The sequence below is a fragment of the Microcebus murinus genome, chromosome 15 (assembly GCF_040939455.1).
Source record: "Microcebus murinus isolate Inina chromosome 15, M.murinus_Inina_mat1.0, whole genome shotgun sequence".
Lineage (NCBI taxonomy): Eukaryota > Metazoa > Chordata > Mammalia > Primates > Cheirogaleidae > Microcebus > Microcebus murinus.
The window spans coordinates 68,274,942-68,419,120 of record NC_134118.1 but is presented as its reverse complement, the minus strand read 5'-3'; the positions used below and the strand labels follow the sequence as shown (position 1 = coordinate 68,419,120).

The following is a 144,179-nucleotide window of genomic DNA, read 5'->3' as shown; positions in this document are numbered from 1 at the left end:
GCATATTTCAAAATAGTTTCTATTTCCTTCCCCCTGCTGGAAGCATGGGTGAATTTTCTCTAATATTCACTGTGAGAACATGGGAGAACTCTAAAAGGTAAAACAAAAATCTGTCAGGGCCCCTGGTGATTGAGTCCCCTGGAGTTTTTAACTCTGCGACTTATCCACACCGAGCCTGTAGCAATTCATCAATCACAGCTTAGGTTTCCCTATGCTATTTATAGGTTCTGCTCCAGTAAGTTGTGATTCTGTGTTTGCTTGCCTGCCTCCCGAATTGGAGGGGCAGCAGTTTGCCCTGTGAACTCTCCTCTCTAATAGATCTTAAGAAGAATGTTGCTCAGTTTTTTTTTTTTTTTCACTTTTTACTTATTGTTAGGATGGAATGGTGACTTCCAACTTCCTCACATGCTGAACCAGAAACCAGAAGTCTGTGATATGATTTTCATGATATAACTAAATCACATTTCTGGTCTATGCTCCTTTACCCATCTGTTAATACTAGATTTGGTTGTTGATTCAATTAAAATGAAACATTCATGTGAGGATAGCTTGTATTAAAGATGCACTGTACATTATTAAAGAAAAATAAATTTAGTGTGAGGCAACATACTAAAGAATTAATTAGAATTAACTGAATATGCACATAAAAAGTGCTAAGTAGTTTTAGTTGAATTGGACTTAAAATCAAGTCATTCTCTATCTTTTATTTATTTATAAGAAAAATAAACATTATAATAATAGAGTATCAACTTTACAAATTTTCTACTCAATGTAAATGTATTCTTTAGAAAACATAGAAAAGCTATTTTTTATTATGTGAATTCCAGAAACTAAAGTAAAATAAAAAATAAGCATAACAGTTAACTTATATGAATTTGCTCAATGTGAAGCAATGTTCTAAGTATTTTACAAGTATTACATATTTTAATCCTAATAACCACACTACTGCTACTATCTCTACTTTGTAGATGAGAGCACTGAAGTAGAAAGACTTTCAAAAACTTTTACCAGCTGCCAAACTGTTGAGAATCCATTATTAGATTCCACATATTGTTTTATGTATTTCAAAACATGCACTCCAAAGCCCAGATACCTGCATTGTAATCCCTGGGGCTGGGAACACCATAGAAGTAAAGAATTTCAGAACTACTCAATCAGAATCTGCACTGGAGTGAGAAGTACTGCTCTGTATCATGAAGCTACTCTGTCACATTTTGTAGTAGGAGGAGGAGGAGGAGGAGTTATAGACGTCTGATGCACAGATTGGGATTGAATGTTTTACTTTATTTGTGATGGAAGGGGGTTTCATCATGGATCCAATATGGCATATTTATCATGAACTACTCCTCCCATGTAATATTAGAACTAGGACCGTGACAACAAGTGACATTAGTATGTGGTGCTCTCCTTTCCCCACCTCAGTTCCTGTCTCAGTCCAGCTGACCTTCCTGTTTGATTAGAGGTTGATGTGTTGAAATGACAATAGAGTGTAACACAAAGGTATATACTAAACATTAACTCTATTCACAGTTATGCTTTAAAACTTTTGTCGACTCTTCCAATTTCTCAGTACATCAAATATTATATTTGTTTCCAAACATTCTATTATTTCGTACTGTATCAGTTGATTAATTAGAAGAGTTCTCAAATAATGTTATGCTATATTAAATAAATGGCTTAACATGAAAAAAATGTAGCTGCATCTAAGAAGAAAAAGATGAAGTGTTGAGAGAGAAAGTAAGAAGAGAGAATACAGAGTCAAAAAAGGAGAAAAATGTGCCATTTGTATATATAGTAACTTTACAGAAAGCAGCAATCGCCCTGCTATCAAACCAGGAGTTTTTATCTTCTCAGGGTCTTTCAGGGCTAAGTACAGTATGAGTGATTGCTTTCATACTCCAAGCATGTTCATCCTATTAGCTATACATGGTACCAGTGAGAAATGTGACAAGGATTGTTCCTAATTTGGTACATTGATAGTAAACCAGTAGAAATCCCCCAAATGAGGTTCCATAATGTGTGAGGAGATATCACACTCATGAAAATTAATTTTCCAAAAGGAAACACCCTTGGATAACAAAAAACAACTAAACGTCATCTACAGCAACAGGATAACAGTCTATATTAGAGCACGCCTACCGGTTGTTGGTCTTGAACAATGCTCTTACAGAAATCTCAGCATCATGCTTTTAAATTATTTTACTTTGACACTTTGTACTTTATCATTTAAAATAGCTAAGATTACAACCAAATGAAATGGAAAAAACACAGAAACTGAACAAAAAACAGGTATCTAAAATTACTGAGAATTACAAAAATTCAAATTATGCATACATTTAACATTAAAACAGTGCAATAGTTTGCTTTTAACTGAAATATATGGATTAGTAAATTTAGCTGATTTCTGTGATTTTTTTCATTGAACTTTTTTCATATATCATCATACAAAGAAATCAATTAAAGTCAAATGATACCAAAATTTTAAAACATGCAGAATATTTAATGAAAGCTACTAGAAATATAATATGAAGTCATTAGATATAGTAGTAAATATTTTTTATTATGGCAAAATACACCTAATATAAAATTTAGCATTGTAACCATTTTTTAAGTGTATAGTTCAGCAGCATTAAGTACATTCACATTGTTGTACAATCATTTCCATCATCCAGCATTAAAACTTATACTCATATCGAAGAAAAACTCTACTAGGAATTTTGGTAGTATCATGAAATTGGGCTCAATGCAATATAACCTTTTTCTCTTAACGCATGAGTTATGAATAAATAACTCACAATTTACATTCCTAGTGTGGGACTATTTAAGTCTATTAATTGTCTTTATTATGTTTGTGGAAAGAACATTAGCCTTAGTGTCAAGAAAGTTAACATACGGTTATAACTTTACCATGTTTGAGGAGGGGTTTACACATGGACATAAAATAACTACAGATGAAGAAAAACAGTTGATGCAAATCTGTCTGGTTACTGACCACTGAACTGTTCAAATCCACACATGCAGGTAAGCCAGACTGTCAGCTTTCGGATTCTAACATAACCTCTTAGCATTTACACTTAGACAGCAATGAAAAGCAAGTTGAGCAAATAAGCAAAAACAAAACAAAGAAATAAAAACAAAATAATTGTGCCTGTTCTGCTATCAAAAAAGTCCACTATGATTTATTTCCTGATACTTAAGTCAAAACATAATGTTAGGCAGAACTAAATAGTTTATTTATGCTAAATCCTATGGTGCTAAATTGTATTGCAGAAACAATACTCTTACTTCATTTTAAAATAATTTGCCTTTAAATCAAGCAAATGTGTAAACAGTAGGAAAAATCCAGAAAACAAGCTAATTTAACTATAAATTGGCTCAACTTTAATCAGAAATATATATCAAATTCCCTCAAATACCCCAAATTAAAATACAATTAGATATTTTTATAGTTTAGCATTTGATTGTTGTTTAACATATTTATTTAAAGGTTTTGTGAAAAATACATATTTGAGCTTCTTTGAAATTAAATGGAGATAATATTAATATGTAAGAGAATGATGTGTACCTTATAGTTTTTCTTTATTAATCAAGCTTTATTCTTCTGACCAGTATCATTTGTTGCTTTCCTGAAGCTTTCAAAATAACTCAGTAAGTTAAAATATGTGAATTATATGTACTGTAGAAATATTCTAATACTCATTTATATATTTGAATTGGATTATCATCTATATTTATCAAATGTTTGGTATTAATTATAATATGTAATATTTTATTATGAAGCAATACATATTCTCACAACTATGGACATATTTACTAAACATCCTTTGTTTATCACAAAGCCATGGGTTAATTTATTGATTTAGTAAAGTATAAGAATAGTGATATTAGAATTCTGAACATGAAAACTCATAATCACAGGCTGAGTACAGTGGCCTATAATCCCAGCACGGTGGGAGGCCGAGACGGGAGGATGGCTTGAGGTCAGTAGCTTGGAAGCAGCTTGAGCAAGAGCTAGATTCCATCTCTACTAAAGAATAGAAAAATAAAATTAGCCGGGCAACTAAAAATAGAAAAAATTAGCTGGGCTTGGTGGCATGCACCTATAGTCCCAGCTACTCGGGAGGCAGAGACAGGAGGATCGCCTGAGCTCAGGAGTTTGAGGTTGCTGTGAGCTAGGCTGATTCCATGGCACGCTAGCCGGGCAACAGAGCAAGACTCTGTCTAAAAAAAAAAAAAAAAAAAAAAAAACAAGCCCAACTCATAATCATGTATTTCTTATGTGGAAACATGTCATAAAAATATTTAAATGTTTCCTTCCTAAGATTATACAGTTATATTGAAGAATGTGATTTTTAAATTTTACGATGAGAATGAGGATCAGTTTATTGGACTGTCTGTATCTCATAATTATCAGTTATATTCATTGAATAAATAGTATGTACATGCACTTATTTTGTTATGTAAATTTGCTAATTTCTTCTTCACAAATATCTTTGGAGGTAAATACAATCGCTATGTCCATTTTACAAATGAGAAAATTTAGACACACAGAATTTAAATAATTGGGCTTAAATCTCAATATAATGAACATTGGAGATTAAACTCAAATTTTTTCTGATGGTGGTAAACCCATCAATGTGATGAACGGTCTTTATTGTGACTAGACAGGAAACATCTGTTCTCAATTAATTTGTAATTTTTTGAAGATTTAAAGAGTACACAAGAATCAGCAAAATAAAGATGTGTATTATATAACAGTCAACTTCTGACCATCATTTAAACTGTTTGCTCCACTAGCTGGTCATGGAATACTTGAAACTTGCCCTGTCCTTGTTTACTGGGTGAGATTTGGGCAGACAGAAAGAAGTAATCAAACTATTTTCAGTTGAAGGAAAGTATCTGAAAATAAGCATTAAAAATCCAAATGAAAATTCATTAGACTGTGAAGAGGCAGACCTGACTGTGGGGCATTGATACACTGAGAACCAGAAGGAAAATGACCGGTTTCCCATCGATTTTTTGCAAGTCAATTAGTTCTATTTTAGAAATGCTGATAGAATTGAAGTGAAACATCAGCTTACAAAGTGCTAAGGAAGGATTAGATTCTAAATTTTGTGTTAATAAATTTTGCCTGAGGATGGCAACCGATGGAAGAGCAAACAATGAAAAGTATTTTCAAAGTTGTAGCAGGAAGGTTTAAGACATAGTTTCCATGTGACTTCACTATCATATTAGATACCACATGGCTCGTATAAAAAGTATGCTTTTTTTTTTTAAGTTACCTGATCCAATATCCTGGAAGACCCCCAAGCATGAGATCATTGCTTGAATGCTGACTCTGAATAAAATTCCTTAATATTTAGCAGATATTAGTAATAGAACATTTTATGAACCCAAAATAGCACTGATGGACCAATAAGCTAATAAGCCATGTATGCATAGCATTATTAGTCACACTCCTTCCTGGTCAAGTGATATAGATTAAATGAACATAACTGCAGGTGTTCGAGGTCAGTGTTGTTAACCCTTCCCCTAACAAGCCTCCCCCTGGAGCAGGAAATGGAAATGCAATTAATGATACATTAACAGTAAAAGTTTTTTAGTTTTGTAGTTCCTCTGTAATTCTTCACCAGAAAGGACTCCAGCATTCCTGCTGGTTATTGCTCTGTAATTATTTCTTTTATAGAAATATAAGGAGATTGTATTTTAAAAGAGCTCTCTCTTTTTATAGACTTTTTTATAGAGTCTAAAAGTATTGTACTGTGCATTAGGATGAATAAAATGCAGGAAAGTGCTAGTGATGTCCTTGTTTTACACAAGACTGTTAAATATCATTTTAGACTGGCATATCCTAACTGTGTGAGGAATCAGCTGATTCTCACAAAGAAAAAGCTGAAATCAGTGAATTGTCCCAGTGCACAGTCCTTTATGTGCCCTGAAAACCCACTTTATATTTATAGAAAGAGTCACAGCATGGGAGAAGGCATTCTCTTCTTGTTTATGTGATGACATCACATGCTCCTAACTCATTTTCTCAGGTGTGACTTAATCTGCTTTTCTCTCTTTTCTGCAAGTTTATGCTCTTCTAATTGGCCATGAAATAAGGGGTTTCTTACGGCTCCCTATTAGATCCTCATCTTACTGTATGCTCTCTACCTAGACAATTCCATGCACAAAGTTATAACCACATACATATATACCAATGATTTCTAAATTCACAGCACTCTGACCTAAATTGGTAGATGTTGTTATTGAATGTCTCCACAAAAAATCAAGAACAAAATGTTAGAATATCACTCTCATGAGCTTTTTCCAAAAACTTGGTCCTTTTCCAATAAGCTTTGTTTAGAAAACAGCTTCACCATTCATCCTGTACTAAAGAATAGTAAACTGGTATCATCAACTGGCCCATATCCAATAAACCACCAACTTCTATTGTCTTTGCTTTGTTTCCAAGCAAAAGTATCTCTAAATAAAGAAACTGGATGCAAAGTTATTTCATTTGGGAAGAAATCCCAGGAAGCTATGAGGGAGAAATAACAGAGACAGGGGAGGAAAGCCAAGAATAGAAGCGTTATCAAGCAGATTACTTCTTCAGGCATCTGGCACTCAATCCCTCGGAGGAATCTCTGCTAGACTACGTAATATACCCCCAAATTATACCTCCTTCTTGAGGAAGAATCCAGGTATCTATCCAACAGCCTCCTTCCAGCTGTCATTGGGTGAGAATTGCTCCTGGGGCATTAACTCTGTCTTCCCGCCTGCTCTGCAGCGGGACAGGACATGTTCCAATGGCGAGAGAACATTCTAAAGCACACACAGGTATGTTTAGAACTGGGTACGGGTGGTCTCCAGGGGAGGCTTAATGGAGTCCTGCAGGGCACTGAAAGCATCTGCTGCATCTGTCAATTTTGTGGGGGAACTTTCTCTGTTTCCGTGTCTCCACCCTCTTGCTTGGACACTCAGCTTACTTACCTGATTCCCACATCTATTGCAACCAGTGGGTCTTTCTCAAAACACAACTGTGATTGTATCACACCCCATCTGCTTCAAACCCTTCGGTGGGTGGATTCCTAGAACAAAGAGCAAAACGGAAACTGCTCACATGTAATAGAAGGCCCTGCCCAGTGTGGCTCCTGCGCCTTCAGTCCCACTTTGTCACACTATTCCTTGTGACTTTTATGTTCTAGTCGGATTGCACTTTTTCAAAAAATAACACACCAAATATATTATATATCATCTTACTCCAGACTCTTGACTGTAACATAGAATGTTTTCTGCTGTACTTCCCCTGCCAATTTCCTTTCACACTGCACACCCTGTTTACTTAGTTATTTCCTCTTCAAGATTTGAAACACAGCATGTCAAAATATGTTCCCTACATTTTCAGTGCTCCTAATTTTCTGACAGACACGAGAAAAGTGCTTAGGCAGCCTAGTGACTAGGCATTACTGTTTGTTCTTAGCTATCAACCTAGTGGCCCTTCTCAGGAGTTCTCTTATCCTGGTGTTCATTTTCTTCGTTGTGCATTGTAATTGTACAATTACTTGTGTGAGTATTATATTGATTGAATGTGTTTCATTATTGCTTCTGCTATGTACTAACAGTAAAGGGACTTGGTTAAGTTATATATAGGTCTCTGAAACCCCTAGTGTATATCTGAAAATCAGGAATAATAATTGTGTGCATTTTGTAGGACTGTTGTGAGGATTAAGTTGTTTTATGTAATTTTAAGCACAGTGCCTAGTTAACAATAAAGGTTAACTGTCACTATCATCCTCCTCCTCTTCATCATGCCTGTATTTCACACATCCCTCCTCCCAACACAGTTTCTTACTCCTTTCTCCATCTAGTATTTTCAGCTATTGAGTGGAAAGGAAAAAAAAAAAAATCCCTTCTCACATGGCAAAAATTTAAAACACAATAAAATAAATCATGTGCATGGAAGTAAATTTCCAAGAATATTTGATTATTCAACAACTGCAAAATGAAAATCATTGGTGATCACATTCTGGCATGATATCACCTGGTGTAAAAGCATTGTTGCAAGTAAAACAAAAGATAAACAATAGATTTAATTGCACTCTGCAACAAGCATGTTCAAGCCCAGAAATATCTCAATTGTTCAAAGAGAAATTGCATAGAAAACTATGAATCTAATTAAGACTTGAAAGCAAACTGAAAATTGACACTGTGTCAAAAAGCATCTTCTACTGGATTCAGCTTAAATTTATTTATCCAGTTAAAGAAATAATAACTAGTGCATTCCAGAGAATGGTATTTAAGTCTTTATTTTATGTTTTACTTTTTTTTTCTTTCCAAAAAATATAAACCTAGCCTTAATTCCTTTTTATTTCCCCTTTATGTGTGTCAAACTTCTGTTAAGCTCAAATAAGCCTAAATTCAGTGAGGATTACACTGGAATTTTGTGTTTTATCCCATTTTAAAATGTCAAATGCATTTTTCTCAACCTTTCTTTTTTAGCATAAATATCTCTGCTCCTCTTGCTGTTGCTGATGTTTAAATGTGTTTTCCTCTTAATAGAGAATTTACAAGTTAACAATAATTTGGAAGAAAATAAACTGATGCACATTAGGAAGACACACTCGGCCTGAATGGATCTTATATTTTCTCCTTCCCATTAATTTATATTGCATTATAAAAGGTATATTTTCCCCTTGACTGTTTAGAATTACTACATATCTTTAATATTTTTTAAATATTTTTGCTGGTTTACATCATCTTTTGCTAAGACATTATTGTTCATTCAGTATTCATTTGAAAACATAGGCTTCTTTTTAAAAGAAAATTGATTAATATGGCATTAAATTCAAAACAAATTATTAGGTTTTACATAACTTAAAATATTATTTCCCTAAAATGTTATGAACTTATACTGCCCTAAAATATTTTCTTCTATTTTGAATGATGAATTATCATTAATAAAAATAAAAATATGATTATTAAAATCTAGTGATTCAATGAGATGTGCTAAATTTATATATATCTTTATAGTCTTGTGAGTAATACATACTATACATACTACTATACATACTATAAGGAAAATAAAAATGAATCTATTGATGGTTCAGTTACATTTTGTTACCTTGTACAACTTGGAAAATGATAATGTGGAGAAATTTGAGGTGCATCTTTGGTTCAAACTATATATTTAAAATATAATGATATCATTGATATACAAAACATTAATTTTAGACTTTCATAATAAGTAACATTGAGTAGTTTTCCTCATATAATTTATATGAAGACTGTTCTTTATATATACTTTGTATGTGTTCTTTATATACATTTCATATAAAACTGTTCTTCATATACTTTTTTATAAATTACTATTCTTTAAAATTTGATATTTATATTTCTAAATTAAATTTTATTTCTAGAAGATGTCCTTCCAGAAGTTTTTATTCTATATATCTGTTTTTTCAGATTACTTATGGATTGCCCATAGAGAAGAGCAGCATTACTTATTCCAGTGAACTGCATAACATGCTCTTAGACTATCAAGTCAAAGGTCTTATGTAAGCATGCATTTATGATATTGCACCAATTTGAGAAATTGTCTCTCATTGTATTTCCAAAGGATATTTCTTCTGAAGTATTTAATTCTCATTTAATTCTCATATGGCACTTACAGTTTTAAGCATGCTTTTAATTCCTAGATAATTGCCATCAATATTTATATGGTTGAACTTTTATCCTATTTTATGTTGTATAATTGCTGCCATTAGATCATTTCCCAAAGGTTTACTTTTCAGACTCATATAGTCTTTCGATGTCATATTATTTTGCAAAGCACTTTTTACGATGTGATATTCGACTCTAGGCTTTAACCCAGGCTAGTGATTAATGACAATCCATTAACATGTTTTATAAAAAATATCACCCTTATACTTTTAAGACACCTAATTATATTATTGCCAATATTCTATTTTATTAATTCCTTCTTATGAATGGTAATATTTACTTTGCCTTGAGAGTAACACATTATATTACTGCCTTTATATCTTTGTACTTCTCATCTTAAAAATAATCATGTTACAGCGTCTAAATTATTTTTACTAAAACTAAATATTTTTAAATAGTAATTATTTCATAATAAGCAAATATTTTGCTTTCCAGTATTGCTGGATAATTATATCAAACAAAAAATATATTTTTATTAAGGTTTAATTTTCCAGTGAATTACTCAAGTAAGATCTTAATGTTATACAGCCTGATGAAAATTATTAATAGTTATATTTGCTATTCATGTACCACTATTCTATAAGTACTTTAAATCACTTGTTTCATAAAAAGTGGAGTTTACTGATTCAATGATAGATTCTAATTTCCTTTCAAAACACTTCATAATGTATATTGTTTGTTTCTACTAAGACATATTATTCCTCTGCATTGCTATGAATTTTGAGGGACATAAACTTTTTTAGATAAATTGCAATATCAAATACATCAAAGCAGTTAATAACACACAATGTGCAAAACTAATTGAATGAGCCAAAAGAAATGAGCACATATGAAGTGCAATTTGATCCATCCATTACTTTTCAAAGTAATATAAAACTAAAATATATGTATTCCATGACAATATTCTGCATAGAAGGACCATAAAGGAAAGCATAAATATATTAAAAATTTCAATAATACATAATTATTGAATGGAAACCAAAAATGATAGTATATAAATCAAATATAACGTCTTTTCAAAGGTCTTCAGATATATTAAGGTGTGTGTATAATTTATTTAAAAATTTAAATTTTATACTGCAATAATAAATTATAATATTCATAATTCTATTTATACATTAGTAAAAATATTAATAACAGAGGATTTATGAATTTAAAATTCTACTTGATTATCATATCCTCTTGTTTATTCAAATTTCATTGGAGAACTACTCTTTGTAATAGCACCTTTTAATTTTAAATTAAATCTATGTATTCAAATGTATATACACACATATTTATGTGTGTGTGAAATATATATATATATTTGTATTTTTTAATGGACAGAGGAGATTCTTCTCCTATAATGAAACTGGTTCTGCTTGGTGAATGTTTTCTTCAATGTTCTGTGAAAAATTGAAGAAATGGGCCGGGCGCGGTGGCTCACGCCTGTAATCCTAGCATTCTGGGAGGCCGAGGCGGGCGGATTGCTCAAGGTCAGGAGTTCAAAACCAGCCTGAGCGAGACCCTGTCTCTACCATAAAAATAGAAATTAATTGGCCAACTAATATATATAATATAAAAAAAATCAGCCGGGCATGGTGGCTCGTGCCTGTAGTCCCAGCTACTCGGGAGGCTGAGGCAGGAGGATCGCTTGAGCCCAGGAGTTTGAGGTTGCTGTGAGCTAGGCTGATGCCACGGCACTCACTCTAGCCTAAGCAAGAAAGCGAGACTCTGTCTCAAAAAAAAAAAAAAAAAAAAAAAAAAAAAAAATTGAAGAAATGGAAAGTAGAAAGGCTTTCTTAATAGTTAATTACATCCTTGGATTTCTGATTTCTATTTAACCCTGTCATAAACAAAAAGAACTAAAGCAAATTAGCAGAAAAGTAGCGGAAATTTTTTCACATTACTAAGTCAGTCTTTTATTTTCAACATGTTATTGGTAAATTTTATTTTAAGATATATGACAGGCAGATTTCTAAGCTGATTCATACCCTTGCATAATCCCGAGATAAGTGTGGGCAGAACCTGTGCTATGATAGGATAGCATGCCCATGGTTACATCACCTTACATGGCAATAGGTAATTAATGTCCCAAATTGGTTGGCTTTGTATTAATCAAAAGAGAGATTATCCTGAGGGGAATTGATATAATCTGGTGAGTCTTTAAAAGAGAATCAAAGCATCAGACAAGGCCGGGTGCGGTGGCTCACGCCTGTAAACCCAGCACTCTGGGAGGCCGAGGTGGGCGGATTGCTCGAGGTCAGGAGTTCAAAACCAGCCTCAGCAAGAGCGAGACCCCATCTCTACTATAAATAGAAAGAAATTAATTGGCCAACTAATATATATAGAAAAAAATTAGCCAGGCATGGTGGCGCATGCCTGTAGTCCTAGCTACTTGGGAGGCTGAGGCAGAAGGATTGCTTGAGCCCAAGAGTTTGAGGTTGCTGTGAGCTAGGCTGACGCCACGGCACTCACTCTAGCCTGGACAACAAAGCAGACTCTGTCTCAAAAAAAAAAAAAAGCATCAGACAAATTCAAAGCAAAAGAGGTGCTTCTTCTATCCTCTAAGAAATAAACAAACATGTTGTGAACGGGACCTAAGGGTACCTTCTAGGTGCTGAGAGCAGTCTCTGGCCAATAGCCTGCAAGAAAATGGTTCTTTTCCCTGCAAGTTCAAGAAACTGAATTCTGACAACAACCAGTGAGTTTGGGAGAGGACTCTGAGCCTTAGATGAGACAACAGCTCTGGTTGACACCTTTATATCAGTCTAGCGAGACCCTGTGCAGAGGATGCAGTTAACTTTTGCCCAGACTCCCGACCCACAGAATTTGTGAGACGACAACTCTGTGTTGTTTAAATTTGTAGTAATTTGTTATGTAGCGATAGAAAACTAGTACAGGATATAAAGAAAAGGAATATAGTGATTTAGAGAAATATCAGAAGATTTATAAAGTAAAAAATAATTTGTAAGAAAAATAATCAGAAAAAAGTTGAAGCATAAGTTATCTGGTATTAGGTTTCCTACAATTGGTGCTTAAGTTCACAAACAAGATGTCTTATATCTCAGTCATTGTCCATTAACTTGGTATATCAGGAAGTTTTTCAGTGAAAGATAAATTTTATATATTTATATTGGTGTCATATCTATTTAGGCCACAAAATTGTCTTTACATTCACTAACACATCTTTGTTATTTGTCATTTATATCTTTGATCTATGTCCATGCCTAATACAGAAAGAATGACTTAAATTCGAAGTATTATTCATGATATAAGTTGATTTGAATTTGTATTTGTTATATAACCAGAAGCACAATTAATTCTATTTATAAAATCATTTCTAGATCTTGGTCAAAGTATGACAGGCTGAAACTAAGCAGCTATCAGCCATAAGATCTTGAAACTTTTAAGTAGTACTGAAATCTGTCTATCATAACACAAAATTTGAATGTATAAACTGTTTGAGATCTCACGGTACCCCCCAGTGATATGGGGTTCAGCTCATTGACAATTGAGTTATGCACTTATATTTTCGTCATCCAAGTATTAAGAGAATGATAACTTTATAAAAACAGGAAATAACCCATAATGGTCGGTTTTATGGATCAACTGGCTAGACTATATTCCCTAGTTATTCAACCAAATGCTAATGTAGGATTGCTGTGAAGGTATTCTGCAGATGTGATTAAAATCCATAATGAGTTGATTTTAAGTAAAGGAGATTAGCCACAAAGATCTAGTGGGCCTGATTAAGTTGTAAAGCTTTATTAAGAGGACAACAGAGGTTTTCCTGAAAAAGCAATTCTCCCTGTGGACTGCAGCTTTAATTCCTTGTCTGATAGTTTCGGGCTGCCCTTCCTAATGGCCCTATACGTTTCAGATTTGTCTCGCCACTCTCAACAAGTTTGTAAGCCACATCCTTGTGATAAATCTCTTGATATGTGTATTCTATTGGCTCTGTTTCTCCAGTGGAACCTTAACTGATGACATATACTCTTTGCTTTGCAAATTTAGAGCCATGGCAAAGGAAACTCCCATGGATATAAAGTCACTAGGTGGACACTTTTTATGTTTTAAACTTCATTTTAAAAGCATGCTATTTAAACAACCAACCAAACAAAAATCTTAGCAGGCAAACCCATCTGCCATGGAGCAACTGAAAATTAGCAGTCTCAATGATTCCTTCTAGATTTTATGAAATAAAAAATAAGATGATATCCATATATCTTCATAATAAGTGTTCAAAATAAGTAGTACTCAATAATTTTGCTCTACATGTATAAGATTATTCCTGAATTGATTTTCAGTTTGAATTGTGCATATAAAATGTACATAAATGGTATTATGTAAAAATTTTTTAAAAGGCTAAGAGGAATAAGAAGGACGTCTGAGATAGCATGTACTCTCTTATGAGGGCAAACTTTAAATGGCATGGAGGTCATATCACTGGGGATTCAATCACTCTGACAATCCCTTCAACAGGGAAGATTATGGGCTGACATCTCATTATTGAAGTACTGAAACGTGAATAATTTGTCCTACACTGATGGCAGGGAGATACTGAAACCCATATAGTTATGAAGTCATAGTTTTAAAGAATAAACTCTAAAAATATTACAAAAGAATAATAATAGGAATGAAATATTAATGAAAACTATGCTTATATGTGCATATCAGTAGTTATATACATTCATTATATTTTGTTTATTAAGTAGATAATTGTGGTTATCAGGTATTAATCTTGTTTAAGTAATCAAATTATGTTTTTCTAAATTTCTATTCCCTTATCTTTCAAATTTCCTAAGAAATTAAATAGCAGAGCAGTAATAAAAATGAGAGAAAGGATATAAGATTTTCTATTTAATGGTGTAATCTTTCCTGGGACTGAAAATATGCACATTCTTTTTCTTCTTTCTCTGGTTTTTCTTATATGGAATGATGACAAAAATGCAGAATAATTGCATGTTAAATGATGAGAGTAAATTTGAGCACAACACCACAACTGTGGCAGAAGCAAGTGAAAATATTGTACTTATTTTATAAATAACATTTATAGAGGAAATCTTGCTTTCCAAGAACATATGAGACTATTTGTATTTATATTATAAAAAAATGAAACCATCTTAAAGATTTTTGAACAGTTGTTATGAAGAACCAGTGTTATAATTTGATAACAATTTTGTTAATAGACTATATAAATATCTCTGCCCACCTTCCTAAAGTGAACAAGCAGAAATGGAAAAAGATAAGCAATGTAAACGTGTAAGCAAATGATGTATTCAGTGTTGCTGGGAAAATTAGCCTGCACCATAGCACTGATTTTGATTTTTCACCCAAATTATGGCATTGCCATCAATATTTTAAAATCTCATTTGTCCAAGAATTAAGGATGAATATTCTCCATATCATAAGTGAACCAAAATTTGTTATTAAAATATATTTTATTATTAAAAGACAGTATTAGAAAATTACCAGCTCTAGCTTTAATATATCTTATAACAAATAATGAAATAATAAAAACTAACATGAAACAGAGACACTTACAGGTTATGTAAAACCTTCAGGCCTATTTGTCCATCATGTACAAATCTCTCATCAAGAGTGAAGAGCAAAACATGTATTTAGTTTGTTTCCTCATTGATAGATGTTAACTTGGAACAAAAATAGATCTTCAGCAAAAATAGACCTAAAAAGGGGTGGCATGTGTTTTCTTACTGATTGAACAGAAGCACAGAAATATTGCATGTTTCTCTTAATACCTGCAATTTAAATAATATTTATATGCTATTTATATAATATTTAGCAATATTCTCTTAAAAATTAAAATAATAGCAAGTGAATAATATAAAAATAGAGATGATATAACTAAAAATAATATTTGTTGGCACAGTATTTGTGTGAAATTTATGTACTTTATATGTATATGTGTGTATATTTATACATACATATTGTTAAGAATATTATAATTTCAAAAAGTACTAATGAATTACCCTAATTTTCTCTTTTTCCAAATACTTTTAGGTTTTCCTCCATATGTATCACCTCATATATTATTTTATTTTGAAAATTTATCTGAAATTAAATAATATTTTAAATATCACGACAAAGTCATATGGTCATAAAGTTGATGATTTTAAAGTATGTTTGTTTATTTTTACGGAACACAAATCATTTTCTACATGGCTATAAATAAACAAACATTATTTATTGATTTACTTGTTTTTATGTCCTCACTTGTTGATATTAAATTACAAATAAAAGCTTAGTTTTGTTCTTACAGAGACATATATGTAAGTAAATAATAAGTACAGCTTACAATGAGTACATATTTTGATATTGATATAAAATAAACATTAGCATCATTTTTATTTTCAATACTTCAGATGTAGGCTTTTAGAACACTCACACATTTCCTGTGTATATTCAAAATTAAGGTCACATGGTTTCTGTAAGAAAATTATACTTAAAGTGATTCAAAATGTAAGGGGCACAACTCATTCAATTATATGATTAAGAAATCAACACAACAAAAATGATGTTCCCTATGTCTTAAACAAAAGTATAAAGTTTCTATAGGAAAAAGAAACTTTTCTACAAAAAGTTAAAACCATCATTAAACTAAAGAAACGTGTAACCTATCTAGGCTTGACCTTCAGAGAGTGGACAGATGCCTTGAATCATGATCTGGATTGATGGGGCAGAGACAGTCTATACCCGCAGGTGCCTGGCCTCTTGTCCTGAGAGCCTCTCCAACGCACATTCAGAGCAGGATGACCAAGACTGTGACTAAGGGTGACTTTGTCCACATTATCTCTGTGTGGCCTGTGAATACAATGTGGTCATTTTAAAGTTGACACCAATCTTTAACAATTATGTAATTCTATATTAATAAAAAAGCAGTATCCTGGTTACAGCACGGTTAACAGTGACAATTCCACATTATATTAATTATTATTCATCTTCCCTGAAAAAGAAAATCACTGTAAGAGACACTAGTGTTTTTTAAATAATGTTAAATAAATTAGACAAGAATAAGTTATCATGGTAGTTGTGATGCACTCCAAGTCCAGGAAGACAGAGGTCTCAAAGGATTTTAATGACTTAGGGACGTGGTTGCTCAATCTTTGGAGGTGGAAAGGTTATGTAGGCACCTAAGGGCAGAGAGAGAGACTGAGACAAATAAACAAGTGAACCATAAAAGTAATGTATTTTTCTACTAAAATGCTTTTCTAAAATGCAGTTTTCTTGGCCCCAACCCCTGGGGTAATTTTGAGACTACTGGTCCTAAACCACATTTTGAGAGACACTCCTTTAAGAGCTCTTTTTATTGTGCTATATTCTATCTTCCTCAAGGTATAAGTTTTATGTAATTTAAATTTATGCTTAAGAATATATTCAATTGTAGATATATAGCTCCTGCGCAGCTAAAACTACAGATGTTAAATCAAGATGCACAAAACCATGTATTAATCTTCCCCCTTCTCTCCATGTTATAAACATTCTTTCTCCTTTTAACTGAGTTGTCCACACTTATCGTTACCATATCCCATTTCGTAACTCCAGCAGTATCTCCCAATCGCACACCACTGAAGCTGCTGTCTTACAAGATACTAGTGAATTCCCCATCCCCATCCATGATGGTGTCCTTACTCCGCATTCACTTTCACAATTCTGCAGTTTGACACTCTTGAAATGTTCATTTTACGAATGAGTTTTCCAAAGTAACTATAGTGTTTTATGAGATATTTGGTTATTACAAAAATTAAAACAAAAACCTCTAGTGATGAAATTAGTGTGGTTTGGGATGAATGAATTTAAATCATTCTTTATGTTGTGATTTCTTAGAATCTTTCGTATCGGGCAGTGTGCCCTGCCAACTTCCAGCGTCTGCATTCTGTACATTAGATTGACCATGAAACCTGCCTTTGAAACTCTTAGAATGAATGTTTTGCATCAAATGCTTTAGGAATACTGCTCAGTGCTATCATACTTGCCCAAAATTTCTTTTTTACTCTTTCTATAACTTTTCTCTCTTTTTCCCAAGTTTTGTCTGCAAACTTAAATCTTCTAGAGCATATTCATCTTCAAGGATTTAATAGTTAAGGTATAATGAGCAATTCCTAAAACTTTATCTTTGCCAATTGTTTGAATCCTATTGCTACATTTAATGGTCTTCATATCTTCATAGCAATACAGTTGAACATGCCCATCACCAAGGTAATCATTTTGTCCCTCCAAAATTAGTTATTTCAATTACATCTCTCCATTCTAAAAATGATAATAATCTGACAATATCAATGAAAAACTACTATTTTCTTTAAAGTTATTTTTAATTTATTGTTCCTATTTTTTTAATGTCAGAATATTATGGGGGTACAAGTGCTTTGGTCACATAAATTTCCTTTGCATTGCCTGGGTCAAAGCTACAAGCGTGCCCATCCCCTAGAGAGCACACTTCCCCACAGTTAGAAGATCTTCACTTAGCCTTGCTTCGTGGTGTTTCTAGACCCAAGACATCCCCATCTATTTATCTAATTCCCATAATCCCCAAATTCTGTGTTTTGTGTTTCAATATCCCAAAGTCTTGAGATAGAATATAACTGGTTCTCTATGATACAGTTGTCCTCTCTAGTTAAAAGAAAAATCAGCATTTAATGATAGAAAATACTGAAATAATAATCTAAACTGAATTCTAGTTGGTAAGAAAAAAAAGAGGATAATTTCTCACTTTTCAAGACCTTTGCTACTTAGTGTGTGTGTACTGTAAATTGCAGGGAGTAAATACCATTTGGGAGTTTGTTGAAAGGCAGATTTCCAGGTCCTAGGCAGACCCATAGAAATAGAAGATGCAATATAATTAGACTTTCTTTTGAATTGTATACACATTTTTAAAAACTTTTAAAACTTTAATTCTAGAGAGAAGTCAATGCCTGGCTTCAAAGCTTCAAAGGACAGGCTGTCTCTCCCTTTAAAAGCTAATGCAGCTGCTGATTTTAAGTTGAAGCCAATACTCATTGACCATTTTGTAAGTCCTAGGGCCTTTAAGAATTATGTTAAATGTATTCTGCTTGTGCACTAGAAATGGATCAACAAAGCCTGGATGGCAGCATATCTGTTTACTGCATGGTTTAGTGAATATTTTAAGCCCACTATTGAGAACTACTGCTTAGAATAAAAGATTTCTTTTAAAATATTACTACTCATTGGCAATGTACTTGGTCACCCAAGAGCTCTGATGGAGGTGTACAAGGAAATTAATGTTATTTTCAGGCCTGCTAATACAATATCCATTCTGCAAAACATGAATAAAGGAGTAATTTTGACTTTCAGGTCTTATTATTTAAGAAATGCCTTTTATAAGGTTACAGCTGCCATAGATAGTGACTCCTTTTTTTTTGAGACAGAGTCTCGCTTTGTTGCCCAGGCTAGAGTGCCCTGGCGTCAGCCTAGCTCACAGCAACCTCAAATTCCTGGGCTCAAGTAATCCTCCTGTGTCAGCCTCCTAAGTAGCTGGGACTACGGGCATGCGCCACCATGCCTGGCTAATTTTTTCTATATATATTAGTTGGCCAATTAATTTCTTTCTATTTATAGTAGAGACAGGGTCTCGCTCTTGCTCCGGCTGTTTTCAAACTCCTGACTTTGAGCAATCCGCCCGCCTAGGCCTTCCAGAGTGCTAGGATTACAGGCGTGAGCCACCATGCCCGGCCGATAGTGATTCCTTTGATGGGCCGGGATAAAATCCATCTGTAAAGCATTCATCATTCTACATGTCATTATGAACATGTGTGATTCATGGGAGGAGGTCAAGGAATTGGGAAGACATTGACTCCAACCTTCATGGATGACATTGAAGGGGTGCAAGAATTCAGCAAAGGAAATACTTGTATATGGAGTGGAAATAGCAAGAGAACTAGAATAAGAAGTGGAGCCTGAAGACTTGACCAAATTGCTGCAACCTCATGATAAAACTTGAATAAATGAGGAGTTGCTTCTTATGGATAAGCAAAGAAAGTAGTTTCTTGAGATCGAAACTACTCTTGATAAAGATGCTGTAAAGATTGTTGAAATGACAACAAAACATTTAAAATATTAAATTGATTTAGTTGATAAAGCAGTGGCAGGGTTGGAAAGGATTGACTACAATTTTGGAAGAAATTCTACCATGGGTCAAATGTAATCAAATAGCATCAAATGCTTCAAAGGTATCTTGAGTGAAAGGAAGATTCAATCAATGTGGCAAATAGAATTATTGCCTTAAGAAACTGCCATAGCCACTTGACTTTCAGCAACCAGCACTCTGATGACTGAGCTGTCCACAGAGGCAAGACTCTCCACCAGCACAAAGGTTAAGACTCAGTGAAAGCTCAATCATTAGCACTTTTTAGTGATAAAGTATTTAATTAAGATATGTACCTTGTTTTTTAGACATAATATTATTGCACTCTTAATAGACTACAGTATATATAAACATAACTTTTATATGCATTGGGAAACCAAAAAAAAAAAATCATATGAATCTTCATTGTGATATTTGCTTTATTGCAGTGGGCTAGAACCAAACCCACAATATTGTCAAGGTATGCCTGTAGTTTCAATGTTAAACAAAAATTTCAATTATAGAAATATAAATAACTCTTTAGTCTAAAATGAAACAAAATAAACAAAAAACACTTTAGCAGACAGCCATATGAAAATCCCTGTGATTTTAATTGTTGGATTATGGTATAAGCCATTTTCCTAAAATCATTGTTTCTCTTTCATGAAGACCTAACTACAAGTTTTTTATATACATAAAAGTCAAGGGAAACATTTTTTTCTTTTGATTTATCAGGATATTGTTTTAAGAATAAATTCTGTAACTCATCAAGGATGGCTATTTTGTTTTGATGGTCAGGAGCTAAACAGCAACCATGTATGAGTTTTAGTATATTTATAGTGTATGTTATACGTATTTTTTTGTACTAAAAGTTCTTTTATTTTCATTCTACTATTCAACTGTGATTTTTTTGTCAGGTAGCCTTTTTGTAGCATACCTTTCTCTTATTTAGACTTTATGAAAAGCGTACATGTTTCTCTTTGATTTATCCACACTCCCTTGCTCAATTCATTTCAAAATAGAGTGCAGAATAAATTGCACATTATTTTTCCATTTATTCTTAGACTTTCTAAAGTGCCTTGCACATAGGATATAAAAAGCACTCAAATATATATTGAATTGATTATTTGTGAGGATTACAATAAAGAGGCAGTTTGGTCAGAGAAGTACAAGAAAACTGAGGGGCTATATTTTCTTGACATCAATGTTTACTATACCAAATAGCCGTGTAAAAATGACAGTAGCCTTTTGACTTGTATTTTTTTGGTCCTAAACACTTTAAAGTGTCACACTTCTAAAGGAAAAATATTAACTGCTTTCTAGAAAATAATATTAATATTATTGTTTTAATAATTATCAGTATAAGACATCAGCAATAATAACTCAGATATTTTAAACTTAAGTTGATCGACATTTTAGATAAAATGAAAATAGAAAAACCTAATGAGCCTACTTTATTTAAAAATTTAAAAAATACATAAGGAGTATAACTATTTCTCAGTTCTTCAGAACTTTGTGTAAGATTTTCTCAATGCCAAGAGCATTAATGAAATTTTGGACAGATAGATTAAAGAAATGGCATGACTAACCAAAATTGCCCTTTTAATGATAAATTCCTTCTGCATTGAATTATATGTTATGTTCCATAATTCTGATGATCTTTAAGAAGACATTCATTTTAAACTTAATTATTTGATAAGATTAGAAATAAAATATTAATATGCATCTCAAAAATACTTCTATTTTATTATCCATTTTTAAAATGTTCTCTGTTAACATATACTTACAAGGGAAAATATTGAAAGTCATTTCTAGAACACAGTACTTTAAAGCTCAATAACTTTAGTAAAATCTGGGTGACTTTTGGTATTTTTCAACAACTATTTAATACTTTTCCAGCATTGGGAGTACCTTTATTAAGGATTCTTATACTATAATCATATACTTTATCTCTCTCTACTCTTAGAAATATTCATTTCTGATAATATCTTCTAAAGTATAATAAGTCAAATCTTATACACATCTAAATGAAATTGTGCAAAATTTGAAAATACATGTATCTGGATTTAGAATAATTAATATTAAAATATCTTATAATGGCATCCCATCATTTTTATAGGATAATTTCATCACTGTGATTCAGTTGTTAACCATAAAGCTTGAAAAATGCAATATACAATTGATATAAATTTATGTTATTATATAATATGATCGAATCCTAAAACCTAATCTTAGTCATAAATCCAAATTTAAATCCTTATTTCAAGCAGTGGAGAAACAGCTTAAATTATATAGTGGGGAAATTTAGTAAGTTTTAATTCTTATATTTTAATATTTGAATCAACTTACATCTATCCCACATTTTATCTCACTTCAAATTAACTTTAAGGAGAAAGAGCAGAACTACAGCAGAGATGAATGCATCAATTCTGATACTGGAGTAAAATGAACAATTTAGGTTCTTTAAGAAGAGGGTCATCTTCTACAAAGTTATTAAAATACACATCTGCCTTTCAAAAAGGAAAAATTTAACATGATAGAAATCTTTAATTCTATATTACTGGATAGTCAGGGTAATATGTGGACAATGGAAGAAATTCCAAGGTAAGTAAAAGGGAGCTCCTGCCTTAAGTAGTATAGGATACATTTGTAAAAACTGTTGTTGTTGCTGCTACTGTTGTTACATATGATGATAAAAATCACACAATTGATAACTATGGGTCACAGGGTGAGAACATTTTGAGTCTTGAAACAAAATGGAATTGATTTTAAGACCTAGTACTGTACTTTATCAATCACATAGTTTTTGACAAATCAATTATACTCTTTGTGTCTCAAATTCCAATATGGGGATTGGGGTAATTACATCTTATTTGGAGGGTTTCTGTGAAGATTGGAAATAATCTAACATCCGTGGGGCTCACATGCAGCGTAGCTCTTGGAAGTCTTAATAAGTCACACCATGGAGGGGAGAGGGTTTGAGGGGAATCAAGAGAACTTTTGTGCAGGGATTTCTTTTTTAGAGGGTCCTTGATTGGCAGTTGTTGTTAAAGAGGCAGTTGAACATTTTTGTGTAAAGAGCATGAGAAAGGCTCTGATGCACAATGGTCAAGGCGAGTGGAGTGTGGGGTTTCAATGGGGAATATGGAAAATGCATAGGAGACAGTGGATCGTACCAGAGAAGTAGATCTAAGATTATTTTTTATAATAGAAGGCAAGCCAATGATAATTTTAAAGATTTAGATTTCAAAACAAAATATTTTAGACAAATTATGGAAATGGAGTGCAAAGTACTGGGTTTCAGGTTTAGAAGATTGTTGATAAACTTCCAGAATAGTGAAGGGAAAGAATTTGGCTAAGAGTATATATAGTACATGGGGAGTGTTTGGAAGCAGTAACAGCAGAGCACCTGTTAGCACCTAGGGGGCCCGGGCCTTTCTCACTACCTTTTCTTTGTCCACCCATCTCTTACATGCAGTTTGCATAGCCACCTCACTGTTGTTTCCACCTGTCTGCCTCCTTAAAATGTATTTTCATCGCCAGAGTCAGAGTGATCCTGTTAAATCTGCATAAGATCAGGCCATTTTCCTGGCCATAGTGCTGTAGCAGGTTCTCACAATATTCAGAGTAAAAGCCAAACTGCTTGCAAAGAATTAAAAGACTTCACAAGGTGTGGCGCCCTGTTATTTACTTGACTTTATTCCTACGCCCTACACTGCCCTGGCCTCACTGGTCTCATGCATTTTCCCTGAACTTGTGAAGCAAGCTTTCTTCACAGGGACTGGGCCTGGAGTGCTCTTCTCTAGTAGACACATGGCTCAACCCCTCATTTTCTTTAAATCATCATTTAAATAAATGAAAGTGAGGTGTTTTTTTTTCCCTGTGCACTACTTAAGATTCTCATTCTCAACACTTTCTCCAAATTTATTTTTGTTTTTATTATCTATCTCAGTCTAACATAATCCTCATTTTTATGTTATTTATCTCAGTTACTGTTTTTCTCTCCTACAAAACAGGTTTGTGAAAGCAGAGAGCATTCGTCTGTTTTGTTCACTGTTACATCTTAAACGTCTGGCCTACCATAGCATTCAATGCACAAATATTTGTCAAGCGACTTAGTGCATGAGTGAGCCAGGGAATGGAAGGCTTATGAGGAAAAGTAGGTAAGTTAAAAACATAAAAAAAGTTATATTTTCTCAGCAAGAAGTGGTCACATGAATGAATTTGCAAACCCACAGGAAAAAAAATCCATTCTTATTAAAATGTATAAAAATATTTAGTTTTTGACAGTATGTGTGATAGTATGCTAGATACTAGAAAAATCAAAGTCTTTCTCCTTCACTGAAGTAGTTTATAAAAATAGGTAAAATTTAAATCTAGAGCTATAGACCTTCAAAAGCAAAATATGATCATTGTTTGAATAATGTTTTGAAATATTTTGTGACATTGAGATAATAAATGAGTGTTAAAATAATGTGATCCAATGTCCAAAATAAAACTTCTCTATTGTCTATCTATCATCTATCTCTCTTACAACAAATATCATTCACTCTTCCATTTAAGACAAAGTTAAAAGTTCATGCCATTTGAAAATATGAAGAAATCTATCTGATAATAAAATTATATCTAGTTTAATAAACAGGAATGCTAGTTATTGTTCAACTAATTTAATCCAAACCCAAGTAAATATTTTAAGTTATTTAGAATGAAATTATTTTTTTAAAAAACCCTATAATTATGAAAGAAAAACAGGATTGGAAATGAACAGCAATCTAATTTACATAAAAAATGCAGACAAGCATTTATTATAATCATACTCAGATTCATACCTGCAAATTTAAGTTATACATAGTACATGGAAAATAGGATAAACACATTTATTCACGTTTAAAATAGAGTACTGTTCCCACCAAGAAAGCTGGTATAAGAGTAAGAATATTCTAAAAGAAAGGAAGAGCTGCTTTCCTACCTATCAGAGTGCATCATGTTTTTGGTATTTCTGACAAAAATGCTTAATCTGAATCAATCATGTGGTCTTACTATACAAATTGAAAGATGCTCTACAAGATAGCTAGCCCATACTCTTAGAAAATGTCAAGTCATGAGCTACAAAGAATTATTTGGCAAATTTTCCAGATTAAAGAGGTTTTTTAGTTCATTTTGTGTGTCTGTCAAAGCATAATTGAGGCTGGTAACTTATAAAGAAAAAAGGTTTATTAGCTCATGATTTTTGAAGGCTGTATAAGAAGCGTGGCACTGGCATCTGTTTGGCTTTGGTGAGTGCTTTTATACTGCATCAAAGTATGGCAGAGAAGGTCAGAGAGGATGCAGGAACATGGGAAGGGAGGAAAACCTGAGAGGTGTCCTGGCTTTATATCAACCCACTCTTATGGGAACTAATCTAGTCTTGCAAGAACTCACTAACTTGAGAACACCACCCAGCCTTCCAGGAGGGATCTACCTCCCAGAACCCAAACATCTCCTACTTGGCACCAACTCCCAACATCACCACATTGGGGATCAAATTTCAACACAAGATTTGGTAGAGACAAACAAACCATGTCTAAACCACAGCAAAGAGATACATGAGACATAATAAATAAATGTAATGCATCACGTTGTATTTTCTTTTGCTGTAAAAATATGGTTAGATTAATAGGTGAAGTTTACATAAAGTCAGTAGATTGCATAATAATATTTTTAATATATATTTCCTGATTTTGATACCTTTAATATGGTACTGTAAGAAAACATCTTGTTTTTAGGAAATACACAACATACCTACTCATATATTTAAAGATAAAGGAGCCTCATCAACTTACAGTTGAGGAACTATATGTGTTTGCATACATATACACACATGCATATGCATGCACACACAAACACATATATGTGAAGAAGAAAGAAAGAGAATAAAATCAATGTAATAATACATTAAACTTCGTAGAATCTGGGTAAAGGATCTCTAGGAGTTCTTTGTGCTGCTCTTGAAATTTGCCTGTATGTTTGAAACAATGTAAAAAAAAACTTAAAATACAAACAAACAAATCTTTTAATGCAAATGTTCCTCTTCTTTTTTTAAAACCATTTATAAAACTAAGACCAGTTGTAAAAATGTCCAATAATAGTACACAGGAAATTCTGATCCATTAAGCAGTAAATGCAGGAATACATTATACATAACAGCATCTTTGACACCGTTAGTGCTAACAGCCCATGCTGCCCAGTACATCACCTCAACCAATAGTCCCAACACAAGAGAGCGGAATTAAGAGCATCCAAATGGGAGCAGAAGAGATCAAACTCTCACTCTTTGCTGATGACATGATATTATATCTAGAAAACCCCAAGGATTCAGCCAAGAGACTCCTAGAACTGATAAATGAGTTTGGTAAAGTCTCAGGATACAAAATCAATACACAGAAATCAGAGACATTCATATTCACCAACGACAGTACAAGTGAGAATCAAATCAAAGCTCAATTCCCTTCAAAATAGCAACAAAGAAAATAAAGTACCTAGGAATATATTTAACTAAGGAGGTAAAAGACCTCTATAGGGAGAACTATGAAACACTGAAGAAGGAAATAGCAGAGGATGTAAACAGGTGGAAGAATATACTATGCTCATGGTGCGGCAGAATCAACATTGTTAAAGTGTCTGTACTACCCAAAGTGACCTACAGATTCAATGCAATCCCTATTAAAAGACCATCATCATTTTTCACAGATAATAGAAAAAATAGTTTTACGCTTCATAAGGAACCAGAGAAGACACCATATAGCAAAATCAATCCTAGGCAATAAAAACAAAATAGGAGGTATCAATTTACCAGATTTCAAAGTATACTACAAGGCTATAGTAATTAAAACAGCTTGGAATTGGCACAAGAACAGGGACATTGACCAGTGGAACAGAACAGCGAACCCAGAGATAAAGCCATCCTCATATAGCCAACTAATCTTAGACAAAGCAGACAAAAACATACACTGAGGAAAAGAATCCTTATTCAATAAATGGTACTGGGAAAACTGGATAGCCACATGCAGAAGACTGAAACAGGACCCACACCTTTCACCTCTCACAAAAATCAACTCACACTGGGTAACAGACTTGAACATTAGGTGTGAAACTATTAGAATTCTAGAGGAAAATGTTGGAAACACTCTTCTAGACATTGGCCTAGGCAAAGAATTTATGAAGAAGACCCCAAAGGCAATCACAGCAGCAACAAAAATAAATAAATGGGACCTGATCACATTTTCACAATCACAAAGGTGTGGAAACAACCCAAGTGCCCATCAATACATGAGTGGATTAATAAAATGTGGTATATGTATACCATGGAGTACTATTCAGCTTTAAGAAACAATGGTAATATAGCACCTCTTGTATATTCCTGGATAGAGCTGGAACCCATTCTACTAAGTGAAGTATCTCAAGAATGGAAAAACAAGCACCACATGTACTCACCAGCAAATTGGTATTAGTGGATCAACACCTAAGTGGACATATAGGAATAACATTTATCGGTTGTCAGGCGGGTGGGAGGGGGGAGGAAAGAATGGGTATATACAAACACAATAAGTGAGATGTGCAACATCTGGGGGATGGTCACACTTGAAGCTCTGACTTGGGGGAAGGGGCCTTGGTCAATATACATAACCTTAACATTTGTATCCCCATAATATGCTGAAATAAAAAAAATAAAATAAAATACATTGTTTTCAAAGAAATAAATAAAATAAAATAAAATGAATATAAAAACTGTATACTCCACTCTTTTTGGAATTTTCAACATAGAAAATTAATGAAAAAAATCTCTCTGGGGTAATAGCAGGTTAGCATGTGTGTACGTGTGGGCAGGGATGGGATGAGGGTGATAAAGGGTTTGTTTTTCCACATTGATTGTTAGGAACTGCAGGGGTAGAAAGACTTTTCCTCTTCCCTCTTAGGTTCTAAAAAGCTGAGCCTGGAAACCAAACCGACAAAAGACAGAATAACAGAAAAAAAGCATAAGATTGTATTTGTTAATATTTGTATATGTACATTGATTGAGGCTTTATAGATAATAAATGAAGCCCCAAAGAAGAAGATAGGCTTGAGGGCTTATAAACCATTTTAACAAAATTGATAAATTATAGAGACGTGACAAGACAAAAAAAGGAGAGTTTGGGTTTGGGGTGGTAAACAGTGGGAAAGTAAGTAGAAACTATAATATAAGGGTAGACTAATGAAAGATAGGGTTATTTTAGTAGGTTTGTTTTTGCAGAATCATCTTGGTGCTAATTCTCTGTCTCCAGTAAAAGAATGCTCTGTCTTCCTGGGATAGGGATGGTGAGCATCTTTCTCCTGGGAAATTCTATGCCCTGCCTTTAGGTGGGAAGGGGCAGTGCAGAAAGCCATTTCTACATCTGCTTTTTCTCAATTGCTTTCAGCTCAAAGCAACCAATATGCCAAAGTGGCATATTTCGGGGTTGCATGTTCAGATTCCCTTCAAAACATGGAATCAAATTTACTGACCACTTCCAGTTAGTATACAGATTATTTTTTCCTCTAATAAGGACTTGCAGTTCCATCCTTTGCTTTCTTTGTTTGCTTAGTCCTATCTTAGTTTTTGTCTTTACATTCTCTCTTTCTATTGTTATTTTTTAAATATATTTTGTTTTCCCTATACCTTCCTGTAATTTGTGAGGTAAAATTAGTATAAAATCTGTATAATTCAGAAAATTATCATGTCTATAGTGTTCTTAGGTTAGATAGAAAGTTTGTGGAAACCAAATATTTATGTATGCTAAAAATCAATTGTATATGACCAAATAATATTGGAAAGTTTTTACAATTTGAAGAACAAATATTAAATATTCAAATTGTTTGTTTTTAAATTCAGTTTTGTAAACTTTCCAAGAAGCTAAAAAAAAGGAGAAATAAATATATTTGATTAATATCTTATTTTCAAATAATTAAACAAGTAAAGCTTACCTTCTTTAAGGCATTTAAGTTTTTAAAAATGCATAACTTGTGTGAGCAAGAGAGTTATATATTATTTCTATAACTATTCACCATAAAATTCCAGGGAGCATAGTGACATAATTAAGATGTAATGTTAAATACAGACACTAGAATTGCTTGAATCCAGTTGTGCACAACTAACCAAATAATAGTTGTTATTAAGATTCATATCAAAAATAATTCAAAATCATCCCAACTAATTAAAATGTAACTAAAATTTACAGTGGGAAAATATCCATTTTTATCCATTTCAACAGCTGAGTATTTATGATTATTCATGTACAAATAATGTATGCATAACTCTGCATTATATATATTATCAATTAAGTAGCAAGAATGCTTATTACTGATGTATCACATCACTGAATGATCACCAGCATAAGGAGATAAAAGTCCAGATTTTTCTCCCAGAACCTAGTAATAATGTTTATACCTGTTACCTTTCTGTAACACCCCACTACATACAAATGGTGTTTTCCCTGAAATGCTATATATGAAATGTCTCATGTGAATATTACTCAGTTTATCTTTTCACTTGGAAAACATGTTCAGAAGTTTACATCTTAACTGAAAACTTTGTGAATTACCTGTTTTATTTGATGATCATTACAGTTTGAATAATTTCAATAGTAAACTATGCTACGGTCATTGTTCCTTCTCCAAAAAAACCTTATTAACCTGTTCACCTCACTGTTACCTATCCTATAGCTTAGGACTTCTCATATACACCTGGATGCTTGTAATAATAGCACCATTAATTACACTAGGACAATAGAGTAAATCAGGAATGTCACAGGCAAATCCTGAAAATGGTCAATCCACATATCATCACAAATGTACACCATTGAAGTAACAGTAAAGGAGTAATGCAGAGGTATTGAGAAAGTCCTGAGGAAAGTGGCAGGGAAGGGAAGATAGTCTTGGAATATAGGTAGCTGATATGTCCCATAGGCATTCTATCTATAAGCATCAAATTGTGAATGGTGTTACCCAACCCATTTAAAATAAAGTAGGTGTCATCTCAAGTAGATGCATAATGAGCAGTTTTACAATACTTTCAGAGTGCGCTTGAGAGAAATATGCAGCAATTTTGCTGAAAGATATGATTACACCTCTCTCAACAATCATCACTGCCATCTAGCATTACTGAACTTAAATACAAACCAATACCACAACCAATCTTTGCTGATTTAATGTTACATGTTCTCTTTTATAGGCTTCTTAGAAATCTACATTTACTATTAATACATCTAAGCAATCCTAGCAGGTTCCCTCTCTCTCTCTCTCTCTCTCCCCTCTTTGACTTAAAGTTGCATCTACTCAAGTCAAATGCAATGAAATATTGAATGCACTGATTTCTAAATTATCTGTAAAGTGAAAATCCATGAGAAACAAAAGTAAGTGAGTTTATCAGAGTCAGGATGGCTTTTTTTTTATATTGATGAATTCATCACATAACTTGGTTAAAACAGTAGAACTTCCTAACTAATTTAAGCAAGAAAAAACCCATTCATTTGAAGGATTCTGATCAGGTCACACACAATACTCATGGAATAGCAAAAGAAAAGATCAAGTCTAAGAGAGGGCTCAGGAAGATTTAAAGAAGCTCAGCAAGCTCAAAAATCAAAACCCCTCTTACGAAAGTTTTCCATGAGATGATTCATCTCAAAATAACCTCTTGGATTATGTATTCATGGGATCAAGAACTTAACTGGCCTAGTATGGATCTTGTGTACATTCATTTCAAACTTTTCTTTGCATGGTATTATGACCCAGTGAGAACCACATTCATTATAGAAGAATTAATTCCTCAAGAAAAGGGTGGACTTTGTTAACTGAATGAAAGTATTGCAGGCAGACAAGATGTAATATATTTATGTTACACCATGAAAGTTAATGTACATTTGATGGCCAGAAAATTGATGAAGACCTCTAACAATCATAGTAATTATTCCCATGAACAAACATAGAATGAACCCAGACACACGTTTTTCCTGTAGATTTCTTACACTTTCTTACGCTAGGACAGTAAGACTTGATGAGTAGAATCCTTTAACTTTTAACTAACTACTTCACCTTTTGAGTTGTTTCCCAGAAACAGTGGAGTTTCTACAAGATAAAGAAGTCTAGATTCTGAATGCCCCTTCTGCCACCTTCCTGATGCCAGTCTCACCATCCCTCACTAACTTGTAGCTTCTGAAGCAACCTGCCCCCATGCATGTAGTTCCTCATTAATTTCCACCAAGCTTACCCAGATGCATGTAGCCACATTTCTTACCCTATTATAAAGCCCCTAATCTCTGTTAGTCAGAGAGACAGATTTGGGGCTGCTCCTCTCCTTGTGCTGGATGGCATCATTTGTGTTAAAAATTTCTTCCATGGCCATCCTCATTGTCTCAGTAATTACCTTCCTGTGTAGTGAGCAACTTAGTCCTAGGCCAGAACCTCCTTGCAGTTTTAGTAACAATAATATCATAGAACAATTTATTACAAAGAAAATATTAGATGATTATATTATCATCTAAGCTAAATCAGATTTGTTTAATTGTATCGCATTATGTGAATAGTGATGGTATTGTTAAAAGTCACATTAAGCAGCCACAAAGAAATGACTTATATAATTTTATTTTTTTTTTTTTAGGGAAGAAAGTAAGATCTAGTAGTACAATAGTACTTTCCAATAAAAGAAAGGATGATGATAAGTGTGATGTAAAAACATATTTGTGTATAAATTTGTTATATACATATTAATTATTTGGCATCACTCATCACATAAGGCTTTGGCATTTTAAAATAAATCCTAATGCTATATTTTATAAATGTAATATTTTTAATAAAATAAATCCTCAAATTTATGATTATGGATGTTTTAAATTATTTTAGGCAGGCATTTATATGTATGATTATCACATTGAAAATAATTTTAAAGGTAACACAGACACAAAAGTGATTAATACTGAATTAATCAAAAAATACATCTTGATTAATTTCTACCTCTACCACTCACTAAATGTTATTTTAAGCAAGTTATGTGATTTTTCTTCTTCAGTTTCTTTAGCTACATAATGGAATCATAATACAGAATGAAAGTGGTTGTTCTGAGTTGTTCTGAGAATTAAATGTGCTAATGAATATGAATGCTTATGCCAACAGATCCTTGCACAGATTAAGTTCTCAATAGTTGAGACCTATTGTTATTATTATTAACACAATTATTTTAAAAGTTGTGGGACCAAGCAAATCTATATGTACAATGGGCCAGAGAAACAGTTGTTTTATTTTTTTAAATCAACCAATATGCTTATCTTGCTATATTATATAGTTTCCCTATATAGGAGTTTTGCTCTTTTATCTGAATATGTATTAAAACCATCAGTTATTCCTAAAAAGTTTCCCATGAATAAGACACCTTGATTTTTCATCATCCTGGTGATATCTCTTTTTTAATGAAATGACATAGCTAGCATTATATATTGAAATGGGAGAATCTCAAATTTATGTGTTCAATATCAAGATAAAATTACCTCCTCATAATACATTTACCACATGGGATTATTACTAGGATTAGATGAAGCAATGTCAGCACATGGACTGGTCCTAAATCAAAAATTATAAACAGAGAACATGTCAGGAAGAATACACACAGAGCAGCATATGTGCCTTACCATGTTTTCAGTCAGTAGCCCGTCTCTGGTCAAGAATGTGGTGGAAGAGCAAAGACTGACAAAAGGACAGTACATTCTAATGGCTATGAGCAATGTATCTTCTCTGTGTTACAGAGTGGTGCTCTTCAGAACAGGGTTAAAGGAATTTGAAGGAAAAGGCTTGAGAAAGTTCTATTTTCATCTTGGGAGGCTTCTTTTAGTCTTGAATATTTTGTGGGATCCTATCTGGACTCAGGTGGGAAACAGAGAGGGAGAGAATGAGCTAAGAGTAAATATTCAGTTTTTGTGATAAGTTGCTTTTATTGCTCCTCTTTAAGTAGAGACATGTGGAGAAATTCACATCAGAAGTCTTCACTGGAAATTAAGTGAAGGGGTTTGGCTGGAGTCTCCCAGCTTTTCATGTCTTGGGAAACTGTTGGGTGACTGTGGCAAGAACACGAGAACCCTACACAAAGACCATAGTCTCTGCAAGTAAAGTAAATACTTTAAGGTTAACACACTATTAATAAAAGTAAATGCATATGATTAAGGTTTAAGTAATTTGCTTATTACTAGATAGCTGGATACTTAATTCAACAAGAGTTGAATAACTGAATAATTGGAATGGTTAGAATGAACAGAATGACTACTTACTAGTTCTGTGACTGTGGCCATGGCTTAAGGTCTGTAAAGGAATAGAACAAAGCCCCTTGGCAAATATATTATAAGCTCAATTGTTTTTCTAAGTGTGCATTCTTAGTTACACTGTTCCAGTATTGTTTGTCTCACTTTTGAGTAAAACAAAGAACATCGTCCACATGATGTTGATGTGAACATGGAATGAAAAAAATATCTACGAAGAGACATATTTGGCTTAGAATATGTCATTTTGGTTTTTTTTCTATTTACTTTTCTTTCCTCTCAGAGAAGAAATGGTATGTCTCATAAAGAAGAATTTGGTTTTTGCTGTAGCTACAGATATTTATTTTTCTTCATTACCATTTCATTAGAAAATAATTACTGAGAAACTGTCACACAAACACTTCGAAATGCAATGGTGAATAAAACCGTAAGAGTCTGTCATCATGGAGATTATATACAAAACACTCTGCAAGCATTTTGTTTTATGCTTTTGTCTTTATAATTGATATCATTTGTAATTTTTTCCTTTGAATATAACATTTCTATTCTCAGATAGGCCATACATCATAGAACTAAACTCAGATGGAGTTCTGCACATTTTGATCTTTTAAGCCATTTATGAATAAATATTCTTCATTTTTATCAGTAATATCAAATATAGACCTAGAACATATAACGATCTAAAGGCTAAGTTTTGATCTTCAATTTAAAGTGAAAGATATATTAAACATAAAATAGAGGAAGTAAAATGATTTGGAATATAGTCTCACATAGATTCAAAAGCTTAGCTAATACTTCTGAGGTTAATTGCATATTGAACTCAGTAAGTTATCTTAATTCTCATTTTCATATAGGACCCTTGATAAATTTGATTACCTAAAGATGTTGGATGCTGGTTAAATATTTCAAGGCAAGTAAGTAAATAAAGCAACACATTTTTTTTCTCTGTAACTCCATTCAAAAGGTAAAATCGAGTGTAATTAAACTTGATATGGTCTACTTGTTTTATATTTATTCATATAGGTTGGGTTTTTCATGCTTAAGCTTGTTAGCTTTGGAATGCCAAGGATGGAACATAATTTGCAGAGTTATACTCCACCAGTCAGCAAACAATGAATCTCATAAAGTTGTACTTGGATTTAGAGTAGCATTTCTTAATTATATATTTGACATAGAGAACAAATTAATTGCTCTTAGAAATTAAATGGATTATAAGTTGTTAAATCTACATTTCAAGCAGCAGTGTCCATAAAATGATATGAATATTATCAATGCTAAAACTCTTTGATAATGATAATGAAATCAATCTAACTTTTAAATATTGCCATACATATCTTATTGTCACCAATTCCAGTGGAGTTCTGTGTAGCAGAGCGTGTGGATGGCTACAAACTCTGCTCATGTCTGTGGTTGCCAGGGATTCTAAACTGTCTTGCTAGTCCATACTCAGCCTTTAACAGCATGCTACAAACTTGCATCAAATTCTTTACACCATATGGTGTAGCTCCTAGCCTCGCTTCCTCATATTCCTCATATGGGTGCGCCCATATCTCAGCCCGCCCTATACATTTTATGCTATTTCATTGTCCTGTGTGTAACTTCAACTTTCTGATGGATTCATGAAAAATGTTTTTTGTTTGTTTATTTTAGTGTACTCAACTTCTTCTTCATGTTTGGTTGGATCTTTACAAGTTTTCTAGATCTTGTGTATAAGCAAAATGCTCTCTGCTATTTTAACTACTTGAAGCTAGTATATTATTTTGCTAGTCAACTTTATATTAATATTTAGTTGTTTGAGATTTAATCCAAAGTGGTATCATGACTAAACTAGAGGAAAAACAAACATCTCCCAGAGAAGAAAATAACTGGGAGGTCCAAATACTCCCTTTTGGGAAAAAGAGGAATAAAATTTTTTATTTCAGAGGAATTATTATTTTGTGACAAGCACATTATTTTCTGTCATTAGGAGTAGAAGGATGTGTTTGGACACTGAGTGACCCAAAATCTGGTCTATGGTATGTGAGGTTAATTGTCAATCAATCTCCATTTTCACTTCGTTTTGTGTCCAAGTGTCAATGACAGAGGCTAGAGAAATACAAACGAAAATTTCGTTTTGTCAAGAGAAAAGAATCCAAACTCTGTGAAATAATTTAAAGAGGTTTATTCTGAGCCAAGTCTGAATCATGGCCTGGAGCCATGCCCAAGAAACCTTGAGCAAGTGGACTCACTGTGGTTGGGTTCTTGTTTGGTTTTTTACATTTCAAGGAGCCTGGAATTACCCGTGAAGTCATAAATCAATATGTGGAAGGTGTACATTGGTTTGGCCTGAGGTAGGACATCTCAAAGTAGGGCCTTATCGGTTATGGGTGGGTTTAAAGATTCTTTGATTTGTAATTGGTTAAAGAAATGAAGTTTTTGTCTAAAGGCTTAGAATGTTTTAAGTTAAGGAAATCTGTTAATCAGAGATAAGACACTGTATATATACACAGATTCAAGGGATCTGTTAAAGTAAACTGATGACCTGCAGGTGTGGTTTAAGCTTTGTCTTGTGTAGCTTTAAGCCTGTTAATGTGTTACAACATCTCCAAGAAGGGATGGGGGCATGACGGGGCATGTCTGACCTCCATTCTCATGGCCAGCAACTCAGCTTTAGGGTATTTCTGGGGTTCCCTTGGCCAAAAAGAGGGTCCATTTGGTCAGCATGGGGGGGTTTGCTATTTTAGTTCATGGTCTCTTACAGCTACAATTCTGCAGGTGAATTATTTCCATTAGAAACACTTCCTATGATAGGAATATGCCAGAGCGTGAAAGCACTTTCTAATTTTTGGAGAGATGGAGACATAGAAGCTGGTGGGTCTCCCTGTAACAGTTCTGCCACCAAACTTTTAGCTACAGAGAAGCAGTTGCAGAGTAGACGTGAGAAAATATTTGGCCCCTGTGTTATGAAGGTGGCTTTCAGAACCCAGTAATCTAGCTGTGGCCACGTGACTCCAGATCATTCAGAATGGTGATTACACAGTCCAGTGGTTTGTAATCAATCACCTAATCCCCTGGATCAAGTACCTCTTGCCTTGAATATATAGAATGAGTTCTGTTTTCTTTAGAGTATCTAACTTACAGGAAATAGAACCCAGGTCTGAGAAAAGCTGATTTCTCAGTGGAGGAGAACAGTTTTTCTAAGGCAAGAATGGAAGAGTATTTGAATGTGAAACTCGAATGGCAAAAAAAAGGTCACCTTACTGGTGTAGATGCATTATTATCTTACAAAGGATATACTGGGTATGAGACTACAGAGAAAACTTGCAGGTAAGTAATCTTCTCTTGGTCCTTATCTAGTTGTGAAGGATGGGGCTGGTCCCTCTAATAGGAAAACCTAGAGGAGTCTTTCTTTTCATGTCTACCAATTTTCAGTGAATTTGTATACTCATAACTATTCCAGATTCTGTTTCAAGTCTTAACCAATACTTTGTCTTACCCTTAAACAGTATGCTTTTACTTTTGGGTATTCCTTTTAAATGGCTTGCAATTTTTTAAAATTTTATTTCAGCGCCAGGAAACAACTGATAGCTTTAAAAACTAGTAGAAGAAAAGAAGAACCAACATTTTTTCCTTTTTTTTTTTTCCCCATTGAGTAGATTAGTAATCTATTACTCATGGTTAAATGTGTTGCTTAAAATCTCTCAACCGGCAGACTATGGGGCCAGGATTTATCTGCCTTCACTGGTCATGGTCTTTCTATTTACATGCTTGAGGCAACAGCATTTGTTGTTAAAGAAGTGATGACCTTCCTTAGGTGAAATTATCTTGGAACTAAACACATTTTGATTTTTGTCACTGTTTCTTTTTCTAAATAAAAGAAAATTGATTATAATTTTTATTGCTCCATCTTCTGGCCTTTACTTACTTACTGATTGTTTTCTCTACCTTCTTTCTTTCCCTAAATAGACTTTCAGAACATTATGACCAGGAGTTATTCCAAGGTTAGTCTTGTGGAAAATAAACAATCTGCATTCTAACTGGAATGTAAGCTGCAGAAACAGAATTCAACAGTAATTCAGTGAAATAATAAGTCACCTAGGGGAAAGTAAGGGAATTTGGTAATGGAATATTGTCACTGTGATTATTACTGGCAGACAGGGTCATTTCTGTCTCTGTGGTTAAAAAGAAAAAAAAAAGCTGGTCTTTATACCATATAACTGGAAACTAGAAACTAAAATATCCATATGTCACCTTAGCCTTTCAATAATTTGTGATGATCACTGGGTGCCAATTTTTTCCCTTAATTTAAGAATTAAAAGTTCACAAAGCCATTCAAGAGCTACTCAAGCCACAAAGAGAACCAGACAAATAAATCGTGCTTTATTCAATGTGATTTGTGCTCCCAGTAGATAAATATTCACATATGTTGTCATGTCATGTGTGAGCTTTTTAAAATAAACTTTATTAAGATAAATAAACTGTCCATATTTAAAGGTACAACTTGATAAATTTTGACATATCTATATGCTGAAAAATTATCATCACAATCAGGGGAATGACTATATTTGTCACCCTCAGAAGTCCCCATGTGCCCCTTTTGTAACTCCACTCCCCAGGCAATCAGTGATCCACTATAGATAAGTTTGAATGTTCTAGAGTTTTGTGTATATGGAATTACACAGTAGACACTCTTTCTTGTTTGGCTTCTCTCACACTGTATAATTATTTTGACATATGACACCAAAGCACAATCCATAAATTGATAAATTAGACTTGATCACAATTAAAACTTTCTGTTCTGTGAAGGAAATAAATACATTTTACCCCCAAATATACCTTTTAGACATATTTTGAGATGGCTGTTCAGAGAGCCAGCCAAGAAAAGTTGCCCTGCAAAGCTGTCTTTTGTGGGGGAGATTCCCACCTACAGAAAATCTGCACTGATGCAGCCAGGCCTTCCCTGGTCCAGATCTAAGAAAGATTAGCCAAGAGTCTGACACCTTGAAAGGTGGGAAAGAAACATTTACCATCTCTTCTCTTTGAGGGCTGCTGCCTGTGACATTTCACCTTCACGAAGAGACTGCCTTAGCTAGCAAGGTCTTCTCTTGTCTCCCTCCCACAACCTACCTGCCTTGCCACAATAACCTGATTTACCTCCATAATCCATTTTTGGCAGTGCTCTGAGCACCCTTTATTCCTGGAACCTCAAGATGGGATGTAAGCTTATGAATCCCATGGCAGGGTGGGACATTCACTCTGTGATTCTCCCTTTTGAGCATGTTAATAAATTTGTATGTCATTTCTACAATTACTCTGCCTTTTCTGAGTTAATTTTTCAGCAATCTTTCAAAGAGGGAAGGGGAAGTTTTCCCATGGGCTCTACATCTACAAAAGTTACTGTTAACAGAAAGAAAAGACAAGCCATAGACCAGGAGAAAGTATTTATAAATAAATAGTCTTGCTTAATGTGGAGACTCAGAAAACTCAACCCCCAAATGAAGGACTGAAAAGCAGCCTCGGAAGCAAAAGTTTTTCTCTAACCTTCTCCTGCTTTCCTCTCTCAGCCCCATTCTCTACTGATACCAGCCACAGAAATCCCTCTTCCCAAAGGTGGATCATAGAAATCAGAACCCCTTTTCCCCCAAGTCAGCCATAAAATCTAAAAATATCACTCTAACTTCCTCTCTGCCTTTCTGCATAAAAAAACTGGCCCTAAAGAAATTATCTGATCTACCTTGTTTGACCATAGGTCATAAGACCCCCATTCCAGAGAGGGGCCTCTCCCACACCCAGAAGGAAGGAAGCTGCTCAGAGAGGCCAAGAATTTGGACAGACAGGCCTTGCTGGGTTTCCCCGCTCAGTCTATCAACAATAGATCACACCCTTTTTGTCCACTCATATTTCTGTGTGGCTTTCTGTACTTTGTTGAACCAAACAGTGAAAGTAGACAAACCCCTGTATCTTTAGGTCTTCATTCTGAAGGCTCCCATACACGTGTTAAATAAATCTGTGTGCCTTTTCTCTACTTAATCTGCTTTTTGTGAGCTGATTTTCAGCAAACCTTCAGAGGGTGAAGGGGAAGTTTTTCCTTCTCCACAGCACCATGCAGTGGAATGCTAGTCAGCAGTAAACACAATGAACTATTGATAGACAACAATATAAATAGGTGTTTTTGCAGTGAAAAATGTAATTATTTGATAAAAATACAAAGCATAAATAAGTACAAATGAAGTAGAAATATTTTCTTAAAATTTTCATATTTGAAATTCGGCACTTCAAAAATTTCAAATCTGATATGATTCCAGTATGTATATGAAAAGCAATATAATTCTGTATAAAAATTACAAAAATTTAATCTGAAAATTCCTGGTTAGAGCATCATTATTGTCTCTGACACAATTTCTTAAGATATTGTAATCCAAATTCCAAATAGCTATCAAAGTTAATGTTCTCATATCAAAGTTGATGTTCTCATATAATGTTCTACTTAATTGATAAATAGAAACAAAAGCATTGTTCTTTCTTTCATTATTCTCCAAGAGTAGATGTAGTAGCTATGCAGTGTCATTTAGGTTATCCTTTTACTATCTCCAAAAATAACCATTCATACCAAAATCAGCACATAAGCACATGAACAATCAGGACCATCTAAACCTAACAAGCAACAAAAATGTGTAATTTCACAGTGATATTTGGGCTTGGGCATTGTATTAATATTTAGTTGATTATAGTAAGAATGATATTAGCCAGACACTCAACTCAGCTGAATTAAATTAAATAGAGACTACATTGGCACACATACTTGATAAACCCATATGTAGAGCTGATTTGTATCTATGGATGGAACAAGCAACGTCTCTCTTTTGTGCTTTCTTTGTATTTCAGATTCTCCACAGTCTATGAAAATAAAAAACTAAAAAGGACTGCCAGAAACTCCAGGTAATATTCTATCAGCTTCATAGTCACAGAGGAAAGAAAATGATTTTTGGCCAATAGATCCAGGAGATAGTTAATGGTTCTGATTGGTCTGATGTGACCCCACACCTGAATTAATAAGTTTGGTCAGAGTGATGTGGTGAGTACCTCACTGGATAGCTGAACAGTTAACCTGACACATATGAAGCCATGAAGTGGACAGATGCACTGTTGAACCAAAGGAAAAATCAAGATCCTGTTGCAAAGAGAAAAAGTACTGAATGGTGAGCAATGAAAATAGTTGTCCACTCACAAAAGGATTAGATTCTGGGAGGAAATTACCGTTCTCTCTTGTCATTCTACCAGCAACAGTGAAATAGCTGTGTAAGCAGGGTGGCTGCTAGCAATTTGACAAGTAAATTATGGTAGATTGCTTTTATTGGCATATTGCTTGTACTATAGATTAATGATCAATCGTCGGGTGTTTTTGGATTTACATGAAAGTTTGATTTGCGTTTATCTCATTGAATGTGTGTGTGTGTGTGTGTGTGTTTGGGGTGAAAATTGATGATGAAAAAAAAAAAAAGAAAGTATAGATATGTGAGGGAAACTTTCCATGAACTATTGCTCTATTTGGATTAAAAAAAATGATTATCTTTTTGGTTCCAGTGACTATGTGTAGGTCTTAACCTAAATCATAAGTATATTTTCTTTAAAATATCAAATGAATTGCACTGGTCACTGAAACCCAGCTGGGAAGAAGTTTTGATTTACTTAAATTATTTTCCTAAACAGACATGTAATTACTTCTCCACTCTGCTGAGCAGAATTTAGGAAGAAACAAATGGACAGCAAAATCCCCACTTCTGAAGCATCTAACACTAGAAGAGAAGAAACAGGAAAGAGAAAGCTTGCTTTTGATGCACAGAATGAGAGATGGGGTAATTGAAGTAAATACATATATTTCCATTTCACAGACAATTCTTAGCAGACCTGTTTCTTCCACAGTTTCTTAAGAATGGCCTTCTAGCTGATTGCAACTTGAAAACTAAGGACAATTTTTATGCCAAGAAAACAGCGATTTCAAAATAAATTTGTGATATGAAAAGGTGCCTTTTTAAAAGGAGCCTAAGTTTGGTCCATGAGGCAGCTATATACCTCCTAAAATGGCTATAGGTCATGGTTCTCTTGTGAGAAAAGTGGCTGCTCGGCTTGTGTGTGTGTACTCTTCAATCTGTGTGGTCCTTCCATTGTGATTTGGTTGGTAAAAGCATGGTGATTGTGTGTATGAAACCACTCCAGCCTCTTTCCTCAGTAAGGAGCAGTCATGGGCAGACACTTTAAATCTTCTGGGATCATTGAGCTAAGCCAGAACACAAAGAGCTACTCAGGATTTAAAGATTAGCGGGCATTTCACTGCAGTGTGACTCTAGGTTGCTTTCACTTTGCATTGCTATGGAACAAAGAGAGCGAAGGCTCCATTTGATAAAGGTATTAACAGGGGTAGCTGCAGTTCCTCCATATCTTAGTTTCTCACAGTGGTGCTCTGGGCTTTAGGGCATCAGCGGTAGAAGACCTTGAGCTATGACCTGTGGCCTTGTACTAGGTTTTTGGTGGTCTGCATCAGCGCTCAAGACTTAAAATGCCTTATGAGCTGATTCTTTGCTAAGCCACAGACACATGTCTCTGTGTTCTATTTCTTTGGTCTAGTTTATATTGAATCCCTCATGGCCACTTCAGGAGGACCACAGGAGGCAGTGCCCTACTGCACCTGTCTAGTAGGATCATGCACTACTGTGAGCATGCTGAATGGTGGTCAGCTGCCTGGGTTCTGAGGTCATGGCAGCCGACATGATTTTTTTTGTGTGCATCTTCCTTATACACTCTAGCCTGCCATAATGTTGCCTGTATTCTTTATTAAATAACATGTTTGGGGTTTTTTTTTCCCTGAAATTTTCATTAGATAATGAGGTTGTTATAGAATTCAATTTTACTAAAATAAATTTAATAAATCCATTTTCTAAAAGCATGTAGAATATATCTAGCTATAAATCCTTGACATCATGGAGTTTCTTGATGACATCATCAATTGGAAGACTCACTTCTCATATAACCTTAGTGCTTTCTGTAACACAGCACAACCAATAAAACTGTCTACTTGGTAGCATATAGGAAGCCTGAATTTAGAAAATTCCAGAATAAAATCAAATACAATAGTTAAATTCACATTTATTAAGAGCTTTACATAGTTGTTTCTAGACAAGCTAAACAGGATAAATTAGTACTTTTAGTCATTTGAAAACACTTTATGCATTTCTATCCCTCTGTTTCTTATCCTTAGACGTAGATTCCACTTCTTTGTGATATGGGGGAGGGACCCTTCTTAGGGACCTGTGGGAGGTCCCTCCATGGAAATGGAGGAGCTCCCTCCATGGAAATAAAAGAGAATCATGAGTCCTTTCAGGGGAAGATTCCAGCTTGCCTTGAAAAGTGAATGGACAACCTGATGAGAACAGTGGCCCTCTAAGTGAACCAGAGTCCTGAGATATTTTCTTTCTTTATGGAAACTAAAAGACGCCATCTCAACATACATTCTTGAATTATTTTTCAGAAACTCCCTAGATGGAAAATGCAGGTAAGCGAGTATTTAGGAATTGAACTCTGACCACCATTCTTGTTCTAAATTTCTCCAAGAGGCCTGCCACACCCATCTTAACATTCCTTTCCACTAACTAAGAATCTCTACCTATCCTGTTTCCCTGAAAATAAGAGAGGGTCTTATATATATTTTTCCTCAAGAAGATACCCTAGAGCTTATTTTCAGGGGATGTGTTATTTTTTTTAAGTATGGTACAATAATCTATATTTATTCAAATATAGTTAAGTTGTCTTCTTCTGGAACATTATCATAACTCTCCAAACCCCGAATTCCATCCTGAATTTCTTGCGACTCTATTTCCTTTAGAACCATTGGCCCCAATCTCTTATGTCAAGCAATAGAGCTCTCATGGGGCAGATGAGAAGGGCTGCTCCTCTTTACTGCTTGGTGACGAAATGCATGGGTTGTGCAGATACGCTGTGTAGCCATGCCCGTCACTATGTCTTATTTTCGGGATAGGGCTTATATTGCCCAAATGCTTAGAAATCCTGCTAGGGCTTATTTTATGTGTAGGTCTTATTTTTGGGGAAACATGGTATTTCCTCCACCCCCTTTAGGATATTCTGTTCTTTTGGGCCAGGTCAATGTATAATATAACCTCCATGTATTAATTTGAAATTCTGCCTGCCTGAAATTGTAACAAAAGAAATGGCTTGAAAAAAGGACAAAAATGTTGCATGTGTATTTAAAACATGTGTATTTAAAACAACTCCTTTTGGAGAAGTAGGAGCTGCATCCCTGCCTAGGGCTAGTGGTCAGGAGGGGAAGGGGGGTATGCTTTGTTCTTGTTGCCACAGGAGATGGGATGAGTCTCAGGAGGTCATGAGATTGTTTTAGCCAAAGATAGGATTGATCAGAACCTTTAAAAGCTCTGTATTGCTCAGAAGCAAGACGTTGGTACTTTGAGACAGGAGTCTGCAACCTCCTCACTTGCTGACAAATTAATAACCTCTTCTTTCCTTCTTCTCAAACCACTTGTCCTCATTCTTCTGATGTGGCCTCGAGGACAAGTGCTGAACTTTTGGTGACGAAATGTACCCCTGCCTTTAGAAATTCTGGTTTGTAAGCCATGGGAGAGTGCGGGCCTTAATTGTTAGCTGCTCCTCCTCCTTGCAGGGTGCCTTGTAATAAAAATGCCTCTTTCTCTAGCTGCATCTCTCAGCTTTAGTGTCTGGCTTTACTGCACCTGGTGAGCTGACCCCCATTTGGTTCAATAGGACGTGGAAGAACCTAAAATGCAAACTTAGCTCTTTGACCTTGTAAGTTTCTATTCCTATCTCTACCTGCTCACTTTCTTCTAAATGATCTTCTTTTGGGTTAGTAATATTTTAATATATGTAATTATATTGACTTGTATCTTCCTACACCTAGAAGTTTTAAATAATTGTTCTCTCAAGTTTAGAATCTGTCTTCTTTAGAAAGTTACATATTTTTACGATTGTTCAATTGTTTGAAGTTAGAAGGTAGAAATTGGTAGAAGAAATAGGTAGAAGCATGAGGCTCTTACCAAGGATATGCTAGTTTCTCAAGTACAGGGACTACTTACATCAGGACTGGGGACAGTTCCAGAGACTGAAAACAATAGACTTTGAATTCTGGAAAAAATTTCCTTTGTGAGTAATATATCTATCACAATCATACTTGCTAAAACATTAATTGTGTCTAATACAGATCTGCCCACAGCAGGCTGTGGATGAATTATTTCTTTTATGTAAACAGTGAGTTTCCTGAATGAGTTATATTTATTCCCTTAATTATTTTCAACATGGTAGTGGTAGTAATTTTTTCATATTTATTGTTTTATATGAAAGAGTATGTTTAAGTTTGAAAAAGCTACAAAAAAGAATTCTGATTGAACACAAAAATAAAAGAGAAACACACATATATGTGTTTAAATATTTTAATAACATAAATACAATTGTCTAGCTTGAAGGAAATTATTGAAGAGCAGATTGGCTAGTGGGCTATTGCCATACTTTCACTAAAGCATGAGAATGTGTCACACAAGAAATTGACATAGTTACTTAAAATTATTCTAAACATCCCATATCAAATATTTTAGGCATTATTGAAAATGGTTGTCACTAGAAATTTAAGAGGCCTGTTCATAGGCTCCGAGTTGCCTTATTGTCTGAATATGTGACTCTCCACATTGACACCAAATTGCTATCCTGTCAACATGTAAAAGGATGGATCATTTTATCTCCTGAGTGATGAAGTTTCAAATCCACAAAGCACAGGCCGTCAGTCCTTTGAGGTGATTATGATGCCTCAAGCCTGACAGCTTGCCCTGACAGCTTTCACATATTTCTAAAATCAAATTGTTCCTGCTTCTATTAGAAGAAGTCAGGTGTGTGAAAACTAGAGGAAGAAGAACGTAAATAGAAAAGAAAATGATCTTCGTGTTCAGAGTAATTATAAAAAGTTGTTTCCAGGGAAAAGTGTAGATATTGATTTTGCTTCTCTTCCTGATGTACACAGATGAGACACAAAGAACACATATGGGCCCAAGGTTTGCCAGGAAAGAAATATCAGGATAAGCAGATGGCGGTACCATTGCCATATGGCCACGCAGGGATGGACCCATGTTATGGCACTTTGCCATAAGATAAAGCTAGAAATATTTTTCTGCTACTATTTTAAACAGCACAAGAATGAATCTATGGTTTGTTGACATGAAAAATCATTAGAAAATTACAACAAGAGTACTCTATTATATTCACCTCTACAAACTGGCTCTTTGACTCATAAAACAATTTAAGAAGGGATCAAATTAATGAAATTTTCTATATCTTGGATACAGACATATGGATAATGCTGCAGATTTTTTTTAAAAAGCTTCAAGAACTCCATTCATTGAGGTTAGTCAGAATGATTTTAGAGGCTTACATATAACTATGGCTTAGGTCCAATATTACAATGTTTGTAACACTAAATAATAAGCTAAATATCACTGTGAAAGTTACCAGTACTCATGTTGTGCTGGTACAAAACAACAGTTTTAAGTAAAGGGAGGAGTATAGTCAAAGGACCATTGGATTTAGAAACTGAAGAGAAAGGGCCATGACCTGATAAGCCAGGTACAAGCCATTGTAAAAGAGTACTCACCCCTCCTCCCATAGACATGGAAGGGTAATATTGATAGGAGGGATATGTAACAAAAGAAATGGCTTGGAAAAATGGCAAAAATATTTTATGTCTCTTTAAAACATCCCCCACTCCTTTTGGAAACTAGGACATGTGTCCTTGCCTCAGGCCAGCACAGTGGTCAGGAATGTCCTGGCAAGGGAATGTCCTTTGCTCTTTGTGCCACTGAAGATGGAACTAATCTGGGCAGAAGTCACAAGATCATCTTAGCCAAAGATGGGATAATTGGTTTAATCAAAACCTTTAAAAGCTCTGTACTTCTGCTCAGAAGCAGGACACTACTGGTACTTCAAGATGGGAGTCTGCCAGCCTCCTCATTTGTTAGCAAATTAATAAATTCCCAGTTTCCTTCTCCTCAAACCACTGGTCCTCCTTCTTCTGATGTATCTTCAGGGACAAGTGCCAAACTATTACAACATCAAGAAGTCAGCTAATCTCTCTAAGTTGCAGTTCTCTTTTCTATAAAATATTTATATATGGTGTTGCTGAGAACAAAAAGTACATTTGAAGGTCACCCAAAACTATTCCAATTCACCTCCTTCTATAACTAGCTTGGCCATTTTTTTTTTTTTTTTGAAAGCTATTAAAACTTTAAACTCCATTTCCCTATGTTAAAGACGAAGATAAGGATATCTGAATCACAGGGCTGTGGCCAGAAGTTAGATAATTCTGGATGAATCTAGGTAATTACACTAATGAAATAAGCAAGGGAGATTTGAGGACAGCAGGCTCACCTGTGGCATATGTATTAGAGTGCTGCAGAGAAGGGAGTGGGCCAACTACCCCAAGCCCTAGAAACATGTCTTCTGACTGAGAATACTTAGTCTGATCTAGGTAGAGTGTCTTAAGTGACTTCTCCTGTCATTTAAAGGGGTCAAGGGAAAACTTCCCTTTACCCTCTGAAGGTTGGCAAAAGATTAACTGGCAAAGGGCAGATTAATAGAAATGGCATGCACATTTATTAATGTGCATGAGGGTGAACCGAGTGATTACCCCAACCCTCCAATGGGGTACAAAAGCTTATACAGCCTTTCTTATAAGGGAAGGGGGAGATTGGGAATATGGGTAATTCTGTTGAGGGGCAATAAATGATTACTAGGGAGAATGAATGCCGATCTTGTGGAACAGAGATTAACTTGTATTAATAAATGGTTCTCTGTGGAAATGAATGAGACTTAAAGACAAATTATCTTGTTACAAGGTCTGTTCAGCTGTGGTTACATTCTTTAGTTGTTTTTTTTTTCTTCAACAGATAATGAGATAACAGGGAGGGTAACGAAAAACAACTGCTCACCTTGGTGGGCTTATCAGATCTTTATGTAGCTATGGGAAAAGTCTCTTCCTATTTACCTCACAATGACAGAAATCTTTCCAGCTTTGGCTTCCCTGTTTAAGTTGGGGAGCCCAACTTTCATGAGATCCTCACAAGGGTTCTGATACTACATTAGAAAGAGCAGGTCCAATCTCATTTGCCCTCAACCTTAAGGAACAGCTAATTCACAAGCGCATTCATAGCACCAGGCTGATCAAATAAAGGCTTGGGAGGGAGGGGCAGAAGCAGAGAATTCGCCTACCCACTCATTTTTCTCCAATATGAGTGCCCTAATCCAATCTCCCAACTATGATATCATTATTTTTAATATTGTTCCTTCCTTCTAATGATTCTGAAAATTTAAGAAAAACCTTTGTGTATCAAAAAACTATTCAAGAATAATACGCTAGATCAATGTATTCTTTTTTTTTTCTTTTTTTGAGACAGAGTCTCGCTTTGTTGGCTGGGCTAGAGTGCCGTGGCGTCAGCCTAGCTCACAGCAACCTCACACTCCTGCGCTCAAGCAACCCTCCTGCCTCAGCCTCCTGAGTAGCTGGGACTACAGGACTATAGGACTACAGGCACATGACACCACACCTGGCTAATTTTTTCTATTTTTAGTAGAGTCAGGATCTTGCTCTTGCTCCGGCTGGTCTCAAACTCCTGACCTCAAGCAATCCTCCCTCCTGGAGTGCACCCGGTCCATTGTATTCTTTATAAAATCCTTTTCCCATCTTTTTCTCATTCAGCCAGTCCTTCAATCAGTCCTGTGAGTTTGGCAATATCACACCATTTTCCCCTAAACATACATTAACAAAGACTGTGAGATCTGCAGAAGCAAAAGGGAGAAATTTATTTTCTAAAAAGAAACAATCTGCACATTGGGGAGACACAGCCTTTGGTGTAAAATGAAAGTATGCTCTGAGGAGGGGTTGGGCATAGGAGATCATAAAGGCAAAGCCCACAGGGCAGGGCAGGGGTGTCAGGGAACTGAGGAATAGAGTCTTGATTGCATGACCTTTAAGCTCCAACCACCAGTCTCTCTTGTCTGGTTCCAGGTGGTCAGTCAGTGCCAGGTGGTCTGTTGGTAGCCAATTGGGGGATTTTCAGCTGCAGCCTGTCTATGTGTTAGGTAGCCAGTGAGGAACCCCCAGCTATCCTAGGGACAAAGGCAGGCACCTTGCCTTGGTGCAGTCTTGAGCAATTGCCACACCTGGGGAAGAAGGACAAGGGCAGGCACCCTGTCTTGGAGCTGCCCCATCTTGACCCTGACCGGAGCAATTGCCTCACCTGGGGGAAAGGAGTGCCCTGCCATTCTGCAAAAGAATGTAGGGAATCCCCAGCCCATGGGCCAATAAGATATGGAAAGTGACCTAGAGTAACCTAAGGCTAATTATCATGTCATTAACTGTCCATCAAAGTTGTTCCATGGTAACATTTGAATCACAAGGAAGGCCCAATCCAGACAGCATAAAACAGGACCCCAGACCATAACCAAAGCCTCTTGCTACCATTTGTGGTCCGTGGTGAATGTATCTTGCTCGTGCTCTACAAACCTATCTTGCTCTCCCTCAATAAACCTCGTTTTCATGGTTACCTTCTTTCGGTGAATCTGGTCATTCTTCAGCTGAGAGCACACCAAGAACCAAGTGCAAGATTGTTGACCCGACATAGGAACTGACACCAGGAACTGGTTTGGTTTGATCCTGACGGCTCCCACACCCAGCCATGGCCGCCAGGCTCTGTTTTCACTTGGAGCACCTCAGTTAGCCGCAGGGAGTTGATTTTGTCTGGCGGTCTGGGACATATTGAACATAGACAAACCCAAAAATATGATACACAGACAAAACATATTTAAAGTATTCGTAAGATGTGAGCAACAAATAATCAATAAGGGATCAAACTAGGAGAAATAATAAGCCATCTGATGAAAACGTACATGTCCTTTCATAATATCAATAGGGTTGATATTAACTGGCTTACTGTTATAGATATTTTCACTAAGTAGGTGTAGGAAAACTTTTTATGCTTTCAGATTTTCTTCAAAGGTTACAGAGGCACAATTAAACCATATTAAAGTTTAACCTTCTCTCCTTTAATACTTTCTCCAAGTACCTATTAATGCAGATAGTATATTTTAATTAATAAGCATTGTATGTGGAAAGAAATATACTTCAAACAGAAAAGACAGCTATCAATGATCAGGAAGGTCTAGAATAACTCCTCACAGGAAAATGAATGAATGAATGAATAAATGAATGAATGAGCAAGGTGAAGTCTGGAAGCAATTAACCAATCAATATATTTTTTTTTAATTGGGGCCTGTGATGTCTTAGAAACTGATAGGTGCTAAAGAATGCACAAGAGTGTAATAGACTTTTCCAGACCTCGGGAATAAAAAGAAAAAAAAAGTAGCAGTGATATGTTGCACCAGATTAAAAATTGATAGCACTTTGGTGAATTTAAAAGTGCCCTGAAGTAGAAATCTGGAGTCAGTCACAAGTCAGATGGATGACCTAACAGTCAACAACTCCCAGGCTTTTACTTTTTAGTAAAATAGGACTAATCATAGCTGTCTTGCATCTAACACAGGGTTTTCTGTGCATATCAAATAAAATATTCTACACCAATTTTTTTTCTAACTTTCAACGTAAAAAATTTTTGAAGTTTATTTAGATATACTGATTGTTTTTAGCCATCTTCTTGGTGATTCATAAGTAATGTGAGAAACTGAAATAAGTTAATTGGGGTTACCATTTTCAAAGCAGGAAAGATAGAAATTCTTCTTTGGGACCCAAGAAGCAGTTACATGAGTATAGCTCTAGGACAAATGCGTTGATGTAGGCAGCTAGGAGGACAGGCCACCAGATCAGCAGGAGAGAGAGTTTTGTAGTCTGAGAAATGTGTATGCATTTTAAGTATAAAGGTGACTGAAATGCATAAGAGTGAAATCTTTTGTAGAAGGACACTTAATGGTATGTGAGGGATTATAGATTTTTATAAAGTTGTTCTATAAAAGTAACATTAAATGTGGGGGGTTATTAAAAATTACTCTGTTGGTTAAAATGATACTATAGTGGTTTCTGTAACACTATAAATCCTCAAATTTTAGGAAATTATTATAATAAAAGTCTCTTCATTCCTAATCTAGAGTGTGTTGGGAGATGTGGAGAAAGCAACATCAAATGTCCATTCAGAAACTGACCTGACAGGGAGCTGCCATCTTGATCCCAAGGTTTCCAAGGTTATTCAGGGTGTCAACACCAGTCAACCAACTGGGGAAAAAATAGATAAATGACTGCGTGAAAATTTTATTTTAAAAATTAAATTTTATTCTGTGTATGTATGGGAGGAGGAGTTTTAAATATTATAAAAGTGGATTATACCATTCCTACCCATAATCCATCGGCAAGAATGTAGTCACATGGACACATGAAAAAGCAGATGAAAAACAGGGTATATAGTTGTGTGCCCAAAATGTAAGGAAATGTAAACTGTCTTTCCTTTTACACTCTGTCCTTATTTTTCCCAAGCAGCTTTCATTTTTTGTTCTAATACAGGTCGCACTCAAGGGAGACAGCCCCACTTCCCACCTACTCACAACTGGCTCTCGTCTACATGTGGCTTTTTGAGCTCTGGAGACCTGTAAATTAAAAAGACAATTTATCTGAAACCCGCCCCTGAGAAACAAATACATAACAGAGAAGGGGTGATATGACAACAATAAAAACTCCAATTCACGAAAGGAGAGAAGGGGGGTATCCTGCCATCCGTGGTCTGTATGAAATCATGCTGGGTGAGCGTTTGACGGGCAGAGCGCAGCCCCCAGCCCAGTCTGGGGGGCATGGAAATGCCTTGGCGAGATCACAGGTCTGCTCTCTGTGAGGACCGTCTTTGGACATGGACCTCCTGGCCCTGGCTCCGCTAGCTGGAAAGATTTCACTCATGGATCAGCCACAGCGGCTGTAACAGAAACCGGGAGGGTACTGGAGACGGCGCTTTCCTTGGAGGCTATAACTTTGGCAGCCAACTTCCTCTTGGGAAATTTTAGGATCAGAAGAGTCAAATGTTAAAAGGCTTTCTTTTGTAGTTTGAGATGACACTTTCTTTGACAAAAAAAAAATTCCCTCAAAAAGAAATATTCTTTTAATATTTGTTTTCAGTCAGTTCCAGGTGCCTTCCATAGTCCTCAGTCTTCCTCATTTAGCCACTTTCTTGTCTCCATTACTTTCTTGTTCAATTTAATAGAGGTAATCTAGAGATTACCGGCCTGAGTCTGATCTTTATTGCAAAACTGAGTCAAAGGAAACCCTTTGTTCAAAATAGTTTTAAATTCTATTTATATTGTTGGAGTCTGGGAGCTAATCTATTCTGGTCTCAAACACCTGCACTTTCTCTATTCTCTTTCATTTCTACTTGCAAATAGGGCAATTATCACTTGAGGCCTCCTCATTCTTCTAATACCTTGCTAAATGCAAGTAATAGCCTTTAGTACTTAGTACTAACCTCTGTTTTCCAATCTCTTCAGCTAGAGCTGGGGCTTAGTGGGCATATGGTCTGCCTTATGATCTATTACAGAAGCCATTTGAACATTTGTTTCCCTACTGCATAGCAGATATCTCCATTATTCCAATGTCAGTATCCTTGTAGCTCATTGCCTCACCAACAATGAGACCATTTAAGGATATTTAATATAGTATCCTATTTCTGACAACAACTTTGCTATTAAGTTAAAGCTAGATGCTATAATAAGAAAAGTTTGTATCTTGATCAGGTAAAATTTGACAGGAGTGGAGAGAAGAATAGCTGAACACATTCTAGAATAAGCCATTGGATTCAAAATAAAATGAATTTTGGCCAAGCACATTGGCTCCCACCTGTAATCCCAGCAGTTTGGGAGATCAAGGTGGGAGGATTGCTCAAAGCCAAGACTTTACACAGTGAGACCCCATCTCCACCAAAAAATTAAAACTTAGCTGGGGATGATGGCACATGCCTGCAGCCCTAGCTACTCAGGAGGCTGAGGCAGGAGGATTGTGTGAGCTCAGGAATTCGAGGTTACAGTGAGCTGTGATTGGGAGAGCCGGAGTGATGAGGAGGCAGCGAGTTTATAATCAATACATGTGTTCATCTGTCACATACGCACACGTGATCACTGACCATGACAAAACCAGGGGAGGGTGAACTGTAAAGAACCTCCCAGTCTCAGGCCTGGCAAGGTGGCTTATGCCTGTAATCCTAGCACTCTGGGAGGCCGAGGTGGGCGGATCGTTTGAGCTCAGTAGTTCCAGTAGTTCGAGATCAGCCTGAACAAGAATGAGACACTGTTTCTACCAAAAATAGAAAAAATTATCTGGGCATGGTGGCACATGCCTATAGTCCCAGTTCCTTGGGAGGCTGAGGCAGGAGGATTGCTTGAGCCCAGGAGTTTGAGGTTGCTGTGAGCTAGGCTGACCCCACAGCACTCTAGCCTGGGCAACAGAGTAAGACTCTGTCTCAATAAATAAATAAATAAAATGAAAAGAACCTCCCAGTCTCGTTTCAGTTAGTTTAACATCAGGCAAATCTCCCTGACAATGTAAAATACTCTTCACATTGTGTTTTAATAATTTTAAATGTTCAGGATCAAATAAATTCCTTTATATTTTCCCAAGCCAGAAACAAATTATTCCTTAAAAAGTGGTTTCTCCTCATAAAGGCAGGAAAGACAAAGAGATCAATATTCTAATCTTGATCCATGTCTCTGAATATGACTTATAAAAAAAAATTAACCTATTTGAAGACATTGAGTCATTATTTTCAGTTTTATTAGATGTTGTAAAGGCATTGTGGTTATGTTTTCAAAAGATTCCACTAGTGATAGATACTGAAATAATTAAGGATAAAATAATATGGTACCTGGGATTAGCTTCAAAATAATCCCTGGGGAAGGAGGAAGTTGGGTAGACACTTAGAGGAAGCAAGGCTGGCCATCGCTAAAGCTTGTTCAAGGTTAATGGGTGTATAGGGGTTGATTATGTTAATCTTTCAATTTTGTTATATGTTTTAATATTTCTATAACAAAAATTAAAGCAAAATTCACTCAGAGTCAATGTGTATAACCATAAGCATTCTATAAACCAGTTTTTTTCTTTTTCTCTCTCCATTGCTGTCTGTCACCATGTGCCAGATGGAATAACGATCAATCCACATAGCAATCTATGTTAGGGTCATTGCAAACTGAGTGTTTTCTTGGTGATAACAATAATAAAATGGTAACAATGAAAGTAGAACCAAGCAGCAATGTTTTCTTAGTTCTGGTTTGACAACCATGAACATCATTAGTTACTACTTCAGTAATCCTTCACAGCTGCAACTTAATCAGTGTTTGATTGGATAAGTGGGAGAATGTGCATGTACATCCGGGGCCAGAAATATTGGCAGGGGACATCTTAGAATTCTGCCCACCATACTTAGCAATCTATGATTTTTCAAGTCCTGCAGATAATTCTAAGCATGCTAAATGTTAAGAACCAAAGCTCTAGCACTTAGTCCTCCTTTTAATATGAGCAACTGTTCTAAGTTGCCTAGTACTTTCTCAGTGTCAGCACTGAAAGACAGGCAACCAGGAAAACCCCTTAGTCCAGGACAAACCAAATACTTTTCATCCCTTGTCCATCCTAACAATACCTTCTCATCATATTATTATTATTATTATTTTACGAGATGACAAAATACTTTTTCTCAGTGGCTCACAGATGTGTCTACATATTTCCTACTCTAGAGATATTTTCCATAATTGGTCATAGAATTCTCTTAAGTTAGCATACGAAGGTAGATAACATGAGATAGAGCTGGAACTAAAACGTAGCATCCTTGTAAAGCAAATTTCCCTTCTATAGTCTACTAATTTTAGAAACTGTCTCAAAATGTAATTATTAATAATATTCCATTTCCAAAGTAAACAAATAAGTGAATGAATGAAGTATACATGCAACTGTAATTGCTTGATTGCTAAATAAACGATTACAATCTACTAAATGTCAACCTGTTATGTTTCTACTAAAATATTGCAGAGATTTTGATAGTTGCTTTGTCAGATACTCAAACTGGGAAAAGCCCTACCTTTTGAAATTTTAAGAGAAAAAGAAATTTGGCATATCCAGCACTAGCAATTAATGTTTTTACCTAGGTGACCACATTAATTTGCTCTCTTGTTGTTGACAAAAGGAAGTTGCATAGTCATGCCTGGCTTCGGGGGCAAGAGAGGTATCATTCCAGGTGCCATAGTGTGTACGCATCCGTGCGGGTCTCTGTGTCAGTGTGTGTGGGAGAGAGGAGAGCACTGAAAAAGTGTACGTAATGTCTGTATGTAAGAGTTTTAGTTTTTCTCTGTCAGAAAAACTAAAACTCATGACACTTGCCTTTTTTTAGAATGTCAGAAGAAAAATAAAAGAAAGCAGTTCAAGCAAGGGGGACTGATTTCTGCTCACACATAATCAATAACTGAAACTCAGAAGTTTGGACAGTTCAGGTGTGGCTATCAAATTTGGTAGAAATGAGCCAACGATATAAATATTTATTTCATTTTGTCAAATGGTACCTAAAATGGTAGTGCCTTTAAGATTAGTATCTGCCCAACAGTTAAATTTTAATTAAAGAACTAAAATTATTTCAATCTAGGTGAAATTTGGAATGCTACTTATGTTTATAACTTGGAGGAAAAAGGTACAGATATAGAACCTTCTAAAAACAACTAGAACCTGTTTTTATCTCCCTTACTTGATCCAAATTCAAGAGCATAATGGCTGAGACCCAGTGTGGGTCATACTGAAAGGAAGTGAAGGGAAAGGTTCTAATGGTAAACAAGAGAGATGAAGTCTGTATACTTCTATTAAATAGGCATGAAGCCTAGAAAATCAGTTTAATCAGACTCTGAGAATATTAGAGGAGGTATTTGGTTTGATTTAGGAAAGAGTTTAAAGTCAACCTATTCCTTTAGTGAGAAAAAAATTCTCTCACTCTATTGAATTCTTAGAAAAACTAAGTTTTTTATTATTATATTAATATCTATACCATGTTATTTTTAATATGGTTATTGAATTAGAAGCACTTAACAGAATGAAAAATATGTGGGCCTAGCCATCATTACAGATGATGATGATTTTTTTAATAATGTATACTGTAAATGTGAGATGAAAGGAAACCTTGAATTCTTAAATTTCAAGAATGATGTCAAATTTTACATTTGTGGGGGAGTATTTGAGAAATACTTAGGAAAATGTGTATATGCATAAAGGTCTCTTCATTTACATCTACCTATCTATCCTCTATCTATCAAATCTTTCATGATAGCTCTGTTCTTTCTTTCTTTCTTTCTTTCTTTCTTTCTTTCTTTCTTTCTTTCTTTCTTTCTTTCTTTCTTTCTTTCCTTAGGGAGAAGGCTTGCGCTGATATACATTTTGAACATTTTGGTATGTTGACTTTGAACTGCAAATTAACCTGAAGCTTACAAGAAAATTTGGTCTATTTTCTAATCTGCCAGTTACACGTCACCAAGAATCATATAACTCCTAGTCTACTTTGAACAAACAGCATAGCTTATTTTGGGATTAGGAACATCCGTGACATCAAGAAAGTATCTGTACTTTGAGCCAGTCCCCATATTATGTAACTATCTTTGAAATCTGCAGTTCTTTGTTAGGATTTGTGAAATAAAAAGAAAAGAAGTTAGAAAAAGTCCATCTGGAAGAAGTACAAATGCAGTTTGTAAGGATTTTCTATGAAGAGAAGAAGTAAAGACAAAAAATTAGAACATCTCCAGAGAGAAGATGGGCTGGGCGTAGTGACCACCAGCACCTTCTTGGAGGCATCTGGGGAATGTATCAAATGCAAAGAAGCCAGAGAAGGACATTACAGAAGAAGTTACATATCATTCACTCCTTCTTCCAAAGTAAATAAAGGGGAGGCCAGATAAGATATGGAAGTCAGTTTAGGTAGGATTTTAATGACTTGGAATTTATAAGTGCATTGGGATTCATTAATTCCTCTTCACCTGAACCACAGTCGGGACTTTGCCCAGGTTGGGAGGTAGCAGCATTTTCTTTCCCAATCTGTGCATAATAATAGAGGAAGTATATAAACTCTGGGTAATGTATTAAAAGGAATTTAATGTGAACAATAAAAGGTTCAGGCTATTTTCTTCCTGAAGTCATTCACTTTGTTCTCTCTGCCCTTGATAAAAAAAAAAAAAAAACAGAATTCATCATGTTTGCAATTGTTACAATATTGTCAGAATTAGGCACTATATACTAAAACCCCGTTATAAGTCTCTCAGCAGGTTCTAGAATTTTCATAATTTCTTTTAAAAGCCAAGAATAGATTCTCAAAATGGTGACTGATCTTGAATTATATTAAACATTAAATCATTTAAAATATGATTTTCAAATGGTTTGTAGGTGGCTACATATATATGCCACATCTCTGTTCATATAAATTCTTGACTATTTTTAATTAATTTTATGGTACAGTTTTATTCTTGTGGTAACTTATAAAGTATTCTCAGAAGATCCTGAAGGTAAAGATTCTTTAATATTAAAATACTGTATAAATTAACATTTAAAATCTAATTTTATCATATAACATTAACACATCTGTAGTATTTTGTAGTGCAGATGTCTTTTTCTTTTAGTGGGTATATATGTAGCATTTTACAGATATAACCTATTTAACCTTGAATATAAACATCTTTTTTTGAGAAAGATGTTAATCATCATACTGGCAAATTATCAGTTTAGTATTGAAAGTTACATTACCAAATTTTAATAATTCTTATAGTTTCTTCCAGATGAAACTCAATGAAAGCATAATTTCTTGAATTCTTTTAGATACAGGCAATGTATAAATCATGCATGTTTAATGAAATTAATTACAGGTATAGAGTGTCTTGTGTTCCCTTCTTACATCCATTACTGTGCCTAGGGTTATCACTGATAATCAGTAGAAGAAAAAATACAAAGGTGCAAAACAAAGGCAAAACAAACATTCTGTATTTCATTCATTTTCCCTCCTTAACAGAAGAAAATTGCATGTTGTGAAATACTGGCCTTTAACTTTCCCTAGAAATCTCAGAACCTCGAATGTCTATAAAGAGTAGAGAGGCGAAGGGAGGTGAAGGGGTGAAAAATAGCATGACATGTTCAGACAATTTATTTCCTGAGACTAGAGACAGAAGACCAAGTAAGATAGCTATGTATTGCTTTGATTTATTTTGCTAAATGCCTATCACTGTCCATTGTGGTCATGGCATAATTATTATTGAAATTTAAGGAAAAGATAAGAAGTTGATTGGACAGCCTAAACCCTTGTGCACACTTTATTCTTATGAAGATTATCCTAACATAAGTGGCAGCTATTGCCATGAATAGTCTCCTGTTCTTTCATTTATTTTCTTTGTTTTTTTTTTGAAATCCCTTCCTCCTTTGATTGGCCATTGGGGTTGCTTATAAACATACCTTGATAAAAGCTGGAATGTACATGTTGTTTTGTTACAACTCTATAAATGCTTCAAAAAGTTCAATGTTGATTTCATGATGCGTTTTCAACTATTTAGATGATGTTTAACAGTTGCTCTGATATTTTCTCTAGAAATAAATTGAATACAGGAAGAATAAAAGAACAAGTTCCAGCTTTTGGGGGTCTGTATTAGCCAGGGCTCTCCAGAGAAACAGAACCCATAGGATGCATGGGATATGTGTGTGTGCGTGCACACATGCACTCACACTCATGCAGAAAGAGATTTATTTTCAGAAGCTGACTCATGCAATTGTAACTCATCACAATGCTTGGTGAATTACAAAATCTAATGGGAGAGGACATTATACTCAAGAAAGAGCTGTATTTTCAGGCCAAAGGCAGTCTGCTATAGAACTAGGAAGAGCCAGTGTGGTGTTGGAGGGGAGAGAGAGAGAGGAGAGAGAGGAGAGAGAGGAGAGAGAGAGAGAGAGAGAGAGAGAGAGAGAGAGAGAGAGAGAGAGAGAGAGAGAGAGAGAGAGAGAGAGAGAGAGAGAGAGAGAGAGAGAGAGAGAGAGAGAGAGAGAGAGAGAGAGAGAGAGAGAGAGAGAGAGAGAGAGAGAGAGAGAGAGACCAGCCTTTTGTTCTATTCAGGACTTCAGTGGATTGGATGAGGCCTACGCACATTATGATGGGCAATCTGCTTTACTCACAATCCACCTATTTATATGTAAAACTCAACCTCACAGAAATATCCAGAATAATACTGGACCACATATCTGGGCACCGTGTTCAAAACAAGCTGATCCATAAGATTAATAATCTTGCTTGAGGGATGGTCATGCTTGGGGCCCGGACTTGTGGGGGGAAGAGGGGCAAGGGCATTATTTGAAACCTTAAAATTTGTACTCCCATAATATGCTGAAATAAAAAGAAATACTAATCAAAGATTCCATCCTGATACTGCAACTGTAACCAATAAAATACTATGAGCTGATGCTATCCCTGAAATTTAAGGATTATCTGAGAAAATAGGAAAATTTTGAGTGAGGAACTTTACTGGAACATTTCCCTTGGACTGTCTGATGAAAATAGCTACGTGGGATATGGTGCATCTAGACATGAGGGGGCTCCTGCTAATCCCTTTCTTTGTGATTTCTGTGTTTCAGTGCATGAAAAAATATTAATGTTTCCTGTTGAACTAATAACTAGTAACAGTGAAAGTCTGTTTTATCATCCTATGATTCAAGGAGTTACACATCAGAGAAATACAGAGTGATGTCACTAGCTCAGAGAAGATAAAATATGAACCCAAGTACATTGGGGGAATCAGAGTCTGAGCCCAGAAAATTTGAATGGATCATTGATATGAGCCACTAGGAGACATCTTGCTTCCAAAGTGATGAAAAAATCAGGATCCGATGCCTTTCCAGAATGATTTTATTCAGAGACATGATGAATCTCTGTTCCATCTAATGCCTGCCCCTGGCATGTGTCCAATCCCATAAGTAGATTTGTCTGTGGGCTCCCTGGGTAGATCCATGCTTCTGTCCAGGCCAATAATGACAATACCAGGAGGGAATACCTAAGATGAAGTTTCTGAAATGACCTATCATTAATTTATATATCCTGAACAGATCATTTAATCGAAAGTCTGAAGTGTCTAGATTAAATTCTCTGCCATGAGACAGGTTCAAAGTCAAAAATGAAAGTCATTTCCAGAAATACAGTTTCAAAATGGCATCTCTGCATTTCATTGACTCTAAAATGTTTGGAATATTCTAGTCATTACATAAATATAATATCCCAGCCAATTTAGCTTAAGTAATACAGTAAATTCATATTTCTTTTGTTTTCTTTCTTTCTTTTTTTTATTTTTTATTTTTGGGAAGAAAAAAATTAGGAGATGCTACATCATTTAAAAACCAGAAATTAAGTACATCCAGATCATATTGAGACTTAATCTGAAAGGCAAGGACCAAGACAGTTACCCCATGAGAGCTATGGAGTTGCTCATCAGAGCATTTTGTTCAGTATTTGATTCATTTTCCTGTCTCAACAATAGAAGAGGTGCTCTGTTTGGCTTCTGATGCATAACTGACTGAATCTTCAATGTGCTCATTCCAAATTCCTGGCCCTCACTCAGGTCAGTTGTCCACCATGGTCCCATCAGCTGTGATCATATAAATAAATTTATTACGCACAAATATGGCCCCAGGCCCATCCCTTCTGAGGGGCTGTGGATGAGGGGAGATTATCTTAGAAGGGTCACATGATCGTTAATAACTATCATCTCAAGATTAAGTGCTTAAAATATTCATTTTGTCTTTCTAAAAATCATGCAAACAATTTTCAATAGTTCTTAAATTTCATTCAAAACATATTCATGATGAGTTAATAAATTTTTATTTCAAAATTGATTATCATTATGCTAAATTTGTCTTCTTTTTAAACAGATCAAAAAAATCCCACATTTGCTTAACTTTCATAGATAAAGCTCATGGTTAATGATTCATGGTTAATGAATGCACAGAATTAATTTTCACTACAAAATTTAAAACCATAGTTATTGGCTTTTTACAGAGTTTGAGGATTAATCTTGTTCCTAATTCACTAAAAACCATACACACATCTGTACTTCCACACATATTGGAAGTTTTTCACTCAGTGATTGCATACCAGAATTTGGAAATTGGTATTCATATCACACAGGAACAGTGTTGAACCTTAAATCACATTACTTCTTCAGGTGACATCTTATAACATTGAATGATGGCATAATTTTCCTATCAGGGTTTCTTCAGTCTTAGGACTCTGACTTTTTCCTCTTGGTTTAAATGACACAATTACAGCAAGGACAAATTTAGTGATTTGCTCTTTTGGTAACATCTTCTCTAAATAAGAACATCTGTTTTACAGTCACTTCCTGTTTATAGGGTAAGCTATTGTAGTTAAATTTCAAAATGTCAAACTCAATCAAAAATACTGATCTGTTTCAATGTGCAAGTGAAATGGCTAATGTGTATAAGGACTCAATATAATCTAGTGGCAAGAATACCCTGCTGGGAATAGGGAGGACTGTTTTCTATTCCCAATTCTCTCATGAATTATTGGTCTTGTCTACAAAAGGATAAAAAGTTATTCCAAGGACAAACAGGCTAATGAACATAGAGAAGAACCTAGTGTCTGCATGGGACAATCTGATGGCTCTGACAAAGTATTTATGTTCTCAATTAAGGTTATACTAGTTTCTTATTTTGAACATGACTGAATTTCCTACGAGGTCTTTAAGTGTTTGTGACATTTGTGACATTAGCCTAAACATAAACCGGGGCTGACTCGGTAGCATATTGCAGAGGAACTGGTGCTCTGCGAGTTATCACTGACAGGCCCAGGGGCCAGCTTCAGGGTATCTGAGTGCCAGGTGGGCTAAGGGATGTTTTGGGGGCAAACAAAATGCAAGAGAATACTGAAAAAAAAATATATATAATACCTATAAATTTTCTCGGATGCTGTAAAATTGCCTCTTAAAATTTTCAGCAGTAGGAATCTAAAACTCTTAATAAGTCCATGTACTTTCCCCTTTATAGTTGTTCAGAATGAATGATTCTAGAACTACTTTGTTAGTAGTAGTACAATATAGCCATCTATATATTAGCTATTGGATAGCATAATTCTAGATGAGCAAAAGTATCAGTTGGCCAATCTGAGCAAATTTTACTGCCAGCTGTGCAGTCATCGTCACAATGTGTGCATTTCACTCTGCGAGCAGCGCATGTGAGTCTTGCTTGAGGAACAGCTGTGAACTGCCAAAGCATATAAATTGTGAGTGAAATTTGACTCAAATGATTACTTAGAAGTATGACTAAAATCTCTAAATTTCTAAGGGTGTTTAAGTGGGAGAGATTTGGAGCAGCAAAGTAAAACAAAAATAGAAATAAAAAACAAAACAACAACAAACAAACAAGCAGAAACGATGGAAAGCTTTTCTCAAATGTATTTAGGAAATGGAAAAAGAATAAACAATTTTTCCTCTCCATTAGCTTTTCCTCAATCCTAGCCAGTTGTTATTGAGCATAATCAACAGATTTAAAGTTGACATTCAAGTTGACAAAAAGGACATTAAACCTAAAATTACGGGAAGAACATTTGATAGTCAGAAATCGTCCTTTCTGGTCCAGTCCCTGATCTGTCAATTACCTCAAAGTGCAGGGAGCAACCCTTCCTTTTCCTGTTTTAACTCTTTAGCAGATTGCCCCAGCTAAAGATTGCTTCGCTCCATCTTCTTAATAAGGACCACACCAACAAATTCCCTTAAACTCACTATGATGCCAGACTCTTCCCCATACTTTCCCCCTTATAACCAAGTGTGCAGGGAAAACTATCTTAGAATTACTCAAGTTAGTGCTTTTTTTGTTTGTTTTATTTTATTTCATTTCATATAAGGTGAGGCTTGCTATTATTTATTGTGATGAGAAACTTGTGTGTTCCAGATATTAAGAATGATTGGTTTACTTTAAAGGGCAAGTATAGGATGAGGCAGGAATTGCCATTTTAATCCAAGATCCTTTGTGCTTAGGTATTGCAATTAAGTAAGACATCATGATAGTTAGTTGTCATCTTGAGGGAGTAAGAGAGGGAAAGTTAGGGCAGAAAAAATGTATTCAAATCCTATATGTCAAATTTTTATGTGGGGGGAAAAAAAACTATTCCATTGTGAAAGGAAATCTGCAAGAGAGAAAGGAAACACGATTCTGGGTTTGGTACAAACCTGCATCTTTTTGTTACTTGGACAAGTGATACCAGTGAGTAAGCCAAGACTCCTGGCAGACTGGAGCCCTTGGGGCGGGAGGAGCATGCAGCCCAGGTACCATCACTGCACTTTAATGGGACATTTGAGGCTTGCCGCTAACAGCTGTAATTACTGCCACCCCTATTATTGCCTTCACTCTTTCCCTATTTTCTTTCCAAGAAACAATGACCTCCAGCATGCCCCAGATGAGAGAAGAAAGGCCACACCACAGAACTTCCCTCACATTCAGAAAATAATGGGCTGCAATGGCATACCAAAATACAGAAGATACCATCTATAAGTTCCACTAGCTTTGTGGATTCTGGTGCACAAAAAGGACAGAGGGTCCCATGTTTGCTGCTGTAGGGCAGGTAGGTGCCTTGAGGGTCAGTATTCAGGGGATCACGGAGGACAGTGCTTCTCAAACTGTATAGTGCTTACATGCTACCTGGAGATCTTGGTAAAACATAGATTATGACATCGTAGATCTGGGTGGAGACGGACATGTTGCATTTATAAAAAATTCCCAGGGAGTGCGGCAACTGCTGCTCTTTTGAGCAGAAGAGGCCAGGACACAAGATTTCCATCCTAATTGGGGTTGGGGGGAGGTTTAAAGGGATACTCCAGTTATGTGATCTTTATATGTAACTCTGATTATTCTTTCCATTATATGATTTATTATTTCTTTTTTATTATCTTTTTCTGTCATCTCAAATCCATTATATGATTTAAAACCACAATCAATAGGCTTAAATTCCATTCTTTAAAGAATTAAAAAAACAAAATTGAAAAACAAACCTCTGCATTAAGCCAATTCCAGTCTTGTTAAACTTAATGTCCCACGTTTTATAAAAATACTTTTCAATACCCCATTTCCTATTCTGAAATAAATTTCATAAATAATATAATGTACAGACACACAGTTTTAAAAATATCAGTATCATAGCATAATTGTAATACAAAGAAAAATCAAAGGAAAGCATTGTATTATAAAATGATGATAATTTTAATATATAAATTTTTAGGCACAATTTTAGAATCAGACATAATGATGTAGCCAAATGCTTGCACTTATAGAAGAATTATTAATATATTGTGGCAGCTACCATCTAGACTAACACAATGTGTTTTACCAGAAATATAAGCAGCAGCATTGCTGTTGATGACATAGTTTTCCCAAAAGGAACAGTCTTTTTTTTTCCATTTTTCAGGTATTTGCATTTCTGGAAAATTCAGAGTATAAAAGAACCATGCCCAAAATAGATTGCATTTACATAAAAAACAGAGTTAGTTTCTTGGCTCAGGTATGTATAAATAAGTTTTCACCTATGTTAATGACCTCTAGGGCTTGCAACTCAAAATGTATTTTGAGAACCAGCGACACAGGTCTCACCTGAGAGCTGGTCAGAACTTGCAATTTAATGAGATGATCAGGTGATGTATAAACACATTAATATTTGAGAAGCATGGCCTAAAGATTTTTAGGGCATTCGTTCAAAAGTAAAGCCAGACAAATGATAAGTCTTTGTTACAAGGACACCGTCATGTTGTTGCAGAAAATCTGGGCTCCCTGGCTGCTCAGTAGAGGCCAATAACTCCCATACGTCTCTGTCCTAACAACCAGAAACCCTCTACAGGGTGTTGTACTTCCTTTTTGAGAACCATATTAATTGTGTGTAGAGAGAATTGTCACAATCCTAACTTCTGTTAATGAATTACCCAAATCTTTTTTTTTTCCTATATGGAATGCTGTAACACTATACATCTCTTAATACCATTTGGAGCAGGGGGTTGGCTATGAAATATAAATGAGATGAAACACAAATCTCAAAAAATTATTTGAATGAAGAGAAATAAAATCATTTACCTGAGTAAATAAAATATAGTTATAAAATTATAAAACTATAAAATACAGAGTATATTAAAGTAATTTTTCAGGTTAGTGAAATATTATGTTGAATTGCTAGAAATTACTAAATTACTAATTAACTTATCCAATAACTTGTCTTACCAATGCAAAGTCTATAAAATATCTAATAAGACATCAATGACAGCCCTATTTGGTGGCTGACATACAATGCCTGCCTACAAGAACCAGGCAGGAATTTAAAATGAGGAAAAAGAAATATGCAGTTTTAGTGTCAAGGTACAATTTTGAAATTCCAGCCTAAGAAAGTAGCATTCCTCAGCTTTTTAAAATTTTGCATGCTAGAATGTGGGCCTAGGAAATCCCAGAACACCTAACATTTAATTAAAGTAAAAAATCTAGATTTATTCCACATTTATTCCATTTCTGATGGTTAAGATCTTAGCAACTAATTCATTTTTTAAAAACTGAATGAGATGATACTTTACCCAAACAAATCAAGCAGGGAGAGTCTAAGAACTTTTTGGTAATTTTGTCAATTTAACACAATATGGTACTTTTTATAAAATTAATTGAGAAATATATGGTGAAAGAGACTGTATTAATTTGGTGGCTGCATGTCTATGCTATTAAGAACATGTACATATTTGAACAATAGATTAATGATATGCTCTCACTACTAAGAAAGGCACTCTAATATAATCATATATATGAGAATCATATAATAATTCTAATTTTTAAAATAAATCATGCTTTCATATTGAGTAAAATGTTAATCAGTGGATGCTGAGAAACCTCTTCCCTCAAAGTTCTAGTGTTTTGAATAGGAAAGAAGTTTCTAGAAATTTTTGAATTCTATTTTCTATTACACATTATGAAGAAGTTGCAAAAAAAATTATGTTTGCTTTATGTCTCCATTATATGAGGGTAAGGTAAAGTAAATTATCAACTTGACATATTGAGCAATCCAGAAGTAAAATAGAAGTAATTCTATAAGAAAATTAGATTGAAATAAGAAGCACAATATGAGTTTCTTGAAGGCAAAGACTCAAGTGCACTGGGAAGATATACACTCATACGCATTTTCCAAAATTATATCTCACATGATTCCATCAACTGTGCTGATGCTTCAAAAGCTATATACATTGTTCTTAAGGTCCTTAACCGAATGATTATATCTTTGAAATCTCAAAATTTTAAGGACTTGAAAACTATCATGGCCTATAGTATTTAATCAATAAATAATCCTCTAACAAACAGCACTATAGTCCATCAATTTTGATTTCTTTTTGGCTGAAATGTGTTATATTTAAATAATCTCCAAACTATCTCATTATATTTTTAATTTCTCTCTTAGGGCTTAAGGCATTTTGTAAAACTTTGCTTTTTGAACATGTGGAATTTAGAAAAACACAGGGTTTACTTTCTTACCAATATAAATAATCCAAAGTATAAATATAGAATATTTTTAAGATAAATAAATATTTTAATAAAAATAACAGTAACACATTTTCACATATATATTAATAAAATGTTCAATTCTTATGATTTATTATTATAAATGAAATTATTTCCATATAAAGATGAAAAAGAGCACAAAATAGTTTAAAAATAACTATGAATAACATGCAAAATACTTTTGATAATCATATATTTTTAAAAATTGTCATCTCTACTCATTTTATATAGAAGAGCAAATATTAAGGATATATAAATGCATGTATATAATGTATGTATGAACAAAGCTTATGCATTTTAAAACCCCCATGTTTCAAAGAAATCAGTAAAATAAATGTTGTACTATGTATTTGCAAGTTTTCTTAATTATTTCAACAATTACTTATTAAGCATCTACTATGGGCCAGGTACTCTTCTAGGATTATAAAGATGGAAATTGATAAAGTTAGGACTTCTAAGTAGTGGAATATGGAGATTTTCGTTTGTTCAAATATACAATCCTTGAAATAATTCCTCAAAGATACAGGAAAATTGAAGAGCATTATTTCTTTTTGAAGTGTAGATTCGACAGGAAAGTTGAGAGAAAAAGAGTGAGGGGAAGAGTACAGAAGATGTCCATTGCAGCATTAATTACAATAGCAAAGAAATACAATCAGCCTAAGTGTCTGTTGATAGAGGTGTGACTAAGGAAATTAAACAGCTGGCCCTTGAACAGTAGAGATACGGGTTGCAGTGAGTTCACTTATGATATACATGGATTTTTTCCAACCAACTGTGGATGGAAAATGCAGTATGACTAGAATGTAAAACCCAGGTTTTTTTTGAGAGCTGACTTTTGTATAGGGGATTTCTGCAGGGCTGGCTGGGGGACCTGAGCATCCACGGATTTTAGTGTAGGCGGGGGTTCCTGGAACCAATCCTCCGTGTATACAGAGGGACAACTATTAATATATGTAACAGAATATTTTTTGGCCTTAAAAGAAGAGATCCTGCCATTTGTGACAGCATGGAGGAACCTGGAAGAGAAATGCTAAGTGAAATAAGTCACACTCACAAAGAAAAATATTGCAAGACCTCACTTGTATGTGAAATTTGAAAAAGTCAAATACGTAGAAGCAGAGAGGAGAACAGTGGTTACCGGAGGTGGGGAGGTGGAGAAAATGGGGAGATGCTGGTCAAAGGGTACAAAGTTGCAGTTACATAGGATGAATAAATCTAGAGATCCTATGCACAGCGTTATGACTACAGCTAGTAATATTAACTGTATACTGGAGATTTGCTCAGAGAGTAGATTTCAGATGTTCTCACTACACACACACATACACACACACACACCACACAGGGTAACTGTGCGAGGAGGTGGATATGCTAATTTGCTTGAGTGTAGTAATCATTTTACTATGTTTCTGTATATTAAAAAACCATGTTGTACACCTTAAATATATGCAATTCTTATTAAAATAAAACATAGTTTCACAACATGAAATGAAGTATCCCAGAATGCTGACAGCCTGAGTAGAAAAACTGGGTCTCATCTCAGACTCTTAGCCTGACTCAGACACTTGGGGGTGAGGGTTTGGGCAGAATAGGAGTGCCTATGAGTATGCTGATAGAGCTACCACAAGAGATATGCCTAGTACATATGAACAGACACACAACTATGTCTGGGAACACATTTTTAATGCCATTAGTTCAGTAATAGTCCGGGTATCTATAAATTAAGAATTCAGTGTGAAAACTTTCTTGACAGTGTCTCTGTTTTCTATAAAGAAACAAAAATTTGGGTGCACATTATTAAAAATATAATTATGCAGAAGCAGTGCTCTATTTGATAACATCATTAGAAGTGCTGACTTATTTAATCTTTTATGTCCAACAGATAACTTTGGGCCTGGCACATAACAGGTGTTCCATGAACGTCTGATAAATAAATAAATGAATGAATTTAAAAAAGTGTATAATTAAATATTGTCTGCTTGGATATCAAGCATACCTAAAATTTCAGACTTTGTTTTTTATAATAACTTATATGTAGTGTATCTGGTTTATGTAAAACAGCAGTTGTATTGAATATCTTTTGTACATCAAGATTAATTTTGAATTCAACACTGCATTTACATTGCATTGTAAGTTCATACAAAATTTGTTTGCTTGCTGTTACTAGAAAGCAGACAAGAATGAACCATGTTTAGAAACCTCACACTTTAAAAGTACAAGAACATAAAAATTAGAAAGTTAAGTCAGCTGAAAATAATAATGTGATTGCTATCATAGCAGAGCTATTATGAACAGTGGAAACACTAAACTTTATAATCTCTTACTTAAAAGATAGCCATAGGCGAATTATGCCATAACTTTAAATGCAAATTACTCAAGGTTTTACAAAAAAACTACTTGAACTAATTAAAAATGAAGTAGCATTATTTCTACCTACCAAGAAAAAATATCTGAACAATATTTGGAAGGGAGTTACATATGTGAAAGAGAACACAACACACTGGTTCACTTAACAATAATTGTAAGATTTCTGATCTGTGAGGAATATGAGAGAGAAATATTCTAACCCCTCATTAAATATGTAAGAAAACTGACATTTAAGTAACTTGTGCAAAATCTAAATAGCTATTTTTAAAACAAATCCAGTACTAAAAAGTAGGTTTCCTTACTTCCAATCACGTATTTCCATTGCATTTCTGTTTTGCAGACATACACATGTACTAAGACCAAAGTGGCAAAGATATTCTCCTGACCTTTTCACCTAGAAGAATTCTTGTCTTTTTTCTCAGTAAAATTAGAAATGATTGCATGATTTATAAATATTCATCCCTGCCTCCAGAGCACCTGTATCATGTAAAGTTGTTAAATTCTAGACACTAAAGTACCCTCCTTCTGAGCAGTTTCAAAGGGAGATGAGGTTGCTGAGCTGCCTGTGATGTGAGAAGGTGGTTGTATCCAAAATGAGACGCAGAGTTGGATCTGCTTGAAGAAGTAAGTTTTGGAGAACTTTTATCTGTCTCACCTTCTACTAGTATGACCTTCCCTATTTATAAAATATCTTAAAATCATTTTGAAATTAAAATTATCAAAAGGCAAAAGGTGTCTACCATTACGGCAAAAGAGAACATTAACAATTTCAATTTTTTCATGAAATTTCTTCATGAAATATGAATCATGAAGCATTTAACACAAAATATGCTGTATTTAAAAGAAGAAAAAATCCAATTGGAAGGGCTAATTGTCCAATATTCTTAGAGGAAGTGTATCTTGATTAAGACAAGGCATGGGTTATAGAGAAAATATTCTATCCATTGAAATCAAGCAGAGCATCCTCAAAATTTAAACTAGAATGGGTTACAGCACTATAAATGTTACATATATATGTTTTAAAGAATTAGGGCACAATTTATTTTCTATTTTTTCATAATTAGACAGGGGTATACTTTAGGCTGGTCTCTTTCCATATAGATGAATGATAGAGAAAGAAGTCCTGGCCTCCTCATAGGGGCCGTCACCGTGACCTGTATGTAAGCTCACAGCCTAGCAGCAGAATTGGAAAACTGCGAGGCACATGCCATTTCCAGACTTTGTGTCATATATCTACACTGCAGTGGTCAGTGGAGCTACTCAAGGGCTTGCATATTTATCCAGTCATCAGTGTCAGAGTGGGTAGTGAGTGATACTGCATTCAGAAAACCCTTTTCTATAACCCCAACTCAGAAGACATTGAAGATTGTTTCAGTCAGTCAATGTATTGGAGTTCTCCAAAGAAACAGAACCAATAGCATGTATCCAAACAACAGGATGATGGATACTAGGAGACTTTGGTGCTGGGATGTGAACTAACTTGTTCAAAGTTGCACAGCTAGTAAGTCATAAAGCTAAGATGCAAACCTCTTCAACCTGGCTGCAGAACCCATGCTCCTAAGCACTACACAAGACTGCCTCGCACTATGTACTTCTGAGCCATGCAATGACATGGGTATTGCAGGAAGTAGACACAGGAATCTATTGAAGGATGAAATCACCACCAAGAACAGATAATGACAGACTCAAACTACCAGGACCTGAAGCTCAGGATTTCTAGGCCTTATTCAGAATAGAAATAGACTTTGAGAAATTACTTTGAGAAACAGAAATTACTTTGAGAGGTACGCTGCTCTACTAATCCAAGACTAGAGGAACAAGAATTCATTATTAATTTGTGGGGAGGGGTGGGGCACACAATAACACCAATGAGAGAAACTTGATTGTGGTTATTTTGTGTAAGATATTGATTTAGCGCTAACTCTGATTGTTTTTAATGTTCTATTTTCTTATAGCTGGATGATGACATGCCTTTTTCTTTCTTCTTGCTCTAACCTTAAACTTCAAATTAACAGACTATAAACTCTGAAACTAAAATACATACCCTCTGTTTAAAGAGTCTCATGGTGACTCTGTTTCAGTGGTAGCTATTTCAGATACTTTAGACCATGATACTGTAATAGCATGAATTTGTCCCCCCTTTGGCCTATTTTACTCATCAATACAGAAGTCATTAATCAGCAAAGATAAACTTTTTTAGTGTAGTGAACAAATCTAGGGCCATTAGAAGTGCTGTAAATGTAAAGACAGTCAGGTAACTTCTATCTAGAGATTGCATTAGAAATCCATGGCAGCATTTTGTATGTATGGCTTCCTTTAACCCAGCCTTAGTTTTTGAGAAGTCAGCTTAGCAACATATTTTATAATATCAGTGAAAACTATCTCAAACTAAATCTTCAAATAGTGTAGGGCCTCTATGGAGAAAATTTAAAAACTGTATGGAAAGACATTAAAGTCTAATTAGGTACAGATACTGTGGACATGAAGAGTAAGATTAATATTTAAGATACTAATTTCCCCAAATACATCTATAAATTATATATGATTCCATTAAATCCCCAATAATTCTCCACAACTGAAATGGACAATCCCATTGAAACATCTATTTATATCTATATCTATCTATCTATACATATATATGTATATATTTCTATTTATGTAAAAGCAAAGGACAAAAAAGAGGTAAGGCACTTTTGCAAAAGAACAAGCATGAGTGTGAATGTCTGTGTGTATAAGGGTATGTGCATAGATACTAGCCTCTCGATGTGCCAAGTTTAAAAAGTGAAATAAGACATAATGGTATTGGTGTAAGTGTAAATGAATAGATCAATGGAATAGGAAAGAGCCCAGAAACAGGTCCACATATATATGGAAATCTAATATATGATAGATAGGCATTGGAGATCAATGGAGAAATAGTGGATTTCTCAATAAGTGGTACTGAAATAATAGATAATAAACATGGCAAAAATGAAAATGAAATAATACATGAGACTCTTGACATGCTGTGTTTTCCAAAAATTACCACCTCAATATTGCTGGTCACATATGCATTTCCAGAAAATTAGCACTCTTCTTTAAGAGGTAAATTCTAAATGTAAATACTAAAAATATAGACATTTTCTTATATAACTACAGTATAATGATCAAAATCAAGAAATTAGCATTGATAACAATAGTGCTATTTTAATGTACTCACTTTTTTATAAATTGAGCTAATAATTGGCTTTATAAGTTTTTTTCAATTTTATGGTCTAGAATCCAATCATGTTTCAACATGTGTCACATAATTGCCATGCTTTGTTAGTATCCTTTAATCTGAAATAGTTCCCAAGTCTTGATTTGTCTTTTATAAGATTGGTATTGTTCAAGAGTACAGAGCTGTTACTTTATAGAATGCTCCTAAATTCATGTTTGTCTGATGTTTTGATGATTAAATTCATATTTTACATTTTTAGAAGAATGCCACAAAAGTGGCTTAGCCACCCGTTCAGTATATAAAAAGGTACTTTGATGTTGATATGTTTCATTGCTGGTTAACTTTGATCACTTTGATGTTAACTTTGATCATTTAGTTAAGGTGGAATCTGCCAGATTTTTTCTCACTGAACAGTTACTAATATTCCCTTTGTAATTAATAAGTATTCTGCAGGAAGATATTTTGAGATAAAATAAATATCATGTTCTTATCTGACATTGACCCATGAAGTATTCCAGAAAACTGACTCTTCCTTGAATCAAGCATTGCATGATTGCCAAATGGTGATTATCTAACCCCCTTATTCTTTCTGCTTTGTTAGTTGCATTCTACTATAAGGAAGACATTTCTCTTTTTCTCATTTGTTTATTTATTCAGTTATTTATATTATTATACATGAATGGATAGTTATTTTTAAATGGTCATAATCTTATCCATCCCAGATTTGGCCAGTAAGGGCTCCTTTCTGCTGGTTTCTATATCCTTGACAAGCGCCGTCATGGCAATTCCTTACATTCTGGCCCAACTTTCCAGCTTATTTGTACCCAGCCCCAATCTTAAAAACAGCCATTTCTCCAAAGAACCCAGGTTCTTTTTTAGCAGAGAAGTGAAGATCTGGGTGCCAGGTGTTTTCATCCATTTTAAAATAGCAAGTTACAGAAACCTCGGATGTGCCCTCATTGCTTTTCAGTTAATATTAATGTTAATAATTAGATTTCTTTTCTTTTTACTAGATTTTTTTTTTCTTTTCTATGCACACATTCAAATGAAATGTGATTTCTTGCACTTTTAGATGGAAGTTCCTGTGCAAAGCCAGGGTGGCTTCCTTAGCTACCGGATTACCCCTCTTCTTGTAACAAGGAATATTAAATATTACGGTCTTTCAGTATAACCTCCTGCACAACTCTGAAATCTCTCTCCTCTGGATCCTTTTCACTACCAAAGCTTCTTTCATCGTTACTCCAATTGTTCTGCTCCAACTCTGCTAAATTTAGAGGTAACCTGTAGTTATCCACCCCCATTCATACCTCCAGTGGTTTATTCTCTCCTTTTGAATCTTTATTTGGTATTTCTGAAGCCCTTAAGAACTTGGAGGATGCCAGAACCTGCTGATCTTTAATAAAACCTTTGAGGACCTCAGTTTCTTTGTTTGTTTGTTTTATATTAACTCACAAATTGACGACAGTGGAGCCTTTTGCAGTGTCATCAGTGTTTTTGTTTCAGATCTGCTGCTGAGAATTCAATGCAGAGTAGGAGGTTCTCATTTTGAAAAAAAAAATACTACTTCATGATTTGGGAGCTTCAGCACTGGTTGGACTTTCGAACTTCTCCTTTTCCTTTTCTGCACAACCTCTGCAAACCCTGTAGGTACTGTCCGCTACACACACACCCCTCCTAGTGGTTTGACTGCCTATTCACATCCTGTGGTCTCTGGGCACACCTAGTCTAATGGAAGATGTCTTTGGGAACTTTTCTTTGGCTATTTTAGCTTCCTGCTTGTTTTTTGAGAAGATGTCAGAAGAGTCAAAAGCTATGCTACCACCTGGATAGTATTCTATCACAATTACTGGTTGAAATATTTCAACTGCACTTACAGTGAATTTTGAAATTTACATACATGCATATTTACTATGCATGTTTATATATTTTAGTTGTTTATATATTTTAATTTCCAGTTTCTTTGGAAAATTTTGTGAAATAAAGCCATTGACATCATGTTGGAATATTTTAAATTACATTAAGTGAAAATAGTACTGAGTAACGTGAAAATAAGACAAATGATGTTTTTCATTTCATTCTATTCTATCATCGAATATACCTAGGTGCTAAGATTGTTTCCTCATAATGCTATAACAATGAGCTTATTTATTCAGACTAATCAAACATCTGAGCAGGAGAGTATAATATCTCAGTACAATATCAGTAGAATATCTCACCATACTGAGAATTCACCATAGATCTATAATAAATAAAATGCATTTCCCTCTCATTTTTCAATCATTTGTTTTCTTTATGCATGTAGAATATCAAAGGCATTTGTAAAATTGCTGATGCTTTTGATTTACAAATGGAGCATGCCTATATGTAGGAAGGTAAAGCAGTTCCTTCCATTGTGCATTTGCTGTTTATGTAGAAATAATATGACCAGGAAATCAACTGGAACCTATGTTTGATCTGATAGAAGAGACTCGTTATAAGCTAATATTTTCTGCAGTGTCATTCCCAGTAAAATTCAGTCTTGACAATAAAAATGAAACAACCATAAAAATTATTATATTTACAAAATATAGATGGTATATTTTATAAATATAATTTTTATGGTTGTTTCATTTTTATTTAAACGTGATTACATCTAAGTGAATGCTGATAGCAAAGTTAGAAAGTATCAATTTGGTATTTTATATCTTCTTTTAGTTTTTTTAAATGAGCAGAGTTGGTGTAAGTTTCCAGGGATGATAGTCATATTTATGATATAAAGTGCCAATTTTATTTAAGCCAAGTGACAGCCATAATGTAGTGAAGATTTTTTAAAAACCTTGCAATTATGTCACAGTTCTATAAAACTTCTCTTATTAAATTTTCGATTGTTATAGTCTATTAAATAAATGCTACTTGGGAAAATGTTTAATGTAAGTTTATAAATATTATCCACATCATCCAATTAGAGTAAATGCTATTTATTTTATACAAATTAAGATGAAAGGCAATGACATAAAAGTACCTTTTGGAAGACTCAAAAAAAGAATGCTGTGAAAATATACAATTATTTTGGTCAGACTCACAGATGTCATCACAACATGGTTTTATGCTTTCAAAGACATGAAGTAAAACGGGTGCAGACATGGGGAGTCGGGGACAGAAACACAAAAGGAAAGAAAATGCAGGAAAAGATATTGTGTATGTTCCTCAGGTACCTTGTCAGGCTCATACATGTGCACAGAATTCATATGAAAGTAAGTGATAATATCCTGTTTTGTTTTTTTTAAATGCAACAACTCCAAATTTTTCTCACTAGTCCATATGTAGGTAGTTCACCACCTGTAAAATGTCTTAAAAGGAACATGAATATGGAATATGTGCAGGATGCGAGGGTGCCCTATTTACAAAACAAATTGATAGACTGCATTTGGCTTAATCTGAGAAACCCAAATAAATATGTTCTTTTAGAATTTCATTTATTCTATGTTAATAAACTAAAACAGAACTGTATTAAAAACATAAAAGATGAAGTTAAACACAAATATAAAATCTGGAAACCTAAGGTGGTGAGTTTTTACAGTGAATTTAATTGTAATGATTTATAAATATCTTTGTCTTCAAAGATATTTGAAGACACCCTTGGAAAAAATTCAGACTAAAAGGAGTTGTTCTGTGTATATAGTATACAGAAAACTTCATTAGTGCCAGAAATGTTTGCTGTTTTTGTTTCAAGATTTACATGTTCTTGCTAGCATAACTGGACCAGAAAATTAAATGCATGGATGCCAAAAAAGGTTTGAATAAATTGTGCAAATGGTGACTGTTTTGTTAAAAATGAAGACCTCAAAATATAAATTGAATCTTCATTGTATTTTTCACTTCTGCTTCATTTTTCTATGTAGTCAAACACCTTCACAGTTTAATTATTTATGTCTATACTTTAATATTTAATTCATTTAAAAATTACATTTATATAAAGTATGAAATTGAAATTAACATTTATTTCAAGTGTCAAGTGTCATTTATTAAATAGGATATTCATTTTAACCATTGAAAAGGAAATTAAAGTTTGTTATCTATTAAATTTATGTATTATTTCATAAATTTATGTTTATTGTTATTTATATATTATTTATTTATTAATTATATTTTTTAAGTTATTTCCTGGATTCCCAATTCAGTTCTAATAATTATTTTGTGTATTTTTGAAATGGATAGATATATATGTATGTGTGTATACATGTATATACACACATACATATATATTTATTTTTTAATATATTTATAATTTGTATATTTCATATTTTATATATATACAAGTTGTACTGAAGGATTGTGTCTTAAATCTGGGAATGTTCAGGCAAAGATGATATATGAAGAGCCCTTAACTCTGCCTGGCAGCTGGTATAATCTTAACTACTTCTAGCTATTTTTATTTAAAAATTTTTATTAATAGTATTGAAAGCTCCTTCAGGCAGGTTAGGCAGTGGATACACAAAGAAAGATAGTCTTCTGAAGAACTTGCAGACATTTGGAATTTGATGTTATTTTTTACATTATTAAGGTATAATTGATATATAATAAATTGTTCATATGTGTGTATGTGTATATATATATATATATATATATATGATACTATACATGATATATCCATGGAATTATCACAAAATTGAGATAATGAATATATCTTTCTAGCAAAATGCTTTCTGTTACTATAGAGATGTACTTAATCTGCATTTTCTAGAAATGTATATAAATGAAATCATACAGTACTTTAGTATATACTTTTTTGCCTGGCTTCTTTTACTCGGTATAATTATGTTGAGATTCATCCAGGTTGTTGAGCATATCAACAGTTCATTTTTTAAATAGCCAACTAGAATTCCATTGTATGGACATACCACACATTGTTTATCCCTTTACCTTATGAGAATTCTTTCCTTCCTTTCTTCCTTCCTTTCTTCCTTCCTTCCTTCCTTCCTTCCTTCCTTCCTTCCTTCCTTCCTTCCTTCCTTCCTTCCTTCCTTCCTTCCTCCCTCCCTCCCTCCCTCCCTCCCTCCCTCCCTCCCTCCCTCCCTCCCTCCCTCCTTCCTTCCTTCCTTCCTTCCTTCCTTCCTTCCTTCCTTCCTTCCTTCCTTGTTTTTGGCTTTTACAGTAAAGCTGCTTTTAACATTCATATACAAGTCTTTGTGACAATATATGTCTCCATTTCTCTTGTTTCTTTCCTGTCTCTCAGGGGTCATTGCCATTCCCTGTACAATGTCTGAAAATTACAGTTTCATATATTTTGTACAGCTATTAATTGTTGCAGGAAGAAGAGCAAATCAATTCAAGTTGCTCCACCTTGGTTCAAAGTGGGTCCTTATGCCACATTATTTTCATGACAAAAGATTCTCCATCAGTTTTCAGTTATGGTTTTTCTTCCTACAACAATTAAACTCCATGAAGGTAGTAATATTTTTTTTCTGCTTTGTTAAATACTGTTTCAGTTCCACATAAAATGCTTCTACAACTCATTGAAACCTCACTAATATTTGTTGAATTAAACAAAATTAAATGAAGTAATAAAAACCTCAATTAACAGGGGCTAAAAACACATGGAAATTTATTCTTTTGACCACAATTCATGAGGTCAAAAGTGATTTGTAGATTCAACCATGCTATTCCAGACCCTGATGTTCCATCTTTCTGCTTCAGTTGCTTCAATACTGAATACCATCAGGATGATCATCTCACAATCACAATGGAGTAGCTGTAGTTTACACCTCAAGTGCTCATGTTACCTCATCTAAAGGGAAAATAAAATAGGGAGAAGAGAAATAAGGGGCAGCTTAATTATAGGGCAAACCTTGATTCTAAAAGGAAATATTTTTCCCCAAATCCCTCAATGTCATTTCTCCTTACATTTCATTGAGCAGATCTAGTTCGCATGGCCCCTAACAGTAGTGGCTAAAAAATTCCCTTTTATCATCTACAGACAGAAGTTAATCAATGGAAAAGGTTTGGGACCAATTATTGTGCAGGTACTTATCAGTGAACATTTAAAGATGCTTAATATAATCAACTGGACAGGACTTCTCCCTGACTCTCATTCCTTTTCAATTTTAGCACAATATGTGGGCATTGAGGAACTTAATAAATGTCATTTTATCCAAATACTTCCTGAATGCAGAAAGGAATCCCTTAGGAAGAATCCTAGACAGATATAGAATTAGCCTCTTCTCATAAACTCGATTGAACTATAAAGATTACCTGGAAACGTATGAAAAAGAGAAATGTATATAAAGAAATGTTTTCTGGGATTTCAACAATTCAAAAAATATCTGAAAAAGGAAAAACAGATTTGTGATACAACAGATGGTGACTCGGGATAGAATAGTACAGAAAAAGAAGTCATTAAATTCATTTTCAAGTGAGGTGATCAAAGCAATTTTTTCAGAGTGAGTAATACCTGAATATGTTTTGAGGACAACAAATGTACCAGACAAAAAGTGATCTTCGTATGGGCTTGTGTACAGATATGTAAACAAATACTGCAAGCGTATATGTATGCCTCCTGATTAATACTTAGTTCCTCACTGTAGCATAAAAGAGCATTTATGAAATAACTTATGCTTCTCTCTCTAGAAGCTTTTAGTGCCTGCAAATACAATATGTATGAGCAGGGGAACAGGAATGTATGCAACGGGGATTAGGCTAGAGAAGTAGCCATTGATTAGTTTAGGAAAATCCTTTCATACCATGCTAAATATCTAAGATGTAAATCAGATTGAAATAGATTAAAAGATCTGTGGAAGGGATTGCATTTTTTGAGAGATAACATTAACAGTAATGTGAAGGATTTGGGGACTGAGTAAAGGGAAAGCATGGAAGCTACTGTGAGAAATGACAAAGCTCTGAACCAAAGATCTGAGACAAGTAGTGTCACTGGGAACTGAAGAAGAGGATGGGTTTGCAGATCATGTAAGAGTGACACTGAAAATACTTAATGATTCATTAGATGTGATGGTGAGTATTTTAATTTGGTTACCTGGACATAAGGGCTTAAATCAAATGCATATATAAGAGTATTTTGCGGGGCTGGGGGTGTCATCTGGGGAAAGGGAATAAAGATGGGGGCGAAAAAAGAGAGAGAGAGGCACAAGCAGTTGTGACCCACTGAGTTGGCCCTGTGGGCAACTGGTGTCTTGATCCTTTGAGATCACTGAAGAACGTAACATATCTTTAAAATGTCCTTTGTGGAGGGTAGAGAACGAGGCAATCATTTATTCATTGCTCAATGTTTATCCAATGCAGTTAACTCACCCCCATTTCTGAGTTTTGCAGGCACAGCAAAGAGTGGTTTCTATAACACGCCGCATCAGCTGAGACAGCTGGGGAAACGACACAAGATTTGCTGCAGCATGGAAATAGGGAAGGGCACTAAGTTGGTTCAGACCCTCGCAATGGCTGAAATAAGAGACAGGTGAGAGAGACCAAGAGGACCTGCTGTGGTGGTGCATAAGAAGTGTCGAATTTAGTAAAAGAGAAAAATACACTCAGAATGAATATGGAATGTGAAAGCCTCAAAAAGTATGAAATTAACATGACAAACTGGTATGTAGAAAATTTTTGTTATTGTATGCCTAGATATCAGTATTTAGAATTTCACAGTTTAGAAAATTATGTGGTTTCAATCATAGACGGCGTGGCTGCCACTCTGGCGGCTGAGTTGCAGATGGGAGGCCGGCAACGTAATATACTTTTTCTACTTTCTAAAGTTGGTGAGCTCTTTTTCTCTTTCACTAAAGTTAGTTATTTAGGCTTCTAAATAGCTTTCTAAGAACAAGGAAAAAATGACTTTCAAATCATGAAATGTGCCCATAGAGACCCGTTTTCAGACACTATTTGGGATTCTTTTTACCAAAGAAAGTAATCTTCATAGCAGAACTCCAAGCTTAAAAGTTATTTTGCTTTTAGATTCATCTCTGAATGTTGCTATGCTAAAAGAAACTTTTACAAAACAAGAATAAAGCTTTTAAACTTCACACATAGCCACAGGGATACCTTCCTTATGCATAGCCACGGGGATATCCAGGGCTTTAATGCTAAGGAAAAAAGGAAGCAAATCCCTCTACCCACCATCGCATCTGGAGGACATTTATTAGAGTCTTGAGACACACACACACACACACACACACACACACACACACACACACACCCAGATGACAGCACATGAACGGCCTTGCCTCAGTGACAACTTGGAGACTTTTTTCCTTGACAGTGTAATTCAAATTATAGTAATGATATTTTTCAGAAGACAAATTATCTCAAAGTTAAGGTATTCATTCACTTAATTTATTCTTGAAATAAGGAATCACAGAAAATTGAAATTTATAGGGAGTCTTCTGGATTAATTCTCTAATTGTATAGATTATTCAAAACTCATGACCCTAAGGCAGTTGCCAAGTTGTCAACTTTTATTTAAGTTATCTATTTGTCTATCTATAAATTAAAATTACAGTACTAATATTTGCCAGCTATTCTGTGCATTTATATCAGGAAAATAGGTGAGTGAAAAACATTTTGAGCAGATAAAACCACTTATCCCAACAAGAGAGACAATGGGTAATCTGAAGAATTTAAATTCAATATAGCAGCATTATAGTCTGAAGGGTTATAGAAAAATGAAACTGGAAAGATAAATGTCTCCTATAAAAACATTACAGTCCATCCTATAAATGTGCACAATTATCTGCTAATAAAAACAAAAGAAAAAATAATGCCTGATAATGAACATCAGAGCAGATATTTTTACAAGAAAAAAAGGTGTCACCATTGTTCATGTTAGCCATAAACTAGAGTTCAATAACTCAACATCTATTCTATTTCTATGTCTTCTATTCTATTCTATTCTTTCTAATTTATTCTATCCTACATTTCTACATAATTGACATTATACAGCAATGGAAAAATTCTGTTGCTCCCACAAGAATATGAATAAAGTGAGACCACATTATGCTGGCAGAAGAAACCAGAAAAAAATCCTATTCAGTGATTTTATGTACATATAGTAAGTTAACAGCAAATCTATACCCTATTGTATAATGTTTTACATGTATTCATACTTAGGTGGTAACACTTAAATAATAGGTGTGATTTCCCTAAAAACAATGATACCTTTGGGTTAAAGGAGCATAGGTAATTGAGCAGCATTATTTGAAGGGCTTTGGGGATACACTGGCAATGTTCTATTTCTTGACTAGAATGATGGTTTGAAAGCTGTTTAATTTTTAATAATCGATTCCACTATTAATCAACAATGGGTGGACTGTACTGTATGTGTTGCATTTCAAAATTTAAATTAACAGTCAAATCATCATACGCATACTTTAAAACACAATTTAAAATATATTATCTATTTTAGATAGAAAATTAGGCAGATGTTTTACCCCAAAAGAATAATTAGGAATGTTTGTTAAATGTCCATCCTTTAGTAAAAGCACCACACACTGCAATTAGCATTTATTGTTCCTAAATATGTAGCAAACTCCAATAATGTGAAGATAAATCCAGTTTTCTTTGTCAATTTTGTTTCATGGACATATGTACTATCCTCACCAGCAGCACGACTTTCTAGGCATTGCTATATTTAAAACTTCTAATCCACTTTGTTTAAAATGAATTAAAATGGGTTTTATGGAATTTTGAGTTTTAGCAGCTAATGCTTATTCTAGTCTTGTATCTTTCCATGAGTTATTTAAGAAGTAAAATTATTTTGATTAGAATATAAGTTTTGTATATCAGAGCAGATGTTCATCCTTTTCATCCTAGTAAAAATTTTCATTATCGACAGACTTTATTTATGTATTGTTCTTCAATAAAACTACAACAAATGCTACAGAAACATGTTAGACATTTTTGCTCACGTTTTTACTAGTTACAGAAGAACAACAAGAATTGATTTAGATTAGATTCAGAATAATTTGGAAAGGGCTTGTGTTTTCACGGGTGCTCTTACTGAAATAAGTTCCTGCTAGAGTGGGATCTCCCTACCCCTAGCCTCACGCTCCGTTTAGAGAAGGCTCTATCAGAGAAGTATTCTTGGCTCCACCACCTAACCCTTTTCTTATTGCTGCCCAGGGTTGGGGAATGTCACCGGGCACAGTGGCCAATCTGAAGGACCACCAAATATACAAAGCTGAATAATTTAAGCCCCAAAATAAATAATGATAGTATTATAATATAACCCAAAAAATAAAATAAATGTCCACACCTTGGTATTGATATCAATCAATCATCAACAAAAAAATAAATAAATAAAGGCAAGCAAGGACAAATCCAAATAATGTATGTAGATTCCTCCTAGAACCACCACCACTGTGAGGTGAAGCTCGATACCCCCTTTTTCTGAGTGTGTGTTCCAGGATCATACTGTATATTCCTTGCTTCAGTTCTAGAATCAGCCCTTTCTTCAAGGCGCTGGTTCCTTGTATTGAAAAATGGTATTCAGAAATCAAGATTTGGGCACTGGGTATGTTTATTGGTGATGGAAAGCACGGCTTCTAGCCCCCCACCCCCGCCACGAGCCATAATGAGGAAATGTATGTAAGTATGCTCATCATATGTACAGACATATCTATACTTAGGTTTGTTAAACATGAGTTCCTACTACTAACTCTGATTCTACTCTATCATTCCTCTCTAGTTTATTTGTAGCTTCTTTCTCTAAAAGTAAGAAAGCAAGCTTTTATTATGTATAGCATATTCACTTATTTAATCAAACCTGGGATACCTGCACAAGAGTTTCAGAATTACAAACTTGTATCCCTGTGCAATACAAATTTACTAACTAGAGAATCACATATGTACTCCATTATTCTGGTTTTTGCCTTTAGAATACCCACTCAAACTTGATTTTCCAAAGTTATTTAAGTCAGTTCTTTTTTTTTCCACTCTTCAATTGAGACTATGTCATACGTTTGTAATAAAGTTGTTTTTGTTTGTTACAGTCCGCATTCCATTCTGGGATCATTCCAACTTCCATTGATTTTTTGTTAAAGTTTTATACTGGAAAGTTCATTCTGTATAAATTTGGGTGGAGGATACATGATGCTATGCATATGACATAGAATTTGAAAAATAAAATCAAACAAAAAGGATAAAAAAAGCAAAACATGAAACTGACTAGAAAAAAGTAAAAAATCAACCTATGTATGAAACTATAGTAAAGTCATATACCCACATGCAAAAACGAATTAAGTAACTTTTAAACATAGAATTCAGATGTATACTTTCACTAGGACAAATAATCTGCCAAATAGTCATGATTTTTACTTATTCTTTACTTTTTTTGCTGGTATTATCAGTATAATGATCCTAGAATTATTTTGTGTATGTCATAAGTGGAATAAGTAAGTAAATTTAGTAATGCCGTCAGGAACCAGCATTTCATTGTGGCAGTAGGAAAGCAAGCACATGGAATGGCAGAAGAGGAGGAATTCCATAATGTTAAATTGGAGTGGGAGAAATAGTATGAAGCCATGATTCTTACAGAATGACTTTCTCAGTGCTGTCTGCTCAAGGAGCCTGAAAGAAACAACACAACAGTTGCAGCAAGCACATGTATTGCCCAGATCTTGATGTCCAAATGCCATTCCCAATAAAAGGAACTAGGGCTCTAGTGAAAAAAAGTGAAAAAAGTAATCAATCCAGATCTCGGGCTGTAAAAAATAAAAATAAAATAAAATAAAATAAAATAGAGCTGGACTGTTTTATGGTATAAAATTAAGAAAAATACATTTGTGTCAAAAAGACACTACAGCCAGCTAGAATGGCTTCCTGGACCAATTTTGGAAAATTGGACTACCAAAAAAACCCCAATATTGTTCTAAAATGAAAACAGAAAATTTGGGAAAAATAGAAAAAAATGACAATAGAATATTGATAACTGTTAAAGCAGTCTGATGTGTAATTTGGTTTTATTACATCATTGTCTTTACTTTCATGTATATTTGGAATTTTTTCTAAAGAAAAGTATAATATTATATATGTAATATATACATTTATAATGATAAAATAAGTAAAATGTGGTTGTTGCAAGCATATACAGATTGAAAGAAGAAAGTATACATTTGAAAAATTCAAACCAGTGTCTAATAGAGTAGTTAAACCACAAACCAGAAGGTAACACAACAAAATGTGGAATTTGCCTCAAAACCTAAACCAAACTAACTGCCATATATGCTAGAAAAATTAAATGTATATAACCTAATCATGAATGTGTGTGGTGGCTCACGCCTATAATCCCAGCACTTTGGGAGGTCCAGGTGGGAGGATCAATTGAGGCCAGGAGTTCAAGACCAGTCTGTGCAATACAGCAAGACCCTGTCTCTACAAAGGTAATTTAAAAATTAGCTGGACATGGTAGCATGTACCTGTAGTTTTAGCTACCAGGGAGGCTGGAGTGGGAAGATCACTTAAGCCCAGGAGTTTGAGGTTGCAGTGAGCTATGATGAGGCCACTGTACTCTAGCCTGGGTAATAGAGCAAGACCCTGTCTCTAAAAAAATAAATAAATAAAAGATAATCATAAAATGATCAGAATAAAATCTGATGACTTATTCTCAAAATGAGGCAAATAATGACTTATTCTCAAAATGAGGGAAATGTTTTAAGCAGAAGACCACAAAAGTAGGGGAAAAACAAAGGAAAAGAAATACATGCTTCTAAAACTTCTGTATATCTGAATTATCAGTCTGTATACCAGAAATATAGAATAATAACTGACTTGAAAAAAGTGATAAAATGTAATTATCTTACCTCAAAATAGACTTTATAAGTTACTTATAAAATAAAATAGAATAATAAAAGATATTTGCAGGTTATCATCAAATAAAACTACTAGTTAATAGATTTACAAAAATTAATCAGGAGTACAAGGAAAAATTATTATAAAGGAAAAATTATTACAAATGTGCTCCTATCATATTAGAAAATAAATTTTTATTATAATACCAAATATTATTCAGGGTGAACTGAGATAATAAACTGAATATGGAAATTAAAAACCCTTTTATGAAGGCAATTTGGATATAACTAACAAGATATTTTAAAATGTTTATATATTTAAGCTCTAGAAACATCTTAAGGAAATAAGACATCTGTGAAGTTGTGACTAATAACCAAACATATTGCTTATAACTTAAAAATACAGAACACATTTATTGTTCTAAAATATGAAAAACAGTTGTATAAATTTTGATATATCTATTAAATATGACAGCATGGAAGTCCAAAGTCATGTATTATAAACATTTCAAGATATACAATTTACATGGCAAAATAAGCATTGTGAAAACGACATTTATTCATATATAATTTTGTAAAGAAATACAGTATAAAGGACACAAAATGAGAAGATAAAACAGAAGTCTTAAGAGTAGCTATCTACTGGTGGCTATTTTAAATATTATTTTCGTTAATATGCATTTATTTTTATTTTTTTAACACAAAATAAACTGTGCATATAATCATTCAAAGCAACACCATTTTAAACAAACCAGAAACAGGAGTATATTTCATGATTACCTCACTAAAATGAAATTGTGTAAGAATTACACCAGTAAACAGGACAATATGTTGAAATGGAATGTTAAATAATGTTAAAGTGTGAAACACAATAGGAGACATTAGTCCTACTGCAAGCACCATTCTGTAAGAATTTTTACTGTATATATTCTGGATAATAAAATTTCAATATTAGTGTCGGTTGAGATCACTCAGTTCAGGATTCTCCTGTTAGTCATAGGGAAGATTCTTTTAATCTCCCACAACAGAAGCAGCAAGAGCAACAGCTTCCCCAATTGTTTAAAAAGAATTGAACCCACAGAATGGAATCAAGAACATACAGATAGAAATTATTTCACATGTAGTGCGCGCATATGAAACTACAAACTACGGTACCTTGTGTGTGTTAACTATCAATTTTTCATCCCAAAGAAATTATCAAGACATGTACCTAAGTGCAGCCATGAGACACACTTTTGTCCTGGCCTTTTCTGATCCACTTTTTTAAGCAGCATTTTTTCTGTGCTACTTCCTTTTCTGTGTCCCACCTCAGTAAAAGATGCTGCTGATCGATCCAAACCACTTTGACATTGGATGGGTCACTTTCTGTGTCAGGACTGATTGATACTAATTGCAGAGAAGCATCTGTCTCAGTCTGCTCTCTCTCTCTTTTTTTTTTTAAGTTAAGACTTTAAAGAAACAAGTACATCAATTGAATTGCTTCAGTTTTAGTCGTTTTTGTTTTTAATTATTGGTTCATGGATCCTGTGTATCTAGGACCATGAAGATATAAAGTTTTTCTTTAACAGGCAGAACAATGGCTTTCAAAGTCCCTTCTCTCCATCTGAATTGCTGCACTGGGAGAAGTTTTATCAATTTTTCTGACATTCAAAGGAAAATAAAAACTCCTGATCAGAGTTCTACAGACAGTGTGTCTTCAAATCCTGCAATGCCCTTTAGACCACAATTACTTCTTTTGTTATTTTTTCAAAGGTAGTAGCAGGCCTGGTTGAAACTGTCCACTTTTGGTTCACTGGGTTTTTACTTTTTAACTGCAAATGTGGTATAAAATCAGAAGACAAGAGAATGTGCATTCATTACAGTTATCTAAACATGTTTGTTTAGGACTTTTGAGGGCATGTGGCTAGTAATAACCGAGACAGCTCCTCCAACTTCTAACTATAATGATTATAAAATGAAAATAACTGAAACAGTAGGAAAAATGAAATTAACTAAACTCTGGCACCTTTGGAGAAACAAATTATAGGACCTGATGAGAATCTTTGCTAATTTCCAGCCAGATAAAATTAAATGGAGAGTAAGATATTGGGCTTTCTGATATGAGATTCTTAGGCTTCCTCTCATGAAAGAGGATTCCTGAAGTGGAAAAGCAAAACAAGAAGGTCATTGACTTTTGCATTCCTCAGAATTCATCTACTGACTCTAAATGGTTGTGCATCTTTTAGAAAGGGCTGCTTTTCACTTCTGTATCAAAGTGCTTCCATCTTCTCTCTCTTCCTCTTTCTTCCCTTTCTTTCTCACTCTGCCTCTCTTTATCTCTCTTTCTTACTTTTGGTATTAAGAGTATAGAGTAACATGAGGAACAACACTTCACCAAAAAGTATTCACCCACCAATTTTCCTATTTTTATCCATTCAAATATAAGCATAAATGGTTCTAAAACTCGTGGTGGTAGTTGAAAATTGTATCTAAAAATGAGGCCCCCATAAATATGGCCATAGACACATAGGAAGAAACTGTAGCAGATCATTATTTCATTCATTTAACAATTGTTAATTAAGACTAACTATATTCCAGTAGCACTCTAGGTACTTGGAATACATCAATAAAAATAATTCTTACCTCCTTGGGGCTCACATTTTATTTGGAAGAGACAGACAATAAATAATTCACCTTTTTAAAAAGTGAATGATATAGTACATTAAAAAAGTGCTACTGAAAATGAATAAATAAATCAGTAAATAGAATCAGTTGTGTTGTACTACTATAATGAAAGGAGAAGTCAGAGTAGGCCCATTGAAAACTGTGATGTGTTTGAGCTGAGGGACATAGCCCTGTGAATTAATGGAAGATATTCTAGGCGGAAGGAATAACTGCAGCGGAGCTCTATGCCATAAGTGTGCCTATTGTGTTTGAGAAGCAACAAGGAGACAAACGTGGCAGAGAACAGTAAATAGGAAGAAATGTTAGGAAAAGGTGTCAGAAGAAGAAGGTAAGACCAAGACAAGTACGTCTTGTATGCCATTTAAGGGCATTGATTCTAACTTTGATTAAAAAAATTTTTCAAGGCATTTGTGTTAGTGATGTCCAGGGAAACAGAATCAATAGGATACATATTGCTACATAAGAGGATATTTATGATGACAATTGGCTCACAGAATCATGGAGGTTGAGAAGTTCCATGATATGCTGTCTGCAAGTTGGGGAACTGGGAAAGCCAGTGGGTGATCCAGTCCAAGTCCAAAGGCCTGAGAACTGTGGATGGGAGAGTAGTTGGCATTAAGTCCCAGAGTCCAGAAGCCCCCAAACCAGGAGCTCTGATGATGTCCAAGGTCAGTAGAAGATGAGTGTCCAGCTTAAGAGAAGAGAGAAAATTTGTCCTTCCTCTACCTTTTTGTCCATTTGGGCTCCCTGTGGATTAGATAATGGCCATCCACATCGGTGAGGAGGGACAGTCTTTACTAGGCTACTGATTCAAATACTGATCTCTTTTGCAAACACTCTCACAGATACACCCAGAATAATGTTTCACCAGCTATCTGGGGATCCCTTAGCCCAGCCAAGTTAACATATAAAATTAACCATCACAGCATTACAAAGTTTTGAGTAGAAGACTGACAATATTTCACTTACATGCATATTGATCTCTCTGAATGCACTGTTGAGAATACACTGATAATACTACAGGGCTCACAGTATATACAGTGTAGAATAGAAAAAAGCCTGGAAGAATATATGCCAGATTAACAGTATGTACCTCCAGTGAGACAGAACTGGAAGGGAAGGATAGAGTCAATTTTCTTTCTATTTCGTTATAAATTTTAATCTGATAAAATAGTACATATTACTTTTGTTAGTTAAATATATATTTAAATAAACTATTTTGAAAATATTAAAATAAATGACGATGAAGATGAATTCTGAAAGGATAATGATATTTCTCAATAATACTATTTCTGTCCAAGTTATCTTCCATATCTAAAGTAGACATAAAGACATTTTCAGGCATCCAAGGCCTGCAGAATTATGTATTCATATATCATCTTTAAACATTTTTCTAATAAGTATAATATAAGTAAACTAAAACAAAGTTTAAGAGTTTAATAGAAGGACTTTTTCATGAGAAGACAGTGATAAGCATTGAAAACCATGAAATATCAATTGAAATCATTCCTATGACTAGTACAAGTTGGATATTTTATAGGTATTACAGCTTTTCAAACAATTCCATACCCTAACATACACATACACTGTATATTATACTACACACCAAAGCATGTTACTCTGTTAACCTAATCCCCACAGTTGTGCAGCCAGTGGTCTAGGAGTCATTGCTTTCATGTTTTTCTTTTCCTTATTTTCATATCCACTGCACAGACAAATCATAATGGTTTCCTTTCCACAAAAGGCCAATATCCTCCATCTCAGTTTGTTTGCTATCATGGAATCCCTGAGACTGGGTAATTTATAAAGAACAGAAATTTAATTCCTCACAGTTCTGGAATTTGGGAAGTCCAGAATCATGGCACGAGTATCTATCTGTGAGGATCTTCCTGCTGCGTCTTAAGGTGGCAGAAGGTATCTCGTGGACGAGAGAGTGAGGTGAAAAGAGACCAAACTCAGTCTCTTCTAACAAACCCATTCACACGATCATGGCATTAATCCATTTGTGAGGGCTCTGCTTAATCACCTCTTGTTAGATCCAACCTGCCTACACTATTTGCATTTGGAATTAAATTTCTATCATATGCTTTCTGGGGTACACATTCAAACCATAACAGCCTCCAGTCTGGGTTTTTTTCTTTTCAATTTCCTCTACTCAAAATAGCCACAAATATCTTTTTGAAAAAGTAATTTTTTTCTCCTTACTTAACAGCCATCAATGTTTCCTCTTTTTGGAATGTGTTTGTGAGGTTTTTACTCTGTCCCCTCCCTTGACCCAGTGTAGTCAATACTGGACTTCTTTCTGGGCTTTAAGTATATCAAATTCTTTCCAGTGTCTGTGTCTTTGAACTTAATTTCTTTTTTTTTTTCTTCCTATTATTATCCCCTCTTCCATTCAAACCTAAACTGGAATACTACTTTTTTTGGACACTTTATTCAGTGTCCCCCTTCCCCTATTATTTTCTTGTCATTGAATACATAATCATTGAGGCCCTGCTCTGTGCCAGGTATTGTTTTAAACATGCATACTATAATTTTGTTGGACTTTGTCACAATTTCTAATTATGGTGTTTATTTCTTGACTATTGACTGTCTCCTTGCCAAGATCTTTGTATCATGCTCTGTGCAATGTCTTTGCATATAGTGCAATGCCCAGCCTCATAATAACTACTCAGCGATCATTCTTTTACTGAATGTATCATTTTCTGGCCTTATAAACATAATTTTTTCACAAGTCATGCTATATGCATCTTATAAAAACCAATCTGGAACAGTAATAGACAGATTTGTGCATCTGGAACCCACTCCATCCTACACACTGTTTATGCTTTGTGATTTTATCTCTTTGGGTTCCTATTTCCTCACACATATCTCAGCTCTCCATATTTGCTAAAGGTCCTGCTCTTTATGCCTTTATTTATTAATTTGTTCAACAAACAGTCACTGATCCTCTGTTATTTGTCAGTCACTATGTTAAGGACAGGAGATTTAGTTGTAAATAAGAGAGATATGGTAGCTATTCAAATGGAGTGCATGATCTACCGTACAAATAATTATAATAAAGTATATAAAGATAGTCTTGTATTATAGAAAAAAGTCAGTGGTCTATTACAGAATGCAGAAGAGAAACTGATCCTAGTATAGGCAGTCAGATAGTCCTCCCGGTAGATAGATATTAATAAATATTTAAGCAGAATCTTAATAAATGTACTGACTTTATCAAAGAGATGAGTGGCTCCAGGGAGAGACTAGGTTGTACCTCATTCTCTAACATACAAAGTCAATCACCTTCCTGGATTCCTGGCTCTATAAAATCTTTTGAATTTAGAGGTGCTTTCAGTTTTATCTCTGGGAGATTTTCTCAACTATTTTTTTTTGAACCCTACAATGATACTAGCAGCCCATCTCATCCTAGCTAACACTCAGCCACTAACCGCAGATTGAAGAAAGCAAAAGCTTGAAAGATGGAATTCATAAAGTGAGGACATAGGGGAGCAGAACAGTTCAGATTTATGTAGAAGCTGAGACAGGTACTGGCGATGATAACAGAACCTTTTGACAAATTTATCATAGTATTCAGAAATGGACATGGAGAGGAAAGGTGGTTGGGGATGAATCTAATGTTGGTATAACTATATCACAGTTCAATTTAATATGGCTGCTAATAATGTAGGGTAGCTGAATCAGAAGGAATCGCCATGTCAGAAAAGTATTTATTATGAGATCAGCAGATTTTGAGGGTTTTGTACAATATGAAGAAGAAAAGTAAGGTACACAAAGTTTCATTTAACTGTTGATAGTAAATCTGTCAGTACAGAAAACAGAGTACAAAAGGCAGGCTTGCCTCTGTTATGTCCAATAGTAACTTAAACAAACTGATACACTTTTTGATATATCTTAACCTCTGTGTTACTCTGGCTTCCCAGGGAGATGAGAGTATCCTGGAGAGAATTGTTAGTGTCAACATTAAAGCTAGGTAGCTATGTTTTTCCCTCTCCATTTTAATTGTTATCCTTAAATTATGTTTTATGCTAGTGTGTTTTCATATGTATATATGATTATATACATACGTACATGTAGGAACTATGATATGTATAATTTGTGATATGATTTTGAAAATTACATTGAAATAATAAAAATGCTGATGATAAAATGTAAGGTGATGAAAAATATATAAATAGAGAAAATTTGTAAATATAAAAATGTATGAATAAGACAATAAGAATGTGATATTCAGAAATTAACATGCTTTCATTAAACTGATATTAGTTGTATAACTTATTTTCTCTTTTCAAGAACTATTCGAGCACTCTTTTAGGAATATAAATTATGATACTCCTCATTTAAACTATGGCATAAGGTAAAATCATCTTGTACTCGTTTAAGAGTAAAAGAATCTGATGGATTGAAAATTTATTAGATAAGACATTGTCACTTACACACAGGCCAATAAATCTCAAAATCATATAGTAGAATTTAATGTTATAAAGAGTTGTAAATTTTTACATAAATATTTAATGAATCTGCTACACAGAATATGAATAAATTAATTTTTAGCAATGTTAATCCATTTATATATAATACCAAGTTTATAAATAAATTGGATATACTCTTCAAGTCTTTGGATCATTAATTAAAAATTTTCCAAAACTTATGTTAGGTTTTAGTTTTTCAGATTGAGACATTATAGAATATTTCCTAGGATAATTTTATTCAATGAATCTAATGATTATTATCTGGGAGAAGTCACAGAAAATGGATATATTAATATTGACCCATATTTGCATCACAAAAACATCCTTTAAAATGAGTTTTGTGGAGAATATCTAAGAATGACCAAAGTTATATTCTTACACATGTGTAAAAGGGAAATAGTGAGACTTTCTGTTTTAAAACCTTGTTTACAGGACAGGTAGGAAATAATGTGTTTCTCAGATAAAGGCCCACATCATTAAGATATTTTTCTCCCATAAAAATCACTTGACTATATATTCAAACAAGATAAACATGTTCCTTTACAGACCTGGTTTCTTTCCATCAATCCTAGAATTAAACTGCATTAAACTCCTTCGTAAGAGCCTATATATCCGTTGTTCAGTATTACTTCAATGTTCTCCTCCTGAGAATTAGAATACACTGGACAATGTTCTTAAACTCTCTAAGATGTACTGATCGCTCTTGCCTCCTCCATGTCAGATAGCATGCAAGCACTTAGAAATGTGTGTTCCTGGGGTCCTCTTGCTCACTGGTGCAAAATGGTGGCTTTATTTTCAAATATTTTTAAAACTCTTTATACATTATTAAATTGGTACGGATGTATATAATTATAGAACTTTAGTTTAGAGGGGACTCTATAATAATGACTCTAATTTTAGCTGACAATGGGGAAGAAAAAAGGAATGCATTTAGGTCCATATTTTTGAGTTGAAATAGAGATGTTCATCATTAGTTTGTTTAAGGAGCAAAGTGCAGGAAGCAGATTTGTAGGAAAGTTGAGTAGAGACCCTGTCTCTACTAAAAATATAAAAACATATCTGGGCGTGGTAGTGCATGCCTCTTGTCCCAGCTACTCAGGAGGCTGAGGCAGGCGGGTTGCTTGAGTCCAGGAGTTTGAGGTTGCTGTGAGCTAGGCTGATGCCAGGGCACTCTACCCAGCTTGACAGAGAGAGACTCTGTCTCAAAAAAAAAAAACAAAAACAAAATAAGGCTTGAGCACAGAAAGGATTCTAGGAGCATTAGAAATTACAAGTGAAAGAAAAGGTAGAATAATTCAGTATGTTCAAGGTGGTAGAAAATACATATGTAATAAGAATACAAGTAATTAATATGCATTTTGGTAGTGCTCATTCAAAGGCAGACCTCTGTAGTTTGCCTCTAATTGACAAATTAACGATCATCATATGTTAACAGTGTCAGGTTCATAAAAGAAATCATAACATTTTGAGTACAGTTCATATAAAGCTATAAATATATCCAGACAGAGCATATATATTACATTTTTCCAATATTATCAATGATAGTATTAGGAGGCATATTTAAATGTTAGCTAAAATTGACTTACACTATCACAGTAATCACAGTGAATGAAAGTTAAGGCAGTCTTGTATAATTTGCTTAGTGAACATATATTTATTCCCATTAATCCTTTTGAATTTAATTCCTTGTCTCTCAAACTTAAATATATTCTCTTAAGAAATTTTTGTCAGCAGGATCAGGATATGCATAGTTTATGTATTTTTCTGTGTGTGTATATATATTTGAACCTTTTGAAATCTGCCCATTAAAAGTCTGTGAAATATCTGTCTATAGTCAACATTCCTTTTATTTTCTATTAGTGAATCTAACATGGTATTTGAAAATAGGCAGGAAATAAGGGAGGCAAAATTTCTAGTTGGATGTCATATAGAATTTTGAAATTTGTGAGATAGGATGATAACAGGTGTTATCTGTGTAAAACACTTGGGTTGAGTAATTGAGGGGAATGGTGGGTGCCACGGAAAAGAGGAGATAACCAGTGCACACTTCACCTATGTAAGTAAGTGTTGCAGTGTCAATTCTGGTTGCTCTTATGAAGATTATCATTATTCAAATTTCTACCAGTGTTTTGCAAGCCTCAAGACAGATAATGATATGTGTGAAATCATTATTATATCCTGTGTTGAAGAAAAGGCATTTATGGAGGAATATCAGGGGTGCTACGAACATAGCTTTAAAATCTGCCACTCTGCTTTCCTTCCCTTTAAATTGGATTTATATTTTTATCTATCTTCCTACTTCTCGGTGTAGGAAAAATCAAGGAAAAAATCATATTTCTAAATTAGTGGTTCCTCAGTTCTGAGTCAAGCAATTTTTATAAGATATGGGCTACTTTATTTTTTGGTTTTTTTAAATGCACAAAATATTATAAAGCATTCTAACACTTTGCAGCTAGCATACAGATGATTGAAAGTTATATCTTTTCATATGTAATGCAGGAGATTGTTGTCCCAGATGTCCTAGAAACTTGACCAATCAGAGAAGATCCTAAACAGCATTTTATATCAATTATGTGTGAAACCCTGCCAATTATCTTCTCATATAATCCACATCAATAACTGAGAAGCACAAAAGATATAAACTCAAACCATCTGCTCTCACTACAGTAGGCTACTAAGAGCTTAGACAATAACTTACACAGTAAAATACTCTGATACATTTATCTGAGATCATGCTGTTTAAGTGGGATTTGTGATTAAAAATATTACCACTTTGCCCTATCCACTATTAGAAAATATGTTTTCCCCTTTTAGGAAAAGGATTGTCATTTCTGTTTTATTACAATAGTAAATTAAGAGAACTACTGCCAGCTACCTATAAAGAACAAAAACTGCACTTCTACTTTATGCTTGACTGTAATTCTTTTTTCCTGTTGATGTTAACAATACCCAGGCTCTTAAAAAAATAAAAAGAAAAAAATAGCCTCCAGAAATTCATTGCTTTGACACCTGTGCAATTTTTGAAGCATGTTATATGCCAGAATAAAGCTATATCAAAATATAAAATGTTAACCCAAAGTGCCTATATGACCTAAGAAAAGGAGGTATTTAAAGATTACAATCACATAAGATGGCTGATATGTAAAGATAATATAATGTGACTTCCTAAGCATTAGAGAGACAGAACTGGCAGTTGGCAAAACTAGATATGATTTTAAACACTGTTGCAATGAGAGTACAGAAGACAGACGATTCCTTCCCATTTTCCATAAGTGTCCTTATCTTATATCTTATCGTATCAGACCTGTCAAATATGTCTATATTCTCCACATTAACAACAGGAATATGTAAAGGACAATATTACACTGTCAATTCCCCTAAACATCCTTGTTTCATTTACAAATTCTAAAATCAGTTTGGTGATGAATTAACATTTACAATTATAATTCCCACATATCTTAAAGAGACTACATTTTACTTGTTCCTAGACTTCAATAATATAATTTTGCAATCATGGTTTGGAAATTATACTGCTTGACATATTTTGCCAATTGATGAAGCATTACTTTAGAGTGGATTTTCTTCACTCTGTTACCAATGAAATTTACATTTTAATTGGAACAAAAATTATGCCCTTCATGATAGATGGGGGTGTGTGTGAAGAAATGTAGCAGCTTAAGTATTCAGAGAAGATATGTATTGTACCATTTCACAATAAGATATTCACAAATGTTTGAAGAGCAATGCAAGATTCTTATGGTTCATTCATGAATACTATTTTATTTAGTTATCAGTATGTATATGTAATTGTATCATACAGTTCAGTATTCTCATTTACATATGAGAAAGCTGACAAAAATTAAGTAAGGGAGTGAGCTTGGATCCAACCACACTTGAAAAAGAAGTATAATTATAAAAAATTTTATGTGACAAAGTACTATGAATGAGGTAGAAAATCATGTCAAGAAACATTTCAATATACTGAAATTGAGATTTTTAAAAATTGATGTTGGAAATAAATGAAGACACTATATTTTCTGATCATTATTTCTAAAGCAATATATTTTTCTTTGAAATCAGAAATATAATTTCCTAGTGCTAAATTACCTAGACTATTTGGAAAAAGGTCATTGTAAGAAAATATCTTTAACAGCAATAAATAATAATGGTCATCAACATTTTAAATAACTATTTATGATATTTGAAATTTATTAAGCTACCAGTAGTAGAAAGATTTAAAGATATTCCCAAAGATTCCCACCCTCTGGTGCATATGCCCTGTATAATCATCTCGTCTTGACTATGGGTATGAATTGTAAGTACACTGGGGTAAGCACTTCCACACCATAATTAAGTTATATTACATGGCATAGCAGACTTTAAGAAAGAGAAGATGATCTTTTAGATGACTTGATCAGGTCAGCCCATAAAAACCCCTCGACTCTTGATAGTGAGATACAAAGCACAGGGAGACTTGAAACACCAGAGAGTCTCCATTGCTGGTTTGATGATGTAGGAGGCTACATGGGTGGCAAGAATCTGAGAATGGTTGAGAGTGACCCACAGTCAATGGCCAGCAAGAATTGGCTTCTTCCAGCAACCTGAATTCACTTGGAAGGGGACCATGCGGTCGAGCTGAGAATGCAGCATGTCAATGCCTTGATTTCAGCCTGTGAGACCCTGAGCAGGAATACATCCATTTCCATATTTCGGACCTACGAAACTGCATGCTAATAATTAGCTGTTGTTTTAAGTGGCTAAATTTGTGGTAATTTGTTATGCAGCAGTAGTAAACTAACAAACCAGCTAAAACTGTGTATAACTCAAACTATAGTCTACAACAGAGCACGTTGTTACTATTTCATCTCAAAGGATACCGAATTACTTCTGGACAATCTGAAGTAAAATTGATATAGATTCCTTAAAGTAAATTATGTTGTCAGGAATTTTCCTCCATTCAACAAATATGTGTTGAGCAACCACCACAGTCCAGGCCCTTTATGAGTATGTGTTCTACCAGCGAAGAGTGCAGACACAGTCCCAGCTGGCATTACCTCTAGAAGCTGTCCCCAACCTTTTTGGCACCAGGGACCATTTTCATGGAAGACAATTTTTCCACCGAACAGGGAGCGGAGCGGGATGGTTTCAGGATGATTCAAGCACATTACATTTATTGTGCATTTTATTTCTATTGTTATTACATTGTAATATAATAATAAAATAATTATACAACTCACCATAGGCTGGGGACCCCTGCTCTAGAGACATGTTCTCTTTTCTGAAAACCAAGGGAAAAGTATCATTATCATACTTACTGTGATAGGCATGATATCATACTTAAAAATATTATTGGAACATGTTTTTATTAGAATGTTTTGCTTTCCTAAAGAAGGCCTCCTAAAGAATTTTTTATGGCCAAGAAAAAAAAAGCAATATAAGAAATTGTGAAATGTATTAATTATTGTATAAAGTGAGGGTTTTTTTTTTTGAACAGAAGTATGAGTTTACCAACTGTGTATAAATATGAAGCTGTTTTTCTAAAAATTTTAATACTTCTGTATCACTTTTGGTGATGCAAGAGTAAAAAAGAAATTAGATGCCACTAACCGAGTTTTACCATGCACGAATCTACAAATGGAGGTAAAATAAACTTTAGTTCTATAAGGAAATTTGGAATAGGCAAAAAAAAAACCTTACAGGCTGTCTATAATGAAAAACCATTCATCGTTTAAAGCACACCCATCCAAGTGATCTGATTCTCAGTTTTCATTGGCTTTGAGCTATTTTACAGCTCTGTAAATTATAGATAACTATTGGCAATGCAAATAATTCTTATTTATAGTTATGCAAATGTATTATCTTTGATGAAAGTTCAATTAAATCCCCCCCCATTCTGTTTACAAAGCTAGTTCCATCCTCATCTGTAATTTATTTAATGTTCATTTACTCCATGTAATTTGTGGTTCTTTGTGTCCTTAACTGAGTTGGACACAACTGTCCAGTTTCCTCATGAATAATAAGTTAACTCAAATATTTAGTACATGTTCATTTTATATCCATAGTCATTCTTTTATGTTTTTTTGTTTTGGAAATAATCATGTAGTGTTATGAGGAAGCATAAAATATTGTAAGATTCCAAAAAATATTAATTTTATATTTTAAGTATAAAATAAACAGTAAGTCATAAGTTTCTCTCAGTCAATCCTCTGAAGTTTACAAGTTTTTGTGAAGTTGAGGAACTTCATCAATGTACCTGATTCCTAATTCTGTAATTCAGAATTTATAACACAGAAATAGGAGTATTGTTAATGAGATTAAGAATCTCGCCAAATAGACACCCAATATCTCCCTTGATCTCTCCTTCCTTTCCAGTTTTTTTTTTTTTTTTTTGACAGAGTCTTACTCTGTTGTCCAGGCTAGAGTGCAGTCATGTCATCATAGCTTTCTGCAACCTGAAATTCTTGGGATCAAGCAATACTCCGGCCTCAGCTTCCAGAGTAGCTGGGTGTACAGGTGCACACCACCATGTCCAGCTAATTTTTCTACTTTTGTAAAGACAGCGTCTCATTATGTTGCTCAGGCTGGTAACAGACTCCCGGCCTCAAGGGATCTGCCCATCTCAGCCTCCCAAAGTGTTGGGATTACTGGCATGAGCCAATGCTCCCAGCCCAAGTTTTTGGTTTTTTAAAAACACTTTCTATCTATGATAGGCTGAATAATAGTTACCCAAAGATTTCTCCATCCTATCCCTGGATTTTCTGAATATGTTACTTTACATAATCCCTGGAATATGGGATTGCCTCGCTTTGCCAACGTGATTAAATTAAGAGTCTTGAGAAGACTGTCCTAGATTATCTGGGTGAATCCAATGTAATCACAAGTATCCTTGCAAGAACAAGGCAAGGGAGTTAGAGTCAGAAAAGGCAATGTGAGAACAAAAATAGAGGGAGGACAGGAAATTTGAAGATGGTAACAGGTCAAAGAAAACAAGAGAGATGTAATGATGTTACATTGCTGGGTTTGAGGGTGAAAAAAGACACCCCCAAAGTTTGCAGGAAACCTCTAGATGCTGGAGAAGAAAGAGGAGCAGACTGTCCCACAAAACCTTTAGAAGTAACTCTACCCTGCCACTCATTTTGGATCCTAACAGCCTGAATTATAACATCATACATTTTTATTGTTTTAAAATCACTAGGCTGGGCGCCTTGGCTCATGCCTGTAATCCTAGCACTCTGGGAGGCAGAGGCAGGCAGATAGCTCAAGGTCAGGAGTTCGAAACCAGCCTGAGCAAGAGTGAGACACCGTCTCTACTAAATAGAAAGAAATTAATTGGCCAACTAAAAATATATATAGAAAAATTAGCCGGGCATGGTGGTGCATGCCTGTAGTCCCAGCTACTCGGGAGGCTGAGGCAGAAGGATCGCTTGAGCTCAGGAGTGTGAGGTTGCTGTGAGCTAGGCTGACAGCCACGGCACTCTAGCCCGGGAAACAGAGTGAGATAAATGAATGAATGAATACCACTAAATTTGTGGTAACGCTACAGCAGCATGAAATTCTAGTAGTACATCTAAAATGAATTTGGATGTAGTTGCCAGAGAAGCCTCTTCACACTAACACTTATGATGGTGGGATCGATGCTTAATTTCTAAGTTCAGTGATACAGAAGGGTTATAGTTAAATATCTTTACCAAGTTTTTGAAGAACATTTTCGAGGGAATCTTTATGCACATCAATCCATTTATATAGCTGTGTCAAGTACTGCAAAAACACTTAACTCCTTTCAGAGAAAATATTTTCACTCAGCAGCATTTACTAAGTACATATGGGCTATTTATAAATGTTTGTTTTGTTTGTTTTTAAATTAGACACAATTTGGCTTTTCAGTAACTTGCAGCATGCTGACATTACACCAATGCCTCACGGACACTGAGATGTTTACTTTTCTGAATTATTTTATTTTTTAGTGAATAGAAATCTGATTTGTTTTTTGCTAATTTATTCAACTTTCTACTAGTAGTTTATACAATTTAATTTCCAAATAAAAATGTAATCTAAGGATTAGTACTTTTATATTTCTGTCCTCACTCAGAATCTTGAGTAATGTGCAAAGATAACAGCATTTAATTAATGCTCTTGCATGTTTGTTTCCAAAAACTGCAACTGAGATATATAAAAGAGTATTTTGTTACTTTCTTCAATCACATGGTATTTACTCTATCAAAAAAGTGAATACAAGCCAGGCGTGGTGGCTCACGCCTGTAATCCTAGCACTTCGGGAGGCTGAGGCAGGCGGATAGCTCAAAGTCAGGAGTTCGAAACTAGTCTAAGCAAGAGTGAGACCCCATCTCTACTGAAAATAGAAAGATACACCACATGCCTGTAGTCCCAGCTACTCGGGAGGCTGAGGCAGAAGGATCGCTTGAGCCCAGGAGTTTGAGGTTGCTGTGAGCTAGGCTGATGCCATAGCACTCTACCCAGGGCAACAGAGTTAGACTCTGTCTAAAAAAAAGGGAATACATTCAAACTTTTGTTCCCTGATCATTTGATGTAGAAAAGGAAAAAAAGAAAAAGGACCACAAAATAGTAGGAATATTTATGTCCAATATAACTGAAGTTGGCCAGAAAATGACATAGCTAATGGTTTCAATCCTAATTTCACTGAAAAATAAAATGCTATTTTTATTATCTCCAACTTCATGCACCTCATTGAGCACTCCAAATATCTTCAGAACCTACAAATGAAAACATTTCTAATTCAAAGCTGTCCAAAGATAAATAGTTCTCTATGAATTTAATTTGGTTTACATATGCAGATTTATGTGAGAAAGAGCTTACAAGCATACTGTGTGTTAGAAATGACATTATAAATTAATTCTAATATCATCAGATTTGTAAAAGTCACCTACATATTGAAATATGAATGTTATATATGTATATCTTTATATATATATTTGCATGTAAGGTGGCATATCAAAAGATTTGTGTAAGAAACACTTTTATAAATCAAAACCTAGATGCGTCTATTTCAATGTGTTCCTGCAGTTGAATGACCAGGTTGGAGCTGTGTGACATGGAATCTGGTTCTCTGCTGGAAACCCAGGTCTCCTATAATGAAGAGTCCCTCTGGTGTTACATATGTGGCATAATTCTTAAACGATGGCACTATGAGGATTCCATCTCATTATTATTTAAATAAGTTCATAAATATTTTACTTAGAATTCAAGAATGGAAGCTTTGCATCTGGCTACTATAATGGTATGGCTTCCCGTCTAATTTTTTTTTTATTTTTCAGATATAGAGTTATATTATCATAAAATATGGTAATGGTCGAGCATTATCCAAGGAAAAAATGCTGAGGCTAATAATATAATGTATAAAACCTATCATCGCAACACATTTCCAACCCTTTGTACTCAGTTTTACAGTGAATCCATGAACATATAGAAAGGGCAAAAGAATACAATCACAGGGTGACTATTGCTGTAGATTAGAAGCTTCTAATAGTAAAATCTTATTAACTTAAGACATACATATATAAAGCTGGATAAGTTAAGGTTCTCCCAGGAATGTTAACTTATCCTCATTTAATATATATAACATGTGGTATTTTAAATTACCAGTTAGGTTTCTAAATACATATTTTATTGTGCAGGCTGTATAATGCTGATGATATAAGGTTATCATGAGAAATATAACTTTTCTCTTCTGACATATATGTTTAGATTTGCAACCTTGTTGTTACATTAGCCTTGAATTGCTTTTCATATATATTTCTCATGGTTCTGTAGGAGAAAGTGAAGAAAAAATAATTTTTAAAAACACTGTGAATTGTGGAAATATGCATACTAAATAAATAATATTGATGAATTATAAAAATCTATAATCAATAGCATTTCAAAAGAGGACAACCATATTTTAAAATGAAATAATATATCACCATACTCAAGATAAAAATTTCACAATGTTTATGACTTTTACTTTAAACTTACTGACATAGAAATTAATATTTTGAAAGTTGTATCATCTTTCCCATTTATATTTTAATTCCTTAACTTTTAATGTATCTTGGCATATGTACAAACTAGTATTTATTATCTGTGGTATTTTCAAATTAATGGATTTTAAATGCTAAATTATATTAATATATATTAACATTAACTGTTTTCACCCTAGTAACAACTATTTTAAATCAAAATAATCCAGCAACATTAATTACAATGTTTCTTAGATAATTCTTTCAATTTACAAACATTTTAAACATACATCAGAAAAATTAGGAGGTAGGATTGAACATATGTTCTCATTTTATTTAAAAGTCAGTTAGGATAGGGTAATTTTTAATATTAACTACATTTATGAAATTTATTTACTTTGAGAGTTGATAATGAAAACAAGTTTGGATTTTTGATCCTCTGTGAAAATGAAAAGTCTCAAGTGTGCACTGCTATATAAAATAATATTTTATAAACATTTGCAAACTAAGACAAGTTTAAAATTATTTACATACTTTTACATTATAACACCTCAGTTCAAAGGCTTCTAAGGAAAGTCATCTTTTCTCTGGATGTACTTAATCTCAAAACAAACAAATATAAAAACAATAGATATTGAACGAAAACGGGAAAATTGAAGTTCAGAGCAATTTTCCTTCCCATGTTATGAAACAGCCATTGAGTTTAAATGGAACATTTTGCTTGAGGGTAGGAGATGAAAGGGGCAAAAGTCACAATCAAGCACCATTTGTGCTTTTCCAAAAATATATATGTTGTCATTGTCATCATTAAAATAATTGAATTCTTTTGTGAATGCAGCACTATATACAAAGTTAAAATAAATGAAAGAATAGTCCATGGGAATTTTTGGGATTGTCAGGCTAACCTGCCATGTAACCTGTAATGAACATTACCAACAGATGTTAGATCACTCTGAGACTGTCTTTATGTTCATTTCAATAACATGGAGGTCATTACCTCTCGAGCGATCAATAGAATAAGTTCTTGGAAATGGGTATGTTTCACATGTTAGGTCTCAACTGAGGGAATATTACAGTGAAATTTTTTAGGGAGAACATTGTTATGTTGTATATTGGCTAAAACTAGGATGGTTGGTTCCTAATTTAGGAAACTATGTAAAGTTAAAATTAGATGAGCTAATAATTGCAGAAGGAAGTAAAATGTGCTATCTGTTCCCATTCCATAGACAATATTAATTCGATTATTTGTAAATTTATTTTTTCAGCCCTCTTTTAAATCAAGTATGGGAGATTAACATGTCAACATATCTATGACAATACAATGTGCCAAGAGCTTAATACATTTATGAAAATACAGCTATGAAGGTTGGGTTCTTTCAGCCCCAAAGCTATAGGTATTTCATATAGTCAATAGTACCAAGACATTTGATATGATTCAGTGAACTTAGGTAAATAAAAAACTTCAGTGTGTCTGTAGTTACAGTGTGTCTGTAATTTCAGGATGGAGAGACAGGGTAACAGTCCTTAGTAAAATTCATTTTGGGTTCCATCCGTGTGTGTGTGTGTGTGTGTGTATGTGTGTGTCCATGTACATTTGCAGTAGGGAGGGAAGAGGGATCTGTCCAGAGGGATGGAACAAGGGAACAAGGATGTAGAAAAGAAAGTGTCAATGCAACATGGAAAATTATGTTTTAGGGTCCTGAGCAAAAAGACGACACCTGCAGAGAAAACTAATTCATTTCTGATGGAGATTTTTTCCAAACTACAAGAATATAATGGAAATTATTTATTGATAAATGTTATTCTATTAAATGTATATTTTATTTAAAATAATATAGTCTATGAATTTAAAAAGTTGATGCTATACAAATCATAAAAGGTATAGCTACTTCTCTGAGTACTATACAAATAGTCAACAAATGTTTAAGTGAAATATTAAAAGAGGAATATTAGACCTGGATTAATTCATAAGTATATAGTGTCTACTGATTCCCCTTTTACATTCTATGTCTTATTTCTACACAGTTTTACTTTTCCCTCACTTCTCCTTCCTATTAAAGACACCAATAATATTGCAATGTACCACTAAAACAGGATCACTCTATCCTACATGGAAAGGCACCATATCAAACAGGTACTAAGAGAAGAGGTATGGAGCAAAAATTTCTCTGTGATTGGAGATTCTTTTCATAGAATTGGAAGCATATTTTAATAAATAATCTTTCTGAGTATTAAATAAGTTTCTAGAAGCAAAATACCTGGAATAAATCCATCAATACAAGACATTAAATGAATTTTACTATAGTTATTGTTACTGTTATCACATTTCTACTTGTAGTTTTTATCATTACAAATGATTACCACAGATCTGGTATAATGGAAGGGGACTACTGAGAGGATGTAGGAGGTTGGCAGAATTCATTTAGAAATTAAACTCATTTTTTCTTTTCATCTGATTAAATATCTGAAGCAAATATTTGGTTATGAAATGTAGAATGCCATAGAACATGGGCTGGAGTCAGAGAATACAGGAAAAGACAACCACTTTGTTCTAAATATGAAAGGAGATAAGTTTGAGTTTATCTGCAGGAATTAAAGAGTATAAAAACAACTAGGAGACAAAGAACATGATGTACAGAAGTGAGGAGAATCGCCAAAGAATGTGACAAGAAGGTAGGAACTGTGAATGGTATTTCGATGATGACATCATCCATACAATTCCATTTTCTGACTGTTATACAATATAAGAAGGATTTGAAATGGAATTAATGTTCTCTATATAAATAACTTTGGTACACTAATTGTATTTAGGTACAATACTAATATATATGTAACTCAAACTGTTACTATTTAATAATATCTTGCAATTGTACAGCATTATCCTTTCCATATTTCTTGCACTATGTCTTTTCATCTAACACAAGCAAATTTTGTTTCAAGGAAATTTGGATTTTTAAGGCAAACACAGCAATCTGTCTTTAAGTGTTGTCAAATCCTTAGCCTTATAACTGTTATAATTCAGAAAAGATAGAATTACATGTATATACACTTTAGTTTTACAGGAAACCTAGTGCATTAAGTGAAATTCACTTACAGTAAAAAAAAAAAAAAGAAAACTTGAAAAATCACTTGAGTCACCCATTAAGTTCACTGTACGTGGCTTTGCATATGTAACCCTGTAAAGCAATATGTATAAATGTTTACTTCATGATAAGCAGTGAGATCATAAAAATAAATGCTGTATACTACATTTATTAGTCTTTTACTTAGCCTGACAAAATTAAATTGTGTTTAATTTTTCGGAGTACATAATTTGCATTTGCACAATTTGTTAAAAAGAACAGGACACAATTTGAAAGAATAATGTTTAATTTCAATATTAGCTTCTCTACCTCTATGGTTATTATTTTTATAAATAATAATTAAGAACATTAGTTCAAAATATCAAATTAAACTACACAATTTTCCTCTATTGTTATAAAATAATTGTGTTTGTAATGATCTAAACCACTATTGAAATAATAATGCATAGGTTTATTCTAAGTGTAACTGAAACATTAAATATAGAATACTATTGTTATTTTAATATATACAGTAGAGTGGAAATGAAAACTGATTAATTCATTCACTTTTTAATTAAAAAAAAAATATATATATATATACTTATGGCCTACTATTTGCCAAACCCTGGGGATGAAATGGGAAATGAGAGAAAAATTCCGTTTTCAGAGAGCTTGCATTCTAGTAACAGAGGCAGCATTGAATAAACAAACATATATATGACATATTTCCAACTGGTAAAGATTATTGTTATTGTAAATAAGACAGCAAAGGATAATTGTACTAAATAATGACCCTGACTTTGGTAAAGGCGACATTTTAGCTAAAGTACTTAGTGAAGAAGAATTATGTATATATTAATATTGTACCTAAATACAATTGGTGTACTAAAGTTATTTATATAGAGAACATTAATTCCATTTCAAATCTTTCTTATATTGTACAACAGTCAGAGAATGTAATTCTACAGATGATACCATCATTGAAATACCATTCACAGTTCCTATAAAGATTTTGGGATGGTTAGAGAAAGTTGTTTTGGACAACGGAGGACTCAAATGAGTCAAATCTTCATGAAGATGGTCTTACTAGAGTAAATAAGCAGGAACAATGGAAAGAACATGGGAGAGTAGGATATTTAGAATTGAAATGTTGTGGGGGTGAACTAATGGGTGATGGTAAGTTCTAGGAGATGATTATATACATTAAGGAATAAGAGAGGATGGAGGAAAAGATTATTAAATGAAAATGTCAAATAATAGAGAAGCAGAGGTGTTAGGGGGATTGCTTGCAGGGTCTTCATGTATCACTAAGGATGAACAGTAGTGGCAATGGAGGGAAAGATACTGAGATTGTTTCTGAAAACTTAACTACTGAGTACAATTAGCCTGATGATCCCTCGGTGACCACAGCAAAGAGTTTTTGAAGGAAGGGTGATGAAAGTAATTTGGAAGCTACAGTAATGGGGGAGTAAGATAATGCCTATCCCACCAGCAAACCTGTACTACTTAAGGTGCATACAGAGGAGAAATCAAACCAAACCCAACAAAACAAAAAGCTTTTCTTGTAAGGTCAACGAAGTCAGTAACGAAAGCTGTGGAAACCAAGTTCAGTTAAATGAGAAAAGCAAAAAGACCATTTCAAGCCAAGTGTCAGGGTGATTTGCTGACATCAGAGCATGAGCTCCAGAGAGTGTAAGTAGAAAGGACTGGGATGTTGAAGAGGCTGGAATGTGGAAGCAATGAGGGGAGGTACAAAATCATATGGGATGAAATCCTCATGATGATCCATAACCTTGGAGTTCAGATATTGGCAGGAACAGAAGAAAAGAAGACTGAAGCTTGGTGTGTTAGTTTGAAAGATTACTTTGGGGAATGTGGAAATTCAGTTCAAATTATAAGCTTCTTTCCCAGGAGAGGTATGGGTACCTATATTCCACTACTTTATTTACAGTAATTAACTGTACAACACGTATGAAACTTTTCTAAGCATTGCTTTTTTTGTAGTCAGAAGGCATATACATATATATATATATATATATATAGTACACACACACATATATAACATATAATACACATATACATATATATGGAGAGAGGGAGAGAATGAGTCATCCATATTTTAGATATAATTTAATATTACAAATACACATTAACAGTGTTCTTTGTTTTCTTCTTATAAAATATATTTAAATGATTCAGGAACAATTATTTTTTCTTTTCAGTACAAAATTTTTTAAAAGAAATATGGAGTGCATCATTTGAAAATAAGTATGGCATAGAATTATCCATTAAAGTTTAAATCACATTATTTTATAATTTGCTCATATTTTATGCTATGTGTGTTTATTGGATATTTGATCTATAAATTTACAGATTGCTGACAAGTTTTTAACACACTCTATTATTCTAATTTATTGAAAACTTAAAGAGCTATTGTTTTTTTAGATGTATAATAACATATCATTTCTGTTGTGTATTACATTGCTGTATCTGTGCTTGGTATTATTTTGTTTTGTTTTGTTTTTTACCGGACTTTAAAAGATGCTTTTTCAGGGTAGACACAAATGTTAATTGCTTTTATTTAATTTTCCTCATGGCAATCAGATTTACATCTATTTCCTAAAACCAACATGAATAAATTCTCTAGCTGTTTATTTTTACATTCCTATATTTTAAAATAATTTTTTTTTTTTTTTTTTGAGACAGAGTCTCGCTTTGTTGTCCAGGCTAGAGTGAGTGCCGTGGCGTCAGCCTAGCTCACAGCAACCTCAAACTCCTGGGCTTGAGTGATCCTTCTGCCTCAGCCTCCCGAGTAGCTGGGACTACAGGCATGCGCCACCATGCCCGGCTAATTTTTTTATATATATATCAGTTGGCCAATTAATTTCTTTCTATTTATAGTAGAGACGGGGTCTCGCTCTTGCTCAGGCTGGTTTTGAACTCCTGACCTTGAGCAATCCGCCCGCCTCGGCCTCCCAAGAGCTAGGATTACAGGCGTGAGCCACAGCGCCCGGCCTAAAATAATTTTGACATGTAAAATTTTTGTGTAGATGAATTCTATCAACTTCACATTAATTTAAACACATAAATAAGTGTTGTCACCATAATTAAAACTCCCCTGGGTTCTAATCTCTAAATTTATTTTAAATTATATGCTTTCCAGCATCTCAAAATAACTCCTAGCAGAAAATTTTTAAAAATGCACCATGAGGCCAGTGTAGTTGGAAGGTAAGTCAGCAACACTGGGGTGGACACTGAATGCTTTATTATGTTGAATATAGGTACTTTTAGTATTTCTCACTATAATATTTTTTGTTAATAAATACTTTTCAAACTGTCTTGTTACTAAATATATTCTGAAAGGCTTTTATACAGTTTCTTAATGGAGAATTTAATGTCAAATTCAAGTGTGTGCTATCTATGAAAATGCTGAAAATATTAGCTACATTCTTTCTTCCATTATGACTAACTCTTTTAACATCTCCTGTTTTTAAAGCAGCACTCAAATTACTGATAAAAATTATAAGAGCCAGAGGGAAAGGAATTGAAGTTTTGCTCTCATTTAACATTAAACAGAATAGTGACTGCATCACAATTACTGATGAAATGTGTTTCAGGGGCTCTTTGGGCACAAAAGAGAATGATGGTTATCCAAAGTTTTATTTGATTTCACAAATTATTATATAGCACTTCTGTTTTAAAACATGTAGCATCCCCTTTCAAAGTACTTTATGACTAGGTGAGTATGAGGAAAATATTTCCAAATAACACTTGGTACTGGACCAAAAGTGTTTTTCTACTTCTGACTGAACTGCTCTCTCCAGAGTGACAAGTTGCTAAACGAATGCCGGTGAAAATCAGGCTCTCCAGTAACTAAGAGCCCTTTACTTTTTTTTTTCTGTAAAAGTTTTCATAGAACTTGAAAGAAAAGGAAAGAATAATCTTAAAAGGTTGCTTGCTTATATTACAGAAGAAAAGGAAAACTGCATTATTGGCTCCCTACTTTGTTACATAAATGATATTATGCAAATGATAAAATTTACCTCTGAGGACTTTAAGAAATATATATTGACTCATGAAGCTGCATTTACCTATGTAAAATGTTACACATATATTTATATTATATAATATATAATTTTCTATGTAAAATGCCCTCGAAAATTAAAAGTATAACTACCAGCTTTCTCCATATGTTGTTCCCTTTAATCTGTTTTATGCCTAATTTGTTTTGACATTTATTTACCTGCTCCTCTTTCTTCACTCCTTTACACCTATCTTTTTTTGCTCAACACATTGTGAGAATGTCAAGAAAAAAAATATATGTGTAAATTTCTTTGCCTTTTATTTTCCTGTGATTTGAAAATTCATCAGTAGTTGCTGCAGAAGATGCCTAAGGCCTTTAGGAACATAAATGAGTTTCAAAGTTGTTTGTAGAATGATCTAGATAAGAGCAAGGCGATAACACTTAAATTGATTTCCTTTTCTGTAAAATAAGTATTCTGGTAGAAAGTCATTCATATAAGACTGGATGAATTTTGTCCTCTAATAGTTTGACAAAGACTTAGATTCCCTATACCAGCAAGGTACATGCCAAAGTCAGAAATCCTCCTCTCCTCCCCAGAGTGCCTCCCATTCCCATTCTTCTTAGCAGATCCTTTTGACCTTTTGTGACCTATTGATGCCTAGCAGTGTAACAGAAAGTGATTGGTTAATTATAAGAAACAATTTCCATTAAATGAGGATCACTAATCTATAATACTTGGAAATGTAGCTTAGCCTATTGAGGCCAAAACATAATATTTTATTCAGCTTTCTGGACATGATTTGAAAAAAGAAAGAGGTTAGAATCACAAGCTACCTGACAGGAAAGTGATGTCTGTCTATGAAAATGGCAATGTTGAACTTGGTTTTGGGAGTTTGGTGAAAACTATCATAGTTGTAAAAGTGAGAGCCAGGCACAGGGGCTCTCACCTGTAATCCCAACACTCAGGAGGCTGAGATGGCAGGAATGCTTGAGATCAGGAATTCAAGACTGGCCTGGGCGTTATAGCATGACCCCATCTCTTAAAAAAATTAAAAAAAAAAAACCATAAAATTAAAAAAAAAGGAAATAAAAATGAATTTTTGAAATTTCTAGTATTTTTATTATTTTAATAAGAAAGTCAAAGTTATAGACAAACATATAACCCTATCAACTTTCTAAGACATTGTAGTTTGTAACTTCCTAATGTTTTATCCAATTAGCCACAAAATCACTACTGGAGGTAGTGACCACACACTTATACAGGTATGGTAAATTGAATTTCAACAAAGGGACCAAGGCAATGAAATGGAGAAATGATGACTTTAAAAATGAGACTTGAGTTTTTGATTATATGTACCCAAACAACTCCAGACCTAAATACAAAACATAAAACAATAGGTAACACAGCAGAATATATTCATGACTTTGGGTTAGGCAAAAATTCTTAGATCAAAAAAAGCACAAATTATAAAATAAAATTGGTAAGCTGTACTTTATCACAGTGATACTTCACTAAGGAGAATGATCTATAGTTCCATCCAGATTGGGCTGAGGGAGGAGATTCTTCCCTGTAACCATTTAGTCAGAGAGCTTTGGAACAGACATTTTCTGTAGCTGTTAGCAACATCGAGGACTGGAGACAGATGACAGTGTTTGAAGGAACTAAGAATCATGAGCCTTGGGACAGGGGCATGATAGGGAAGTGGCTTGCATCCCTGCCACAGACTAGTCAATTGCCTGAGACAATAGAGAGCCCGTTACAGAAAACAAAGTTCAAATGCCTACCCACCAGCTTCTGCTGCAGCCAGCTCTGACCCTCAAGTGCCACCCACTGAACCTGGAGGTTGAAAAGCACAGCCCAATGCAATAACTGCTGTCGGAAGGGCACAGAGATATAGAACCATATAAGCTTCTGAGACCGCTGCAATTTCAGACCTGCAGAGGGTAGCAAGACTGCTCTTATACCCGGTACATCTCTTCTATTATATAATCAGCATCTGAGAAAGTCACTGCACAAAAGCTATCTGCAACCAAGGAACTCATATAGAGCCTTGGCCCCCTGAAAACATCCAAATCAAAGCTAAACAACAAAACACAGAACATATTATGCTCACATCCTCAAGGGGGAACAAATAAGATAAAATAAAATAACAAAAAAGGGAAAACATTCCATCGAAACAAGAGTAAATTCAAAAAGTAGTGACAGCTTCTCCAGATGTGAAGGAACCAGTATGAGAACTCTGGCAGTATGAAAGTACAGACTGTTTCAATACCCTCAAAGGATCACACTAGTTCTCTAGCAATGGATCCCAACCAAAAGGAAAATTTTGAAATGACACATAAAGAATTCAAAATACAGATTATAAGTAAGCTCAATGCATCCAAGAGAATTAAAAATAAACACAAAGAAACTAAAAAAAAAAAAAAAATCAGTGAATGAAAAATTCACTAATGAGATAGATATTTTAAAAAGGGGGGGGACAGAACTTCTGCAAATGAAAGACACATTGATGGAATTACAAAATGCAGCTAAAAGCTCAAACAGTGGACTAGACCAAGCTGAAAAAAAAATTTCAAAGCTCAAAGACAGATCTTTTGAATTAACCCAGTCAGACAAAAATAAAGAAAAAAGAATTATTAAAAAATGAACAAAATCTTTGAGAAATATGGGACTACTTAAAATGCTCAAACCTATGAGTCATAGGCATTCCTGAAAAAGAAGAAGAAAAAGTAAAAAGTGTGAAAAACTTATTTGAGGGAATAATTGAAGAAAACTTCCCTGGTCTTCCAACCAATATAGACTCCCAGATAGAAAAGGCTGAGTAAACACCAGGTTGATACATTGCAAGTAGGCATTCATCAAAGCATATAGTCATCAGTCCATAGGAAGGAAAAAACGTTAAAACCGGCAATATAAAAACATCTAATTACCTATAAAGCAAAGCCCATGAGACTTACAGCAAACTTCTCAGCAGAAATGTTACAGACCAGGAGAGATTCAGTCTTATTAAAAAATGGGCAAAAAACATGAACACACAATTTTCAAAAGAAGATATATAAATGTCTAACAAATACGAAAAAAAATGCTCAACATCACTAATTATCACACAAATGAAAATAAGAACTACAATGAGATACTACCTTAGCCCATCAGAATGGTCATTACTAAGAAATCATAAAACAATAGGTATTGGCATGGATGCAGAGAAAAAGGCACAACTATACACTGTTAACAAGTGGGGATGTAAAATTATTACAACCTCTATGGAGATCAGTGTGGCAATTTCTCAAAGAGCTAAAAGTAGATATACCATTCAGTTGAGAAATCCTACTGCTGGTTATTTATCCAGTGGAAAAGAAGTCATTATGTCAAAAAGATACCTGCACTCATATGTTTATTGCAACACAATTCACAAGAGCAAAGATATGGAATCAACTTAAATGTCCACCAACTGATAGAGTAGATAAATAAAATGTGATGAAATAATGTCTTTTGCAGCAACTTGGATGGAACTGGAGGCCATTATCCTAAGTGAAGTTCACACTTGTAAGTGAGAGCTAACCTATGGGTATGCACGGCCATAGAGAGTAGAACCGTAAATGGCAAAAGCTCTGAAGATGAGAGGAAGGGAGGGGGTGAGGGATGAAAAATTTCCTTAGTACAATAGACAGTCTTTAGTGAAATGCAAATTAAACCCATAATGAGATGCTATTATATGTCTACTGGAGTGGACCAAAAAAGGAAAGAGGAGAAAGAGGAGTGGGAGAAGCAGCAGGAGGAAGAGGAGATATCACAAAATGTTGACGATTATATGCCCAGCAGTAGAAGTCTCATGCATTGCTTCTGAGAATTCAAAATGGCACAGCTACTATGTAAAACATTATGGCAGTTTCTCACTCAGCAAGTGATTCGGCAATCACACTTTTAGCTAATTACCTAATAGAAATGAAATGCATGTCCTTGCAAAGGTCAGTACACAGAAGTTTATTAACAGCTTCATTAAAAATTCCTCACAAGTGGAAACAACCCAAAATTCTATCAGCTAGCAGATAAATTGTGGTCTACTCATACGATAGAATACTACTGAACAAGAGAAAAAAAAGAGGAAGTGCTGATATATGCAAAACCTGTCTAAATCTCAAAATCATCATACTTGGTTAAAGAATAGAGAAATAAAAGCCATATCCCATATGATTCAATTTATATGACATTCTGGGAAAGAGAAAATACAATCTATTTGGACAGATTCTAATAGGTGTTTGCCAAGGGCCGAGGATGGTAGGAGGAGAGAACACAAAAGAGCAGGAGGGATCTTGCTAGGGTGATGCAAAAAATTCCAGTCCTGATTATGGTGGTGATTAAACAACTGCATGTCTCATAAAAACTATAAAGTTAAATATGAATTTTATTATATGAAAGTGCATATAAATTTAGAAAATAAAAGTTGAACATTTTAGGAAGTTATGAGGATGTGTCTTGTATCTTGTAAACAAAATGAGTTCTTATTTATGCAAATTTGTGTGTTTGTGTGTGTGTCAGAGAGTGATTGTGAGACAACAACATGAGATAGGGATGGTGTCCCTAAGGATGGCGTAACATGGCATGGATGAGAGGAGGGTAACAAAGTGATAAAAGAACATTAAGGTGACTATAAGAAGTGGAACTGAACAAAGGTGATGACAAGAAATATACAATGGTCATATCAATAATTACATAGAAGGTAGATTAAACAGACTTTTTTTTAACTCAATAAATATGATCTGAGAAGTGAAGAACTCAAGATTTCTTCTGGCATATGCAATTTTGAAGTGTAATCCTAAAGACCACAACTACCAAAGGATACATTGGAAGAACAATAAATTCAATTTGGACCTGGTGAAATCTTCCACAGCCTTTTTCATATGGATTAAACTATTGCACACTTAGCTGTACCTTCTAATATTTTGGTCACATAAAAAGAACAATGTGTAGGTTACTGTTGCAAGCAGATGCTAAGGACTGATAAATGTTACATGGCTTTGTTACCGTGGTGATATTCTGAAGAATATCCAACACTGTCTTTAGTATTCATTTTCAAAGTACACCAACCCCAAATCAAACACCAGAAGACATGCAACCTCTCTCCATAGCAGGCTTCATATTCGTGTGAAGTCTGCTAATCATAATTCTTCACTCACTTTCTCCCTTCAGCTGGCTGCACATGGCAGATGATGTTTCAGCCTCTTGAAATACCAGTGCCATTTCCTTCCTTCTGACAAAGTAGCATTTGGAAACACTAACATACATAGTAGCATTCTGGGCAAGGTAACATCTGCTCCATTTCTGGTACTCTTTCATTTTTCCTTTGCTTGCTCAACGATGCACTGTATAAAGGTGAGTTTACACCTATACAGATTGTCATTTTATTAACAAATAATGAAAATAGAAATCTAATGAATATTCAAAAAGTATTTCCTCACTGAAATCAATATAAAAGTTCTTTGAAATTATATAAACAAAGTGACTCTAATAGGAAGTGTAATATCACAAAGTCACATTTAGATTGAAATATACAAGCTACCATCATAAACACTGACTACAATATCAGGCTTGCAAAAGAATCTTGCCTGAATGTTATTTACAATCTGTTATGTTGTAGAAGTCTTCCTAACTGTGGTCCTTTACTGACTTTCACTAAAGGTGGCTGGGGCAAGTCTCACTTTTGGTATTTTGACATATCAATATCTATAAATAAAACTCAGTTTATGTGGAATAAATCGCTTTTTTATTGGCTTCCTAAAAAACTGCTAATTGCACAGACGTCCCTTGCAAGGTAGTTGAAGGGTATATAAGTGTATCTCTCATTCATTAATAACTGCCACTTAGACATTTCCAATAAAACTCCTTTGCCCCATATTTTTTTCACCCCCATCTTAACAACCTTCTCTTACCTTCAGTAGAAATGTACCCTTCCCATGCCTTCTTAGAGTTTATAGAAAACCTGAGAGAGAATATCTTAAACTTCATTTGCTACTAAAAAATAAGTATGAAATTACTAGATTCTGAGAAAATGAAATACAAAACTTTTTCTTTTATTTGAATATATAAATTGAGTGTTTGAAAACAGAGTGAGACTCATTTTTCCATAATTGTTATAGTCACATACTAGTCATCTACAACAATTAGTTTCCAGAGAAAATTGGCTGTGGGGAGACCCCTCATTTACTTACACATTTCTATTTTAGATGTAGTAGTGTAGAAATTATTTTTCTACCAGAATTGTGTAGACAATTAAGAATACAGATAAGTTATAAAATTATAGAAAGCACAGATTTGGGGAATCTAGCATAGTTAGTGTAGGGAAAGCAAGTCTGAAGTGACACATTTTAGTAGAGCTTAGTGTTTGAGGACTCACAAAAAAAGTATGAGTCCTACAGACGACAGGCATCTGGATGTAGTTTCAAAGGAAACTCTGCAAATGGAAAGACATTAGGGCAAACAAATTACAATTTATTAACTGATGGGACTGGGTGGGGGTGAGAAGAAAAGGAGGCGAGAAAACAGAATGACTTATAGATCCTGCCTAATTTTGCCACCTTGTAGATGTTGAGCCCTATTTATACATTTTAGTTGCAGAGGCTACTGGCATTAATATTAATCATATGAAAGTTTGTTATTCAAACAAAATTGTAATCCTCTACTTCTCTCATTCTCTGCTAGGAATCTGACATCTCGTCAAAACAGAACACTCCCAAATGAAAATACATTCTCCTAAATATTTTTCTACTGCTCTTTGCATTTGCTGTGTGTATTGAACAAAATTCACTGACTTAGAAAACTTCCTTATTTTCAAATTTCTCTTGTGGGAACCTTGAATCCTCACTAACACATCAAATGTCAGCGAGGATTTTTGGATAATTAATGCTGAGGATACTGATGGTGACGTCAATCTTAGCATATTAAACAAGGAGAACAAATATCACAGATAAAAATTTTAAAAACCTACAAAACAAATAAGCAAACAAATAAAAACCAGTAGAAACCTCTCCTGGTGCCTCTGTTGTTATTGGAGAGAAAATGGTTAAGTGCTGTTATATTGGAGCCTGCTTATTTTTTATGAAGTTCTCCTTCTTAGAGCCAGGATATAAACTGAGCATGGGATAGAAAATGCTGGAAGATTCATAATCTATAAAATATCATAAGATTGTGACAGTGATGAGATCTCCCTCTCCCTCTCCCCCCCTCCCTCTTTCTCTTTCTCCCTCTCTTTCTCTCTCTTTCTCCCCCAAGAAGCCATGACTATTGGCCGGGCGCGGTGGCTCACGCCTGTAATCCTAGCTCTCTGGGAGGCCGAGGCGGGCGGATTGCTCGAGGTCAGGAGTTCGAAACCAGCCTGAGCAAGAGCGAGACCCCGTCTCTACTATAAATAGAAAGAAACTAATTGGCCAACTAATATATATAGAAAAAATTAGCCGGGCATGGTGGCACATGCCTGTAGTCCCAGCTACTTGGGAGGCTGAGACAGAAGGATCACTTGAGCCCAGGAGTTTGAGGTTGCTGTGAGCTAGGCTGACGCCACAGCACTCACTCTAGCCTGGGCAACAAAGCGAGACTCTGTCTCAAAAAAAAAAAAAAAAAAAAAAAAAAAAAGAAGCCATGACTATTATAAAAAAAAAAAAAAAAGGCAGTGGGTAAAGTTGTCAATGTATGACAGTCACAACACAGACCTAAGTGAAACTGAGTGCAATTTATTACTGATATCAAGGGGCAACTTCCTTCAGAGTGAATCAGTTGATCCAATTAAAAAGAGGTCACACAGTTTCTACTTGTCAGGCACCACACCAGGTCTTTTATTTGAATATATAAATTGAGTGTTTGAAAACAGAGTGAGACTCATTTTTCCATAATTGTTATAGTCACATACTAGTCATCTACAACAATTAGTTTCCAGAGAAAATTGGCTGTGGGGAGACCCCTCATTTACTTACACATTTCTATTTTAGATGTAGTAGTGTAGAAATTATTTTTCTACCAGAATTGTGTAGACAATTGTACTACATTGTGAATAAATCTGAACTTCTTCTCATTTTGTATTTTTATAGCATTTATATATGATATAATTTTTAAATAATGAATCTTTCCGAGAATCCACAATAAAGACAATTTATTCTTTCCCTACATGCAGGGAAAAATAAAGAGAGAGATTAGGTTTGGTAAAGATCCTTGAAAGCCTTTATAATGATTTTTAGACACTGAAATTAATATCAGGTATTTTTTTTAGAGAACAATCTCCAAATTATTTTTGTGATTTTGGGGCTTTTGAATTAAAAAATAAAGGATGTTTAAACTGTTTATAAAAATCATTTCTTACATATAGTTTTTCCCCTTAAAAAAGAGAAAAATCTTTTTATTATACTTATTAAAATATTATAATTTTTATTGCAGTTACATATCCGTAAATAAGATAAATTATTTATTCAAAAATAAATTATTTATTCAATAATTGTTCTCCTTTGTTTTGATTTTTCAGAAACAATCTATAAGAAATAAGGTCCTCTCCAAATCACCTTCCTGAAATGCCACTTGATCCTAGAACAAGAAATTGGAAAGTGAATTTGCTCCTCTGAGTAGTGGCGGGCTTAAGGGTGTCATGTATTGGGGACAACACTATAAAGTATATAATTTGGGGCCCAAAATGCAGCTATATTTGTTGGAGTTCTCTCCTCCCTGTTAGGATAGCACCATTGGATCCAGTCTTCCTTCTTGCTTTCTCTAGAATTGGAAATGCAGAGGATAACTCATACATCTGAATCAAGATTCAGTAGAGCCATTAACGCTGTATCTGCCCAAAGCACTTCTCCCTTAAAGAGAAGCCTGAATAGATCAGGAAAAAAATCTTCTGCCCTGGGACATAAACAGCAGAATGGAGACAGGTAAGCTTAGTTTTATGTTTATCTTTTCAAAGTGTTTCTGTACTCATCAACTACTATTTTTCTCCTATTAGTCTCCGGTGTAAAAAGTATTTATTTGAATAATGAAGATGGATTAGCGAGAGAACTATAGCAGCTATACATTATTAAGAGTAACTTCAAGTCATTTACAATGATGTTACAATGGCAACTTATGCAGGTTAAATTTATATAAATGGTTACTAAATCCATTTGCCAATCACTTTCCTGGGCTTACTGAAAACTTTTGAGACTTATTTATTCTCAAGAAGACAGAGATAAATTCATTCAAATTTATTTCATATAAAATGCATTCTTTTATGTCTCTAATTCTTCTTTAAAATGATTTTTTTTTTAAAGTCAGAACATTATGGGGCTACAAATGTTTTGGTTACATGGATTGCTTTTGTACAGCTTGAATCAAAGTTATAAGTGTGCCCATCACCCAGATAGTATACAATGTACCCGTTAGGTATGATTTCACCCATCTCCTTCTCCTTCCTCCCACTTGCATGATTTCCATTGATTTTATTAATACTTCCATCTGTATACATGAGTGCTGACTGGTTAGTCCCAATATACTAGTGAGTACATGTGGTGTTTGTTTTTCCATTCTTATGATACTTGGGAGGATGGTCTCCAGTTCCATCTAGATTGTTGCAAAATGTATTAATTCATTTTTTATGGCTGAATAGTATTCAGCTGAGTAGTACTCCATGGTGTACATATACCACATTTTATTAATCCACTCATGAATTGATAGTCACTTGGGTTGATTCCACATCTTTGTGACTGTGAATTGTGTTGCAATACACATTCATGTGCAGGTGTCTTTTTGAAAAAATGACTTTTTCCTTTGGGTAAATACCCAGTAGTAGGATTGCTGGATTAAATGGTAGGTCTACTTTTAGTTCTTTGAGGAATCTCCATACTATTTTCCATAGAGTTTGCACTAGTTTGCAGTCTCCCCAATAGTGTAGGAGTGTTCCTTTCTCTCTGCAGCCACACCAGCATCTATTGTTTTGGGACTTTTTAATAAAAGCCATTCTTAATGGGGTTAAGTGATATCTCACTGTGGTTTTGATTTGCATTTCTCTGAGGATTAGTGATGTTGAACAATTTTAATATGTTTATTGGCCATTTGTTTATCTTTTTTCGAAAAGCTTGTGTTTCTGTTTTTGGTCTATCTGTTCATTTTTCAGATCTCCAGTTTAAAGAAGCACCAGTAGTTATTCTGTTACAGGAATTATGATATTTTATTGTATTCTTTTGTTTGCTTTTAATTTGCATTTTCTCTACTTACCTCTAAGCTGCTTAATGAAAGCATGCTATTACACATTCCCTGCTATTCAATAAACACTAAAGAGGAAACCAAGTTTTACACAGAAGAGGTTAACCTGTATCAGAGACCTGTAATTTATTTCTACACAGAAAACCCAGTCAGTTATGCAGTGATGGCTTTGTAGTCTTAAATTGAATGCATGCTAATTCTTGCTTTGGGATAAAAGTCAAAATCATATTTGAAAATAACAGGTTTCCCACTTATATGAAATTTTTATCCTAAACAATTCTTATTTTGTTAATGAAGAAAATTATATGATTTGTCTACCAAAAAAGAAAAAATAATACACTTTGTATTCAATAATAATTGACTCCTATAACATCTAGACATTTAGTTATATATTTGTTATTTATAAACATATTAGAATAGAATACTTTAATCTGTTCTTTGGATTTTAGCTGGAAAAGAGGCAAACTAAATTCTTTACAAATATTCGTATGTTTTTAAGTTGTCTGTATAAAATATTTATCTTATAGCAATTCTTACTTCCTTCCTAAAATAATTTCTACTAAATTATTTTCACACAATTAATATCAAAGTTGAAAATTTTACACATCTGCTAGACATTCTTCTCTATGAGTGGTAGTCATGCAGCATATAAATACATTATATCCATCTTGCTGTATCATCATTGGACAGGATTTCTCTTTTTCTCCATAATAATAACAATTATTATAATACTTTCAAAAGATAACCACACTAATAAATCAACTATATAACCCATAATATTTGTAAGTAATAATTCTAATAATTGTTTTTTAGGAATATAATGAAGAAGCAATTTATGTATATTTATGTACTCAGTGGAAGGGATCACAGAGGTTTACTTGATCTAATATCAATTATATTATAATATGTGCAGTTTTCTGTGTAGGTGCCTTCATGATTCCTATTACACCTTTAAAGTAAAAAGCCCATAAGACACCAAGAACAAGTTACAGAAAGAATAACTGAATTTAAGAAATTAATTCAGTGGCACAGCAAGAAAATAAAATAGACAAAAAAAAACAAAAAAAAAAACTGCCTTATCAGGGTTCATATATAACATTGGTCCCACACATTTTTGGCACCAGGGACTGCTTTCATGGAAGATAATTGCTCCACAAACCGGGTTGGGGGGAGAATCATTTCAGGATGATTCAAGCGCATTACATTTATTGTGCAGTCAAATCTCTCTGCTAATGATACCTGTATTTGCAGCCGCTGCCCAGCGCCAGCATCACTGCCTCAGCTCCACCCCAGATCATCAGGCATTAGATTCGCATCTAATCTAAGAATCTCATCTAAGAAACACACAATCGACAGCTCTCGCATGCGTGGTTGACAGTAGGGTCCAGTGCTCCTATGAGAATCTAATGCCTGCTGACAGGAGGCGGAGCTTATACAGTGATGCAAGCAATGGGAGCGGCTGTAAATGCAGATGAAGCTCCCCTCGCTGCTGCTCTCCTGCTGTGCAGCCAGTTCCTAGCAAGATGAGGCTCAGGGCTTGGGGACGGCACATCTACAATGTCTCACTAGAAGTATTCTTATTTTCAGTTGGTTATTAAGTGGTAACATACCTACTAGGGAAACATGGGAGCATATTAGAACAATCTCATTAACCAATCACTGCTAAGAAAAGGACACTATTCTAGCTGATTCTTGATTCTTAAACTTTTTCCAATTAATTTATCTTGTGCTTTACATTATCTATGTGTTCCTCACATATTTATTTTTTGCATGTAATACTAAACATACCTTATTTCAAAATGCCCCGAGTTTTTTGTATTAATGGTTAAAGTCTTAAATGGTACTTAATTCACACATACACATGACTTCTTACATATATATATGTATTTCAAAACTTATTGCTGAGAAAGAGAGAAAATGTAGTGTAGCAAAAAGACTACTAGCAAAAAGATCATAAGAATTACTTCATAGGAGTAATATTGACGATCTTTATAACTATATCATTTAAAGATTTTGTTCTATAGTAAAGTCTATTTTCAAGAGATAAAATTACAAGTTTCATATAGCAGTCAAAGGTGAAATGTATTATTAAGATAATGAGCATATCCCCAAGATTTTATATCTGAAGTACTTAGATGATTAAGCAAAAACATTGTATTTTTTTGTTTGATTGCCAAAAATATCTGCATGATTTTTAAAATTTGTCCATGTTATTCTATGCAACCATTCGCTCTGTATATATTGTCCATATGGCAGTGCTGATTGTACAGTGCCCAACCTGTAACACCATGCACAACAGCCCTGGCTGCTTACTCCAAAGACAGAATTTTTTTCCTATAATCAATTAACAATTAAGTATACCTATATTTTATATCATTATTCATATATATGAATATACATTAGAAGATAAAATAACTTACATAAATACACATATACTTCTACTATTATCTCTAAAATTGTTACTTATTCTTTATTTTTAAATTTGATGAGGCCATTACTTAGAAAACATGTTTGGCCTTTTTAACTGATATCCCAAGATTGGTAAGATTTTTTCTTTTGCTGCTATTGAGAAGACTATTCTCTAAGTCAAAACACATAGGATCAAATATTATCAAATTTTCAGAGACTGCCCCCAGAAAACACTTGTATTTATTTATTAATAAGTTTAAGCACTAAGTTATTTTTATCCTCAATTTATGCATAGGGAAACTAATGTCTTCCCACCAACATGAAGTTTTTAGCTCAAGGCTACTCTTCTAACAAATAAAGTAATATTGTAACCAAGATTATCTACCATATCAGTGATGTGTAAACAATACTAAAAGTTCCCATTCTGCCAATATAGTACATTAAGCATAATGTACTATATTTAAAAATGGTATATAGTTATGTATTTTAATTTGGCATTAAGTAAAAGGTGGAGCAAGGGAGTTTTGCCAGCATTATTTATTTGCTTTTTTGTTTTTCTTTATAATACAATAAAAGAGATAAGAAACTTGCACAATAGTGAATTCAAAAACAATTTCTAGAATTCCACTTAGTTTTAAAATTATTATTGTATTTTTATTTCAAAAATATATGGAAGTAGAAGCAAAAATCATTTTTAACTTTATTAGAAATAAAAGGCAACATTAATGTATTATAAAATCAATTTTCTATACTTAGTTTTATTATCATAGTATTCATACTATAAACATATTATTCATACCATAATATTTTATCAACTATTCTACAATCTTATCTTTTGAAATGGTATAATATTCTATTAGATGAATATTTACACTTCTTTAACCTTTTCCCTTTGATGGACCTTAATGTAGCTACTAATTTTCATATTCTATACAGTGACATAAAAACTGTCTTATATAAATATATATTTTCAACTTACAATAGTTTCTGAATTACAAATCCTGTGAAGTTGTACTTCTATATCAATAATTATGAATATTTTAAAGTGTAGAAGACTTTTTCTTCTGCTACAAAGAAAATCTCACAGTTCTCTTTCCCTAGCCCTATTTAAAAGTTCCACTCATAGAACACTGAACAACATGGTCAAATCTGACAGTGAAGCTATGCGGTACCAAGTATGTATGTGCATGTGCATGGCGTGAGATTGTGTGTGTGTGTATGCATATGTTAGGTTATGAAATTGTTTGAAAAGTTTGAGGTACCTACAATACATACACATGCACATCAGATGAGTGCATTATTTTTTAAGCTCAATTGTTTCCAAAATGTTATTGATTTTAGAAAATAGATGTAAACGTATTTTGTGAGAAAAAATATTGACAATACCAACAACTTTAATTTAAAAATCATCCCAATAATGTAAAAGACAGAGAAAAATCAAAATATATAATATGCTAATATGCCTTACCTTTACAGAATGGAATTTTAGGTTTATAAAAAAAAAAGAGAGAGAGATAATTAGTTTTTTTGGTCAACACTATTTAGTTACATTCAAGTGACTTTAGGAAGTACAGTTTTCTCCTTAGAAGTAAACTATAAGATTAAGAAAAAAGGTATCTAAGTGAGAGATATGTAATATGACATGTAAAAGTGAAAGGATCATGAACAGGCAAAACTTGGCTGTAACTTGATTGAATATATTGACCTATACAAAATGAAACATCAATCAGATGGCATGTTGGTTAACCAAAGTAATTACTTAAGGTGAACTGCTAGAGGTAATCATTGCTAGTGCCAGTCTAAAACACAGTCCAGGGATGAATGTGTACTGACATATAATGAAGTTTCTAGTCTAGCTTCCAGCTCTGAAGAATTCAAACCCACCTCCCTGCAGACATGCCACGAGTATCCATGGGAACTTTAATTCAGACTGTTTAAAACTGAATTTATTATCATGTCCATGTTTCAAGCCCAATCTGCTTTATACCTATATTTTCCATCTTTTGGTTTTAGTCTTAATTGATGTCGCCACCATGTATCTATTTGCTCAGGCCAGAACTTGATAACCATTTTTAGACACATTCTTTTATTTCAGCTCTTGTTCTAGTCAACACATTTTTTTGAAATTACCTTTAAAACACCTCTCACTTTTTTTGGCCTACATTATTTCATTAACTATGTAGTTAATATCTCCTATCCTTGACCTATATCCTTCCCACAAATGCTGAAACAATTATTATTTGAATTACCATATGCTCATGTTGTTTCCTGGTTTAAATCATGTCAATGTTTACTCTTTTCTTTTTAGCCACATCCAAGATGGCTGTCAAAGCACACAAAGTCATTTGTGATGTGAATGGCTTAACACTTAAGTCTCCACTCAGCCTCCCAGTCATTAGTATTTTACTGTCTAGCAACACTAAATGGTTTATTGTTGCAGGAAAGTAGCACAATGTATCCTACAGCCTCCCTGGATCCCTCTTCCTGTTTCCCTAGGATTTGACTGGCTGACTCCTGTGTGTCTCTATTCTGAGATATGTCTACCTGACGTGTCAATAAACACTTTTTAAAATAACCTCATACATGATCTTTCCTCTTGTATTATTGAACTGCATATTAATTTATGTTTTTATCTCTTTCACATAATAGTCAGTGGTATTGTAGAGAGTAGCAACTTGGTCTTATTTTCTGTTAAATGCCCAGCAGGCACCCTGGTGCCTGTCGTGTGACCTACCCTCAATAAATATGTAAATATGATTTGACTAAAAAATAAAATGGATTATTGTCATAATTAATCAAAATCTATAAAAAGAAGTACCAAGGCATTTACATTTTTAATATCTCTTTCAAAATCCTAGTCTACAAAATTGTTTTAAACAACATAATGCATAGTAAAGTTAAGGTTCAGGAATATCCACATAATGGGTTAGCAGGATACTCAACCTGGCAACCAAAGTTCATATACCTATAATAAAAATTATATATTTTAAGCAGAAATTGATTATAGAGGTTTAGGTACTTATTCACCTGTTGAGAAGGCTGTGGGGGCAGGCTCCAGTGTTGGCCTGGATAAGTGCCTTTCTGGTAATCATCACAGAACTTGCCCACCAAGACAACTGGAACCATTACTATGTTCAGAAAGTCACAGTGCCAACTGCAGGATGCATGACTACACCATTCATCCACATTCTGGGGATAGAGATAACTTTCATAAATTTTGGCTTTAGGAACACAAGTGGCTTCGGTCTGGGAATCAGGAAGTGGCCTCCAGATCACTTTGCTTCAGACCAAGCTGAGACAGCAAGATTATAACCAAGATTTAGCTAGGGCCTCACGAATCCTAGCTGCAAGTGAAGTAAACCAATCATAGAAGGACAAATATGCATGATTCCACTGATAGGAGCCATCTAAGATAGTCAAACTCTTAATAGCAAAGAACATAGTAGTGATTACCAGGGGCTTGGGTGTGGGCAAATGGGGAGTTGTTGTTCAATGAGCATAAAGTTTCAGTTGTGTTAGATAAATTAGTTCTAGAGATCTGCAGCACACCATAGTGCCTATAATTAACAATACAGTAATGGACACTGCAAAATTTGTTAAGAAGGTAGATCTCAAAAAAAAAAAAAAAAGTAACCAAGGAAAACTTGGGAGGTGTTGCATGTATCTATTACCTTGATTGTGGCGATGGTATCATGGGTGTTTGCGTATTTCAAACTCATCAAATTGTATACATTACATATGTGCAGTTCTTTGTATAGCAATCGTACTTCAATAAAGGTATTTTATAAAATGAATCCTAGCTGCAAGGTGGTCTAGGAAACATAGTTTATATCTTTCCTACAGTTCTAGATGACAGACTGGAATGAAATTGGAAGAGGTGGCTTATCTAAAATTTCCACCATTATCTGACTATGCAGCAAGAACAGTAACAACCACACTATAATGATACTGTTAGAAATTATATTAATCATTTATGGTAAATGTCATGTAAATTATCAACTTTATGGACGAAGATATGAATTTATGTATGTATTTTAGAGTTAAAATCAAAAGAATATGTATCGAACACATTTTCTATGTGAGAGGCTGTACCAAATGTAAATAAAATATCTATCCTGCTAAGTACACATGTATTTTATTTAACAGGAACTGCAATATAAAAGAAAATTAAATTCTTTCATAATTACATTAAATTTATCTATGATTTTTATAGGTTATATTGTACTCCTTCCTGAAATTTTCCATCTGCAATTTCCAACTCTTCATCTAATATTTAAATTATCACTTAGTTTATTGTGCAGGACCTGAATACGGAAACTTAGACAATTCTTGCCATACAAAAGCATATTCACAATTCTTGTGCCACCACCAAAGAAATGTCTTTACAAGGCTATGTAATCACTTAGCACAGATGGTGAAAATCCATAACATGGACCAGTTACCCTAAGCTCAGTTGACCTAATCAAAATTAACATCCCCATTAGAAAATTTTATTATCCATTCATAAAATTCAGTGGCATAACATAAATGTCATGCCATCTTTGGTCTTGCATCAGTAATTGATTTGTTTATGATACAAACTAATACTCAATATTCTGTCTCTTTCCCAACAATAACAAGTAGCATCATGAACAGGGAAGGTTATTATTTACTAGCCACAGCTCAATGCACCATGTAATCAAATCCTTTGTGAGAGCATCCTGCCACATAATCAGATCCTGTGAATTGTCAAAGGCAATTTTGTAAATATATATTCATTTAAAACCTTGGTAAGCTTGTTATAGTGTAGGATAAGTACATTTTTCTTTTCCATTTTTTTTCCTCTGTTGTTGTGTTCTAAATTCTTGTGTATGGAGTAATTACATTTCTTAAAAATATAATTCTACTGTGGAAAAATAATAAGTTCTCTATTCACCTATAACAAATACTAGCCTTTGAAGCTCACTACATTAAATTATTATGATTTGATTTGCTTATAATTTTCTCCCAGGATAACTTCCTTACAAGGTATTTTAAATGTATTTTTCTGAAATTTCAATAAATATTTTTGCTGAGCCATGTTAGAGTTTAATAACAACTCAGTACACAGTCCAAAGCTTATCAGAATTTGTTTGGGTATATTCACACAGACATTCGCACCCACACATCAAATCACACTCCCTTCCAAAGAGTAATTTTCTGTGTAATTTGCGACTTTGCCTTAGTTTTATTTATATCTGACAGGCAGTTGAACACTGTTAGGTTTTGTTTACTCTTGGTAACAAGGAGCCACGCTCTTCATCACCAGGTTCATGCTATTGATTAAAACGACTAAGCCGAAAATCCATCTGCACCTCTTTGCAGAGGCCAGATGACTCACCACTAATAATGAAAAGGTATTACATAGTAATTCCTACAGGACAACAATTACTTAATCTCTGAGGAATAATAGTGGAGAGATAGGCCCCTAGTCTCTTAAAAATTACATATGTACTCCAGAAAAATCAGCTAGGAGACAATTTTTCATTCAACAATAACTTTAAAAATATTAAATATCCACTCTTGGACTCAGTGCAATTAGAATGAACAAAAGACATGAAGAAATGAGTCTATATCCTTAGGGAGTGCAGGTTAATGAAATCTAGACAAAGAGAACAAGAGAACAGAGAAAGAGGACAAAGTGAAAGTAAGTAGAGAATAAGAGGGAACAGACGCTGGCCTCAAGGAAGCAATCGCAAAGGTATGTTGCTGTAATCAAAAGTGTCTGAAGAAGGAATGGACTGTTTCAGCTTGGAGAACACGCAAGCTAGACTTTCTAGGCAAAGCTGTAGGACACGCGCTTAACTGTTGCAGGATTTAGTGGAAATGACAGAACCCTTCAGTTGAGAGCATCTCTTCCCTACTTATGTGTCACCTATGTCCGGTGATAACATAAAAATGATTATAATCATTATTTTAAACATAATTATGCATTAGTTAAAATAACAATATAATCACAATCATAGGGAGCTCCCCTAGTGCAATGGTCTTGTCTTTTGCCTCAATCTCTTAAGCCCCCTGCGTGGCGAAGGCAGTGATGTGCGTGATTAATGAGTTGGGCGGACATAACTCATGTGTTTGAACAAGCCCCGCCCTCTGGCTTGAGGAAGATCCGCTATCCTATCCGCTAGGATAGCAGGATACTGCTCTCTGCTGTAGGTGTAGGCGGGCAGGCTAGCAGGGCTGGGCTGTAGTTGTTCACAGCCTTCAGTACTGCCTGTGACCCCGAGGCATGTATAGTGAAATTCACAGTACTGTGATAATGTCACTGGTCAGCTCTAGGCTTCAGCCATCAGTAAAGTAGGTATTAATCTACATTTACCAACTCCTGCATCTGTACCTCAGTCCCACCTGTATACATGGTCAGGGAACAAAGCATAATTATACACTGGGCTCCTCAAACGCTAACTAGCTTGAAGTTTAATAATGAGAAAAACTAGAGCACAATACTTCTAAGATCTTTTCTGTATCTCAGTGTTTGTGATTTAACCCCATTTAAACACAAATAAATGCCAATTTCAATCTGATACATTATATAAAAATTACATGGAATAGGCTTATACATCTATTCATATACTAACATGCAACAAACCCATAAAGTAATGCTTATTACTAAAAAAAAAATTCTGTTTTATACTCATACAGTCATCCATACACTGTTGGATGACAATACGCACTACAGTGTTCCACTATCTAACATGATCTGTATCTTGTCATAAGAAATGGTGATATTTTAATTGTGTTCAGTAGACCAACACTATAAATGTACCTGCTTTAAAGAAATCTGTTTCCTTTTAAATAATACATTTCTAAATAGAAAAATATTCTATGCTCTACTAATTTTGTGTACTTTTTTCTCTTTTAAAATTTCTAATTTAGTATAAAGTTAATCAATCATTAATTAGCCTTTGCTTTTTGGTAAAAGCATTAGAGCAAAGGTTAAAAGCATATAAATTTGGAAACAAATGTATTTTTTTCAATTTTAAAGAGAATTTCCCTAACCCTAATAGTGCCAGGCAGGAAGCTACAATCTGTATTCTTTTTTTTTTTTTTTTTGAACTAAAATGTGAGCTTTTACCTATGGAAAGAGTCAAGGGGAATTCATACTATTAAGTGTGAGAACTAAGATGCACTTAGCAGTACTGCCAGTAATAATCGTAAGACGCTAACAGCATGGATACTATTAATGCTACTTTAGCAAAGAAGTTGAGAGAGAAAAATCCATTTTTGAAACTTCTATTAACGGTGAACTAAATAATCCAGACCTATTCCTCTGCTAAAAGCAAGCAGAAAAACTGGACAGATATAATTGTCATTTGTATTAAAGAGCTAGGAAAATAAAAATTACCAAGTTAAAAGGAGAGCAATGCCCCTGAGAATAAGCCTGGTCTGTGGATGTGCCTTTGCTCAGCATGGGTCACAGATTCTGAGGGAGATTGCTGAGGGGCTGAGCAACATTTTTTTACAGACCTTGAAGAGTACTACTCTGGAAGGAAGGAAGATGAGAAGACAGCTCTGCACAGTTTTTCAGGCTCTCAACCAAAACTTTAGTTCCTTTTCCTTCGAAGAGTAGTGCGGTTGGACAAAATAGTGGGCTTACTTCTTCGCATTTCTTTTCTCTTCTGATTTCAGGCCAGCATATACTTGCTGTTTTGGCAGCTTTCCTACACCTTCAGAAAAATGTATTTCAAATGTTCATCCAGATAGTCAATTGAGTATTTGGTGAGAACAACTGAGCCCACAGTTGCCTGAAGAACTCTCTCCAAGATGGACACATGATAGGTAGACAGACAGAGGCCCAGACACAGAACAGACATAGTGATAGCTATAGATGCATTTATAAATATAGGTAACTGAAGATATAAATAAAGAAAGAATACTAAGATGCAGATGATTTAATGCCTTTTGCAACAATTTGGATGGAATTGGAGACCATTATTTTAAGAGAAGTATCTAAAGAATGGAAAAATAAATGCCACATGTATTCACTATTAAATTGGAACCAACCAATGAGCACAGTGTGCACAGAGGAAAAAAAAATCTCAATGGAAATCAAGCAGGGTGTAGGGGGAAGGAGAGGATGGGCAAAAACCTACCTAATGGGTACAATGAACACTATCTGGGTGATGGGCACTCTTTTAATTCTTACTCAAGCATTAAAAAAGTGATCCATGTAACCAAAAACATTTGTACCTGCATAATACTTTGAAATGTTTTCAAAAAGGGCAATGTTAAGAAGAATCTTAAAAATATTAACGGACAAGTTTACGTATCTTTTCACTGTCTGTTTTGTGAGTTTAACAAATATTCTTTCTTCTCCCAAAGGTCAGTTTCATGTTGATCTTTGACTAACAGGAGGCACTGAAGAGGCTTTTCTTCTTTAATAGTCTTTTTGTTGCAGGATGAGAAAGAAAGCAAGAGAGTTTTAAGAATGGTCACTAGTTTTGAAATCATTCAGATGAGGTGGGACTTGAGGAAAAGGAAACATTGTCTGAAGATTTCTGAAGTTTTTGGTTTAATAAAATCAAATGATGCTCTACCCCCTTTTGAACTGAGTAAGTCTTTTTAATTAAATATACAATAAAAAACAAAGTAGTGTAATTGTACTCAACTTCTTTGATTTCTACTCCATATAGGTAATGGACCATGTAGGTCTGAAATTCATCGGGTTTAAGCAAAAAACAAACAAACAAAAATAGTGAAAAAATAGAGAACACAAGAGTCTTTAAGATTGAAAATTGAAAAACGTTAAGACTTAATGGCAAAACTTTACCTCTTAGCTTCTATGTGTAATTCAATACTTAATTTCTGCAACATTACTCATTTTATACTCTATATTCAATGAGGGTGCTCTATTCTTCCCACCACCTGATATTGTGTAAACTGGTATTCTATAGGCCACATCTGACAAATGGGAGAAAATTGATAAATTACTCACCATTTCTGGCAGTTAAACTCATAGGTCAATTTTCTCAGTCTAGAATAAAAAAAGAAAGAAAAAATAGTGACAAGGGGAGAAGAGAAGGCTCTTCTTCACATACATTTACTCTCACATCTAACAAAAGATAAAAATGACAAGATGGAAAACATTGTTTCCAAATTTAAATTGTCTGGGAAATATTTTTTGTTATAATGATATTCTTTGCCTCATTTTAGTTATGAAGCTTCCTATTGGGAGAAAAACCATATTAAAAGATACAATATGAAAAAACACATTTTACAATTAATAAACTTAAAAATGTCAATGAAATAAAGCCCAAATAAACTTTCACTAAAAGTTTTAATGTTTCTAAGCCCCAATAGTAAATTCCAATACTGCCATGTGTGCCAATAATTTGTTCTCTGAAATTTAAGACAAATAAGAGGAAATGAGTAATGATTGGGATAACAGAATGATGCTTATTTGTTAAGTTGGAATATTTGTTAAATATTACATTTTGTTAAACAAAAATATAAATTGCTTTCTTTAATAAACTGACTTACAAATGTTATTTTTTACTCCAAGAAAAATATTTGATCACTAATGTTTTATTTCTACTGTAATTTACAAAATGTTAATATGCATGTATACCCATATACATATATTACAGAACACACACACTATGAGAGAGTGAGAGAGAGACAGAGAGAAGGGAGGAGAGGGACTATATATTAGGTGCTCCATTTTCCTTCTCAACAGTTCTATGAAGTAGGCACTCTAGCCTTATTTCAAAGATGAAGAAACAGGCTCAGAATGGTTAAGTAAACCCTACCATTAAAGTTCTATGTTCATCAAACTAAGCCCACCCTTTCTAGTGGTCTGGGTTTTCCTAACAATGTTCTTTTCAATTAAGCATTAATTATTTTATGCAATTTCAACATAAGTGTTGAAATAAATAAAACCCAGTAAATAAAACCCAGAAATGTCCAAGCTCTGGGCCATGTTTCTTGCTCTGCTAAGTAAAAGACTGTCAATTTATTCTTATATACCTTTCTAGTTCTCTAGGAACTTAAATAGCCAGTGTATTTTCTCTAAGTGAGATAGACAGTATTGCAAGGAAATTAATTAATATTTGATTGATAAGCTATAGCACTAGTTCTTGAGTTTTACCTAGGATTTTGCTAAAAATATAATACTTGGGGTCCATACTCAGAGATAATGATTCAGATTTGTGATAGAGTCAAGTAGACTGAAATATAACAAATTCCCCACGTGATTTTGATGTAAATGCTCCTATTACCATACTCTGGGAAACACTGTCTAAAGGAGAGATTTGGGTTTAAATCATACCACCCACTGTGGGAGCATCTACTATTGTTTTATTTAGGAGCTACATGAGATATATATATATATATATGTGTGTGTGTGTGTGTGTGTGTGTGTGTGTGTGTGTGTATAGTTGAGACAGAGAAAGGGGGAAGAAAATAGAAAGAAAATATATTCATATACGTATACTATTGTAGACCAAGTTATCTTTTATTATGAAGGATTAAAGTCAAGATAATAACAAAATTGCATATAGAAAACAATTTAACTTAATTTGGGTAGCTATACCTGCCGTGTCTGCAAGTATAATTAAATTAAAAATGAAAATGTGATATTTGGGTAATATGTTTTTGAACCTTCTATCTAATTACCAACTATAAGTGCACTGACCTCATGCTGCTACTAAACAACTGAAAATAACACAAAATATATTTCCCTAATGTTCCTTACAGAATAAGTGGTTAGCCAAATGTAAGTGTTTGCTTTCCCATTTCCATTTAAGCTAATATATGTGTGTTATGTTAACATTTAGAACCTTAGAAAAACTGAAATTATTAAATTTCTGTCCTAACAGAAAAACTTTATGAAAGTATTATTTCAGAAAATATTTCCTGTCTTCATAAACTTGTTTGAAGCAAATGAGGATTTGAAATAGAAATAAATCCTATGAAAATAAATTATAAATGTCAAAAATAAGTTATATTTTCTATAAAAGTGTGAAAATTTTCCTTGGTTATGTTTGCTCTCATGAAGATAATAACTGACACTTTGGTACTCAAATACAACCTGCTTGAAGGTGGTCAATTTCTTTTTTAAATGTCGCTCAATTTAGAGTGTTAGCTATTACATAACACATTTATTTGTGCAATGCCCTCTTCTGATAACCCACTCTTAGGTTCTGAGCATTGGGAAATTATACATAAGGAAATAACTTACATGTATGACAACTTTCTTTGAATCAGTATGTGAAGATGTTTCAAGAAGATTCTTTTATGGTAAGTGGTGATGCCATGAAATAGACTAGTACAGGCCCCTAAAAATTATGATCTGATTTTGGTGTGACACATCTATTAGTCAATAAAGTGATCTCATGCAAATCAGCTTCCATCTTTTGTTTGTAAAATGGAGTTAATATCATACACATAAGGATCTTATTGGGACTAATAAGAATTTATTAGGACTAACAATAACTAGGATTGTACATTGAAGTGTTGTTTGCACTGTAATCCTTCATAAGACATAAATTCTTATTTACATCAGATTTTTCAGATATACTGGGTGGAATTATACATAATTCCCCCAAATGCTATCAGAAATAGAAACATGATTTGAGTTTACAATATTAAAATATTTTAACATCCTTGTGAAGAAATAAATACATTCAATCTTTTATTATCAACCATACCCACAAAGTAAATATTTCAGAAGAAAAATATATCAGTTCACAAATATTTTTAGAAAGTAAAGACACTTTCTTGAAGGGGATGGTGGTGGTATGGTTGTTAAGATGTAAAATTGTTTCATTTTAACTAAAGTAATCTATTTTCTTTCTGCCTGTATTCCTTATTTCACTTTCTTTTTATTGCTCAATCTTCTATATTTTTTCTCTTTATAGCCTGTTCTGCTCCACTCCCTTCACAGTTCAGCTAAAAACATCTTCATTTTTGTATCTGTTTTCATATGGGCTGCTCTACTAATTATCAATTCAAGCGTAGGTTAGGTACAGATTTGGCAATCCTTCATTTACCAAAAAGGAGATAGTGTTCCTTCTTCAATATCAATATGTATGGACGTATTGACATATATCTTATATTACAGTGTTTAATCATTCATAAAATATATTTTTTTCATAACATATATATAGCATATTACATAACCAGGAACTGTTCCTATGATAGAGATGCAATAATATGAATATGGCTCATTTGTCACCAAAATAAAACTAATAATAACCTAGAGAAGATTTTAAAAATGCCAGGAATTACAATTTTAAAAAGCTCTAGATTATATGGGAGGACCGTACTAAATAGTCTGGGAATACAAGAGAAGGAGCCCCTACATCTTTCTGGAGGAACTGGAGTACAGACAGAGGGCAAAGAAGGAAGAACATATTTGAGTGAATACTGGCCAGTATTTCCGCAGGAAGACTTGCAGTGCAGTGCCCAGGCAAGAAGATGGAATGTGAATACAGCCTATTCCTGGAGAAGCTCTGTGAGGTCAGGGCCCTAAGCATATTTGTGTACTGAGAGCTGAAACTGCAAAAGAGGAAATAAGAAATAGACTGAAACTTACCCAATGCTGCAAGTAGTAAGGTGCTTGGATTTTGCTTTCAGAATAAATGAGGAGTCCCAGGGAAAACAAGGGAGGTAAAATATGATCTGTTAAAGATAGCTCTTTGGCATTTATGGGAAGCATTAATTAGATTGAGGTAGTGAAGCCAATTAGAGTCTGGGGGGGGATCATAAGTCGGTTACAGTGGAGTCATTTACATACAAGGATTTGAGTCTAAATTTATAGTGTCAGGTATAAATAGCATATAGGCAATACTTCCTACGAAAATTAGCTAGGAATATGAGATATGGAAGCTAAAATAGCATCTCTCTGTAAATACAAAATAAAAGTCTCTGCTACTTAGGATTTTACCTTTGTTGTTCAAAATTGTGCTCCTAGTGACACCTGGCACATATCATATGTTCAATAAATACTGGTTTAAAAATCAGTTAACAATAGCGGGTTGTTTTCCTGTGTTGGTAGAAAATAATTTTACCTGTTTGTTTGTTTGTTTTGGCTTTGGGCTAGTTGCAAGTGGCTAGCTTACTATTAGGGTTCATACTGTATGAAAATACATTTTTTTCCATAGCCTGGGAAAATGTTCATTGAAGAATAGTTACATGGTGGGAGGCATTTGGGACCTAGTCCTGGAGAAAACACAGATCCCAAATCTTGGTTTTATGCTGAGCAGGGCATGGATCCGCTCAGTGAAACGGAGATAGAAATGGAATGTGTGTCACTCCTTCTTTCTCTCTTTTCCTCTCTTTCAATCGTTCCTTATCTTTCCACATAAGGAGTTTAAAGATAAGAGTATATTTAAGGACAAAGTTAGGAGGACCTCCCCACAGAAGAACTTCCCAGACAACAGAGACAACGGCTAATTTCTCTCTCTTGCCGCCATCTCACCAAGAATATTTCCTCTGGCCCCACGTTTCACCTTAAAACTCGCACGGAGAACACTAACCGAAGAAAGGGCAGACGCATGGCTGTCCAGGTGCATCTTCTCAGTCCCTCTCTGTTTTTCATCAGCTCCTGGCCTCAACATTCGGGACACGCCCGTCTGTGGAACACTAGCATGGCGGCCTGAACTGTTGCCTTCCGTTTCCGCAACACACGGAGCGGGGCCGGCAGAACCAGAGCAGCTTTTGCGCATGCCCTCGTGGCGTCCTCGAGCTCGCGCCGCGCTGTGCCGCAGCCGTCCATCCCCGTGCTCACACCAGCGCAGTGGGAGTGTTTGGTTCCGTTGGAGGTTGCTAGTGTTTGAGTGTCCCCTGGCTTTTGAAGACAGCAGGAGGGAAGCCATCTTGAAACTTAATCTCCAATGTGGCAATACTGAAAGGCGAGGCCCTTAAGTGGTGTTTGGATCACGAGGACACTGCCCTCACGAGTGGATCAAACTATTCTTGGGGATTCAGGGGATACTGGGTTTCATCAGAGTATAATTGGCGACTTCATAAGAAGAGGAAGAGAGACGGGAGCTGGCGCCCTGGCACGCTGAGCGCCCTTGCCATGGGATGCCCTGTGCTGTCTGGGGACACCACAGAGTCCCCACCGGCAAGAAGACTCTTGCCGCATTCACCTCCTTGACCTTGAACTTCCCGGCCTCCATAAGGAGAAATAAATTCCTTTTCTTTATAAAGTGCCCAGTTTCAGGTAGTCTGTTATAAGCAACAAAAAATGGAACAAATAGGGGGGTCTCTCATTTATTCACTTGCTTTTGGAATTCAAAGTTGCCTCTTGCTCTGTTGTTCCTTCACGTTGCTTCTGCAGTAAAAGGACAATAGCTCACTATGGTTTGAAGTCACTTCTTGTATTCTTGTTTCTTGACAAGTTCTCCTTACCTCTGATTGTTATCTAAGTCTTTTCCTTTCTTCAGGGTCTGAAATGGTAGCTGTGGCTTCATAACTTCCCAGATATGTTCTCAGGGATGAAAGCCGCCACATCCAGGAGAGCAAGAGCTCCTGGACTGCACAGAGACCCTGCCTCAGAAGTATAACCCCCAAGAAACAGAAAACAAACTAGATCAATGGGTACCATGTGAAGCAAAATTATTGAAACACATGCACCAATAATTTAAAATAAGCAGGATAAATATATGTAGAATCTTAAATAAATTTAAAATGTGAATAAAAAGTTTAAAAATCTTTAAAATAGAATAAATCAAAACTTTGTATCAAAATGATAACATAACCATACATACAAAGAATTAGTTTAGGTAACTTAAAAAAAAAATCACTGTGATTATTCACCCTTAGTAGGATATTTATTGTAAGGACAAAAATAACAGTAAAGAATTTTTGAAATTTATTTAGTATATTTGTTGTGAATGGTGTTATTGGTATGGCAATTAAAGATTGTCATTTTTGGTGGGGTATAGATCAAAAGAATAAATATTTTGATATTATTGGGAACCATAACTATCACTGTAGGGATTTGGTAAACAGTAGGAAGAAGAGTCCATGATAAAGCTATTTATAAATATTTTGTAAATGACAAAGATAGGACTTCACGTTATAAAAGAGATGAATTCTTCAATAAATGCTTATGGGACATGTAATGAGCTCTTTGAATAAAGTGTTGAATCACTAAATCAATCTTCCCACCAAAATAAATTCCATATGGATCAGCTTATATATATATATATACACATATATATGTATATATATATTATCAGACTATATATTATATATATAATGTAATACACATACACTAAGAAAAATATTTGAGTTTTAATCATGTAGTTGAGAAGACTTTAAAAGTAAGAAAGAAAATCAAGAAGCAATAAGGCATGCTAAAGGCCGGGCGAGGTGGCTCAAGCCTGTAATCCTAGCACTCTGGGAGGCCGAGGCGGGCGGATTGCTCGAGGTCAGGAGTTCGAAACCAGCCTGAGCAAGAGCGAGACCCCGTCTCTACTATAAATAGAAAGAAATTAATTGGCCAACTAATATATATATATAAAAAAAAAAAATTAGCCGGGCGTGGTGGCATATGCCTGTAGTCCCAGCTACTCGGGAGGCTGAGGCAGAAGGATTGCTTGAGCCCAGGAGTTTGAGGTTGCTGTGAGCTAGGCTGACGCCACGGCACTCACTCTAGCCTGTGCAACAAAGCGAGACTCTGTCTCAAAAAAAAAAAAAAAAAATAAGGCATGCTAAAAATGTCACTAAGTAAAATAAAAAGAAAAATTTTTTAAATCTGATTTGGCAGGAAGTATATATTTATATGAAGAACACTGACACATGCATGACATTAATCTAAGTTCCTTAATTTGCCAGGAACTCATAAATTAATTTACAAAATATGAAATATACAAAAGGAAAATTGGACAAATGAGGCAAATATGGGAGAATTAAAAATAATTCATAAGTGAAATGTAAAAATATGTCCATACTTATCCTTAACTAAAGACATGTAAATCAAATAACCATGATGTAACACTTTTCCTGTGTTGGGTTTGTCGTGCAGCAAATCAAAATGTTAGATAATATTCCATATTGGCAAGCGAGTGAGGAAAATTGTTTTTATGTGCTGTTGGTGCAGGGCTGATATTCAGTAGAATGTACCAGTTTGTCCATATTTTCCAATTGGTACTAGAATGTATTCTGATTGGGCAGTGCTTATGTCATAGTAATTGTAAAATACTTTTTAATATCTTCCTAGTGTGAATAGGAGAATAAATTGGCATAACCTTTTTATAATACACTTAGCATTATGTATCCAGATTTAAAATATGTGTGTACTCTGGTCTAACAATTCCACTGATAGGAATTGTATTACTTCTATAATACATAGAAATTATTTATATGCTGAATCACGTAGAATTTTTGTGATATGGGAATTCAATTAAACAATTTGAACATCTAGTATCAGAGGATCTCATTCCTGGTGTTTTCTTCTGTGTGTATAGAGCTTTCCTATAATACAGCCTTGGACTCCGTCAATCTGTTCACGTACTCCTCCCTGGGTAACATTGAGTGATTCATCCCATTGGTGGCTTTGGGATGAAGAAACTGGCAAGATTTATCAGTCTTATTGATCACCTATTCTCCTTTGAGATCATTTCTAAGGGAAGCCAAACACTTTCAAGTACTCTCAAACATGCTATCAGGTTAGTGATGAAGGCTCTGTCCCTGGGGGACTTGTACATAGTTAGTTGAATCTAATTCTGATACTAAGTATTTAAAATACAAGAGTGTTCTACATTTAAGCTAAATTCTCAAGTATCACCTTCCATTCATATTAGTTACAGTCTTACTCTTCATCTGCTTACTCTTTTCTTTGTGTTATTCAGTTGATTTTGAAAAGGAAAGAAGTGTAATATTTATTAATCTCCCAACAAATTCCATCATAGAACAGAATACTATAATTCAATTTCCTTACATATGGAGGTGGATAACAACAGTGCCTACTTTATAGTGAGTGCTAAACCCAATTTATGCACTTAAGAGATTTAGTTGGTTCCACTTGCCTCTGGGCTCTAGCTACTTCTTTAATAAGAACCTTGGCTACCCAGGCAGTTACCTCACCTTCTAAAAATGACCATATGTCCCAATTTAATCAGGACAATCTCACTTTTGCCTGTGTCCTTTGTATAGTTATTAAATTTATTGTAATTAGTTGTAGCCCCTTCCACTAAGCATCTGCATGTCAAAGGTTGATTACATTGTACCCTATTTAACAATGCTGGCTGCTTTTTAGCTTCCTCCATGGGATAAGGGCTGGGCTTTGGCACAAATTCTTTTGTGCTCACTCTGGCATAAGCCCTGGCAAAGGCTGGGTTTTGGTTTTGAACTCCTGACCTTGAGCGATCCTCCCGCATCGGCCTCCCAGAGTGCTAGGATTATAGGCATGAGCCACCTTGCCCGGCTGGGTTTTTCGATTAACCATCAGCTCCAACAGGTCCAACATTATCAGAACACAGAGTTTCTTGTTTGCAAGGCTTCTGCCTAGAAGGGCTTTGTAACTAAGTACAGAAGAGGAGACAAATTATTACATGATAGAATGAACCTTTTCAATGAAAGAAAGGGGACAGGGAGAATCCAGAGTGAAAGTTACACATTTCCTCCCCGTAACAGCTGATGATGCGGTGAAGTAGTTACATAAGCCCTCAGCATGTGTCCGAATAACTAACAATATTTTGAGAAGCTGTGGTGCTTTAGTAAGGCTCCTCCTTGAATTTGCTTTTCTTCCCTGACACTGTCTCCTTTATCTCTCCCTCATTGACCAGAATTGTTTTCAAGGGCATGAAACATGGGTTTTGTCTTGCTTTTCTCCCTAGGGAAGCCAGAGTAAGACTGTACCAGGAATGCTCCTGAAAGCAAAGCATTCATAATGGGCTTGTGGATTGAATATATTTTTTAACCTATTTGGAAGTAACAAAAATCCCTTTGCCTTTTATAAGTGAGGCATAGAGTTATGGTATGCTACAACATAGCCCATTATTAAAGCTTTCAATTTTTAAAAATTGTTATGAAGTGTAGATATAAGACAAGTCATTAGATGATCAAGTGGATGTTGCCCTTGTGGACTTAAGGGTTGTGAAAATTAGGAGAACTGTGGTGTGGATGACTGTTTTTTTTTTTTATCTTGCAAACACAAAAGGGAAATTATATACTCAGAACACTTAATTTCCAATTTAAGCATTGTCCTAAAAGTTAGACGCTTTTAAAGTAACTTAAAAGGAGACTATAATATCCCCAAATTGTAGGCAATTCTGTGCTGAAATCAAGACTAGGATGTAGCAGAGAAACTCAGATCAAGTGTGATGTCTTAAGCCAAACTTAAGACCATAGGGAAAAAAAGAGTGGCAACCCATGACCTGGGATTTGAGTGGATGAGCCTGGGAATATTGAACTTCCCAAATTTCCAGAAACTTCCTGGTTGGCAGAAGCAACCCTATGCCATTAGCAAAAGACTAGCCACCTTGTCTAAAGACCCTGTGATGATGACAATGAAAGAATTTTCTTCACAGAGTGCTAGGATTTCACCTCAATAGCCTCACTCTCTACCCTCCTTTGTCTTCAGAAAAATGGCAGGCTCAATTTTCATCACAGCCAGAGCTTAGGAGTATGAACTCTACTCTGGAAAAAAATTAATTTAAGGAACAAAATAATCAAAGGAAGTGAGAAACATTTTGGGAAGTAGATCTTGAGAGTATTAGATGATGAGAACAACATATCTGGTAAATTAGGGGAAAATTCCTTGATAGGTGGGCAGTAATTTATGACATGGGATTCAAGAGAGGAAAGGGCACAGCATGAAAGAAAGAAGTAGTGCTGGCCCAGAGGAGGGAGGGAGGGAAGGAGATTTTATTGTTGTAGAATGATAGCAGGAGGCAGTCATGGGATTTTTTTCGGTTTTGGTGTTTTACCTGCTAGGCTGACTTTATTGGTCTCCTCAGAATATAGTCTGGCAGATGTTGGGGAGGGCTGTGCTGTTTGTCTGCTCAGTCCTTTGAAAGTACTGTAGAACAAATTCTTAAAGACAAAAGTTAAGCCACAGGTGGTTAAGCAAACAAAGGGGCATTGTGTGCAGTGATTTTTCTTTTTCTTTTTTAAGCTAGATGGCTTATTAACAATGCCATCCTTTCAGTGGGAAATAAAAGGCAATTCACAGAGTGGGGAAGATAGTCACAATACTTAGTCTGTGAAGTTATCTTCAGACTGTATATGAACTCTTATAAATCAAAAAGAAATTGATAAACAACCCAATAGAAAAAAATGGGGAAAAGACTTGAAAAAGTATTTCACAAAAGAGATCTCCAGGTACCAATACACACACTATGTATTACTCAATTTTATTAATCATAAAAGAGGTGAATATTAAAAGTATAATATACTACCACTACATATCCATAAGGACAGATTAAAAAGAAACTAGAAAACATCTAGCTTTGGAGATTATGTGGAGATAGCAGAATTTATAAACACTGCTGATATAAGTATAAATTGATAAAGATAACTTTGGAGAATTATTTGACAACATCTATCATAATTAATTATAGGCATGCCCTGTACTCTAGCAATTCCTCCCATAAGTATATACTCAAAAGAAATGCAAGCATATATTCACCAAAAACATGTACTAGGTTATTCATACCAGCATTATTTATAAAAGCCAAGACACCCTAATGTTGATACTGTAGCTTGTGATAACACAGACTTTTCAGTAGCAGATTTTAGGGGATGTGAATAATCTTAAGAGATAGGCCATTGGGGCATAATAGTTATCATAATATAACCTCACTCCTGAAGGGAACATGTGCCAGATGCAGTCTTGTGCCCTCAAGCACCCAGGGGTGTTATCACTTGAAATTATACCTGCTGCTTTTCCATCATGGATACTATAAACTTCTTATATTTAACTACAGTCATTATACTCACTTTAAGTATATTGCTTTGATCATAAGAAAACACTGATTAATGTTAGAATAGTTAAATAATTCAAGGTAAAATGTATTTCATAGCTCATTATAATGTTAGAGGGAAATTCTCTTACTCTAATGTAAAAAAATTAAAAATTAAAAACCCTTCTTATCACTTATTTCTATTTTTTTTTTAAAAAAGACATTAATGAAAATATAAGAAGAGGCAAAGCAAGATTACTGAATAGGAACCGCCAGCGATTGTCCTTCCGCACGAACACCTAATTTAACAACTCTGCACACAGGCAATCGCTTTCAGAAGAATCCAAAGTCAGGTGAGTGATCATATGACCTGGCTTTAATATTATGTCAAAGAAAGAGGCACTGAAGAGGCCACAATAGACAGTCTTTAATTGTCCATGCCACTCTCCCCGTGCCCCGGCAGGGCCATGTCCGCACCTGACATCCAGTGGAGACAGAATCTGTGCGCCACGGGCGAGGCGGGCTGAAGCGACTGTCAGGATTTGCACTGAAACTCAGGGCCGCCCTGGCACAGGGGAACACAGCACAGGGCAGAACTCTGCGGGTGCCCATGGAGGGAGCATTTTGACCAGCCCAGCCAGAGGAAAACCCTCTATCTCAATGCTCGAGGTCCCGCTAGCCCCACCACCAGCAAAAAATAGCAGCCTGGGGCCTGTTCTACATTTGTAAGGCAATCAAGCCACAAGAGCTGTAGTCCTTGGGCGATTCCTGCAGCCGTGCTGGCTCGGAGCCAGTGGACTTGAGGTACATGTGACCCATGTAACATATGAGACACTGGCAGTTGCGGGGGAAGCCAGCACCTGTGTCACCTCTCCCCCAACTACAGGAAGTGACACCCAGGAAGAGCTTCCTTCCACTTGGGGAAAGAACACGGAAGATCGCAGAGGACTTTGTTTTGCAACCTGGGTACCAACTCAGCCACAATAAAACAAAATACCAAACAGATTCCCGACGCCCCTGATTCCAAGCCTTAGTTCCTCGATGGCTTTTCTGGGCCAGAAAATATGCTGTCTTGAAAGGAAGGGCCCAGACCTCTTAGGATTCACCACCTGCTGACTAAAGAGCCCTTGGGCTTTGACTAAACATAAGAGGTAGCCAGGCAACATTCACCACGGGCTTTGGGTGAGACTGGGCTGGCTTCAGGCGTGACCTGGAGCCAGTGGCCACAAGGGAATGCCCACACCACTCCTCCCCCAACTCCAGCAGCCCAACACAGAGAATGCGAGGAGAGAGTGAAACACTTTGCCTGATAATCCAGGTAATTTTCCCGTACCTTAGCCAAGTCCACCAAGGCGTTACCACCAGGAGTCTATAAGAGTCACAGCATTACTGGGCTTGGGGTCCCCCAGTGCTGATACGGCTGCAGTGACCAGAGACTTAGTTCACTTTGAGTATCTGGAAAGCTTTCTCAAGAAGGACAGGTTCAATGAAACCAGCCTGAGCAAGAGTGAGACCCTGTCTCTGCTATAAATACAAAGAAATTAATTGGCCAACTAATATATATAGAAAAAATTAGCCGGGCATGGTGGCACATGCCTGTAATCCCAGCTACTTGGGAGGCTGAGGCAGGAGGATTGCTTGAGCCCAGGAGTTTGAGGTTGCTGTGAGCTAGGCTGATGCCATGGCACTCACTCTAGCCTGGGCATCAAAGCGAGACTCTGTCTAAAAATAAAATAAAATAAAAAAAAGGACAGGTTCAAAGAAGCCCAGATTGAAGATTAAAATAAATACCTTTCTCTTCAATGCCCAGACACCGAAGAACATCTACAAGCATCACGATAATCCAGGAAGACATGACCTCACCAAATGAACTAAATGAGGCTGCAGTGACCAATCCCAGAGTGGTGGAGATAGGGGACCTTTCAAAATAGCTGTCCTGAAGAAGCTCAATGAACATGAACATAACACAGAGAAGGAATTCAGAAGCCTATCAGAGAAACTAACAGAGATTAAATAATTTTTTAAAAATCACGCAGAAATTATAGAGTTTAAGCATTCAATTGACAAATGAGAAATGCATCAGAGTCAACAGCAGAATTGAACAAGCAAAAGAAACAATTAGTGAGCTTGAAGACAGGCTATTTGAAAATACACAGTCAGAATAGAAAAAAGAATAAGTAAGAATGAAGCAAGCCTAGAAGATCTAGAAAATAGCCTCAAAAGAGCAAATCTAAGTGTTATTGGCCTTATAAAGGAGGATGAGAAAGAGAGAGAGAGAGAGAGAGAGAGAGAGAGAGAGAGAGAGAGATTGGGATAAAAGGTTTATTCAAAGAAATAGTAACAGAACTTTCCAAACCTAGGGAAAGACATCAATATTCAGGTACAAGAAGGTCACAGAACACCAAGCAGAGTTAACCAAACAAGGCTACCTCAAGGCATTTAATAATCAAGCTTCCAAAAGTCATGGATAAAGAAAATGTCCTAACGGAAGCAAGAAAAAAAAAAAAACAACAACATATAAAGGAGGCCAGATACACTTGGCAGCAGACTTCTCAGGGGAAACTTGGCAGGCCAGGAGAGAGTGCCATGACATATTCAAAGTGCTGGAGGAAAAAACCTTAACCTTAGAACTAGAACATTCTAGTTCTAGTTCTAGTTCTAGTTCTAAGGGATCTAGTTCATGATTGAAGGGTATTTTTGCAGGATAGAATGTTGTAGGGTTCTGTCTGCATTCTATCCTGCAAAAATATTCTATCCTGCAAAAATATCCTTCAAACATGAAGAAGAAAGAAAGACTTTCCCAAACAAAAGCTGAGGATTTCATCAACACTAGATCTGTCCTACGAGAAATGCTAAAAGTTCTTCAATCTGAAAGAAAAGGACAATAGTGAACAATAAGAAATCTTCTGAAGGTGTACAACTCACTGGTGACAGTCAGGACACCAATACACAATACTCTATTGCTGTAATTGTGATGTGTAAAACACTTGCATCTTGAGTAGAAAGACTAAAAGACCAATCTATGAAAAATAACAGCAAGAACTTTTTGAGAGGTAGTATAAAAAGATGTGGATGGAAAAAACAAAAACTTAAAAAGGAGGGGTGGGTGAAGTCAAAGGGTAGAATTTTTATTAGATTTCCCACTGTTTGTTTATTTGTCTGTTTGCAAACAGAGTTGTCATATGTTTCAAATAATTGGTTATAAAATATTTTTGCAAGCCTCATTGTAACCTCAAATCAAAGAAACCTGCAACAGAAACACAAAAAAATAAAAAGCAAGAAATTAAAACACACTACCAGAGAAAATCACTTTTAATAAAAGAAGACAAGAAGGAAGTAAGAAAGATGTTAAGCGAGATATGCAAGCACAGAAAGAAAAATCTCATGTGTTCTCACTCATATATGGGAGCTAAATATTAAAGGTCTTTGATCTCATGGAGA

General features: G+C 34.6%; 1 long non-coding RNA gene across 3 annotated transcripts; it reads right to left on the bottom strand.

The window, feature by feature from the left end:
• Nucleotides 1–47,926: 47,926 nt before the first annotated feature.
• On the bottom strand, nt 47,927–134,530 carry LOC142876411 (uncharacterized). Of its 3 annotated transcripts, XR_012923311.1 has the most exons (7): nt 134,361–134,530; nt 129,818–129,856; nt 96,411–96,451; nt 50,698–50,739; nt 50,302–50,371; nt 48,694–48,894; nt 47,927–48,309 (listed from the first exon to the last, which is right to left on the bottom strand). It is a non-coding gene; the product is annotated as an uncharacterized LOC142876411 (long non-coding RNA). The 3 variants fall into 3 exon arrangements; XR_012923310.1 differs by lacking the exon at nt 50,698–50,739; XR_012923312.1 differs by lacking the exon at nt 50,698–50,739 and having other exon boundaries at nt 47,927–48,177.
• Nucleotides 134,531–144,179: the final 9,649 nt, after the last annotated feature.